At 46.5% G+C, this 120,085-nt stretch overlaps 4 protein-coding genes and 1 long non-coding RNA gene across 15 annotated transcripts; 3 read left to right on the top strand and 2 right to left on the bottom strand.

Annotated features, from left to right (window-relative positions):
* Positions 1-3,050: 3,050 nt before the first annotated feature.
* GDF9 (growth differentiation factor 9) lies at positions 3,051-6,522 on the bottom strand. Its single transcript, XM_009678924.2, has 2 exons — positions 6,012-6,522; positions 3,051-4,174 (listed from the first exon to the last, which is right to left on the bottom strand). The coding sequence occupies exons 1-2, from the start codon at positions 6,439-6,441 to the stop codon at positions 3,222-3,224; spliced, it is 1,383 nt and encodes a 460-aa protein (XP_009677219.2). The 5' UTR covers positions 6,442-6,522; the 3' UTR covers positions 3,051-3,221.
* Positions 6,523-13,128: 6,606 nt separating this feature from the next.
* Positions 13,129-53,933, top strand: SHROOM1 (shroom family member 1). Of its 7 annotated transcripts, XM_009678944.2 has the most exons (8): positions 28,866-29,024; positions 32,592-32,687; positions 41,801-44,729; positions 45,723-45,793; positions 48,602-49,198; positions 49,982-50,132; positions 51,361-51,633; positions 53,342-53,933. In XM_009678944.2, exons 3-8 carry the CDS (start codon positions 41,925-41,927, stop codon positions 53,603-53,605), a joined length of 4,161 nt encoding a protein of 1,386 aa, XP_009677239.2. In that variant the 5' UTR covers positions 28,866-29,024; positions 32,592-32,687; positions 41,801-41,924; the 3' UTR covers positions 53,606-53,933. The 7 variants fall into 7 exon arrangements, with proteins under 7 accessions (XP_068815704.1, XP_068815702.1, XP_009677249.2 ...); XM_068959603.1 differs by lacking the exons at positions 28,866-29,024; positions 32,592-32,687 and adding an exon at positions 13,129-13,326; XM_068959601.1 differs by lacking the exons at positions 28,866-29,024; positions 32,592-32,687 and adding an exon at positions 13,603-13,750.
* An 8,768-nt stretch (positions 53,934-62,701) lies between these two features.
* Positions 62,702-66,059, bottom strand: SOWAHA (sosondowah ankyrin repeat domain family member A). The gene has a single exon (XM_068959605.1). The coding sequence runs from the start codon at positions 65,980-65,982 to the stop codon at positions 64,756-64,758; it is 1,227 nt and encodes a 408-aa protein (XP_068815706.1). The 5' UTR covers positions 65,983-66,059; the 3' UTR covers positions 62,702-64,755.
* Positions 66,060-70,157: 4,098 nt separating this feature from the next.
* On the top strand, positions 70,158-75,067 carry LOC104146759 (uncharacterized). The gene is made up of 3 exons (XR_694764.2): positions 70,158-71,677; positions 71,960-72,149; positions 72,603-75,067. It is a non-coding gene; the product is annotated as an uncharacterized lncRNA (long non-coding RNA).
* Positions 75,068-76,360: 1,293 nt separating this feature from the next.
* SEPTIN8 (septin 8) lies at positions 76,361-117,457 on the top strand. Of its 5 annotated transcripts, none has more exons than XM_068960124.1 (10): positions 76,361-76,508; positions 93,491-93,605; positions 97,649-97,844; positions 98,541-98,727; positions 105,697-105,858; positions 107,810-107,906; positions 108,151-108,319; positions 108,572-108,704; positions 109,486-109,676; positions 112,705-115,689. In XM_068960124.1, the coding sequence occupies exons 1-10, from the start codon at positions 76,479-76,481 to the stop codon at positions 112,706-112,708; spliced, it is 1,284 nt and encodes a 427-aa protein (XP_068816225.1). In that variant the 5' UTR covers positions 76,361-76,478; the 3' UTR covers positions 112,709-115,689. The 5 variants fall into 5 exon arrangements, with proteins under 5 accessions (XP_068816225.1, XP_068816226.1, XP_068816224.1 ...); XM_068960125.1 differs by having other exon boundaries at positions 98,547-98,727; XM_068960123.1 differs by lacking the exon at positions 112,705-115,689 and adding an exon at positions 117,322-117,457 and having other exon boundaries at positions 76,373-76,508.
* The last annotated feature ends 2,628 nt before the right edge of the window (positions 117,458-120,085 follow it).

A 120,085-nucleotide genomic window follows, 5' to 3' on the forward strand; every position in this document is an offset into this window, starting at 1 on the left:
GTCAGTCCCTCTGTCAATCAGCCAAACTGTCAGTCAGCCAAACGTCAGCCAAACCATCAGCTCACCAGTCAGCCAGCCAGCCAAACTCTCTCAGTCCATCTATGAGTCAGTCAGCTGGTCCGTCCATTAGTCTCATCACTCAGCCAAGTCAGCCAGTCAGCCAGTCCATCAGGTGGTCCATCCGTCCATCTGTCAGTCAGCCAGTCCATCAACCAGTCTGTCAGTGCATCAGTCTGCCTGTCCATCAGTCAATCCATAAGTCAGCCCATCTGTAAGTCAGCCAGTCCATCCATCAGTCCATCAGTCGGTCATTCTGTCAGTCAGTCCATCAGTCAGTCAGTCCCTTGGGGCCCACCAGTCTGTCAGTTCATCTTCACACAGTCAACCACACCACATGGTGTGGGACCGAATTCTTTTTTTTTCTCCACTCATTTTTATAGAAATCTACATGTTTCTAGACTAGACGGGCTTCCTGCCTCAGCTGCAAGAGTGCTCCAGCACGGCTAACGCGCTCCGCAGCCGGGCACTTCCCGAGGATGCTGCACAGCCAAGGTCTGCAGCATTACACGCTTTACGAGTTGTATTACAGGCTTGTGTTTCCTTAACATTTCCCCCAATGTATTGTATTTACTAACACTGACAATAGGACTGGTTACATAAAGTTGAGGCCTATCAATCAACTTTATGCAGAAACCACACTGCATCTAACACTATCACCAGATTCTCCCAGCACTCATAACTTTTTTTTTTTTTTTAAATACTGAGCAATTATCCTGTGCAGTTAAAGAAAGATAAGTGTTATTCATGAAGTTTGACAAATCATATGATTTGCTTTGGCGTGTTTTCTAGCACAAAACATGTAATTCATTTGTTACAGCAAAGCCCTTCCAAAGAATGAAAACCTCATTGGGTAGTCACTTTAGAGGAGCGTAAATGTTTTGTTCAGCATGGCAGCAGGGAAGAAAAAGAGTAGTGAACTAGAAACTTCATAGAAGCAGTAAGGGACTGTTTATTAACTGCTCAGGAATACAGAATAACTCCCAGTGTCTTCACAGAGGAGGCCACTGACAACACGTAAACTTTCTGTGGCAGTCACGACTTTGTCTGTCATGCCTCTACAGCAAGGCGCCTTCATTATGTTTAATATGTATTATTGCACGCAAATGGTGTGCACAAATGTAAGTTTATCCTAGAGAACGTAGACTAAACCTTTAATCCGTTACAGAGGTTACATTTTTCTGAAAGCGTGCTTGGATTTTAGCTGACCCAAATGCAGTTTCTTTAGCTTAAGCACTTTGTCTTAAATAGGCTTTTCTGTATACGTATCATTTGCACCAAAGAAAGAAAAACTCTGTTTTGTTCCTTAGACCAATAGTTAAAGCTGAATTCCCACTCTGTTTGAAAGTAACGGGAGTGGCACTGCATTAGGCAAGAAAGTTCTCTTAAACCAATCAAATGTATTGTTAAAGTTAAAAAAAAAAAAATCCCAGCCCATAGTCAAGATATTTGCTTTGAGCTCTTAGTATTTATTTCAAATGTACCTTCAATTAGAGCCAAAGCAGGCAGTATTTTTAGTTCAAGAATTCCAAGCTGCTGTAATTTTCACTTAGCAACTTAATTTAAATAGATGCTATATGACTGTTACCCAGCTAATATGACATCTCTGCAGAGTACTCCACATTTATAAAAGTGTCACATTAATGTTGACTACGTCACACCGTACAAGGTAAACCATTACCACCTTTACATTTTCACTGTAATATCAATGCACTGAGAAGAGCCCCCTGGGATTTGTTATTACTTAGGCTTACTGACAACTACTGGAGTCGAGATTGGAATAGGAAGAATCTCCCCGAGAAAGAAAAATCCTTTCTCTGCCAGGAGGGCATTTCCAGCCCTGCCTGCTCAGGCCCTCATCAAGAGCTAACGTTAGGGTCTGCTCAGTAATCAGTCTGTGCATTGATACATTGGCAAGCCATCATTTAAGAGACTTCTTACAGGACAGGTTTCAAAAAAATAGAATAAGGCTGTCTCAACCTCCTATTAAAAAAAAAAGTCCCCACCAAAGCTGTTTTCATAGAAGTACTACCTAGAGCTTTTTCAGGTTGGGTCACTAGCCTAAAGCAAGCACTTTCAACAAAATCCTTAGAACTAGAAATCTAGGAGAAAAATCAATCAATCACAGTGGAGATTTAGCATGAAAACATAGAATTAAGGTGTTGTTACCTACATTTTTATTGGGGGAGGAAATGAGACTATGCTTCTACATGTCTTCAGATTTAATTTCAGACTACCAAAAGACTTAATAGCATTTAAATAAACAGATTTAACAGGCTTCTGAAAGCCTTTTTAAAAAATGTGTGACAGTATTGAACACTTCTTTGTAATTCAGAAGCATGGGGCAATATAATTTTACATGTAGAGTTTTGTACCCTAACCCTGTAAACAGTTTGTATTTTGTTCTCAGAATAGATCAAGCATTCTTGTTTTTAAGAGCTCAACAGTAAGCTGACGCAGGTTCTTATTCAAACAGAAGATAGCTTTTACAAGTTGCCACACAGCTGTCCTGAAATTCCAGGTAAATCAAGTAAATATATTATTTGGAGAATATTCTATCACCGATCATTGAGAAAGCCTTCACAGTGTGACAGAAGACTTTCCTTGCTTTTCTTCATTTTTTTTTTTTTTTTAACATAACTGTAAGGACGAGTTTTCTGATTCTTTGAGGGAATTAGAAATATATTAGAGAAAAAGAATGAGCAACTGAGAAACATTTAACATTAAAGACTGTCTGCTTTTCCTAGATACTTCCCAGAAATGTCATATATAGGATTTCTTTATATGGAGGGAGACTAAACACAGGCATCAAACATAAGTAGTATGCATGATAGGCATTTATTCCTTTTTTTTTTTTTATCTATAACAAAACAGCTTAAAATAACTATCTGGTAGTTGAAACTGCTTCCACATTTTAAATGCAAAAATTATTCCAGTAAAAAGCTATTATTTACATTTATTTTCACATTCTAGAAAGGCTGAGTAGCTACAAAAATAAGTGCTATTATGTGAATACCTTCTACTAACCCCATGGTAAATCCTAGCTGATTATAAGGAGCTATTAGAACTACACAAACACTATTCAGTTGATCATAGTTACAGATTACTTTGAGAATGCAAAAAAAACCCCAAGCCAAGAGAAAACATAAATTAGGATTCACCCACTACCGACAAGTGCATTTAGTAGCTATCATATCTTCATATTCTTTATAGACTATAGAACCGTCGGGCTCTATTGTTAAGACACTCAATGGACTATACTCAGCAGGAACACAAGAGGGCTTCGGAACAGATGAGTCCAGTTTCTCATATATTATGTTCTGTACCATTGTATGTACGGGAGAGCCATAACGATGGCCAACTACTCTTGGGCAGTCACCTTTGCAATACTGAGGGCTGTACCTATGAGGTGCTATTATCCATTTGTCCCATTTTAGTTGGCTAAAACTTAGACGAAAGTTGTGAAGCTCACACTCGTTCTGAGGAAACAGAAACTGTTTGAAATATTCACTCAAATTATAAGGTGGTGCTGCTGGAGCTTCTTTCAAATGCTCATCTCTTCGACGTCGAGAGGCCCTTTTACTCTGTGTATTTTCTTTTCCTTGGCCATCCATAGGATCAGCAAGCAGATTGTTCCTTTGCCTGGGCCACACTGGGTTTTTCCTTCTATGCCTAAGTGAGTTCCACCTGTGATAAGCTTGCTCACTGGTATCATTCAGGTAAAGAAGAAGAGAAGGGGGAACCAGTGCCATGTTAATGGAATTTTCCTGTTTAGTGTTATGTTGTGGATCACCCATTAGACAAGTGAAGTTTACAGCCATATGAATATTCCTCCTGTTAGTAGCAATTAGAGGCTGGAGAAAAGAAGTCACATCAATCTCAACCCACTTGCGTTTTCTAACTTCAACGTGCAAACTAAGAGCTATAGAGTGTGAAACACTTGGACACACTTGGCTAGAAAAATCATATTCCGTAACAGATAAATGGCACATGCATGTAGTGGCAGAAGAAATGGGAACTGATGTGTCAAAGGAATAGAGCAAGACAGACTTGAGTAAGTGCTCTAGAGCAGTAACACGATCCAGGTTGAAGAGCAAATCCACCGAGTGAAGGTCTCCTGAGAAGGGAGAAATACAATCTTGTAGAGTCAGTATATCTTAGTTTGCCACTATGACATAAATACTCTGGTCTAGCGAATAAATAGAAAAGAGTCAGCAGAAGAAACCAGTTTAGATGCCCACCCTTCTTATTGTATTGAGTTTCTACTTTGGCCAGAAACATAAGATTTAAAAGTTAAGAAAATGCAACAAAAACCAAGAAAACCCAAGATTTTAACGGGTAGGAGTAGCTTAATTAAAAAACAGTAGAAAAGCAAGCAAGTTAGCAGTTGCCTTTCAACAGCATTGGCATGGGAAAATAGATGCTAGACACTTCAGATTATACGTGAAGCCCTGAAATGAAATAGCTACAATTTTAAAGTGAATGCTTTCAGAGCTTTGTGTCATTGACTCTAGCTATTCTTCCTATTCTTGACTCCAGTAGTTGACACTAAGCCTAAGTAATAACAAAGCAGAAATTTTAATAGTACTGTTTTTAATTAAATTGCATCATTTCATGACTGCAGTTTTGCTATTCTTTCATGAAACAGAACCAGAACTTCCAAATTACTTTGAATGCACCACTACTGTAAGATGCACTGTTCTCATCTTTTCCCATGATGAGAAGAATTTTCTAATTCTTTAAATTTTCTCCAATTACCATCTTATTTTTTAGACCAATGAGCCCATTTTCTGGCCTGTATTCTAGCTATGGGCATAGCATATATTTAATATGTTGCTTTTCATACTGCTCACCACTGTACTTTCTCTGTAAATTAGAAATTCTTCATGAGCACATTAAGAGGTCTTCAAACCTATATAGGCCAAAGAATCAAAAATCAGGTTAGGGCTCTGTAGAGCTTGATAAATTCATATTTTTTCTATATTAATTTTTTTTAATAAAATCATCACTTGAAGCTTGGATCAGGCTACTACTTTATTACTATATTTAGGATACACAATCATGAGATTAATTGTTAACTAATAGCATATTCGTAAAACAGCAGATTATGCTATGCTAGGAAGTTTTAGTCACGAACATTGATTTGTTTGTATTTTTCCATAGCAAGTGTTTTTTTTTAACTAAATCTCAGTCTCAGAGTGCCTTTACTGTGCAGAAGTATGTTTATGTCTTAGGTTATTTAGCTTTCAAAGTGAGAAAGTCCAAATCAAGACTCAGATCACTTATCTGCAATCACACAAACAGAGTTAAAGGCCAACGATTTCTAGTTGCCACTGCTGTGATCAGACCAGATTTAAGAAAACTATGAAAACATGGTAAGTAAGTGAACTACCTAGCTATGCTAGTTTGTCAGTCCTGAAACCAACTTGCAAAAAGTTCTGTTCTTCATTTAGGTGATGATTCTTCCCTAGCAAAAGTACAAGACAAGGATAAAAGTCATCTTGTAATGAAGTTCTCAACAGTTTGTTACAAATGTAACTGCAGTACTGAGTTTTCGTGGCCTTCAAAAAACAAAAGTGAAATAAGCAGTGGACAGAAACACGATTCCTAAACATTTATTCCACTTTTCTTGCTTTGCCTAAGACTGATTGCAGAATTCTATTTGTCTCACAATAAGATAAGTTAGGCTGAAACATCAACATGATCTTAACCATAGTACCGTTTGTGTGCATTCTGAAACTGCGGAAAACCCTGTTTATGTTATGTGTTATGTTTAACACTAATCAAGACAGAGCAGGTTATGAAAAAAATTCTACAGTTTAAGAAAAGAACCATTAAGGTTAACATAACTAAAACACTAAAGAAGTAAGATATTTTCCTACTACACTGCAAGCATAGAACACATGGAAAAGCTCCCCAGTTAACCTTTCCAACTCAAGTCGCTCCACACCTACCTTTCATTAGGTCCCTGTGGCGGTGCTTGCATTCAGAACACGGAGTGAAAAGTCGAACAGTGTTATAAAGGTGACTTTTGTTGGCCTTTGGGATTCCCTCCTTGGTGGCAGACATCTTATATAGCCTCTTCATGTACCTAAGGGCTCTGGAGTCTGGCTGAAGCCTGGGAGTCTCACTTTCCCAATTCTGGTGTCCCTGGTCAGACAGCACCTTGAGAAGGGGAGGCAGGAGGGCATATCCACGTCTCACACCTTTTGGAAGCCGCAATAACGGATTTAGCTTACTGGTGTAGTCCTCAGGAGCTACCAGTAACCCGGAGGTCTTGTCAGACACTACATGATCCCTGGAGCGGGGGGAACACTGGATGCTAGAAGAAAGCCAGTGAATACAGCAATAGAAACAAACACAAATTCTCCAAGGACTCCCCATGCTCTTTAGGCTTGCAGTAAAAAAAAACCACCTCCCCTAAAATATTCATGAAAAAAGAGCACTTGAGCCTGACCCTTATATATGTTGCAGCTGTGGAATGGGAGGGAGGTTTCTTTCTGATTAGAACCCAAAGAGAAAGATCTGCAGCTGGCTGGTGAACACACATGCTTGTTTGCATTCAGGCTAGAGACTTTACACATGAAAGCATTTTGTAAGCCAAATCGTTGTTCTCGGAGTTTACCTTTTTAACGTGATAAATTATAAAACAAGAGTGTTCATCTACCAGCCTCCGGAGGGAGCGGGGGGAGACAAATAAATTAATTGGCTATTCTGACTAAATACATATTAATCTGCAGAAATTTTGATACTCACTTAATACTATTAAGAAAATCTCAGCAATAACATTTCAATAAGCTAATAAAGAAAGAATTAAACTAATTTTCATTCGCTGTTAAAATGTTTCTCACATTTCACTTCTCTGTAGAAGCAATAGCCACCTGAGACAGAAGTAACTGTAAGTATAGTACCCCCAGGTTCCTTTTTGTTCCTTACGCAGCACACATTTACCTCCAGTCTGAGGTGAAGCATCCAAAAGTGCAGAGTGCTGTTCAGTCGCTACCAGCTATCTGTGGAGTACGCTCTAAAAGACCTCCAGGAGAGTAAGGTTGATTACATCACAAATACTCAGATACTCTTGCTGCTGTACATAACTAAAAGGATGGTTTTGCATTTTATTTAAGTAGGAAAATACAGTAGAAAACCTACTTTCTTGTCAGTCGTTTTTAATTAGAGCTATGCTATCAATAATGTAGTGAAATGTCACCCATAATCTACCTTTCACATCTTAGGGCTTCAAAGTAAGGAGTGCTTGCTCAGAGAACGTTTAATTAACTTACAAAAACGTCAGTCTGGCATTCTTTCATTTGGAAGAGAAGGTTAATTCAGATAACAATCTATACTGTGAAACAATATAACCTTTTTTTGTGAGATTTCTTAAAGCTGATTTGATTATCATAACAGAGGGATACTGTCACTTCTAAGGTCAGCTCCGTTTAAACTCTTTTTGGGTAAGGTGATGTACACTTTCATTCATTTTAAAAATATATCCTTCAGTCAAACATGTTTGCTCAAACAAGTCCATCCGTTCCTCCCTCGCGGGTCTGAATTAGTCCCACTCTACATTAGTTTCAGACAAATGTAACTACATGTCAAACATAACTACACTTACTGCTGTTCCAGGACAATTTAAGCTGTCCTCTAATACCACCCTCTTCCACAAACCAAATGTGCCTTCCTGCTCCCTCCTTCACATTGATTTTTTATCTTATCAGATCTTGTGGTGAGTCCACTCAGGGAGCTAAAATGACAAGACAATAATCCAACAAAATAGTTAATATTTGCTTTACCTCATTGAAACCACTGGACAATCTGAGAACAATTATGCCTATCTTGAATAATGCCTGGCTTAACAAGACATGAGTGGTACTTCTGGATGCTAAAGCCATGGTAAATCTTTAACTATCATTCTGTACGGTGGTTCCGAAATAATCTTTCATATTTTTATATACACACAGCATTGATTAGAGGACTCTTAAACATTTAATTTTTGAATATTGTACCTAAGTAGACCGAAAAGTTCATGGAACAGGTGAAAAAAGACCTAGCACAGTCACAGCAATACATACGTGCCAAACTGAAGCCTGCAGGAAGGGGAATGAGAGAGAAAAGAGAGGGCCCTCTAAGCACCACTCACTGCCAAAGCCAGCTTATCGTCCAAACCGTGTTTTTTTACTAGACTTCAGGTTTCTCGATATTAGAATGCATTTCCTGGGAAGTTATGCATTGCATAATTACATTCAAGTGAAGATTCTGACTCAAACGAAGAGTATTTACTCGTGCAGGTAGTTGCTTATTTGCACAAGCATTTGCTGTATTAAAGATTTTTGTTTAGTAAAACACAGTGTCCAAGCAGATCAGTGTACCTTTAAAATCCATACAATTATTAGATTATTTGATTTGCTGATGTTTTATATATCTTCAATATTTATTCTATACATTATTGACCTTAAGATTGTTGCAGCAGAAACTATGTTTTCCTTTTTTTTCTGGGAAACACTGAGTGGGTACCTGGTTCATACTACCACAATTAAAAATAATTTTTTAATTCCTATAAAACAGAGCTGAAGAATGTGTGGCTTTGCCCTGCAGTTAGGTAATGACGTTTGTTTGTTTCCATAAGGCAGCAAAAGCATTAATCACAGGTATAGCTGTTATGCCCTGATAAACAAAGCGTTTTCATTTTGGCTCACTGAGCTGATTCAGTGGACTTTGAACACCAGAAGTATCAGGTGCTCTCTGCAGGGTCCATTAATAATGCTGCAGAAAGAGCTAACTGCACATGCGCAGTAATAGCTGAGTTATATGTCTGTTATGCAGATGTGAACTGTACCGATTTCTAAAGTAATGTGTGCTTAAAAAGAAGAAATGTTTCCTGTTACTTATAGTAGCTCCTTGCTACCATAAACCAAAAAGATCAAATGATTTTAAAGAACTGATGCATATAAACATACGTCATTATTCAGCAAGACAGAATCAGAGCTAATAAACCATGTACTGCTGATTTTACTACTGTAGTATAAAGGAAAGACTTTTTTAAATCACCAGTGATAGTGGCCTGTGCTTAAGTCAGCCTCTCTTTATTTCTTTGACAAGAACATTGGCAATACCTTAAGCTGATGATAGTCAGATGATTGGGCCCTGTCTGCCGCTCTGTTCCTAACTGCCTTCTCTAACCAGATTATTACATGAGTCTCCACAGTCTATTTAATGTGGAGCTTGCCATTTGAGCTGTTGTTCACATGCACATTGTATGAGAGTTTTTTCCCCAGTCTTTATTTTCATAATTGTCCCATGGAAGACTCATTTTCTGAGCTGGAACATCATCCTTCCTAAAGAGGTTGGAACAGAATGAAACTTAATAATTACATAGACAAAAGCTGTGGAACTGATTGATCAAAGTTCATGGATTCCTTCTTTTCTTGCAGATTATCTGTCCTACTGCCTATGATGCTTCACATATATCATTTATTTTTTTTATATTTCAATTTCCCATCAATTTATTATCGTTATTTATAGCACCTAGAAATTTCCCTAATGGACCACGACACCGTTTTCCTGCGTGCTGCACAAACACAGAATGAACTGCCCAAAGAGTTTATAAAATACATATAGGACGAGAGAAAGGACTTAGCATATCAGCAATCAATAGTTATCTTGTTCTTGAGAGCATCAAGGAAGAGCAGAGTTTTCGGGATTTAAAGAAGATTACAACAAAGCGTTGTTGTTGTTTGCATCAGGGAGAGCATGAAGATCTTGTCTGAAAATTTAACGGGTGAGCAGTGGAAGCTGAGCCCACGAGTGGGATTTGGTAGGCTATACTGCTATTTCCTTTACCTTACAAGGGTGCTCCGAGGGTGAGTATATTAAACATTATGAACCATTCAGGCACTAGGAGAATGATACGTTTGTAAGGACCTGAAATATATATACACAGCTAGACACGCAGCCAAGATTGTGACTGTGTCTCAAGTATTGTTTGGTGTCCACAGGACATTACTATAATAAATAGGTAAAAGCCAGCAGCAGTAACAATGTACTTGAAGAGTACATTGGTGGAATGTTTTTTCCACTGCAATCAGGTTTTAGAACCTAACATAATGCAGTGTTTGAGAGTTGTCATTTTCTGTTCCTCAGACAAGGGAACAACCTGGGTGAGGAGGATATGCCCGAGGGGCTGTTTCCTTGTTCACATGCCCACCAAGGTCCTCTAAGCATCAGAATCAGGTAAGTTCATTTCCCATCGGTTGACTCTATTGAGGAAGGTGAGAAGGGGAGGGAGATGAGCTTTCTGCTGTACAAGGATTATGCCTGCTACCTCCAGAAGAAAGGACTGTGACACAGGGCCTTCACCCCCAAGGCTGCCAACAGGTAGCCCCAGCACCAGAGAAGAAAAGAGAGAGCTGGGGGGTAAGTGCTTGGACAGCTACAGCTAGTTCACCAACACCAGTCACATATGCTGTGGGGATGTCAAGAATGACGACAGCAAGGAGGGTTTGGGGGAGAAATATCCCTCCTCCAGGGTATCTCCTGCTTTTTGTATCTGTGAGGACAACCGGACTCCAAACTGTGCCCTGCGCAGTGGGAGGAGGCTGGGACAAGACAGCTCTCCCACCCCTTTGTTTTTGTAATGGGCACCTGTAGCCTCTCTCTATCTTGGCCCAAAAAGACTGCCTTGGACTATATCCTTGTCAAGTTTGCGGGACCAGACATATACTATGGATTGTCACATAATGGTATTATGTTTTATTCTCTTGCCAGAGGCAAAAGAGTGAGTGAAACAAACAAACCAAAAAATTTAACTTTGTCTCTGACTGCTTCTCTAAGGTATCCATATCTAAAATACTGGATTTCCGCTTCTGAAAAATTATGTTGTAAAGGTTCCTACAATTAATGCATATCATAGCTACACTACTACATTGTTTGCAACAGGTGTCTCTTCTTTATTGCTAAAGATAGCAAAAAAGCTAGCAGCTAGCTATAAATGATCTAACAGTCTTTTTTAGTTCTTCCTTACAGAGTTTCTAGATTTATGAAAATAAATTCCAGATTGATGCAAGTATCCCTTTACTAAATTTCTCATGTTTGAGTGTCTCACGAATTCCATTGGACAAGGATATTCTAACTAGAGTAAAACTTCATTATACTACTCATACGTCTGTAAAAATAAGTAACTCTTTCAAGAGCTACAAAATATTAACTGGTACATGAAACAGCTTGGTATGTGTACTGATTTCACTGTACACATTAAAAAAGGTAACTATAATAGCTTCTCAGAGGACACACGGGAAGTTAGTGCCAAGCTGGCATCATGGTGTATTTCAGGGTTCCTGCTGCCCTTCCTTTGGACGTATTACTTTCCCGTCTTCTTACGTGCCATTGCTGTAAACTGACTGTGTAATTACATTGAAGAGAAATGACCTTGTGGACACTTCATATAACTAGATTTAATAAATGTTCCTGACAGGGTAATCAGTTTTTTGGTTCATTTAGTAGATGAGTTGAGTGGCTTAATAGGTGGCAGTGTGAGAAAAGTTTCACTTCATCCTGTTGTGGAAACAAATGATTAGTAAAGAACAGCCTGGCAGTCCTGCTCAGCCACTGAAAATGAGCCCAGTTTTCCCTCCGCAGTTAAACTGCTGGTGGCCATTTAGGTCTCAGTGTGGTCTCTGTCAAACCTCTTCAGTTTTACAACAGTGAAGGTACATGCTGCTGAAGTGTTTTCCTAGAGCTCTTTTGTATCAAGAGCTTAATTTACAACTCTTACACATTACTTTACATCATCCATGATGATTGGGGAAGAATGTAGATATTCAATGTCAATTGTAGCCTGCTAAACAAATATCTTATGCAATCTAATAGGTTTCCCCTTCTTGTAATGTGATATTCTTTAAAAGAAAATGAGAGCTCATTCTCTGAACAGAAATAACGACAGCTGCAGAAAACAGCTACCATACCAGTGCAAGGTTCCTGGAGGGACCCTACGTTAGAGGGATACTTCCGTTTACATTATTTATAGACTGCCTGGTATCTAATAGCCATATTAGCAAAATTATAAAAGTTAAGCATGCAGTATGCACTGCCTGCAAAGAGTGAAAACTGCCACATGGACTCATTTTACATAGGCCTTTGAAAAGCCATTGTACATACAAGCTTTCAGTCACCACAACCAATAAGCTAACAAGAAAGGTTTTGTGCATACTTACAGATGCGCCTGGCCATGGGGTACCTGAACAAGATACTCTTTTAATATATCAGAATTTTCATTACAATAAAACTTCTGAAGTTAATCAACAGAATATCATTATTTTGTGCATGTTAGTTCTGTTATGGGGAGATGTTACACGCATATCCACAAAATGGGGCTTTAAGGTCAAGTTTCATAATACGCTCGATCCAATCCAACTGAGGACTACTGCTACCACGTACACTTTTTTGCTTTCTCCTCCTTGCCTTTGGCCATATGCTCTTGCCTGTTTCCTTGCACTGATGGAATAGTTTTCACCTGCTCCATGAGCCAGACTGACCCATTCCCCAGCTGCACACTCAGTATAAAGTTGTGGGGCAGCCCAATGTGTGCTTCCTGTCAAGGAGGGAGAGGGTAAGAGTTAACTGCTCTGCTGTGTTTAACAGCATCTCACTGTTAGCTTGGCTTAGATGTAATTTGAAATTATGCAATGCTATAGTTAGATCCATATCAGATACCCTAGTTCTCCAGAAAAGTTTAGTGAAAAGTTGAACTTTTATCTATGTGTACACACACAGAGAAAGTAGCACTGAGTTGTCCTTTCTTTTTTCCCCTTATTAAATATGCAGATGGGTTTGCAGGAATTCTCTCTCTTCCCCCTTTTCAGAAGGGAGAAGGAGTCAAATGGAAAAGTTCAGAGCAAACTCTGGAAAACGAGCAAATTGGTCTCTTATACTGGATATTCTTCTTCTTGCTTTGCTGTACTGGAATGGAAAGCTGAGAACCTCAGAAGTTTGTTAGGCTTGCTATTATTGCTTTCTGCTGTCTTGTCATATATTCCTGTCTAGCAAATTCTCATTTGCAGGCTGGAGAGGAAAAAAAGCTCTGAAGAATAAAAACCTGGGGAAAATGGGGAGCCTGCTGCTGTTACCTCAAGCCTCACCTGAAACAGCATACAGGGTGGATAAATCGCAGTGCACCAGACCTGACTTTTTCAGAAATGTATTTATGCTTCTAAGTAAAACAACAGTTCTGGCCATTCTTACAGCAGCTCCGCCATAGGATGCAGTCATGCCTATCAGGTAGGAGTCGGGAGGCTTTTCTTATTTCGCTGGCGTTTGGTTCATTTTGCGTTATCGCTTGCTGTGGTTAAGTGCACGTCCTTACGCGACCCTCAGTGAGAAAAAAAGGCTAAATCGTAGTCGGGGCTCCGCCTGAGCGTCTCAAAACTCCCGGAAGAAAGTTCCCAGAGCTCTGCCCGCGGCCAGGCGCTCCGCGGGCCGCGCCGCGCTCCTCCGCGGAGGCCGGAGTTTCCGGGCCGCTGGTCAAACCCCACCTCCGCGCCTCCCACGGGGCCGGGCCGCGCCGCGAGAGCTGGGCAGCCGCGCAGCCCGGGGAAGATGCGGTGGCGCGGCGGGCTGCGCCCCTGCGGAGCGGAGCGGCGCGGCGCGTCCCGCCGGCCGCCGCCGCCGCCGCAGCAGCAGAGAGCGCGGCGCGGAGCTTCAGGTACCTGCCCGGCCGCGGCTCGGGGGGCCGTGCCGCGTAAGCTGCGCCGCTCGCGGCTAGCTGCGGCGGAGGCGTGTGCCCGCCCGGCGGAGGTGAACGGCGTAGCGAGGCGGGGGGAGTTCGGAATGTCGGGGGGGGAGCACTTAAGCGCAGCAAAGCAATTTGGGGTTCAGGGAGCCTTTAAGATGTTTGGAAAAACTTGCCAAGAATATTTTCAAAAAACCTGTTGTTTGAATTACTGCAAGAAGTCAGTGTTGCCAATATAACGCAGCCCTCGCCTCCTGTTTCAGACAGTCACGACTGAAAAAGTGAGGTTTTGGTAGTGGTTCTTGGGTATGTTACTTTTAATCATTCCTGTGGTATTAAAGGAAAGGTGTACTGCTGGGTAACGTACTCTTGTTTGCTGAGAGGAGAGACTTTTAAAATGCTTTTATCTAACGTGATGCTATTCCAATGGTAAAAAAACTCTTACATAGTTTAGAAATGCTGGAGTCACAGTGCTAAAATAGTTTTGATGTGTTGCAATCTTCATTAGTGGTTTTTGAATCCTACTGTTCATTTACATGAGCTACATAATTATTTTCTGCAAAAATCACAGGGGTGCTAATTGCCTGGACGCTTTTCCTGTTGTGCAGAGACTTGCTAATGGGATTCTTCCCTCAGAAAGAAAAGTCTCCGTAGGAGCATTTAATGTCAGGAATGAAGCAGTGTTAGGCAGAAACCGAATATATTTCAGTGGAGAAATATATTCTAAAGAATTTCTAATTGAATTTGAGTGCTTTGCATTTTGCAAAATATTCATGACTTGGTATTATTTAAAAAGTAGAAACATCTCTAAATGGTGTGCTCTTAAGAGTGAAAATTAACTTGAAAATAGTTAAGTTTTTTTTAAACTCAGAAAACAATTTGAGTGTACGCTTAGAGATCCATGTTGACCAGAATAAAAGGTTTTGACTTAAAAATGTATTTTCAAGTGGAAAAAAATGAAAGATTTTCCATCTATTTACAAATGGTGAGAAAAAGTGCTAATTAATTTATGAATTTGCCTGTGAGGGTTTTACACTGTCTGATATTGTTTTGCTTGGTCTTATTAAGTGTTAAGGTACAAGCCCAGGCATGCAGAGGGCCAGATTCATACTAGTAGCGCTAACCAAGTTTGCAAGCGGTCCTGCTGGCTCCGTACACAGCGCAGGACGAACTGTGAAAACTGAGAACCGCATCCGAGCATCCAGGGAAAGCAGCTTTGGCCAGCAGGCTGGGGAGCCTTGTTCGAGAAGGCCTCCGAAGGTGCCTCCGAAGGTGCCTGCCCTCCAGCCAGACACAGCCTGTGAATGTACAGTTCTGGCCCAAAGTTACGGAAGGGATGACTAACTGCATGTTGCGAGGTGTTTAGTGCTTTCAATTATAACACTTTCTTCCTTCTAACTTGGCAAAGTTTCATCTAAGGATTTGCATTCCAGTTGTTTAGTGGGAGGGAAAAAAAGGTTGTACCTGTCTTCAAAAGTTCTGAACTTTCACTGAACAACTTCATTTCCCATGCTTTGGAGAAGGGAACTAAACTTTGTTTTGCATGAAGTTGCACCAGGCATGTGCCTTTTGTTGTTCCCTCTGGAAATTCTCCCAAGATGTCTAAAGATTCTGCCCTGAACATGCTGGGATCTCCAAGAGCTTCCAGTCACGGCTGGACTGATGGTATAGCAGTCCTGACGAGTAAACAAACACGCTGGCCTTGGCCCCATCACTTCAGATAACGTGCCAGGTTCATGGTCATGGCTGCTTCCAGTTGTCCTAGGCCAGTGTGGAGCGGAGTATTGGCACTGGCTGCGACCACCATGGTGACTTGATGGGAGACTGGCTGGCACAAAGCAGTGAAAATGGGTTTGTTAAAGAAATGAAGGGTGGGGCAGACACAGAGGTGGAATAGGAGTGCTGTGAATGTTCTTTTAACATGATTTTATGCAAATCTTTTAGTTCATGTTATATTAAAAGAGGAGAGGAGGGGGGGAACTAATCATAACCAGTTCCTCTGTTTATAATGTTCTTCTAATCTTAGTTATTAAAATCAAGCTTTAAATTCTTTAAAAGTTATTTGCAAATGAAAGTCTAGGTTAGAAATATCATTGTCAAGTTTGAGTATACTTCATAAATTGTATTCAGTCTTAATAAACATACATTCCAATTTCCATTATTTGGGTTTTTGTCTTGTGGTACTGTGATATAAACTTGCTATTTTTCCAGGTGTCTTGCAGAACATTGCAGTGCTCTAGGTTTCCGCTGCTTATGCCAGGGAAGCGCTGGCTGCCTGGAAGGCAGTCCGGTGCCTTGCGCTGATCGCAGTAGCAGCGTGCCTTACCGTTAAGGGGCCCTGGTTCCCTGGCTACCACCCTGCTTCGTTTCAGCAGAACGTTTTGCTCACTTCTCACTGCAGCATTTGCACACCCAGCAAGGGAGGACAAATGTAAACTTTCTTGAAAAGAGGGATACGTTTGTCTCAAGGGTATGCCAAAGATAAATTGCTTTGGGTATTTCCTTCCCATTTCTTTGTGTCTGATTTAGGTCTGATTCAAAAACGGCTGAAATGAATGTAAAGCTGTCACTTACTTCAGTGGGCCTTGAATAATTCTTTAAAGAATCACAACGTGTAATGTAGTTTTGTAAAAGTATGCACATTTCAAAGTGAATAGATGTAGTAAATATTCCATAAACAGCCTGACAACACGTTTTCTGGAGACCTGGAAGGTTCTTGACTATCAGTAGAGTTGTGATTTTTTTATGGCTTGGAGTGTTATGTTGGCATTGAGAAATTCCAGATACTAAGGTGTGCGAATGAATGTCTGACAGCTTGACCTGGAAGTGAATTTGGCTACACCACACTGAGAACGAGGTTTCTGCTGATGGAGCAGGTTTTGTTTCTACCGTTGTACAATGCAGTAGCTAAGTACAGTCCCCTGCACCCTCACACTGATACAGAATTTGTATTTCCTGTCCTTTGTATATGCATGGGTGTTCCTAGACCACGTCTCGAACAAGAGACTTGTAATTTTTCATACGCAGATGAATGGGGTGTCTGAGCTTGCTGTGCAGATGTGCCTTTATTATATAAAATAAACACAGCCTTTTTCGCTGTCAGAACAGGAGTGAGTTCAGATGGGTATTGGATAGAGGGTAAAATGTGTCCCTCTTTCTCCTCTTATCTGTATGTTAAATGACCTGCACTGCTAGCTAAGTTAGCCTGGGGATCTAACAAGGGCCATCATCTGTTTGGATGGTTGCTAGCCCCAAAATTTCTCGGCCTCTGATATTGAAAGAACTAACCTTAGAGGATAATGAGGAATAAAAGAATGGGTCAAAAAGGAATACTTTCAAACTACTCTACAGGAGTCTAAAAAGTGTTTGGAAAAAATCTATTATGCAATGTATGAAATGTAATAAATGTGTAAAGTAAATGAGTGTACTGTAAACTAACAATTAGGGTGGATTTCTGATGGTAAACCATGTCAAGTCAAAGTTAGGCTGACCAGACCCTTCCCCCCCCCCTCAGCTCTTTCCAGCTTTTTCACTTTTAATAGGCATTTTATTTGCGTTTTTCCTGTCTTATGATATGTCACCAGCCTTCCATCAGCCCTCAAAGATGACCAGTAACATTCTGAGGCTGCTTTGGCCAGGCCTTTAAGTATCCTTGAATGAAGTACGTCAGACTCGGACAATCTGAAGACCTATAACTTAGTCAAATCTTTCTGAGCTGTACTTTCCCTATTTCCAAGCTGAGTTCTTGCACAGTGCTATTAGTTATTAGTAGTGATCAGCTCATTTTTGGACTTCTGAGCAAAGACTCAAGCCTGCTTGGCAAGATAGCTTTTCTTCATCACTGAATCAATAATTAATAATTCTCTTGTTTTTTATTAGTTTAATTTTATTTTGTACTTTGCTCTTTTAGATTTGTCCTTTTCTTTCTGCCCAAGCAGCCCCTGTTCGCCGGCCGGCCGGCTGGCTGGCTGCCTTTGTTATGTTTCTTCCTTGTCATTCTGTTAATTCCAAATCCCGATCTCTTTGCCAAGACAAATCCAGACTTACCTAGTTTCCCACCTGATCTTTTTCATCCTCCTCCAAATCACTGTTGCTTATTTGTTTATTTTTAGCTCAGTTCATTTCTTTTACTTGCTCCTATTTCAAGCCTCCTTGCTAGGACAGCCTTACCCACCATTTCCAACCTTGGCCCACCAGTCCAGCCTCAACACATTTCTTTCACTTCACTATATTCCACCTTATAACTCTTGTCTTCCCTGAATGTAATTCTTTTGCTCCACCTGTTTGTGATCCAGGCAGGGCAGAGATTAGAGCCCAGCTGAGAGCAGTGCTCTGATTTCAGTTTCATTATCTGTGGGTAATGCTGTGCTTCCATTTGGATTCCAAGAACAGCCTTGGAAGTTGTTAACTGACTGCATGAAAACCTTAATATGTTAAATCTTTACTGAATATATTCCAACTTATTGTTCGGGGATTTAAATTTGATCACAAATTTAGAATATTTAGATTTCACAGATGCACCAAAAACACCTGACATAAAAACTGTTCTTTATCGGATTAAGTCTGAACTCTAAAGCACAAAAGTCATGGTGTCATAAAAAAGACTAAGTTTTTTTTAATGTTGATAAACATTAAAATGTATTCTTCTGAATGTATTCTTCTGAATCTTGTTCTTAAACAGCTGGATCATTTCATCTGATACTTAAAGAAAAAAAAAAAAAGAAACAAAACTCTCCAGCTGGAATATTCTAGACAAATGGATAAGTGTTTGTCATAATAAACACCTGTAGCAGGAAATGTCAAGCAATGCTAATATGCATGGGACCCTTCTATAATACACAAACCTGTCAAATTTTCATTCCAAATACGCAATGACATGAGCTTATTCTCAGTAGAGCATTCCACTGCATGGGAATAAATTCATCTCCTGGATCATGGACTTCTCTGCGCCTGGCCCTACATTTATTATACCTTTTCCTACCTTCAGAAACAGGGAAGGAGTATGACTAGAATTTGAAAATAACAAGTTCCTGCTCTGCATCTCTCTAGGAGTATTTGTGTTGGGCTACAAATTGAACCTGTATCTAAAAAATTTCAATTCTGCTTGAAGATTTTATCATTTATTTTTCTGATAATAAATAGCAAAAGCCAATATTCTGTTACTCTGAAAAATCTACCGGTACAACGTGGCAACTATTTATTTTAAAATTGTCAACAGTCTTTCCAGGAGGTGTAAAACATATCTTTGCAGATGTACTGTTTGACCTGAGTTTTGTGATAATCTTGGAGTCCATAAAATTTAAAGGCTTGAGATCTTGGGATTTGTCATACTTCTATGAATAATTACTGCAAAGCTAATCTTGGGATTTTTACTGTTCTGTCTTTGCAGCAGTCACATCATGTTCCATATTTCTAAAGTTGAATGTTCTGGTATCTAAAATATCACAAGCCATTTTTTTTACAAGACTTTGTAGAAGAATCAAGAATGACTTGGCTTCATATCAGATATTGCAGAAAACCAAGCATCAACTATCTAATGCTTTTTTTTTTTGTATGTCACTGGCACTATTCACATTGTTCTGAGAAATAGCCAGTGCCTTGTTTTTCTTGAAACGCTCTGTTTAACTTTTTGTGTGCTCAAACCTTTTAAGGAAGCAGTATCCCCAGCACCCGCTAGATCTGATGTCGGAGGCTTATACAAGCCCTAGAACACGATGCCCACCCCACTGAGGCATACTCTGAACAGCAGCGATGGGCAACGTCATGCCCCAGCCCCTCAGAGAGCTGAAAGTCTCATCTCTTGAATGCCGACTGAGAGTTTCAAACAGTAAGAGCTTGGCTTGCATCAGGAATGTTTGGTTCATTGAGTCTCAAAGCAGCTTGTCCGAGTCCCACAATAGCAGTATGCGCATACTGCACGTTACTGAGGGATTTGTACATGCACGGGTCCTTCCAGCTTAAGATCAGATGAGCTCATACTACTTGTATTTTTGCCTAATCCAGATGATGTGATCGCTCTGCTTATGGCAAATGTTCAGTTTGCACCTGCCCATGCTTCTTTCCTTTGTTTCTTCATCTATCCCTGCTGCTGAAGGCCATTGATAGACGAATTTAAGACAATTTAACTGCAAGAACCATAGGGGAAAGAGTGCTGTGTCTTCAAGGTGTCTGCTGCTTTAGCTGCCTGCAGTGCTCCTAGAAGACCTCAGTATGAGTTTACTGCCCCCAAAAGTATCCTGCTTTCAGGTGCATTTTGCAGCCCTTGACAGTTCACATGCTGTTCAGCTACACTGCTGGCAGTATCCAAATCTGGGTTGGTTTTGCATATCCTGGAAATGAAAAACTTCATTTTGAGTGGAATGAAACCTTTTATTTGGCATGACAGAAAAAAAAAAAAGGGCTTTTATGTTTTTGCAGAAAAGCTGAAAAAGCAGTTTCAGTATGAATTGAAGGAATTTTTACTTAGTTGATTCAGTTGACATACTGAAAATACCTATGATAGGGACTGCTAAAAAGCTATTCCTACCAGCTCTTGACCTCAGAAGGTTCACATCTGACAGTGCTCCTGGTGTGAAACTTTGAGTTTCCAGTCACAATCTCATGAGAACTCCTTGCAGCCTTTTGACTGAAATAAGTTGTTTTAACCGGAGAGTGTTATTTTCTCCAGAAGCAGCATTTGTTGTTCAGGCAGCTCAGCTACTGTTTCTGCCATGTGGTATTTTCCAGGGAAGGGTGAGGAGTCGCATGCAGCAGACAGATGCAGAACCATAATCAAGCTTAGAATGACATGGGTGCGAATGATTTGGTGATGCTTTGGTTCCTCCCCTGCCTTTCCTTTTGCATCAGCTGTTCTCATTTTCCAAATGGCGGATCTCCTACAGTTAAACGTAGGGGGAATGCAGGAATCTTTCTTCCAATACCTAGGAAGAGACAGTTAAATCCATGTTAAGGCGTATGGTAAGTGATCTGGTTTTTAGAAGTGCTTCCATGGTATTTAAAGGTGTCATAGGTGTCATTCTTACAATTTCAGGGGCGTTTCATTAGGGTCAGTAGAACGTCTTCTAGCATAGTCATAGAATATAAGCTTGCATGTGTAATCTTAGGGCTTTTATGTTTAAGGATCTGAGGCCATAACCTGAACTGACCTTTGAAATTGCTCCTGCAAAGCTTGCATATAGCATGATCATCTAGTGCAGGAAATCTGGTCTAGTGAATAGAGCAGGGAATTGGAAAATAGAAGATTTATTCTCTTCCTGCTTTCGCTATTAACTTACTGTATGAATGTGGACAAACTACTGGGCAGCCCCAAGTCTATTAAATGACTTCCTTCAGCTCTGCGTCTGAGAAGTGTTATTAAGGTCAAAGCATCACTTTTATTTTTAAATTTTGCAAGTAATTTTTCAGGTACTCACTGGAAATAGTGCCTAAACTATACAAACAAACTGGTAAAACAAGAAGGATCTGATCATATCAAACGATGCCCTTTGCAGGTTAGTGGGTTTTTAGTAGGTTGTGAGCCATTAGATGAGATTGTAATAGAATTAAGTTATCTATCCAGGAAGATTGTTTCTTTTAGTATAAACAATCAGATTAAAAATGCAGTGATCAACTGTAGCTTTTTGTGTATCTAACTCTAGAAATTTCTTCAGCAGATGTGCTTCCTGTTTTCCTGTTAATGTATTGCTGTTTAACTTCTTTACTTATAATTTACCGTTTGAAAAGCATCTTGGCTGGTTCCTGAGTCATAGTCCCATAGCTAAAACTCCCACAAAAGTTGTGGCATTTCCGTTGTGCGTAGATTGTGGGATAAGGTCTTTACTGGCAGTCTTTTGTAGAAAACAAAATTTGTGCTTCCCAAAGTAGTAATCTTAATATATTAAGACCCCAAAGAGATGAAAAGTTGGGAGTGTATTTGTATAGTATTCTGTTATCCCAGTGGCTTCAGAAGTTCGAAGAGACTCCAAGATTCAAATAACAGAGTACCAGGCAAGTGGATGCTTACCAAAAAGTGACGATGCCTGTGCGGTCAAAAGATTAATGAGCCAGGTTTGCTTGGAGACCTCTGAAACTCATTTTAGAGTTTGATTATTGGAATAATATTACTTTTACTAATAAAAACGTCTACTCAAATTGCTTTGCAAGATCTTTTTTCAAAAGCTACATTCAAGAGACGTTAATTTAGATCCTGTTATTTGTATGCTCTTTTAAACAAAAATATATCAGAAAGAAGTATCTATTGTCAGTCATTATCTTGAACTGAACTAGATTTGATATCCAGAGGTTCACGTTCTGATCCTGTGTAATTTTTACCTGAAAACAAAAAAACCTGCGAACTGCTGCATCAAACTGCTGGCAGAGTCGGGGGCTTCCTTGGCTGTATATTTGCTTGCTTATTTGGGAGAGTGGCAAAGCCACCCTCTTCTGTGCTCGGAGCCCGGTCGCGCAGTGCTCCTGTTCCTTCTAACAGCTGGTGGCTGCGTTGTTTATTTGGCCTCCCTGGAGTAAAGACACCATCGTACGGGAGTGTTGTGAGAGAAAGCAGAGCGCCTGCCTGCGCCTTCGCTCTGTAACTGTATCAACAAGCCACCAGAAGCCTCTCTATTTATTTACTTAAGTGCGCAGAAGAGGGTACGCCTGATGACAAAAGCAGACGGCCGCTGGCGTTTCCGCTCGTCAGCTGGGCCCTTGTCCCGGGGAGCGGAGCGTCCCTCTCCTCCCGCTTTTTGTGGTGCTGGGAAGAGAAACAAATAGACCAGTTTCCTGGGGGCTGCTTGTTTGCATCCTGCGCTGCTGTTTCTCTTTAGTACTTGCTTACAGGCGTGGGTCCTGAAGACGTTTGCTAAATGCAGTGACAAATCCCATTAAAATTCTCGTTTTAAGATTATCTGTGAAAAAGAAAGTAGAGCTTCTAGCAAGCGATACGTTCCCCAAATGTGCTCTGCCCTACTTCATTTTTTTAATGCTCTTTCAGCAAATTAAAAAAAAAAAAAAAAAAAAGACTGTAGAGCTCAAAGAGTTTTGCCGTTTGAGGGGAACCAACGCTGGGCTGAACACCAGATTTGCAAGTCTCTGTGCGCTGGCTAAGCGCTCGCCCGGGGAGCGCCGCTGTCGCCGTCAGGGCCCACCTTCCGCAGCTCCGCGCGCCGGAGGAGCGGGCCCTCCTGGGGGGTTTGTTTCGCGCCCGGGCTCCGTTTCACACCTGAAGGCAGCTAGACCCAGGGCTAGCACTGAGAGAAGGTAACCGGCGCCGCTGAGCGGCGGGCGTCCTGCCCCGCTCGCGGGCGCTGGTCCTCCCGTTCACCCCGCTCTGCCCACGGGTGACTCAGCTCGGTGACCCAGCAGAAACCTAAGCATCAACCCTGGGCGGTTTCTGCCCAATTAGCAAAATGAATCAGCGTAGCGACGAGCACCGGTGCCGGGGCGAGGAAGGGGCAGGCCGGCGTCGGAGGTGGGGAAGAACGGGCAAGGCGGTTCCCGCTGCCCCGGCAGCGGCGTGGCGTGCTGCAGGGTTGCCTCGGCCGCAGAGCGGGACGTCTGCGGCAGCCTGGGACCTTGTACTGGCGGTGTCCGCCGGCTGAGGCGGTGCAGGGCTCCCGCTGGTCCCTGGGGTTCGTTGTTCTAGAGGCTCTCGGCTCTTCCCCAAATACCTTTAACTTTGCAAGAGATAGGTTATTCTTACCGTCGCTTCAGAGCGCAAGCGAAAGCGTACAAGCGTATTAGCCAGGTATTTATACAGGACACGGTAGGAAAAGTGATATAAAACAAAAATGAAGCTTTTTTGAAACATATATAGTTGGCTGACAGAAATATAGTGTAGTGGCATTATCTTATAAAAATGAAGTTTTGACATTAGGAGGAGGACATAAATGCAACAGAAAACGTGATGTATTTTTCACTGCGGGATGGTTAAATTGTATCTTCTTAAATCCAGCCTTTGGTAATGCAGGATTGATAGCACGAGCAGTATTTGCACACGTAAATTTTCCTTTTAAGTAACGTGAGCGGTTTCCAGTCTGCGTTCCAGGGATCACTGGTAATCTGTGAGCTGTGCTAAATGAAGTTCATCTGGCTTGAGGAACCATATTAAACAGTAACGCTGGAAGTCCTGTATGTTTGCCCAGACTGGTGTAGCCTTGGCCGAGACGCTGGAAACGTGTCTCAGTTTTGGACAATATAGCATTTGATATTGTTTAAAAATTCTTGCATGGACTCAAAGAGTTTGGGTACTAGTGATGTAGAGAAACAGGTACTTACAACATGTATCAACTGGCAGCCTTGTTCAACTAAAATTTATTTTTTTGATGATATTTTGGAATACGATGGTTCTGAGGAAGATTTACAGTTGTATATTTTACTAGGGACAAATCCTGCAACCTTACTTGGTCAAAACTCCCAGTGAAGGTTCATGTGACTCAAAGTGCGGCTGTGGTTTCACAACGCTAAGCATTTGGTGGCAGTACTACTTTGGGGTGATTCTTGGCAACCCCACTTTCTTTTCCCCAGTGTGTAGCAGCTTGTTTCTGCTCCACGCTACCGCGGGACACCTTACTCGTTGCAGCTGCTTATATTGCTGTGAATTGGGAAAACAACCTTAAAAACCAACAATGACAACAAGAAAACATGAGCAAAGGAAACTTCTGTAAGTTGTTTTGGATGCGGAACACTTTGTATGAGATCAGGGACTGAATAAAAACTGGGACCTCTGTCTTTGACCTGTGGCACATCTGCAAGACCTAGCATGGTAGTAGTTGCTTAGTACTGCCTTTCATCTATATAGTATTTAAAAAAATACCAACTAAATCATAGGAAATGCTGAAAAACTATTGACTATGTTTGCTGTAATGTCATACAGAAGGATTAACTCCCCTAAGAGCTACTAGATTCTGGGGGAAAATGATGGATGTGTGTCCATGATGCAGTCCGAGTCCTCTGCCCCGCTCTCTAGCTTGCTTGCGACGTAGTGTGACCGCGTCTGTGGAGTCTGTGATTGGAGAGGGCTCTCGGGGATGTTATTTTGTCCTTTCGGCTGCTGCGCTTTGGATGGTTTCGGTGGGTAAAACCCAGGATTTTTATTTTTACTTTGTCTGTGCCACCATCGACCTAGTTTTTGAAGCCAACAGCTCTGAGCAGCCATCTGCATCCTAGCTGACGCCAAGTAACGAAAATAACATTTAAAGGTAATATACCGCCGCTGAGCGATTTGCAGCTTTTGTGGGTAGCACTTGCTGTTTGTGTTTGCACTGCTTCCCTTTTTGACTCTCACTTGCCAGCCCCTGGTAAGAAAGGCTGGGAAAGCAGGCGGGCGTGAGCGTGCGAGGGCAGCGAGGCCGGGGGCTCAGCCGGCGCGCTCCCGGGGGCAGCGGGGGAAGCGCCGGGGTGCCCGCGTTGCCCTTTCGTCCTGCCGCCTCCTGGGGGTTAGGAAGCAGTGACCGGTTTGTCGTATTTGGAGCCGAAAGCCTCTCAGGACTATGAGAAAATATTCGACTGCTGCAGTCATGAGAGATACCTGCGGTTTGTGGATGGTTTTGTGGTGTTGCTACGGTACAGCCAGTTCTCGTGTGGCCAAGTGTGCCACGCGAGCGAGCTGCGAGCAAAACTCTCCTTCGTTTGCTGCCCGCCGCTGGCGTTTTCTGGGTTATACCCGTGACGACGTCCGTGCCTGCAGCAGCGGTGCGCCAGCGCAGCACGACGTGCAGTTTAGGCAAAAGACCTGTAACGTAGCACAGAGAGGCAAGGTTTGGCCTGTGATGCTAACTGCTGTTTTTTCTGCTTTCGAACGGTTTTGTGCAGCGGTGGTGGCAGTGTTCAGGAAGGAAAGGCACGCTGATGCCGGTTACTGAGATTTGTCATGAATGCCATGAGACTTTGTGCGTCTCTCGAAACACTAGCTGTAGCAGTTTAAGGGTTCACTGGAAGTCTTAGCTCTCAATTAAGAAATCCACTGTGTATATCAATGCTACTTCCAGCTGTGAAGAGGAGCTTGAAAATATAATGTAAATGCTCCCCGAGTATGTAGGAACCTAAGGACAAATGAAGCGAACCCTAGCTCTGTTGGTTTTTGCAAAATCATTTGATTGTTTAATTCCTGACCCTGTTTATTATTATTACCATGTAAGTTTGCAGATAACAATCCCGAGCGTGCTTTTTCGTGACTTGACGTCTGCTGGGAATACTCTGGCAACCTGCTAGTAGTGATGAATGAATAGCTGGTGTGCTTGTGTCTGCATGACTCAAGAATAATGTTGCTGTCTTGTTTCTGGTGCGTTGCAACGTTTTCAATTGCCAAGAGCAGCTGTAAATTCTCTCTTTTGGGATCTCTGTCACATCTCATTAAATCACTATTAGTCAGGAAACATTATCACATCTAAGTCAGAGCAGGGCTGTGCTTAACCCTTACCTCTCAGGAGAGCGTTCTCCCTAACGGGGGGTTAGGTTCTGTCCTAAACCGGTGTGATGTCAAGCGGCTGCACTGTTTTGTCCTGCCAGAGACCGTGCTTGAGGACAGAGCAAAGGGCAACTGTTCAGCCCAAATCTACAGGACGTCATGCAAAGGCAGTGGGGAAGCTTAGCTGTTAATACTTGTAAAACATGGATTTACTGTGGAAGTTGGGGCACTAAAAGAGATCTAGACCTGATCCTTATTAGCTCTGCCTAGTGTGTCACATACTTAAGGTTTTAGGAGGAAGCATGGCTGCATAGTCCTCCCCATCTGTAATGCAGATGAATCCAGCCTTGAAACAATCTGCCACTGTGAGATACAAATCATTAGAGCTGTGAACCATTTGTATTATTTAATAACTTCTTTGCAAGGAACGCTTTTCTGTTTTAGGAGCATTTGGAAGCATATGATATTTAACAAATAATTTTATAATTAGTAAATGCTGCTATTGCAGGTATTAATAAAACTTTCACTATTTTAGGGGTCTAAGACGCATGATATTGTGCCCACAGGGCCAACTTCCTGAGGCTTTGCACTGATTCGCAAAGTTTCCACTCATTTGCTCCGAACTACTGCTGACGCTCTCTGCCGTGCAGGAGCTTTCAGTACCACCTACCACGTTACTTCAGTACCAGTACTACCAGGTTAAGCGGGCCTTAGTGTCTTTGAGGCTCACAATTTTTAGTGGATTTATCCTCAGAGCGGCTTGTCGTGAAGAGTACTGTTTATCCCTATTTTACACATAAGAGGTGCCTAAGAATAAATTTGGTTTAAAGGTGCTTGAACTTGGCAAAGCTTCAATGCCTACATGCCTTCAGTATTCCTGTCTAGAGTAATTAGCAGACAGAATTTGGGTGCTGTTCTACATCTAGAAAATTTGTTAGACACTATCTCAATCGCGGTGTGTTTAAATGTCTTAAATCTCATTCTAATGTAAAGGCCAACGCTTATGCAGAAGGTCTGGCAAGTCAGGAACTAAACCAAAATCTGCAAAGTAAATAGTCTGACAGTTGAATTCAACCGTCCTCCCTGAGCCTGGGAGATGCAAGAGCTGGTGCGCTGACCTCTTAAGGCTTAGGACGGTGAAATGATGACTTTGACTTTCTGTATTTTTTTCCTTTCCTTGTGCTATGCTTTAATCTTTATTATTCATGTAGGACTACGGTCATATTTCTCTTTGCAGCACTTTAACAAATCAGTCATCTCTGACATAGCAGTACAAAATTTACTAGCGCAAAAGAAGTGCACAAAATGTCCTGGGCAAAGAAACTGCAGCCAGTGTCACCAGTTCTGTTTCCAAATGAGAACTTTCCAAGTGACCTGTGAGGAGGAGTTTTCAGCTGCTTTTTCTTTCCTCCAAGCAGGCATCACGTAGTGCAACGTTTCTTTTCTCATTTCTTGGGCCATTTGAAAAGGTCCATTCCTCCTCCTGTTTCAGAACACTTGACTCAAGATCAGATACCACATAACTTTTATGAAAACGTTATTAAATGTAATGACTAAACACTGAGTTACTTAGTAGCTTTGAGGGAGCCGGTCTCTATGCTCCTCAAGTTACTGATCACATACATGGTGGCTGTGGAAAAAAAAAATTTAGGCTAGTGGTGGCCTACTTATGTGTATAATTTGAAGAGGAGCCCAGATTGCTGCTTGCAGAAATATCTCAAACACAGGTTAAACGAAGAATCTGAGAACTGTTACGAAGGCTCCTGTGTTCTCCTTACGCACAAGAGATGTGCAGTTTCAGAGCCTGGCGTGGTGTACCTGCCTGTGCTCTCCTGCTTTTTCTGTTCAGTAGCGTAGCAGTGGATTCTGAGCTTTTTGGCATCGTCACCTGCCTGAAAAGTGCGGCGAAGCCAGTCAAAAACAAAGGCATCTTATCTGTCCGGTTGGCATCTTATTTGGAGGAAAAAAAAAGTGGCATAAAATCAGCTTATTTTGGAGCCCAGCTGGTAAGTAGTGGGAATTATCTCACCAGATGAGGATGTTAGAATATCATGCTCAACTGAATATGTTGGAAGGTGGGAAGGAATTTGTTGCAGAGGTCTGAGTAAATTCGGAGTCGCATAAAATTGATCAAAGCCTCAGTCTGCATGTCTTCTGTGCCGTTTTACAAATAAAACGTGTTTAAAAAAACTGCAGCACGTGAAAGATGTGTTCCCTTGAGCTGTCTGTGACATGTATGGTATAATCCCTTTTCTCCCTCACTACGAGTAGTACATAGCTCTTTAAGTCTGAATACTTTCAGTTGGATTTTGATTAACCTTCATCTAGTCATGCTTCTCTGGGCTGCCACTGAGCCGAGGCTGGAAATGAATTCGCCGGAGCAAAGGCTCTGGACTGGCGTGGTGTAACCCCTGTCTAGGGACAGCGAAGGACAAGGTGCAGCGGAGTGAGGGGTCCTCTTCGGGCAGCTACGTGTCTGCGAGACAAACGGGAACAGGGCGTTAGGCCCTGGGGAGGGCAGGGGCTTCGGCCGCTCTCTCCGCTGCAGCCTCAGGTTCATGGAATTTTTTGGTTCTGGCCACACGAGAGCTGTGACCAGCGGCCAAACGCTTGGGCAGAAAAAGAGCTATAGTTAATAATTGACCAATGAGATAATGAAATAGCTGTGCCTGCTGTTTGCTTTTCTTCCTTTTCCACTGCAACTTTAACACTATGCATGATGGAATGTAATAAACCAAAGGGCAATTTCCACAAATTAGGCAGAGAAATTGTATATCAAAATCACTTGTGAACCTTAATGTCTGTGATCGACGTGGTGCTATCTGCTCTCTCTTGAGGCATCCCACCCACATGCCAGCCCAGGTAAGCGACTTGGAAAATCACTTCTTTGACGCTGTATAGGTTGCACTGAAAACATTTCAAATTCTGATTTTTACAATTTCTTTTCCACAGTCTTTTAGATCTTTTTTTTTTTTTTTTGCGGACACAGATGAAATATGCATCTAATGCATTGCCTTTGGTTTTCTAAAAAGAAAACTGGAGGCAGAAAATGTGAACTAGCTATATTTACTGTATATGTGCCCTCGAATCTCTAGAAGTAACTAAACCAAATATGGCTTCTATATGTGAATATGTTTTGGATGCCTGTATCTGTTATGTACTCTCTGTCTGTAATTCATCACTTGCTGTGATGCCTATATGTGTCTGCTTTAGGCAGACAAAGAATGAAAATAACATTCTAGTTACTCCGCGTTAGTCAGTATCCTGTCTGACGTAGATCTGGTAAAACAACGATTCTGCTGATCCAGAGCCTAAGTAGTTGTTTCTTACGTGGGGGAGAGGAAGAGGCTCTCTGAGACCCTGAGCGCATGTGTTGGAGGGCTGTGGACAAGGCGTTCACGGTACGCCTCTACTCACTTCTTGTAAGCAGATTTTCTTTTATCTGGTCAATGACCATGGAAATATGTCCCAGAGCAGTAGGAGGGTACCCTGTGAGGTCCAAGGACCCTATGTATAGCTTAATGCAGAGTTCGGGTGATGTTATATACTTCTAGATGTGCCTGGGCGTGCTGTCCGTGGCAGGGAGCCGCTTACAGGCCGTTTGCAAGGCCCCTCCGAAACGGGAGGAGCAGAGCGTGCCTCAGCCCCGGGACCTCCGGTGGGAGGTGGGTAGGCAGGGCTCTTGGTGGCACCCAAGGAAGGGTGACTAGAGACCCTGCAAGCACGCGCGCAGCCCGGGCAGGAGCCGGTGGGAGGCGGCAGGAGAGAGAGCGCAGCAAAGCGCAAGGAAACAGCCTGTTTTCTCTTGATCCTTTCTCCCCGCCAAGGACCAGCTTGGCTCTCAGACTTCCTCCAGAGAGTCTGCCCCCCTTCAGAGACAACTCTTCTGCAACAGTCTGCAGAAAAACAGGTGAAGGAGCAGGAAATAATTTGGAAAATATTAAAACCACATTTTGAAATGTTTAACCCAGTGTTCAAAGCGGCCTTAGGGTCATATGATTACACGAGGCTTGCCAAACATCAGGGCTGATTTTGTGTATCTGTGAGTGAGAAAGAAAACCTTTTCCACAGAGGAACGCATGAAAGTGCCCAAATAATTGAACAAGGGCAGAACTGAATTTATACTAGAAAAAAATCAGAATATTAAAAATGTTAAAATTGCTAGTGTTCTATAATGTGCAAGGGAACAACCTTATGTTTAATGCAGACGTGGACAGTCTAGTAGGTCATATCTGGTGCAATAATCAGGTTGATGCAAAACACAGGAGCTCTGCTTTACCACTGGAGTGTAAATTATGCATTTGTTTGCAGAAGAAAGCAAATCTAGATCTGTGTTAAACAGAGAAGGTGAGAGGTCTGACGGAGAGCAATTTTTACACAGAAAAGAGTTAACTTGATACAGATACTCTTAATGATTGTTAAACATAGGCACTGCTTTAGTGGCAAAGCTAGTAATGAAATTCAGGTTACAAAGGACTGGTTTGGGCACTCGAAGGGGAAGTTCCCCTAGAAGAGGTGAAACGTAGAAGCCATGCCCGACAGAACTCGCACCTTTCTGTTTGGGTAGAGACTAATCAGTGAGTGTCCCACGGTCTTCCCGTTCTAGCCGCGCGGTTACAGCTCTGCGCCCTCCCTATCAAACCACCGCAGCGGACAGAGGCTTTCTGCCTAAGATAAGCTGGGGGAAAGAAACGTGATGGGAAATTTCGGTGCCTTGACTTCACGGCAAAGTAGGAGAAATCAGCCAGAAGGAATTGCAAGCTGCCCAAGTCTCTGCAATAGCACTCGGCTGATGGAGAAACCAGCTGCAGAGGACGTTGCTTTGTTGAGCGGATGGGAAAAGGGCCTGACCCATCAGAGTAGTTTAACACGTTTGAAAAGAAAGTATGAAATAAAGTACATTAATGCATGTGATGCATCCTATTATCCTCTGATAAAAGAACCTAATTTTACACAGTGCTAGAAGGCTAATTTACTAATTTTACAGTTGCCTGAGATCTTTGAGTGAAAGCTAAAACAGGGTGAAGTGTTAGAGAGGTAATCACTACCCTCTCTCTTCAGTTTATTTGCAAATCATGTGATTGTCTCAATGAAACTTCCACCTCTCTGAAACACTCAGCTGTTCCAGGAGGTTGAGTAACTGGCCTGACATTAACTGAACTGTTGAAGGCTCTCTCATTATTGCACTGAACGCTGCCTTTTTCCAAGAATGACGGAAGTGTATCCTTTCCTCAGTCTTTTTCTTCCCAGATCCCCTGTCAGCTTTGCAGTATGTCTGAACACTGTTGCCAAGCTAAAGGGGAATGTCATTTCTGCCAGTGATTCTGAGCAGTTTACAGCTCACCGTTAAACCTGTCCCATTATAACTAGTAGATCTCTCCAGATTGCTTTTAACTAGCAACACAGTTTCTAATGGTTTGTTATGGAAACCAGTGGTAGCACTGTTTGGTGGAAGCAAGGATAAATGCTTATGAATGTTTTCCAGATTAAGTATATGGGAAAACATTTAAGTACAATACTTGTCAAAGGACTGGATCAGTCTAACAGAATATCTTGTATATATTTGGTGCTTTTCTTTTCTTCTAGTGGAGTGTACTGTAGTAACTGGATATCACATCGCTATCTCAGGCCAGAAGCAGGCAGGTACAATTGTATTTGACATCTGCATGAATTAGACTGTAAACAGACATCTTCTGGAAAAGGGTATTTTCTGCTGCTTATGTCCAAATAAGTATGTTAAGAAGCTAGCGGATTTCTTTAATAAAAAAGTAGTTAGTATTAGTCCATCATCCTTAATTTGCATGGAAGAAAATGGACGTGCTAATATTGTTTATTAACTACATCTTAGACTGGCAGTGTGCTATGAAAGAATGGTAAAGTTACCATTTTATTTTTAAAGAAATGGTTAATTGAGGGTAGTAAATTATTAAAAATTAATTTGTAATTAGGATAAGTGCTTAGGAGGAAACAGTGCTAGGTTCTTTTCCCAGTGTGCAACTTTTGAGTGATTTGATTTAGCTGCTTATGATTCAAGTTCCATATTTGAAAAATAGGGGCAAGTAGCGTCCTCGCAATGAGTTTGTAGGGATTATGTGCAAAGCAATAGAAATCTCTGAGAGCCTGGATGACAGAGTATAGTAAGGCAAATAGTACTACTGGTAACAATAGCATGTGATTAATATTTGCAAAATAAACTCTCAGACACAAGGAAAAAAACTTTAGGTAGATCTAGAAGAAAATCGTCTGACCTCAGGGCCACTTGATGTCCCTGAAGTTGCCGATTGTATTGTTAGATGAAACTGTCTTGCCGCGGCTCTGCCGTATCTCTCTTTTTTTCCCTCATGTGTTCAGTCTCTTACCTACTTATGTTCTGTGTTATGAAGCCTTCTAATTAAGGCAGGCTGATTAGTGTGCTCTCCTGTTCTCTAGGAGAATCTGCATGTAACAGCCTGGCCATATTATCCCTGTGCCCTGGATGCTTTTGGAAGCTCTGATAAGTTTCTTTGGACAAAGTTTTACATTAAGGTAATTGTTAGAAGTGACTTTGGGAGTATAGTTAGGGCAGCATGAATGTTTCTGCACGATCTGTGAAATTCACAATACACAGTCTAAAGCTCACTAAGTTCAGTAGAAATGTTCTCATTAAATTTAAGAAGCAGAGGATAAATTGCTAAATACACCTTTATTAAGTCTAAATGCCATAATTTTAGTAGCCCTGGAACCAATGGATCTGCGTTCCCAATGTGGTGTGGTTACTTAAATAGATGTGAATTAGACGCTGCCCCTTACGCAGCCTGGTGCCTCTGGGCCAGACCCTTCTAAAACTGGAGCAGCAAGAAAGTTTTTTATGGCGATTTTGTCTGTGGAAAGCGTAATTACAGTACAGAGAAATCTTTCTGTCTGGGCCTCTTAGACTGTAATGACAGAGCCATTCATTAAGTTTCTGAGAGTAATTTTCTGCTCTAACATAAGAAAACATACACAGTTGCCAGAAAACCACTATTCTTCAAAAGATAAGATGGCTTTATGGCATTTCTCAGTCAGCCAACTCTCACTCATAAATTTGAGGAGCTTTTTTCTTCACCCAGAGCTCTAGTAAAAGCCCAGAAAAAAACCTGATTCTGATCCATAAAATGATGTGAATACCTTTGGTTTGGGATATTTGGCTGTGGGAGGACCTGCCTGTTGGAAGCACCTGAATTTTTCTAATTATGGTCTGGTAATAATTGGCATATTTTTAAAACTCCGTTAGTCTTCTACAGTTAGCACTAACCAGTTTTTACTGTTATTCATTCTGGAGTGAAACCACATGTGCATTCATGTCAGTGGAAGGAAACGTTCAGCCAGCATCCCAGATTTCAGCTACTTAGAAGCCAGTTTCTTCCCCCTGGGGACTTGATTTGGTACCTAAGGTGTGGGAAGGTCAATAGAGTCAGTAGGTCAGAGGGACTAGGGAAATTTTATTTTTTCTGATGTTTCTTTGACAGCCTTGCTGGTCAATGAGGTGGAAGTCGGAAAACATCTTCCAAGACTACCCTTACCACTGACCTAGTAGCGCATCATCTGAAATTTCAGTTTGCGGCTCACCCTGCCCCTGCAAACTGAATTTCTTTCCTTGCTGTCTGTTAAAATATATGTAAATTGTGCTCATCCATCAGGGAGAAAGCAGTCCTTGAAGGTGTTGTGATGTAGTCAAGATTGCTCTTCTCACTGTACCGAGTCGAGTCTGTGTGTGTGTGTTGGGGGGAGTAGTTTTCTGTACCTAAAGACTTCAGTCTTATTCCTAGACTTATCAGAGGAATAAGCTCCTAGAGGAGCTCATGAGGGCTTTTTAATTTGATTTTTATGTACTGTAGGATATTGGTTTATATATTCCAATTCATACTGAACTTGCAAATGTCTAAAATTAAACAGTATCATTAGATTTTTCTTTCTAAAATTTTGATTTCTTTAATTTCTCTAGTTCTTAAAGCTCTTGAATATTTCAGAGTCTGTCCCTGCAGCCTGTAAAAGTAGCATGGGTGGTGAATTTATGGGATCAAATGAGCTCAGTCAGACATTTAAAAAAAAAAAAAAAAAAGAGAGAGAGAGAGGAGGAAGATTGTGATGAGCAAGAGAGGATGAAGCGGAAAAGATCCGAAAGAGATGCATGCATTTGGGTTGAGGCTGTGATTTTTTGACAAACACATTTTCTTGTGAAGTGCTTTCAGAGGTAGAAACAAAAAGAAGTTTGGTGTTTAGTAGATTAGGGAGTAATGGTGATGGGAGCCAGGAGATATTTTTCAGGTTGAATAAGGGAAGGTAGTGAATTCAAGGACAATGGAAAAAATGTGTGGAGGGTGACTGCTCTGATTAAAAGGTCAGACCCTGGGTGTTCAGAAAAGTTCTCTCACAGGGCTGTGAAGAGTTGCTAATCCTGATCTTCCCTGTTAAATCCTTGGCCAGAGATTGAATCATGGTTCACAGCTCCAGAAGCATCTTACTTCAGCCACAACTTTTAGCCAGGCAAACAGTCGTGTCATTCAAACGACAGGCATTCATGCCCAGCGGTGAGCTGTCGTCACTGTGTGCAAAATGACTCCAGGGAAGGTATACAGCAGACCAGTTCTGCCATCATTGCTCAAGCAAACCTCTCCCTCTGCTCAACAGGAATCCCTTCCTTACCCAGATGATCTTAGCTCTCTGCAGAAGGAAGTTTAGAAAGTTTTATCCAAAATAAGAGATATCGAGATGGATCGTTATTTTCATTCTCTAATTTACTGAAGACATTTTCATGCCTCCAGAAAGCCTAAAATCCGTTTCTGTGGTTTTTAGTTGAAATGTTTATATTCAAATTACGGTGAAGTCGATTTCTGTGCACATGAGGCATACTTTGAGAACATATGGCACTTTGGCTTTCTGTGGCTCTCAGTAGCAGGGTAAGTTTCCCTACAGGGCCTTCATGAGCCAGCCTCGCAAGTTTGTCCTCAGATTTTGACATATGTCATCCTTGACAACCCTTCAACAGCTACCAGTGCAATAGTTTTGTAAACTGCACTCAATGAGAAATCTGTGTGTTAGAGTATTGAGAAAACTTTGCAAGAAAAATAATTGGCAGATTTTATGGTTTCTTTTCCAGTCATCTTGAGGAGATGTCATCTGGTATGTTCTCTAATATCACTTTCCTCTAAGATAAGACCTAAACCTAAAGAAAGTTCTAGAGAATAAAATTGCTGATTTTAAATTTAAAAAAAAAAAATAAAGGGATTGTATCTATATATATATATTTTTTAATAGAAGAGGAAGCTAAGAAATAAACAGTGACTTCCAGAGATACTGGGCACAAAGACAACCATACAGTACATTTTTCTGAATGTGCTATCCCTCCCCTTCTCTTACGCTTTCCTAAATCATGTGAAAGTGATGGAATTTGAAGACTTCAGACATTTGTCTGGAATTTCTGGATATTTCACAATCTGGTCAAAGGAGCAGCACTTCCTGAGACGTGAGATGTCTGGAAATAACCAATACATTAACTAAGAATGTATGGGTCATATGTGAGGTGTCCTGGATGGAGATCTGGGAACCCTATGGATATGGCTGCTGAATCAGCACACTAATGCTTTACCTGAGGGGTCTGTGATGCCAGACTCTCTGTACGCAGCTTCCCCAAGGTATTAGGCTCTCTAGACTTCCCCGAGTTAGCCAATGAGACTGCCTGCTAATACAAGACTCTCACAGATGATATTCTGGTTGCAATTAACTCTCTTGGCGTGTGAAACAGATGGATCAGGTGCTGCAGACTGTGCAACTTACTGGAATCTGAAGAATGTGGGCTACTATTTACATTAATTGTTTACCCCTTGATAAGAAAGAGATCATTCACAAACATGTACATGACATAATATCGGTAGGTCAGTCACAATGTTTGCTTTGCATTTCACACACTTAGTATTCACGTTCTTTGGAGAACAGTTGCATATTGTAGTCTGATGCAGATTAATAGGTGTATTTTTTTTCTACTTTTTTTCCATGGAGCCATTTATTTAACAAGGGCAATTTTATCCTACAGAAATAGACCTATGAAGTTTTATACATGCCAAAATGTTTACAGCGTGTTGCCTTAGTCTCTGGAGTGTTTTGGAGGAGCATCTTTGAAATCCTAGAAAATGGACCAAGATTAGAACTCAAGAGGTCATGTTTGGTCCATATTTCTACCTTGAGGTAGGATCAGCTGGGCATGTGTCACTCCTGTCACATATTTGCCTTATATATTCATAAAGAGTTTTGGTGTCAAGAAACAGCTAGTCTGCTTTAGTGCTTCACAGCTCTTACTGCCAGAAGTCTTTTTTAGGGGATAACATTAATCTTTGTTGTTGTAATTTAAGCCCATTATTTCTTGTCCTACCCACTATAGACATGGAGACTAGATTGGCTCCCTTTTCTTTACAGCAGCCCTTTATGTATAAGAGTGTTAGTGTCCTACTAAGATTTCTCTAGGCTAAAACAGTGGAGTTCTTTCAAATTTTCTATTTTCAAGTTTTCAAGACCTCTGATCGTTGAGTTGCCAGTTCTGTCTAGTAAAGAGTTTTTTTAAAAGGGAGAAGGGAACAAGAGAAACTGTTCTGTGAGATTACCTTTGAAAGTGAAATCTATTATGTGCAAAGGACCCTTAAAAGCAAACTTTTCTGTTCCGTGTTAGCCCACCATAATGAAAGTGGGCATCATCACTTCCGAAAGGTCTGGCTTTTTTTCCTAATATAGATACATCTATTTCAAATACACCAATTCATTCTCTTTCAGTTCTTTCCCAATTTGTATGTTTCTTTTTGCAGATGAACTCTTTTTTGTGAAACTACATATATCAGAAACATTGGAAAAATCTCTTTAAAAGTGAGACCACAGTTTCCAAATCCTAGTGATTATTTTATTTCCAGAAAGGAGAAGTAAAGGTAAACAGTGAGTATCAAACTATGGAATTGATTCTCCAGATGAGTTATAGGACAGACCATGTCAATGAGCCTTAGTCCCTCTTGGACCGTCTTTGTTGGCATAATTTAAAACTTAATATAAGAACTGGTAATTGGCATTTGAACTCTGAACTTTGGCCAAGATCATCTGGCCTTTCTACTGGGATTATTGTGGTTTTTTGGAAGTGCTACATTATCTGTCAAACAGTGGATTGGGGCATACTTTTTGTCTATTGGATTCTACCAGATACGAACAGCTGACCTCACTTCTCAGGCTTGAATGTAAAACTTGCTGTTGAGAAGTTCCCCAGGCAATAGAAGGTTGCTCAGGGTTAAGATAATCTTACCTGTAGGGCCCAATACTCCAAAGTCAAGATTCATTGGGCTCTCTAGGAGGACTTGAAGTCACAAGTCTTCTAATAGTGAAGGTAAGGATCATCCAGATGTTTCCGATAATTCCCCTGTTTTTTGGATGGGAATTGGGATGATATCTTTCACAGACTTAGTACTTCTGTTCCAAAGTAGGAACATCTAATTGGTTTTCTGAAGTGATCATGTGTATTGCACAATTATAATTCCTCAGCTACCTGTAGGCATAAATCCAGTCTCAAAAGAAAGTTTGAAATGTGCTTGCATTTATCAAGTAAAATGGTAGTTTTTGCTTCTCTGATCTCAGGTTGCAGTGGTAAACTTTAACGGAAATAAAGAAGTATGCAGAAGCAGTGCATGGTTGTGTTCACTGCCAGGCCTGTGTTTTACCTAGATTGGGAGTAATTTAAAGCTATGATAAAGAAAACACCTGCACTTCAGCTACACACACTAACACCTGGTTTGGGCACACATTGCACATTGAATAATCCATTGAATTAATGGATTAATTAGCAGCACCTAATACAATCTAAATGAGGTCGAACAAGAGCAAGCTACAAGTAGAAGAAAACTGTCCTTAAAGGAAGGGTAACTTGTTAACCGGCTGCAATCCAGAGTCACTTATTTTTCACCGTACAGAGTTAACTTGCCAGAGTCTTGAGAGGCTTTGGCTATTAAACTAGTTGCAAGCAATTCAAGATTGTGTGATAGAAAACACCTTTCCCTAAAATTAAGAAGTTAAGATGATGACTGATATTTTGACAGCAGTCTGCAAGGGGCTATAGACAACATCAGGACTAGAACCTGTGCTGAATACTCAGACTGTATTTAATAAATGTCTAGGTGAACTAGGAATTTTAATGTACGTACCTGTATGTATTTTAATGTCGTACCTGATTTGAGAAAAGGTGCAGCATGAGCAACAACGATATGAATTTCCTTGCACTGCTCTGCCACTTCTTTTTTTTTTCCCCTTCTGTTTTATTATTATTATAGTGGAATGGTGGAACAAATATTCCTTTGAGACATGAAACATCATTATCTTAGACTGTGGATAGCCTGTCCTAGTATACGCAGCGCCCTGCATCATCAGGGTTTTGTTCTTGGCCATCAGCCTACTGTGAAGCATTAGACAAGTTACTTTCCCTGTTGAGACCCTGTTTCTCTTCCAGGTTTGTATTTGTTTCGTCTTTCTAGTTTGTCAAACCTGTAGAGAAAGGACTGTATGTTATATGTTTGCATGTGCTTTGAGTAGAGGGCTGTGGTCTGTGTTGAGTTTCCTAGGCTAGAGTAAATATAATAAGTGGATGGAATTTTCAATCTAGTTTGTATCTGAATAGGTTGTTAATGACTTTGTTTCTTCCTTAGGGATCCGAAAAGACATGCAGTTAATACGATTCCCTGTGTCTTCCGGTGTTCTTGGTTCTGAAACTTTTAATTTGACATTTTTCTTTTTGCTGTCAGGGGTGTACAATGACATATCGATAGCTTGGCTGGAATGTGCACATTGTTCCAAAGTGGAGTATTACAGGCTTGCCAGGACATTTCTAATGCTCAGAGGCAGTGTGGCCCATGTGGGTGCTTGGCTACCTACCAGCTTAGGAAAACAATAGCATCATTTTTAATGTCAGTTGAGTTTTAAGCAAATTCATGTTTCTCTGTTACAAGTGAAAAGGTAGATAATGTTCTTTAAACACGTTACAAGTAATGCTTCTGCTTCCAGGGTTTAGGGAACGTTTTCCCAAAAAGAAATAACATAGATTTTCCTCAAGATGTGTTTCGTTACCATATTATTTACATTTTAGGGGAGAATTCTAGAGAACAGTATTACGTTATTTCAGTTCTTATCATTTTCTGGTCACTTCAACGATGTGAAATTGCAAACTTGAGCTTAAAATAGATACGCAGACTGAGAACCGTAGCAAGAGTGGGACAACAGGGCACCAAATGGGGAAAATGTTCTTTTGCTTATCTGGTCCTCCCACCACTGACCAGAAGGAAAGGCCGCAGATAGCTAGAGGGAGGCAACAGGAAAGACTGCAAAAGAGGAGCAGACAGAGGAGGGAATGTCCTGTGAGCTGTAAGGTCTTCCTGCACCCCATGTGATCAGTCACTCGCTGTTTGCTGCTGCTTTTTTTCAAAGTTAGATATTCTTACCTTGATCTTCTAAGATACTGACATTATATTTTCCATTATTTCTGGTATAATCGTAAAATCTTGAAGCATAAATTCTTCATTATGTTGTTGACCTCACTGTGAATCACAAAGAGATAGCTTCCAACCTTTTGAAAAAACTGGGAAAAAGAGATCTTGGGAAACAGTGGTCTAGGAAGCCAAGAGAGTACTTTCATAGATGTACGTAAACCAAAGCTCAACTGCAATTTAAATTCTACACATAGCTGCGAACAGTTAGAGCCAAATTCTCACTGTAAATCAGAGTAGCTCCATTAACTTCAGTGGAGCTGTGCCAGCATATCCCAGACAAAGACTTGGCTCTGTCTATTAATAGCAATAGTCAAGTAATAGTCATCAGTCAGAGAGTTGGCTGGAGACATTCCATTGGAACAAAATTTTGATTAAAACACAGAGATAAGACTGACAGAGGAATCTGCCTTCTGGTTCTTGCACAGAAAGTAGCTCCCTTGGGGTTTGATCCTGTGCCACAGAGCTTGCACAGCCCAGTGAGGACTAACAGTCTTTCCGATAACCCAGGTGCAGGCTTTTCAATTAAATGATGTCCATAACACTGGTATGACCGTGAAAGTGGTGCAGTCTGATTTTGCATTTTGTGTCAGCGCAATCATTCTCTCTTTCACCTACTTTTCTTTCTCTCTATCTTCAGGAAATCTAAGGTTTTCCTTTCACCAGATTTCTAAGGTGTTCCTTGAAATTCTTCAGTATGCCCTGATGAAGAGAACGTGAAATTTTGTCATCACTCATTGATGCTTCGTTCCTATGTAACCCTGTTGTTCGGGGGTTTTTTAAAATTTCACAGCTGTTTTTAATATCTCTAAAGGTAGAGCGAACTCCTTTAAGGGTCATCCTTGAGTCATTTTCTTATTAAAATTCCCCCCACAGCCCAGCAACAATTCCTACTCTGTGTGGTGTTATGCTGTTTTAATTTCCCAGTAATTTACTGTGCCCCACAAGTCCAAATTCCCTTTATATATTAACTTCTGTGTTTTGGCTCTTACCCATCTCTTCCCTTGGCTCAAAATGAATGATACCGGAACTGTCTTTGAAACAAGGAATGTGAAGTTTTTTGTTTACACAGCAGCATCAGGATTAGTTATGAGTTGAAGCAGCCTTCCCCCCCCCCCCCCCCGTACCCTCATTTTAATACTGCAGTGTGCCTGTCCTCTTTTCCACCCAGGAGAGGAAAAGGGCAATCTGATCTCATGCCAGGAGCTCTGGCTGGGCTGCCTGACGCCTGCAAGTCTGAGATAGCCGCCATACGTGTGCAGCAAGCCTGACACGTTCAGTATGTGGCAGGTTACTGTAGCTGTCGTAGCAGTCCCTTGTCCATCCAGCTGTCCAAGCGTTCATATTTCTGTGTGACTTTTCCTGAAAGGAGATGTGGAAGTGCTGGCGGGGTGTGGGGCACGCTTTGTGTAATGTAATTGCAGTCCTGCAGTTGCAAAACCCCGTGCTATTTAGATGAGGGCTGCGTTCATCTGGAAGAGAGGCAGGCGCTGCTGCGGCTGGGAGCACGTTCGCAAGCAGGGTCCTAAGTTGCTTTGAAACTTCAGACTTAAAACAGGCAGGAGCACGTGGTGTTTAAGTACCTCCGGGATTAGGTGGCATCTAAGCTGGAGTTTTCAGCTTCTCAGGTTTATTTCCAGACAAACTGAGAACCTGGTTTGATTCTGGCTCTTGATGTTTTGCAGTCATGAAGAAAGGGTGTCTTCTAATCTTAGGGTATGCTCAATAAGGTGGTGGTGGTTTTAGTTGTTTTAGTTTAGTTTGTCTCAGTTCTGTCATAAAATCTTGACGTAACAAGTCTAACTGCAGTGTTCAGTGCAGTTTGTGCCTGGGTCGTTGGACCGTCTCTTACGGATTAATAAAGTTTGTCTGCGTTAGGGACTAAAATCGTCTCAGCTGTAACAGGAATTGTAGCTGTAGTGAGAAAAAGACTAGAAAATTTGTAAATAAAACATACTGACATCCTCTGGAGTATAATAAGAGGCAGATTCTCAGCGGCGAGTTTTTGAGTTTCCCCTTGAGCGTGCAGGTGTGACCGTCACTACCGAGTCTCCCAGACGGGAATCAGAACCCGCCTGCTGAAGATGGTTTTTTTCACGTGTTTCTTTTTCTTTTTAGGATCCTCTAACTACTGTTGAAATGTGACCACAGTGATAAATAGAGCAAAATGTGCTTTTTCAACAACTCTGTTGTGGACATTTAATCCGACTTTGTTTGCTGGAAGGGCTGCTTTTTGGTAAACATGGCTTCATCTGGGAATGAGATAGAAAGATGGAATCACAAGCAAGTGGGAGAGCCGTTAGAGCCAGTGACAGTGACCTCTCCTGAGAATGGTGATCGTCTTTCACCAGTGAAGTCGATCAGCAGTGTAGACCATCTCTCTCACCTCCCTGGAAAAGCAGACTCTGCTTACAGCTCTTTCTCGGGGGGCTCAAATGCTCCGGAGTATCACATGCCGTCCTGTTACAGCGAAAACTGCTGTGTGCCTCCAGAGCAGGCACCATACATGGACTCAGAGTATGTGAGAGGTATTTATAATCTCAGTGCAGCAAACTCTGAACTCAGATGCATGCATCCATACAAGTCACCAGATCTGAGCAGCCATGACAACTCTCACAGCGTCGGTCTCGCTGAACGATATGAAGACACTCCTACCCGAGGGACTTTAAATCAGGGACCGCTGCCTCTGGCTGCACCTCCGCCTCCAATGCCTCCTGCACCTTTTCCTCCCACGCGACTCGACAGCTATAAAGTCACTAGACACTTTGAAAACACGACAGGGAGACGTAACTCTGGAAGTCACAGTGAGTGTAGCGTGCAGCCAGCTTCTTCTGTGCAGGACAATCAGCTAGAAGATAAAGATGCATCATGGAGTCAAGTCAGGGATGAAATTACTGAGCAAGATATAGTGGCAGCGAGGAGAAAGACTCTGGAAAACAAGAACCTTTCCTCTTCTGATTCTAAAAATGGGCTATCTAAATCAAAAAGTCAGGGGTTAAAGACAGAGGAAAATGGAGAGCGGAGGCTATCCCAAGAACCTGTAAAAAGAAGCAATCCACACGTTTTCATCAGACCTTCTTCATTCATTTTTCAAGAATATTTGAAGACTGACTCTATGGCTGGTGCCCCTAAAATTCTTTCTGCTTATAATTCAGTTCATGCTTATAAAGTTCCTGAAGAGATGAACTCTAAAGCCTACCATCCACCACATACCAACCCTGTTAATGATATACAAGAAAACAAACAGTATCCCTGCATTGTATATAAGCCAAATTTCAGAGAATCAGATCCGCAGAGCACAGTGTCGGAGCCCCGCCAACAAAAAGGATCCTTGCTCCGTGCTCAGTGCCCAGTCCATGATGAGCTGCATTCAGACTTAGATCAGGATGTGTCTGAGGACAGCTGTGACGTAAAATATATGGAAAATACTCTTCTGATTAAAAATGCATCAAAGAAGCTACACAGTTGTACAGATAAATACCAGCGCTATGACTCTGAAGGAGAAATTGGGAATGATGTTTGGGAACCACTCCTCAGTCAGCAAGCCAAAATGCAGAAATCCTTGGTGTCCCATAGCTTGGAAAGCGTAGAATCAGAGTATCCTCGCTGTGGGGGATTGGATCTGGGAAAGAAGCAATGTTATGATAATACTAACCAAACTGCTTTTTTCAGACCAAAGGAAGATGCCACATCTCATTTTTTAAATGAGTTCAAGAAAGAAAAACAAGCTAATAATAGCAGTCCTGACCTTACAATGCATCTAGAAGAAGCGAAATCCTTACCTCTTGTTTGCTTTCAGAAATATCAACCTGAACAGCTTGGAAGACAGCTGCAGGATGATCTTGCCAGTGAACAAATAAACAAGCAGACAACGCCCCTTCTTTACTATCTTTCTGGGGGGGAAACCACCAATATCCTGCATCAAAGGAAGCACGCCCAACATCAAGAGGACTTGAGCTCGCCAAGGAAGTTTTCAACAAGCAACTACTCTGCCTCCGCAGGATCTGTAGACTTACAAAGGGAAAGTAATCAGCTTCAAAAGACCAAACACAACCATCAGCGCATTGCTGATGGTCTGAATGAGGCTGATGATGTCATTCTGGGGAGTCCTGGTTCATCAGTGGATGAGAGTTTCAAGAATGACTACAGAGAGAAGCTTAAGGTAGCTCAAAAAAAAGTTCTGAGAGAAACCTCTTTTAAAAGAAAAGACTTGCAGATGAGTTTGCCTGTTAGGCTGAGACAGAAACCCTCTAAAAGGCCTTCGATTGAACATCTTAGATCTTTTTCATTATCCAGTGCAAATGAGGATGCTAAACTTGTTCCTTGTCCTCCTCCTCATCTACAATCAGTAGAAAACTTCGGTAAAGATGAAGAAATTAAGAGGGCACAAATGGGTCGAATAGGGGGAAGGAAAAGGGTAACAAAGGAGCGAAAGAAACTGTGCTTTTCTGAACCTGAGAAACTCAATCAGCTAGAAGATAAGGATGTATCGTGGAGTGAAGACAGGGATGAAATTACTGAGCAAGATATAGTGGCAGCTGGGAGAAAGACTCTGGAAAACCGAGGAAGGGCACTTTCCAGTTCAAGTATCTCCAAGACTGAGCTGAAGCAAATCCAACATACTGCACTTATTCAATACATGGAACGAAAGATTAGTCAAAAACCGGGTAGTTCACAACACATCCCGCTGCATAAGCCACCTCTGCAGAAGAGACCTTCGTATCCTAAATGGCCTTCTGGCAAGATTTCCAATCCGAATAGAAGCAGGAAGATGCAAAACAATGAGATTTTCTGCCAAGTTTTCTCTGAAGAAGAGTTTCCAGATGTTTTTCCTCCTTTGGCTTTTACTACCCCACTGAGCTTGACCGGCAGATGCAGTGCCAGTTCTGCTGCTGGTACGGTGTCCTCAAAACATAACCTCTCTCCCAAGGAAGCAGATGGAAGCTGCACCAGCAGGTGTGCATCAGCCAAAAACCTCCCTCAGGCAGGTGCTTCTGCTTCTGGTAAAGGTTGTGAGAGATCAAAATCAACTCCTCCTCCCATGCAGGTAAGAAAAATATTAAGATAGTAATTCATTGTTTGAGTCCCACTTCAAGCCTTCTGCCTGTTTTAGGGAACAGCGGGACTATTCACCTGAAAAATCACTGAATAGCACAAATGAGGAGGACGTGATTCTTAACACAAAGCACTAGAGACATGAAGGAAGAGGGGAAGCCACATGTGTTTGTTCTGTAGGAAATGCAATGGAGCTGTTTAAAAGCAAAGTGTATGGTCTGCTGCGCAGCGTGCAGCAGAAATAAGCTTTTAGGAATTCTGAAAGAAGTGCTACCAATTTTGACACGTAGTTCTGATTAATGATAACTCAAGGGTATTTTTAAAGGAAGTATTGCAAACAAACAATGTATTCTTGATGGGGAAAAAGTTCTAACAGGATTGCCTAGGAAAAGAAACTTAGTAAGAGAGCTGACTGAAAGGTGTACTCAGAATCTGGGCAGAGCTATCTGTTATGATTGATCAAGTGCACAGACAAAGGTAATTTATAGACCCCAATGGGGACAAAGTGTCTGTTTCGAGGAACAAAGTGTACAAGTGTCATATGCAACCCGCTAGGGCTGGACAGCACACGGGGCACATAACAAGCCCCTTGAATACTACAAATGGGTGTATATATGAATTGACATTCAGAAAACTTGTTTGGGTGAGCTGCAGAGGAAGGGGAGACATGTGGTCTGTGAATCTGATATATTCTAAGCTCTCTTCAGAAGTGAAAAACTTTTTTCCGTTTTCCCATTCCCAAAATGTGTTATGGGACTGAAGCTTTGCTTTCCTAGCTCACTGTTTTTTCACTTGGTAGCAGAAAAATCCTTCCAAGGGCCAGTCTGCACTCCCACTGCTTTTTTCTGTCCTCTCTGCAATGTCAGTTTGGTTCATTCCCTCTTCTGCTCCCAGCCCCGGGCACCCTCATCTGCAGCGCACGCTGTACGTGTAGTAACGTAGTCTAAAAACGCTGCTCATACGAGTGTACTGTTTTCATATCCAGGACGCTTCCAAATGTGCAAGTTCGGCAGCTGCACCAGCCCGAAGCCGTGAACCCTGCCTCGGCCTCCCCAGGTAAGGCTGTGCCGCTGGCGCGGCTGGGCGAGCGGGCAGAGCCGCGGCCACCCGCTCGCCAGCAGCAGCTCCTGGGAGCCCTGTTGTCCCCCCGCCCTGGGAGGCTGAGAACAGCCTTACCCGTTGTGCTCTCTGCTGCACAGATGGCCACCGGTGCTGGAGAAGCAGCCAGGTGACTCGGGAGGGCGTAGTGGGGAGCCGGAGCCACCGGCACTGTTGGCCACAGTTACAGGTCCTGTTACCAGCCTGGCTTTGTCATTGAGGGGGGCAGCAAAAGAGACTTTTCAGCAAAGAACGAACCAAATACGGACTAAAGAATCACAGAATCACCCCTGCCGGATGTTGTGTCAGGTGTCTCAAATCTAAATCAAGTGTAGCTGGGTCATTCTCTTGGCCTGTGTTATGCTGCTTGTATTTCTCTCTGTCCTCTTGGGTGTATCTGTGTGGGGGGTGCCTTTGTCTACTGCCTGACTTGGCCCAAAATACTGATGTGAAGGTCACAAAGCTGCAGGAGGTCTTTGAGAAAAGCCGGCTACAGGCAGGACCCTGCGGCATTGCTGAAAAAGGCAAGGTTTCCTGGGAGCACAGTCCAAATTCCTGAGCCAGCTGCAGCCCTCACCTCGCAGCAGTACGCGCTGTGCAGGCAGCCTGGCAGGCACCCATGCGAGATAGGTAACACCTTCTAGGGGTGCATCGGTTATCCGCTGAGAGAGGGCGGTACAGCCCGTGTCTAAGACGTGGGGAGCTTCACTAGCAGCTGTGATAGCTTCTGTCCTTGCCTCCTGGGATCCTTCGTTGCTCATATGGGAGTTGTTATGTGCTGTACTATTTTCTTTCCCTTTGGAGCAGTCTTTAAAATGGTTTCTGCTATGCAGAGCAAAACTGGAAAATGCACAACGTACTGGAAACTGAGCTGCTCTCCCTGTAGCAAGCAGCAGCTCTCCTGCGGATATTTGAGATCGTCGCTCCCCCGTCTGGTCTCCAGCAAAAACAGCATCTGGAGTTAGCTCAGATAGACCCATAGTCTTGAAAAACCTGTGTACTTGCATAATGGTAATAGGGGCTTTGGATGCGTTTTTATTGAAGGATAAAATTACTGTGCGGTTTACACATAACTAACTAGAAAGCGTGTGTTCATCCTCGATATTTGTTTTGCTCAGTTAGGAGCATAAGGGGAGAAAAGCAGCTGAGCTTTCGCTCGACGAGGAAGTGGTGCTGACGCTTGTGTAATAATCTCCGTAAATAGAAATTCCCCTGTTTCAGTCACTCAAAAAGGTGTGAATGGTTTCTGGAGAGTTGCTTATCTTAGTGAAATTTGTATTTTTATTAAGATTTAATGTTTTGTTTAAATTTCCCAGTTCAGCTGGAGGCTTAGCAGGTCATGATGAATGTAACTGAAAGCTCTGGGCAGAACACTGCGAGGTCAGAAGTATATTTGACCATAGCTCTATAATGCCTGCTAGGTAAAGAAAAGATCCAGAATTGGTTTCATTGCTTATTCATTTAGATGTTTGTCTGTGGGAACGAGCTGTAAGTACAGGTTTTGTCTGTTTCAGTTGTATGTTATTTTTTCTCTTTATTGTGCTCTACAAGAAAGTACTGTTGAGCTGCAGTAGAAAATCCACGCTAGTCTATGTTTGCGTTATCAGTTACTTCAAAAAAAAAATCAAATTAGGACCCACAGAAAGAACAAACTATGATTTATTACCCACACCAGTATTGTCTATATGTCATGGAAAAAAACTTTATTTTATGCGTTTTGCAATCATTCTGCACATACAATTTTTAAGTCATTTTCATCGCTATTATCCGTTTTCCCTGATATCTGCACTGAATGCTTTGTTTAGCCTGCAGGATCTGATCTTACCCTTTACCCCCTTAGCCTGCTGGTCTTACCCTTTGCCACTGTAACGGGCCCTGAACAAGCGGGAATAAGGCCTAAGGATCTCTGATGTTTGCCGTGGTTTTCTTAGGTGTCTTTTCATCTCTTCCTTTCATCGTGTATCGCTTCACAGAGATGTATCGATCTGCGATCACAGGACTGCATCATCAGTCATAGTCTCATTGCTCAACCGTAGCATGTGCCTAAGTAAAAATTATAATTGCACCCCATTTCTAAGATAGGGCAGCTGCTGAGGAGATGCCTGAAACATTGGTGACGTTCCTGCCAAGGGCCATACACTGAACAAGAGGGAACACCCCAAACCAGTGACTGCAGAAAACTCCTCGGTCTCCGCGAGAGCCCCTTGTCCTTGCTGGGGAATCACGTTGCTCGCGTTCTGGATGCCGGCTAGAAACTCTCCCTTTGCCTCAGCGCTTTCTTCTCGTTTGTTACCTAGTTTGTGCTTTCCTGTCAGCAGCGCAGGACTTCTGGCAGTCCTCGGAGACTGCAGTCCTGAGCTGGAATCGGCAGCAGCCCGGAGCTGGCGCTCGCCCGTCCCCGCGGAGGGCTCCTCGCCGCGCAGCGCCCCGGCCGCCCGCCCGCTGCTAGGGAGAGCAGGTCGAGATAGCAGCATGGGTCGTCGTTAGAAACCGGGCATCATTAGAAAACCAGAAGTTGAGTGGGGATTCAGACAGCGGAGAGTGGGGCAGCCGCGCGTTTTACTTACTCCCTTTTCGTCCCCGTGCCCTGTTTATCTCAAGCAAAATGAATAGCTGTTACAGAATGAAAAGTTTTAAAACTTTAATAAAAAGAAGAGGCTGGAATTATAATGATAATTAGCTGTAGCTACTTAAAATGTTCAGTCCACAAAAGTATCTATTATAAAGTCTCCCAAATAAATGCAACTTTTGTCTTCTTTCTTATAGTTTCCGTAATCCTGAGAAAGATGAATGTAAGAGTCGTGAAGATAAAGACGATAACGTAACTGGAAGCACGTGCTGTCAGGATGGTAAGGAGCTAACTCCTGAAACCTCTATTGCTATCCCAAGAAGTGGAGGCAAGGAAGATAATCAAGTGGAGAAGGAGTGCAGAACAAAATCTCTGAACGGCAATGTTTTCATGAAATGTCCAGAACAGCAGTTAGAGGCAGATGATGCTGCAGTCCCTCAGGAGAAAGCAGCATGCTGCCACACCACGTTTTTAGTTCAGTCTCATCAGGGAGAAAAAAACACAGTCAACGGTTTAGCTGCAAAGGAAACATCCACGCACAATAGCCAAGATGATATTCTCCCAGAAAAAGAGAAGTATCTGCCGAAAAGGAGGCTGCAGTCTCCTGAAGACCAGCGATATGAAGAACTTGCTATGGAGATCATTGCCAAAGACAGTTCTCTGGTTGACGTTCTCATGCCTCATCCTATTAGAAAAACTGCTCTAGACTTGATGGAGGGTCTTTTTCCTATTAATATTTCCATGTTAGATAAATCATACAGGAAAAAGAGAGATGTGCAACTTGTGCAGAACGGGTAAGTAGACAAAAATAGTTCTCTAGTATTTCAAGCTATTTTAATGTATGGATATCATGTATATACTAGTACTAAGAAGACTTGAGAATTTTTAATTTTTGTTTCATTAGCAAAATATTGTATTTTTCTGATTTACATGTCAAGAAATATCTCAGGCTATGGGTGTATGACTGGAGAAGGGAAACAGAAGGAAGAAACTTGCAGTAAGCCACGCCACGGTAGCTGTATACAAACAAACAAGCTGTGCATTTTAAAAGTGTGAGAAACGAGTAGGCTGTGCATTGGTTGGTGGGCATTTAAGGTATGACAAATTCAGCCCAATTCTGTTGAGGTGAATTTGCTGCTGTTCAGCCAAGCTGTGTGGTTTCCACACCATGTCATTTGCAGCTTTTGCAAGTCGTTTTGACAGATTCACCTACTCATATGCCCGCTGCCTGCAGAAGAGCGAGACACGGCTGTGCTAAGAACAAGAGCAAACACTGGCTGGGAATTAACTGCTGCGCGAAGGTGGTGACAGGCACCTCAGTAGCTGTGCCATATGTTGGATGTATTTTAAACACTGTGCTGAATAGGGTGCATCAAAAGCAGCATGACCCCTCATAGAAAGGGACGATGACAATCCACGGGTGCAAATTTCTTGCTCCATATCTTTTCAAAAATTAGAAACGTTGTGGCTCTGAGAAGGAGGAAGTGTGATTCTGACACAGCAACGCGAACAATTATGAACATAACGTTTGTGGACAGGTTTCTGTTTGTCACAGGTGTTTCTTTTCCATTCAATAGCAGGAAAGGTAATAAAGATCTAACAGAAGGAAGCCCTGAAACTGAACACAGTGCCAGGCAAAGGAACGAAGATCCTATTTCTAAGGAGAACCAAATCCTGAATAGGAGTAGAGACTGCACGAATGACCTAGATGACATCACGTCCAAGAAAGTAGGTAGATGACCGTGAACGGAACAATTCTTTCTTCACCGTGACGAGCTTTTAATATTACATATATTATTGCGGATGCTTTTATTCATGATTTTTTTTTCCCAGTAACGTTATTTCACAGAAAGCTTTGAGTTAACTTTTTTCAGTAGGTAGCAGCTAAAGTCCTGACAGATTGGTATATTGATCATAAATGGTGGTGTTTAAGTCCTGTCTGGTTTTATTCGAATCCCTCCTCCCACATACTTATCTTCACCATGTCATCGGGGATGGGATGTACTGAAATATAAGCAGCAGAACTGGTTATATATTTCCTTGCAAGATCAGCTCCTGTGCAGCAGCTGACTCGCAACTTAACACTCAGATCTGGTCTCAAAATCTGTAAAATTCGTTACGACTGGCAGTCTAAATTAGAAATGCGTTTTACAAGAACTGGCAGCAGTTTCTATTGCTACGCTACATGTATCTATTCACTTCCATACATACAGAGAATATCAGCTTGGCTATAGTTGGACTACAGCTCTACTAATAGGAATATGGTGTCTTAGAAGAGTAATATGTAGCTTTGAAGAATTTTTTTTTTCCTATAGAAACCTAGCTATATTCCGTCTCGGGTAACTACCATGTGCCTTCCTGGATTCCTCCTGCTGTGGCTGAGGTGATAGTTTTCATTGCACGTTGCTGAACTGCCCCTGCTCGCGTCAGCACTGGCTGATTTCCATAAAAGCTGGTAGATTTGCTCTCCCGCTCTGATCTCTGGGCCTTTTTCCGTATTAACACTTCTCTATCAAACAGCCTCCCTCACTGGGTTTACTACACAGGCTAATTTGGCTTGCTTGAATCCCCTGTGAAATCCTCTTTTTCTGTGTAGATTGTAAATGAAATTTCCGTCAGATCTTGTGCAGTTTGGTATAATAGAGCTGTGACTTCCTCCTCGAGTCTTAGAGCATAACCACGTGTAATCAAGTTGTAATCTTTATTCTAGTTTATTCCTAACTCTGACTGGAAGCTTTCTGAGCTGTATTTCCGGTTTAAGATGATTACTCGCTCTTCAGAGTTTGAGAATTAAATATGCCTTGGAAAATCCTTCCATTTTTTTTGTTTCCTAGCAGCTTACAATTTTTTAAAAGTCTAAAATTTGGTAGAGACGGTGTGAGGAAAACCCTGTAAGTAATTTGAATTCTCTTTGGCAGTAACAAAGTTTTCTGTGGTTTTTTTCCCCCGTTTGCAGGTGGAACTCATCTTGAGCCTCCGATCAAAACTGCAGACCCTGGGGGAAGAAAGGGAGCTTGTCCTCTCTGAAACCAGGGAGTGTGCTGAGCGAGGCAAAGAGCTTGAGGCAATGGTGCGGGACGTCTGCAAGCCCAATGAGTTTGAGCGCTACATGATGTTCATTGGTGACCTGGAGAAGGTTGTGAGCCTGTTGCTCTGTTTGTCCAGCCGTCTTGCCCGAGTCCAGAATGCCATGAAGAGGATTGATGAGAAAACAGATGCTGAGGAGAAGGTGAGTGACAAGAGATAAGGGAATTTAGTTTGTTTTGTTCACCTCTTTCAAGGTGGGACTGTGTTTGCCTCATTTATCTGACAGCTCTGAACAAATGGATGAATTATACCAGCCGTTGCTTAGTCAGTTAGTAAGAAGCCGTGGGCTATGTTTCCGCAGCTGGAGCAGACCAGGCCTGTGGCTTGGGCAGCTGTGCAGTGCTGGAGAGCAAAACTGAACGTGCCGCACGCAGAGCAGCGTGAGGTTACGGCAGGAGCAGCGAAACCCTGGAGAGGGTCTGAACTAGAGCGGTGGCTTTTGAATGCTCAAACTGCTCCCTGGGGAGTAGTTCAAAACCTGTGCTTCGGACTTTTTTTTCCATTGGCAGCTTCAGTGTGGTAAATACTGCACTTGGAATCTTATTTCACTCAATGCAATGGACTTGTCTCCGCTATAGGGAGTGGGAGGAAGGTATTGTCTTAAGTTGAGATAAAATTCCCCACAATTTAACTCAACTAGCCGGTTCTGCTGGAAAATTAGGAATTGTCTCATGTCACAAGGAAGTCTTTTCAAGTCTGAAATATACTACTTTTATAGAGAAGATAAGCCCGGTTTATCCCAGAAATGATGCATTTCTGCTGTTCTTATTGCTTTTAAACATGTTTTTCAACACAATGCCTGCTGTGCTTATTTCTCATTCAGAAATCAGAAAAGCACAGAGTTACTACTGGGGTTGCATGGAGTTGTGCTGCTGCCGATCTCAGGGTGCTAGAGGATTACTATAGTTCAAATTCAGAAGGCCACTGACAGAATCCTATCATACAATGCGGTGTGGAGACTCAGGATCCACCTGCACTGAAACGTCAGTGGTGTTAACATGAATAATTTTTAGGCAGTATTTTACATTAGCTTTGGCTAACACACTTTAGTTTGTGGAGGGGAGTTGTCTCTTGAAGATTATGTTTGTGCTTTTCATAGTAAATACATTAAAATCGTTTATTCAAGACTTTGAGTAACATGCTCAATAAAGACTTGTTGACGTGCCATCATTTTTATGGCAAATCCAGGAGTCCCAGTCTTCAAATCCAACTGCCGTTTTCAGCATGCACATGGTTACAGCAGCTCTATGCTGGTTTTATCGATGTGGTCCTGAAAATGGGAATTTTCTGGCAGTGCTATCCCTACGAAAATCACTACAGCCGAAACAGAATTAGCTAAAATGTGAAAGGTATTAACATCCTGTAGAACAGGCAAGGCTTGATTCTTGTGGATTTGTTTAAAAGAAACCTTTGATGAACAGTTACTGTCTGTATCAGGGTTGCTGTATTGCACGTAGATCATAGCAGTCATACTCTTTTTAATACGGTATTGGCACCCTGACCACACACAACTCACAAAATACAAAAAATGTATGCCTAAAAGAGCTTCTTATTGAAAGAAACTGGATACAGGATATTCTAAAATTACCAGAATTTTAAGCATATTGATTTTTTTTTTTTCCTGAGGACAACATAGAAGAAGTGAGCTTTGATGGGATTTATTGATATCTTTAACTTACAAGCCACAAGAGTGAGTAATTTGATCTAGAAAAAACTTATATGGAACACAAAACCCACAAGAGGAAGTAATTAAGCTAAATAGACTGCGGCTTCCAAATGAAGATCTGAGTCTGCCAGAAATTATGAGTTTTCATACTGTGATTTTTCTTTTTTCTTTTTTTCCATATTAGCAATCGCTGAATGAACGGCATGAGCTCCTGTCTAGACAGCGGGAAGATGCAAAAGACCTGAAAGAAAATCTAGATCGTAGGGAAAGAGTGGTTTCTGGTATCCTTGCCAAATACCTGACTGATCAACAGCTCCAGGGCTACAGACACTTTGTTCAGGTGAAGACCTCCTTACTGATCGAACAGAAGGACCTCGAAGAGCAGATTAAATTTCTCGAAGAACAATTAGAAAATCTTGAGAAAAGCATCCCCTCTAATACCGAGTAATAGATCATGCACTATTACACATGGCTATTTGTGACACTTTCCTGGAAATCCATATGCATTCATTGAACTTGGCCCAGTTTGATGAATTCTTGCAATCCTGTTAGTGCCACAGTGTTGACAAGTGCTTAGATGATCTAGGCACGTGCTGGAAATGCTTTGCCCCTTGCATAGACCAACTGACAAAATCTTACAGTATATAGCAGATTGCATTTTAGAAACGACTGATAGGATGTGTTGCTCCTATTAATTTGGCATGTTTCCCCCCACCTTGTTGTCTATCCGTCTGTTTCCAGATTGACATAGTCTCAATAAAACAATTATATAAATATTTTCCTCTTGTAGGTGGGTTAAATGTTTGAAATGAAAAATGATGTGGGTGTTCGAATCTGAACTGGAGATTGAGCATCGCCATAGTACAATGCTCTGGACCATTTCAGTGAAACTCTTGCACTCATTGGAATTGTCAATTTTTTGTATGTATGACACACAATAAAAGACTATACTATCATGGAAGAAAGCAATCAACCTTTCCTGAGTAGCTGCCAGCCCTGAGTCCGTCCTGGCTTCACGGAGTCCAGGTAGGCTGCTGAGTAGCAAGTCTTACGAGGGCAGAAAACAACAGCAGTCTTCACTGACATGGACTGATAAGGAGCTGGCTAGTGATGAAGCAGCTTAAATCAGCACTTCTCAGGCTGATAGGCTCTGCACTTACTCCTGCACAGTCTATTTGCAAACTCCTTGCTATTCTTTCAAAGTGTTGGTTTTTCAAGCAACGCCTTCGGGGTTTTGTCGTTAAGTTTTCCGTTGCCAGCATGCCTGCTGGGTGCTGAATGTGGGGAAAAACTGCTGTAGCTGAGGTAAGTCGGAAGAGGGGAGGAAACCATTCGGTTTTGCTGAGACTGTATAATGCGTGAAGGAAGAAAATAGATTAATAATCCCTTGGCAAAAATGTTTTAAACTAACGTATGCTGAGGCAAATCAAAAATGTTGCTGTATTTAAAATTTGAGGGGGGGGGGGTGTTTTAAAAAAAAAAAAAAAAAGGTGTTCAGTGAGAATATTGTGAGGTACGCATCTGGACCGTGACTGAGATGACTATTAATCTAAGGTTTCTGCTGTAGGCGAAGCAGATTTTCGTTGTTCCGTAATGCTAGAAGTTACCAAGAAACGTTTTACTGGCAGCCTGTGTCTTGGGCTGCATTAAGGGTCATCAGTACTGAAAGAAATTTGCCTTTCTTTCTTCCCACCTCTGGCCTTTGACTCCCACCCTGTGGCACCTCTCCTTCGGACTTGCACCAGCCTTCAATAAGCACGCGGCGACCCACCCTGGGGAGCTGACATTGGTTTAAACTGTTGGTTTTAGTTGGTTTCAACCCAGATCACATTCTTCATCTGCGTTTACCCGCTAGGCAACAGAATGAACTGACCAAGAAAGGATGGCGTAAGAAAGAGAGGCCACCACGCTTCCTTACGAGGGATGTTTGCGAAGGGTGAACGCAGCGTGGAAAACCGGAGGGCCGCTGTCCCCGAGCCCCGGGCCGAGCGAGCTGCAACCTGCTGACTGCAGCCTGCCTCTTCCTTCCCTCTCGCCCAGCGTGGTGCTCCCCGAGCCCTCGCCTTTCCTTCCCCGCTTCGGCGTTTGCCGTCTGCCAACAAGTTCGTCGCCCAGCATGGCGAGGGGGCCGGGAGCTGCGGGGCCGTGCGAGGACAGACCCCTTGCCGGGTGCCACGGGCCTCAGCTGCCCTCTGTTTGCCTCCAGCATAAGCTGATGGGTCGCTGGGTACTGTCCAGACTCCGACAGATTTCGACCGGAACCAGCGTTTGTTCAGTGACTTTGGAGCTTCGGTTCGCGTACCCGTACGGAAGTAGCAGTCTGTGTAACCCTGCTCGCATTCGAAGAGGAACAGCGTAGCGTGATGTACTCCGACCAGGGCTCTCCAGAGTTTGTCTTCGCTTCGGACGGCTGCGTCTTATCGTGCATGCCAAGTGTCAGTAAATATATCTTCAATAAATCGTGCAAGTGGATGCTGTTTAGCTGTGGATGTTGGTAGTATTTGTTCCAGTGGCCTGAACAAAATACGTTTTGTTTAAAGCTGAAAACTGTTTCACTGGACACAAAACGTTTTGGGTGAGCTAACTGTCTTGTACAGATCCAAGCCTCGGGGAACCCCAGTAGCTCCGTGAGCCCAGCGACCAAGGGGCCTCGTGTTGCCCGTTACTGCGCGATGAAAACCGGCCCGACGCAGGGAGGAGACCTGCTCGGTGCGTCTCGAAAGGGTTTAACAGGTAAATCTGAAAGTTGCCTTTCAAGAATGCTCTTAAAATAGCAGAAGCTACGTTAGCTGAATCAATGGAGAATTTAAAACGTTGAATGCGAGCTATGTCAAATGAGTTGTCTGCGTTATTTGAGAAGCCGGACTTGAAGGTCCGCTCTGTTACGCTCTCCTTCCAAAAGCTTCTCTTGTGAACAGGAAAGTTTAGCTGCGTGGTCATGTTCCCTTAATTTAACTTCATGTATTAGAATGCATAAAAGTTTGAAGTCGCTGAAGTGGCTAAGGAAAAATATAGTGTATCGGTGTCAGCCGACGCTGCTACAAAATCGAGGGTCTCTTCTAGGAGACTGGTGTAAGCACGTGGTCCTTTTCCCTGCTGAGGAAAATTACTTGGTGGAAATACATGTTTGATATTGAAACTAGTGCTTGCCTTAGAAGGGAAGGATGGGTCTGCGTTGTTTAGTTTCTGTTATCTTTCGGTCTTTTGTGTCACGGGGAAGACTTTCACCGCTTCTACTGCGCTGGCATTCCTAGGCAGCTCTTGCTTAGCATCTTTCCAAATGCCAAACTTAGTGTTCAAGTATGCTACAAAGGGCAAAAATTAGAAATAATTTTTACTCTATTTTCTAAAAAGTCACGTGTGTGTACTCCTTTATTCCTTTGTTACAAGTTTGAATTTCAGGCAAAGCAAAAAATTGATACGGGTGACGAAACTGGAACCTCTTCACCAGCAAACAGAAACCGCCTTTCAAAAGCACCAGCAGGTCTGGAGGTCAGGTGGGTTGAGATTTTAATGCTGATTATTGTTACTGAGTTATTACCGGTGGGCCAAGCCCAAGATAACGGCGGTAGTTCACATTGGACTTTAGTCGAGCGCAGCGTGCCTGGCACACCTGCATACCTGAACACGGGCTTTCAAAATTGCAGTTTGATGTGGCAAATACAAATAATGATTTAGTCTTCAGAGCTTTGCAGAGGATCCTCTTTAGCAGCTAGAAGCAGTCCTGCGTGCTTGTGACACTGATGAAAGGCCCTCCAGTTCCTCAAAAATCGCAGCCGTTGCCTGCGAGAGGAAGGGACGCTTTGCTCTGGAGACGTTAGCATCTCCTCTCGGCAGCGTCCAGCCGAGCGGGGAAGACGTCCCGCTAGAGATGATGGTGCTACGCTACCCCTCATCAGCGGCTGTGAGGGGACCATCCAGATCCTCCAAGACGTGTTTTTGTCAGCTTACACTGTGCGCTTAAAAATCTTTCTCGAAAGCAGATCCCACCGATCTCGGAGCTCGGCGCTGCGCGGGGTGTCCCACTGTGGCGGGGCGGGTGCCTCGACTGCGTGTGTCCTTGGCTCTGCTTGGTGAGCTCGGTCCCCAAGCTGCGTAACCGGCGTCCTTCCAGCGCAGCCACGTTCCCGTCTGGGCCGCAAAGTCCTGCGGGGAGCGAGGGGCTGGCGCTAAGGAAGCTTTGAAAGCAGACCCTTTGGGAGAAGGTGAGAGAGGCTGATGTGTCCGCTGTATTTTGGCAGAAGGTATCATCCTGTTGGTTCACGAGCGCTGTCGTGACAGGTATCTACTGCCTTGCTAAACAGCAGAGCTTTAACAGGGATGCTGTGATCCCACACCGCTCCCTGCGGTTGTCGGCTAGCCCTACGTAGGCGGAAGACTGAAATGTGATACCTGAGCTGGAAGCGCTAGTAATCGTTGGCCGTTGAAGGGAAGCAAAGAAATCCCGCCGACGCAGGGACGGTGGAGCTGAAGCCCTGTGCAGGGCTCCTACGCTATTGCTGCCGCCACCACAGCTCACGAACCTGCCGGCTGTGCCTGGAGCGTCCCTCACCCGTGACTCCTCCCGCAACGACAGCGAGGTTGGTGTGGACCAGGGAAGCCTTAATGCTCTGATCTTCTCAGCTGATGAATGAGCTCCAGGGAGCAATGCTGCTGCTGCCAGCCCTGCCCCGGCCGTGCCGGGGGCTCCCGGTGCTGCCTGCAAGCCTGATGCTTTGCAGCATCCCAGGTAGGAGGTAACCTGACCCCTCCACCGAGAGAGGCCTGGAGCGAGGTGTGTGAATTAATTACAGCTCCGTCCAGTAGCACACAAAATAAAAGTGCCCAGGAGAAAGACGAAGGTAAAATAGAAGGGTAGAGATTAGGTCTTCCCCTCAGGAGTGCTGGCTGTACGGAGGCTAATGCGATTTCAGAAACTGTATCTGTACGTCATTTGGCCGTCCGCGTGCGAGAAGTGTGGGGGAAGAAACTGCAGTAGCTTATGTTCTGCTAAGCACAAGCAGGTGGGCCTGATCTCTGAATAAAAAGATATCTTTTATTGCTCACAGCCAGAGAGATTAGCAAATAATATTATAGGTGTGGGATAGAGCAAGCGGTCAGTGGAAAGAGAGCATGCGTTATGTCCGCTTGACAACGTCTTGGCAGTAATTGCTGGAACTGTAAAAGTAGCGGCTCGTTTCGACTTTGATTTAACACCCCCTGGAACGTGTGGGAGTCGCTGCTGGATCGGGGGCTGCTGCTTCAGCTTCTCAGGCACCAGAACGGAAGGATTTTCTTTTTAACCCAGGCCTCGTTTCTTCCCTGGGGTGTTGTGCTGTGGGACTTTTGCATGTGGAGCTAATTAAGGGACGGAAGGGTGCAGGGGCTGATGCAAACGCAATCTGCAAAAGATGTAGTCGGTGCTTGCGAGGGCTGCGTTTAGTAAGTGGAGGGATGTTCCCTGCTTTGGGAATTCATGGCAACCGTCTGAATAAAATTTTAAAAATAAACTGGGAGCAGCATTGCAAAGCTAATCCTCAGTGCCCTGAAGGGAGCCCACATAAACGTTAAAGAATAATCAGGCAGTGCGAATCATACAACCCCTGGGTTTAACCAAATGCACTCCAGAAGCAGCACATGAATTTATCTATTAAACAGACAATCAGAAGCATTAAAGGTTACAAGAGAGAATGTAAAATGTCGCATGATCTGTGAAGCTGAGTCATCTCAGAAAAATCCACCGAGAGAAGGTACAGATTGAACTGATAGTCTTGATTTAGAGAAATAAGAGGACACTTCTAAAAATGAATATAAATAGCCAGTTGTCTTTCTAATAGGCGTCAGCCAGTGCAAGAAGAACAAGAGCGTCCCAAGCTACCTGAAGAAGAAGCCCCTTACGACCCAGTCCCTTGGGAAATCCCGGCCCAGGATGGCACAACCGACTGCTCCCGCATCCCTTTCGGTGGCCCAGGCAGCTGCTCGCTCCTGGGCTCGAGCTAAGCGTCGCCCAACAGGGAGCCGGAGCTGTCTGGCTTCGGCTGCCAACGCTTGTTGTTTTGCCAGCTCGAGCCGTGCCTCTGCCTAGCGCGGGCGCAGAGCGGGGCTCCTGCCCAGGAGGGGAGAGCTGGGCGCTGCCGGGACCGCTGTCGCCTCTGCCCGCCCAGGCACGCGTCCTTTGTCTCCAGCGCGCTGAGGCGAAGGGCTGCCGGACGAATCCCGCTGCGGCCCCGAGCGCGGGGGGCGATGGCTGCGGGAGGAGGGTTCGCCGGGCCGCTCGGGAGCTGCGAGCCTGGGCGCAGGCCGGCTGCAGACCTCCGGCGCCTTCGGAGAAGTCACCGAGCCCTGGTCTAGCTCAGAGTGCTGCCGGCCGAGCTGCCTCGGGAAGTCCTGTCCCAGCCAGCATCCCGGGTAGATCCGTTCAGCTTGGCCAGAAGCTCTTGTTTCTGGTGTGTGTTTGTGCCACTGGAGGAGCTGGTCCAGGTTCCACGTACGGAAACACTCGTTTCCTCGGATAACCTGCACCTCCCTCAGCAGCGTTCGTGGATGCAGCTTTACCCAAAATCGCTGAGGGTGCAGCTGGCCTGCTGTTGTCCCTTTCGGGGGGTAAGGCCAGGCTGCCTAGGACGGGCTCTGCGCCGCGTGCTTCCTCTGCACGTCCGAGTCGGCAATCTTTGCAGGTGTGACAGCGCTCATCAGCGGAACGAGTCCGGGGAGAGCAAATACTAGAGCGGTTTGTCTGTCTCTGAACGCTTTTATTTGAACTGGTCTGGGTTATTTTGGCAACAACGCTCTTTTACTGCTGGCAGCTACATCAGCGCTTGAAGGTGTCTCCTGGTGCAGGTTTTCCGCGGGTGAACTCGGGGGTGAGCCGGTGACCAGCCACCCTCGTTTCCAACCACCGCACTTGGTGCTGTTTGGATTCACGCTTGCACACTCTCGTCCCTGCTGTTCAGCGCTGTTACCACTGCTGCCGCAGCGTGGCTTTGCCAGCTGGCTACCGGTTGCCTTGGCTCGTAAGCCAGGGAGGGAACGTGAGATGAGAGGCAGGAAGTGGGGGGCATAACTTAGGCTGTAGCTGTTCCTGCCAGGGCTAGCAACTAGTCCTTGGGTGTTATACGCTGTTTTTCTAGCTGTAGACAAACTTTAATGTGCTGTTTACAGCCAGTGGCAGAAGCCCAGCCCAGTATAAGGGCTAGATGTGCTTAAAGAGTTGCTTTGTTTTATTCTCTTTATACATTAGTGAACCAAACCTCGGAGCTGGAACAGTCAGGGAACGTTCCTCATTATCGGACGGAGCTTTTGATCTGTGTCTTTCTGCTCTGCCCCGTTGCCCTTCCTCCGCAGCGAACAACGCGCTGTTTGTGCCCATCCAACGTGTGGGCCAAGTCCACAGTAACAACCTCTTAATTGGGAGCATCCCACCCCGGTACGAATCACCAGAAAAAACTAGTAACTGCCACGTTGCCATTTTGCTCAGATTAATATGCAAATCAGGAGCAAACGCAGGCAAAGAATGTAGGTCGCAGGAGAAGGGCAGAGCCACGGGGACCGTCTGAAGGGCCTCCTCTGCCCCGGCGTCGCCCCGGCGGCTCCCGTTGGGCCCGTTTGCAGCAGGAGCTACACCGCAGCTCCTCGGCCGGAGCCTGGCTTTGCCACGGGCGCTTTCCACAGACACGTTCATGCCGTACGTCCCGCGCCGATGAAGCACGGGAAGCCGCCGGTCCCGCGGGCGTTAGGGCGCAGAGCAGCTGCAGCACTTCCTCGTGCGTAGCGCGGGGGCCCGCTCCTCCTGCCACGTCTCACCGCCCGCCCGCCCGGTCGGTCGGCCGGCCGGCCGCCTCCGCAGGGCGGGATCGGCCTTTCCCAGGACGCTCGGAGCAGAGGCGCTTTCGCGTGTTTGACGTTCGCAGGAAGGGAGCGGAGACGGGCCAAAGAACGGCTTGAACCCGAGCGCGATTGCGTTGCGCCGCTCCGATCGAACGGCCCCAGCCCGCAGGACAAAGTCCGTCCTTGCCCGTGTGACCGCGGCTTGTTTGCAAACCTGTGTCAGGGCTCCGGTGCGGATTTCTGAGCTGAGATGCTTCAGAAATAGCTGTTCTGAGGAAGGGGCAAACTGAGTTATCTTTAGAAAGACAGGCTGAGCCAGGGTCGGACAAACATTAGCTTTGCTGATCCCTGATCAGCTGGTGAACTAAAACATAAGCCAGTTTTAGCTCCGTAGGCGCTCCACTGAAGGCAGGACAGTCGCAGGCTATGGATGACTCTGCTCGCGATGCCTACGCATCTGTAAAGAAGTTATCTCGAATTCTGATTTCTTGTGGACTATCACTAATAACTGCGTGCTCTAAAAAGCCAGTGCAACCAGGGTGATAATTTCCCTTTTACAGCAGGAAAACGGAGACACGCCAGGTAGTAGGCTAGTACCCAGGGCTCCTGCGGCCCCGTCCCGGGCCCTGCCTGCCCTCCGCAGCGCCCGCCGGCCAGGGCGGCTTTCTGCTCTCGTCCTTCCCCGCAGGCGCCCAAGGCGGCTCCCAGCCGGGCCGCGGGCTCAAGGGGCAGTGTTTGCCCGACGGGGCCCAGGCCGCCCCCTCCGTGCTAGTTCTAGCCTTTCTGTGGAAGGATCCAGGACCAAATTTCATGGCCGTCGTTCACTCATGTGAAAAATCCTACTGGGTTCAGCTGCGTTTGGCCTTAAAGCAGTTAAATGGAGGGAGAACAGATTAAGCTGATGGATTCATAAACCTAGTATCAGCCTTAGGCTAAGGAAACACCCTGCTGCTTCGCTGAGCATCCTGTACACCGTCCCCATGAGTGGGAACTGGGATGTAGACAAACCCAGAAAAGCCAGAGACTGGTTTTACTTCAAATTAAAGGTAGCACGCATTCTTGCAAAGTTAGGGGTTCACTCGCAGTAGCTCCGAGTATTTGTTTAAAACCTGCAGTCCAGCAGCACTGGGTCTACTAATCACAGCCTGCCTAAATGTTATCTTTTCCTTCGTTTGGAGGAGGAACGAGCTGAGTCACGGCCCTGCACCCACAGGGCCCGGTGCCACCAGCTCTGGGCTGGCTGCGCAGACGCGTGCTCTCCTGCTGCCGCCGGGGACCCACCGAGCGAGCCGGCCGGTGCCGGCCGTGGCCCGAGCAGGGACAGCGCTGCCCCGTTTCCTCGAGGTGCATTGCAGCAAAGCTTTTCCTCAAAGCGGGACTTGGCTCTGACACAAGAGTACAGGATCAATGAAACCTTCTCCCCTACTTTCCTTAGGGTGAAGTCACAACCACACTTTACAGTGTAAAGAACCCAAAACACCACCACCACACACCCACCAGCCTACATCCTTGTACTTTGCCTCCTCCTACCCTAGTAGGAAAAGCAGCACCAAAACAATTCAGCTGTGTTATTTGAAGAAGTATTAAGCATTTATCCATAAACAAAGAACAAATCTCAAAATAAGTCTGAGTCAAACCGGTGGCAATTTCCAACTCACGCAGAAGCAGAAAGCATTAGCCACACAGTGTCAATGCTGCCGCTGCTCCAGAAGCGACGCAAACGCACGCACACGCCTGCTCGGTTTCAGCAGCTCGAGCAAGAGAGCGTTTAATGGCAGTAGAGTTGGAAAGAGTTTTTAAAACAGAGCAACAAGCATTTTTTCTGGAACTCAGAGCTGATACAGTGCAACACGAACTGAGGTTTAAAATGACCACACCGATCAATGGTCCACCAACAGCTAAGCAGCAATTTTAACTCCAGATATAGAAACTATGAGGTCCTTGATGATCAACATTTGCCTGACAAACCAGATTAGCTCAACACGGAAGCAGACAGCTGCAGAATAACCCGCTCTCCTCCAGGAGTGGCGGGTCAGACCCCTCCGGCGGTCGGCAAAGAGGAGCTCCTCCGGGGGCGCCACCGAGGACCTCCCACGGGCCACCGGCGGCAGCGGGACGCGCCTCCACCTTCAGCGCAGCCGGGCTGCGCGCTTCGCAGAGCCTTTCAGAGAAGCCAGTCCCAGACGCAACAAGGAAGTGCCAGGCTTAAGTCAAGGATGAAAAGAATACATTCCTGAAGTCACTGGCTTGGAAAGCACAGCAAGCAGGCCAGTAGGGTTTGGGTGCGGAAACCTGAACACCCGAGGGGCACTGCAGCAGCCGAGCAAACACAGCATCACCGTCGCCGCCATCAGCTCCGATTCGCACAGTCTTTAACCATTTTTTTGAGAGAGAAAAACATGATGGTCTAGCAGACTGCTTGCAGGAGTCAGACAGTTTCTTTTCTTACCTCTACAGTTCACATTAATTTTAACCAACTAATATTTTTAAAAAAATCTCACTGGAAATGTATCACTTAATCTCAAGTTAGCATGCTTTTTGGAGCTACGTGTAGTATCATACATAAAACAATTATGTTATATAATACAAAAGGAGAAGAAATGCAAGTTTTAGGTCAATGATCCATGCTGTTGAGCTCTACACTGTTTTAAGGAGTCATGCAGATAGTCATGCAGATGTAGTAACAAAACACCTAACATGAAGCCCGACTTCCATAAATATTTACTGTAAATAGTGGAAAAACCAAAAACTAAAGCTTAAGGTTTATAAGAAAAAAAAAAAAGTCAGACATTCAAGCCTAAGTCTTTTTCTCCAGTTGGCTAGTCTGATATCTGTATGCTGAAGGAGTCCTTTCCTAAATTTTCACTTCAGTTTTCCCCTATCAAATATCACAGTTTTTATTCAGTTCTACTTAGTGATTGAACTATTGTCAAGCTTGTAAGAGTTCACAGTATCATCAAGATATGTGGTTAGTACCACCTGGTCAGAGAGTCTTTCAAGGAGAAAGAAAACAGAACCAGAAGCCTCCTCCCACCCCCCAACGTAAGGCCAAGCTGGCTTTCGCCCTGAGGTAGAAGGTCATAGTGTTTGGAGCAATGGGATTTTTTTTTTTTTAAACTCTTCACCTAATCAAATGCTTTAGGCAACACTTAGGACAGTACAGTAGTATTTCCGACAGTGAGAAACTTTGTTTTGAAAAAGTTAAATACTCCATACCTTAATAGAAACATTCCTCTTTTGTTACCAAAATAATCAGAAACATCATAGAAAACTATGCAACTTTCCTCTAGTAATTTAAACCTGCTATATAAAAAGCCATTTTAAAGTACCTGGCTAGACGCTTGCTGTTCACAGTGTAAAACACACAATTCTTTACCCTACTTTTGCTTCTCAGCTGAGGAACACAGATGAAGGCGGCTGTACCTTAAGCGTTTTAACCTGTCCACACACACAGAGGCTGTTTTACTTGTCAGCCCTCAGGGACAAAGCTGGTGCTCCCCGTTAGCGCGAGGGCACGTACAGCGTTTGTAAGGGTACGTCCTGTTCTCTGGGCTCCCTTTCTACAGGCTTCTGCGAAGCAGGTTTCATCCAGCCGCCTTGGAGCCAGACCGGATCGCTGATTTAAATATCTGAAAAGAGAGAGAGAAGAAATCCAAGCACTTCCATGAAAACCAAGAAAACCAAGGCCTCAGCCGCCCTCGTTAAGCGGCAACGATTTCGCAGAGGTCAAGGCTGAGGCTAGCGGCTGAAGAACGGCTCAGACATGGGCCTGCGCTCGACCGCCAGCTCCTCCTACTCCTCCACCACCTCGCAGAGGGACGAGTAGGAGGGGAAGCTCCCTCTGGTCTTGGGCTTCTTCCTCGGGCCTGTGGAGGCAGCAAGGAGCTTGTTTAAGGATGATGGCTTCCTCAAACCCTTGGTGAGATCGTAGAAGGCCATGTCGTCCGATATGACCCCAAGGAAAGTGCTGGTGGAGCTCAGGATAGAGGCAGCGATCTTGGCGTTTTTCCTGATGGGCAGGGAGGGTCCCGCGGCGCTGCGGAGGTCGGGGTCGCCCAGCAAGTGCCGCACGGCGAAGGAGGCCCCGTCCTTCAGGTACTGGTGCGGCTTCTTCCCGCTGTAGTCCCTCAGGTTGGTCTTGGCGTTGTAGCTCCGCACCAGCATGGTGATGATCTCCTCGCGGCCATGCATGGCGGCCACGTGGAGCGCCGTGTAGCCGCCGTACGACTTGGCGTTGACGTTGACGTGGCCGCCGGCCTTCGCCGCCACCTCGATGATCTTCCCGGCCATGTCGCAGTTGCCGCACTTGGCGGCCCAGTGCAGGGCGGTGAAGCCCGACATGAAGTCCCTGCGGGCGGCCAGGCTGGCGTCGCCCAGCAGCAGCCCGTGCAGCTCCGGCGACCACCGCCCGCCGGCGGCCTTCACCAGCCACCGGTGCTCGGCCTCCTCCAGCGGCACCGCCGCCGTCTCCTCGCCCGCCCGCTGGCTCTTGGGCGCCCGCCGCAGCGGGGGCGAGCGGGGGCCGGGCTCGGCGGGGGCCGGCGGCGGGCAGCGCACCGGCAGCATGCAGGGCTTGGCCGGGGGGTCCCGTCGGGCCGGGGGGTCCCGCCAGCCGGCGGGCAGCGGCGCCTCGCCGCCTTGGCTCTGGAAGTGGCCGCGCAGCTTGGACACGGCGCCGGGCGAGGGCAGCTCCTCCGGGGGGGCGGGCGCGGGCAGCCCCGCCGGGGGCGCGGGCAGCTCCTCCGCGGGGGCGGGCAGCTCCTCCGCGGGGGCGGCGCCGCCGCCGCCGCGCAGCGCCTTGCGCAGCACCACGAACTTGGCGCCGTCGCGCTCCTTCACCACGGCCACGGCGTTGACGGCCGCCTTGAAGCGCTCCCTGCGCGCCGCCCGCTCCGCCGGCTCGGCGGCCGCCTCCAGCAGCGGCCTGAAGCGGCTCAGCAGCTCCGCGTTGCGCACCCGCCCGCCGCGCTCGCGCAGGAAGCCCAGCACGGCCGCGGGGCTCACGTCCAGCTCGGCCATCGCGGCGGGGCTGAGGCTGGAGCCGGGGCTGCCGCCGTCCGGGCCGCCGCGAGGGCTGCGCGGCTCCCTGGCAGCTGTAGGCAGGCAGGCGGCGGCCGGCGCGGCCGCGGAGGTGAGCGCGCTGTCCCCGCCCCGGCGCCGCGCCGCTCCGCCCCGCCCCGCCCGGCGCGCAGCCGGCTGCTGCTCGCGTCCCCCCGGGGCTGCGGGCGCCGCTCCGCGCCGCTCCGCGGGGGGGGGGCGCTGCGCTGCGCTGAAACTCGCTCCTTTTCGGGTGGGTTGGTGTTTGGCCCCGTCCCGTCTTTTAAAGGGCCGCCGGCGGCGTCGCCGCCGTGGGAAGGCGGCCGCGCGTGGGACACGCTCGGCGCCGTTGCGCAAAATTTGCTATCGCCCCGGTGGGGGTTACAGGTTTCGGGCGGACCACGGTGCCGCCTATGAAACGCGGGTGCCGTCTCCTCTGCTGCGTTAGTTTTTTTAGGTGACCGAGGAAAGGTGTGCCGCAGCGCGCACGCCTACCCGCTGATGGGAAGCGCCGTGTGCAGGGTCAAACGCGGCATTCATTTGTTTCTGTTCCGAACTTCTAAAATAATTCTTTTTGTTTCTGTGTCGAATATTTGGTATAAATCAGTTTGCAAAATTAAGTCTCTGTCTTCCAAGAGGTTTCTGTTATTTTACAGGAACATTAGATCAGTCGTGATTCTTCTGGGTTATAGAGTCTCTTATCTGAAAATAAGTCAAAAGATATGTGGATGGGTCAATATTTTGAAATACATTTGAACTATTATATATGCATATTATATATGCATTATTTATATTGTTATACCTGTTACCTGTAATTATCTACAATGTACCGATATGGGTATATGTGTATCTACATACATAATGAATTCTCTACAGCATGCCTACATGCATGTACATCTAACAGGGCTTTATAAAGACAAGCTTTATGGCAGCTTGTGCTGCCATATCAATTACTTCTACTTAAGCATTTCCTTTTAAATGATTATTATTCTAAATCATATACAAAAAAAAAAAAAAACCCTCAGACAAGTGTCTTTCCCCATGGGGAAGGCTGGGTCTGAAGATCTCTTGGAAAGATGACGTTCAGCCTTGCAAACTTGTTTTCTGCTCAGCTCGGTGTTGCAACTGAGATCACAAAACTGATTCTTGAACGATTGAACAGTTTGTCTAGGAGAACAGCAAGAGACTGAACACAGAGCAAACAGAGTCGGTGTGGTATGAAGACAGATAAAAGTAACTGTGCAAGGATGCCTGGGAAAATACACTTGCTTTGCTTTCGCTGGCTTACAACTCGAATAAAATGGAGTATCAGCCTGTGCCAAAGTCTCCATTTTGAAAGCAGTTCAGGTTGCAGCCATCCCCAGGCAGCACACCTCTCCCCCTTCTCCGTGGCACAGACCCGCTTTCTGCCTCTCCACGTCTATTGCCAGAGGTGGAAGAGCCTCTGCCCACAGGTTGCTCCGAGTCTTCCTTTGGCAGTTGTTCCCCTCTTCTCTCCATCTTTGTTCAAATTTCCTCTAAAAAGCTACTTTATCTCTTCATAACAAGGTGGCACTGAGCCACTTCCTCAAAAATCTCTTTGCTCCTCTAATGTTCTTTCAGTTAATGGTGTGTTATCTTCATGCCGCCTGTAGCAATTCAGTATTTCTACAGGAACCGCACACCTCTCATTACTGCCTCTTTACATTGTATATGCAGTAACCTCACCCTCTGCTGAGGCAGCCGCTTGTGTGTGGTGTTCTCCTGCATTAGCAATGCTTCCTAGCTTATGGCATCTCCGCAGTTCTGCTTTGCCTACTGTAGAGTGCTAATAATGAGCCAGCATCCAAAAATTAATTGCTATGCTTTCTTTCAATGTTGATTTCTTTCCCTTGCTAGAATCTATTGCAGGCGTAAGAAAGACTCAGCAGTCCATGATTTTTTGCATTGCAAATGTTTCACTGTACCCTAGGACTCTAGCTCCTATCTGCAAATGAGCAGGAGGAGGGAAAATAATTCAGTTTTTTTTTTTTAAACACATTTCCTTATTTTATGAATGTTAAGGAGAAGTTGGCCCTGGTGTTTGAAGTGGTTCCTGTCCAACAGGGCATGTCCTCAGGCTCTCCTCGGCACTGAGGACTGCACATCTGCAACAGGGCGTTTCTGTGGGTGCTCACCGTGAGGTGCTGTGTGCTGTCCCTGCTGGGACAGCCCTGAGGAAGGCATCAGAGCCTAAACCCTTGTATCCACTGAGGCTCACGAGGGGGCTGTCAGATGCCCCCCTGTTTTATCTCTACCCTGGCAGGTCTTTTGCCAAGGGATCTCCATGCACCAGGCCCCTGGGAAGAGCTCGAGGGGGTGGTCCCCCCAAACTCCCTCCCCATAGGGGGAGTAGCTGCTGCTGAGGTCCAAGCCCTTCTCCACAGGCTTATGTTCAGTTTGAGGCCCAGAGGAGAAGTATCGCTGAGGCTGTTCCCTGCAGCAGATCCTGGCTTTCCTCATGGTGACAAAGCAGAAGGGCACATCCCCAGGAGGTCACAGAAGAGGAAAGAGGATGTGTACGAGTGTGCCACGTGCCGCGATGAGTGTGAACTGGTTGCTCAGGTTTAACTGCCCTGACGCAACCGGCTCTTTGCCCAGGTAATTTTCCAGCCTCACATCCAAGCACCTGCATCACGTGCACTTGCTCATTCTTGCTGGGTAATCCACGCTGTGCAGCCGGGGCTCTGTTTGCAGCCGCTCAGTCGCTGTGCGCTAGGTTGGTCCCACACCTCCTCTAACTAAGAACAAAACAACACTTCTGACCAATCCTCTGTACCATTGCCATACCCGCGGCACGGGGTGTATCCTGTTTGCCAACCGTTACCCTTTCTCTGTTGATGTCCTTTGGTTGCCCACCTTTCTGGCTCAGGAGTTTGGTTTTGGACCCAGTGCAGTGCCAAGTAGGAGGGCACAGGAGCCCAGCTGAGCTCCTTGTGGTTTACTGGCAGCTGGTCTCACGCTGATCAGATTGCATGGCAGAAGTCATGCTACTTGAATGAATTTTATTAAAATAGATAATAAATAAGCATTATGGGAGTTATGCTCATCAGCCATCTGAAATTTCCAGCCTTAAGAATTATGAGAAGCTTTACCTCTTTTTTCTGTTTTACAAAAATCCTAAAAAAAAACGAGTATTTTTTTGTGGAGCTATTTATAGAATATTGTAGGCTGCTTCTTAGGAGATTTCAAGCCAACTGTTATATGTCTTGATATTTCTAATTTACGGGCTGGTACAAAAACAATGTACAGAAACCCACGATTAGATTAATTTACTATTACTTTTTTCTTTTTTTTTTTTTTACACAAATATTGCAGTTTGCTAGTTTTATGTCATAAGCCCTAGAGAACTGGCCTCTGTTTTGAACTATATGACTGAGAAGTGTTATCTATGCCATGAAGAAATTTTGCAATCTTTGGGGCTATCTCCATTACAATGTAGCAAATTGCTTGCAGAGAGCCTGGGGCATTTTGCCATTCCCCTCTGGGGAGGAAGATAAGGTTACATGCCTGTGATTACTCACAGAAAACACAACCAGGAAATAAAAGTGGGAGATCAAGCAATGTATCCAGCCGTAGCAAAGAAGTTTCTGTTGACACTTTAAACCTAAGTAGAAGGTATTCCAGGTGTGGCTCCTTCCCCCAGGATTTCCTCAGAGCTGTAAGGAAGGCAGGGTGCCATGCTAAAAGTCACGGAGGAAGGAAAGGGGAATACATGGAAGAGTTCCAGCTGGACTGAAGGCTGCTGCTTTACAGAAAGGTGAGGCTTAAATGGTAGTGACCATAGTTGGGACTTCTACCTCCAGGAAAGATTGGTTTTCCCCTGAAATGAAATCAGGGTTCCCAGAACAAATGGGATGACAAAGGCTATGATCTTCCAGTTTCCTTGTTGATATTTTCATGTGAAACACAGAGCATGCATTGTGAAGGAAAATAGCTCTTCCTTTGTTCCGGGGAGAAATGCAGCAATCTTCAATAGATAAGCAATTGAGCAAAACTCTGTGAAGGGGGGTTGAGTGCGTGCAGGCATGTGCGGGGTGGGGTGGGGGGGTGCAAATAAAAGGTATTATCTGATGAGTGAGTAAGGTCCAGCTGAAACTCAAGGCCTTCAGTAGCCAGTTCAAAGGATGTTACTCGGTGGCAACCATTCACATGCAGTTTTCTGTAACACTTGGTGTTTGTATCAAACACATTGCTTGTTTCACACAGAGGTTGCAAGGTCTGGTTCTAGTCCTGTCCCAAGCTCCCCCTGGTTTTCAGGTGGTGCTGGTGAACTCAATGGGACTGTTGACGGGGTAATGCAAACCTGGCATGAGTGACACTGCGGCAACATGGCCCTTGAATGTTAGGAGACAGGGAAATTTGGGGGGCCTATTTCCAGCCATCTTATTTACAATCCCTATAACCACTCCATGTGCATAGGGGAAAAGGACCTACAGCTTCCACTGACTTTACTTTCAATTTATAGAGAGATAGCACTTCTTCAGAAAAGCCTTATAAGTCCCAGATTTTATCAGTATAACTAATAACAATGATAATAAGGTGCTTGGTAGTAGTGCTACTAAAAGAAACCATTTGATTTCTAAAAATCCCCAGTGGGACATATTGCAAGAAATGAACATACAAGAACAGTTACCAGAAAGCAGCCTTCTGTAATCTGTGTTGAAAAATGTGAAGGAGATCTGTTTATCTGCACTGTCTCAATTTGAAGATCAAGGATTTTACTCAGCCCTGAAAGATGCAGCCATTTACAGAAAGCCTGGGTTTTGCTACGTTATTCACGTGGCAGGGGGGCTTGTCAGTTGCTCACTGTGACTGCATGCCGAGTAAAAGGGCCTGTGATAGCACTTATTTCTCTCCACAGGCATTTTCTGTACCTTGAGTCACAAGCTGAAGAAAACAACCTCTAGTGATCTCTCCACCACTAGAACTGTATTACTGCAATGCCACCATTCATGCAAAGAATGGCATTTGCCTTTCCCGAGGACAAAGAGGTTCCAGCGACACAAATGTGTCCCTGCAGCCTGTTATATTCTCTGCCTGGGCTCCTTACTGCGCGTGCAGAAAATTCACAGTCCATCCCTAAATACACTGTGGATTTAGCAGAAACAGATATTCCACAGGAGTTTAAAATCCTTGCAGGAGCATCCAGCTGACTTCACTGTAATACACATTTAATGCCTGCGTCATTAGGAACAATGTGCATAACAACAACTCTCTGAAGGAGCCACCTGATCCAATTCTCTGCTCTTGAACCAGTTTTTATGGATCTGAAGCTTTTGAAATTAGCAGAACTGCTCCTGAACTGGCGTCAGAAATAGTGTGCTCTTTGGAATAACAAGGTGTTTAAAAATAACTGAGCCTTTATATAGATCTCCCTTGTCGCAGAGACCTGCCCCACGCAGGCAGCAGCGCTAATGGACAAAGAGAGAGAAGACCTCAACCACAGAAGGTCTCGGCAGCGCAGCTGAATCAGAGAGCCAAGAGACAGCAGTGTTGTCGCTTGATCTGTTGCAATGTCTTAGTGTTTCCTTTATGCCTTGAATCTTTGTATCTGACCTGAAGTGCAGACAAACCTATAGCTGCCTGGGAATCATCTCCTGAGAGCTTGATGTTGTATTCTGCTCCTTATCGTCAGGCGAAGGAGCTCTTAATGCATGTAAGTCAATCGCATCTCCACAAAGTACCTGGCATAATGGCATTTACGCATGTGTTTAAACTCAGGAAAGAGCTTTATATCCTCTTAAATGAGGACTCTAAAGTTCACCTGTAACGTAAAATTCTCCCCTAACTTTTTAACTTCTTATCTGCTTATTTTTGCTTTTTTGTGACATTTGGAGAAGGCCTGGAAAGTTAACTTTGCTTATATATAAAAAATTCTACTTCCATCTGTATACCAGAAATATCAGGGTTTCCCCCCCCCCCCTCGTTTTTGCTGAAGGGCCCAGGGAGAACTGAAGAACCTCTGAGAACTGGCCAAAGAAAGAAGATGGCAAAGTGAATATCTGGCTCGTGCTAACATCTCGCTCCTGCTCACGGGGTGAGCTCACACCACTGCTGTGGGTACAGTCTCAGCTCCCAACATCAAAGAACAGCAAGCTGGCTTTGGTATCTGGCAGTTCTAGCACAAGGTAATGTGAGTAAAGATCTGTGTTTTTTGACAGGGAGAAGGCTTTTTTCTTTCTTTTTTTGTTTCTTTTCTTTCTTTTCCTTATCTCTTTTAGTGACCCAAGAAAAGAAATTAACAGATAGTGTTCAGCAATGCCTTCTTTAGAGAAATATGTTTTTGCAACCTGTCTTCAGCCTATCTAGATTAGCAGAAATAATTTGGTCATGGGCTTATTGATGGATGATATACTCAGGAAGTACACAAAAACCCATCCTTCTAAACTGCACTAGATTTTCTTATTTCACAAAGCAGATTGCTTGGATAACACCTTCTCAGAAAATCTCTTGATATTGTTTCATGGGAGAGTACCACCTTACTCCTAATCTGATGCCTGTCAGCACTTGTATCTGATGACCCTTGTACCCTCTCTTCAATAGCCTACGTCTAATTGTCATATCCTGTTTTATTTCTCCAGCATAAGCACAGTCTCCTGCTGGGATGAATAGTGCTTCTCGAAACTCCTGCAGCATGATTCATGTGGATCCCAAGGAGTCTTGGGAAATACCAAAGACATGGAGATGCATTACAGTAGGTGTGCAAGATCATTTCTTACAATACCTCAGCTCTCACCAGCACAGCAGAGTTTTGTTTATACTGGGGTTGGAGCTAGAGACCTTTGGTAAGAACAGAAGCAGCAGGTAAGAGACAAGATAGGGGTAATATGGAGTGCATCTCAGAGTTTTACAGTGAAGTATAAGTTTTGTTTTAATTTGGTTGCTGAGTGAATGCATTTAAATAGTTCAGTCCTGATTTAGGGACCGTGCTTTCTGTGGATGAAGAATATATAGGAACTGGGCTATCATGCATCTATCCATGCATATTCCCCCCCCCCCCCCCCCCGGGATTTGACAGGTGACCCTCATTGTCTGTCTGTGTGTTCCCCTATAGAGGGGATCGTGGATCTCCTCCAGGACCTACATAAAAGGCCTGTAGGTTTTCCTAGGACTGCTGTGCACCCACATCAGGGAAACTGCCTCTTCTTTTAATGACTGTATTTCTGGGAGGAGGTCAGGTGAGGTCCAACAGGATCAAATTCCACATGCTCCTCTGAAGTGTGGTGAAATCCAGCGTGCATCTTGCACATCGTGCAATGAGATTAGCATCCCACATCTAGCCTAACCTGGATAAGTTCAGGTTAGGAACCAGTTCTTGATGGACAATCCTCACCAGCAACAACGACAAAGATGGGATAGCAGCTTCTGCCGATACATGAAGAGAGGAGCAGAACCTCAAGCCTAGGGCCCTGCTCAAAACTATCTTGATTCTTCAGCATTCCCTGAGCTAGTTCATGCTCTGACTGGAGAAGCAGTTCAGCTGAGTAGGTGCTTGTCCCATAGCAATGACAGAAAGAGATCCGAGTGAATGTGTACAAAGTTGCTGAGGGGTTTTCCAGGTGGCAGACAGTTGTGAGACCTCAGTGCCTTTAGGAATTATAGTAACCATTTCCCTTTTGTTCAGACAGTAGCTTTACTCTGAGCCTTATGTGTAATCAGCTGTAAGAGGGCTTGCCCTCCTTAGGAGGCTAAAAGTGATTCTCAGCAGTCCCTTCTCAACATAGTTTCACTGTTGGGGAGGGGGGGGGCGGAAGGGAGGAAAGGAGTGTTTGCTGTCTGACCCTGGACTTGACTTTCCAATTCAGAGTATGCATTGCTCCCAGACAAAGGATGACGATAGGAGACTAGGACGCAGTTGGTAAACCAGCAGAAAGCCTGAGGAAAGCCTGAGGCAGAAATGGAACAGCAGACTTTATTAGGGATGTAGGACTTGTAGCGACCAGGCTGCACGACAAACTAAACATGTGGCTCTGCTGAGCTGTTCCTTGATAGGCACACTGCAGCAGAGGGCACCAGAAAGCAAGGAAAACTTTGCTCCGTGCTAATAGCTTGTACAATGCTGATCCCTTCATGGGATAAAAAGAAGAGGCTGCTGGTGGTGGGGTTGGCTTTGGGCTTCAGGTGGGAAGGAATGATGAAGAAAGACTTGGCAGTTCTCTATTGCATGCTGTAACTTGCTGCAAACACCATGCAATCTAATGGCTAGCTGCTTTCACAGCATCCTGGCTCAGACTTGCGCTGTGACTGCAGCCTTCTTGTAACTCCTGTGAGTGACACTTCCCTTTAATGCAGAGGCACCGTTGTCCTGCGGTATCTCATGCCCTTCCAGAATACTGAACTCCGGAAAAATTCTTGAGATGGGGAAACTGATATCCACATACCTGTGCACCACACCTGAACCACTCTTGTGAGTTGTTCTGATGCTCCTGTAGAGTGCAGCTGTGCTCGTTACTTTTGAAGTAGGGCTGGTTTCTATGCTCAGAGTCAACTGTTAAGCTTTCCCGTACGGAGCAATGCTGTCTCTATAGCTGTCGTGCAGCCCCTTTCACCTCTGGGATGCTGTCAGTGTTACACATGCTCATCGCTAACCCCTCAGCCACGCACCTACCCCGTAGCTGCTGACGGTGTCAGTCGCAGGGGAGGCGAGGGGGCAAGCGGGAACTCCCTGACTCTCCAGCGGGGCCTAGCCTGGGCCAGGAGCAGTGTGGTGGTCACCAACCTGGCACGTCTCCCAGCTCTGCTCCTCTCCTGGCGGCAGCACCACAGCTGGTCCGGGACCTGGTGCCTTCAGGGAAGAAGAGGTGTCAGCCCCATCTCCCCAGTCCAGGCCCCCGCTCCTGTCCGGGTCCACTACGTTCATCCCCCAACACGTTCGCCCCCCTGCAAGGCAACGAGCGCGAGCTCCCTCTGGCCGTGCCGAGCGAGAGCCGCGGCCCTGGCCCGCGTTGGGCTCCCGTGGCTCTCTGCTCCGAGGCGAGCGGGGCACCATGTCCCCAAGGCCTGTCCCCTGCCCGACCCAGCGGGGCGCTGCTCCCTCTGCGGCCCAGGGGAGGCTTTTTGTATGGGGAGGGGGGGAACTCGAGAAAGGGCTGCGTGGGGGGGTGAGACCTTGGGGAGGCTGCGAGGGGACCTGGGGGGGGGTCCTTGAGGGGAGGCTTTTTGTTGGAGAGGGACCCTGGTGTTGTCCCACAACACCACACTTTGTGGTAATTCCACAAAGCTAGCACCCATCTCTGCACAGAAATTAATTAAACAAATATCTCGACTCTGTGTGGTTTTGGCTCATTGCACACCGGGTGAAAGAACCCTTCTTTGGGGCAACACTGGTGCCTGGCTCCATGAGGGGCCCGAGGCTGGGGCTGTGAGGGGACCCGAGGGGAGACTGTGGGGGACCTGAGGGGAGGCAGTGAGGGGACTTGGGGGGAGGCTGCAGGGAGTTGGGGTGGCCCTGGGAGGGGACCCGAGGGGAGGCAGTGAGGGGACTTGAGGGGAGGCTGTGGGGGGACCCAAGGGGAGGTGGTGGGGGCACCTGAGGGGAGGTGGTGGGAGGACCCCAGAGGAGGCCATGAGGGGAGGCAGTGGGGGTTTGGAGCGGCCCTGGGAGGGGACACGAGGGGAGGCTGTGGGGGGACTTGGGGGGAGGTGGTGGGGGGACTTGAGGGGAGGCTATGGGGGGACCCGAAGTGGGGCTGTGGGGGGACCTGAGGGGAGGCAGCAGGGGTTTGGGGTGGCCCGGTGAGGGGACCCGAGGGGAGGCTGTGAGGGGACCTGAGGGGAGGTCGTGGGGGGACTTGAGGGGAGGCAGTGGGGAGCTGGGGTGGTCCTGTGAGGGGACCTGAAGGGAGGCTGTGGGGGGACCTGAGGGGAGGCGGCAGGGGGTTGGGGCGGCCCTGGGAGGGGACACGAGGGGAGGCCGTGGGGGGAGCTGATGGGAGGCCGTGGGGGGACCCTGATGGGAGGCCGTGGGGGGATCCTGAGGGGCTGCCGTGAGGGGAGGCGGCAGGGGTTTGGGGCAGCCCTGGGAGGGGACACGAGGGGAGGCCGTGGGGGGACTTGGGGGGAGGTGGTGGGGGGACTTGAGGGGAGGCTATGGGGGGGACCCGAAGGGGGGCTGTGGGGGGACCCGAGGGGAAGCAGCAGGGGTTTGGGGTGGCCCGGTGAGGGGACCTGAAGGGAGGCTGTGAGGGGACACGAGGGGAGGCCGTGGGGGGACCCTGAGGGGCTGCCGTGAGGGGAGGCTGACGGCGCCTGCCGAGAGCGCCGGCCGCCGGCGCGGGGGCTCCGCGTGGGCCGGGCCGTGGGCCGGGCCGGGCCGTGGGCCGTGGGCCGGGCCGTGGGCGGGGGCGGGGGCGGCTCCGCGGCGGCCGCGGGCAGCCTGCGCCGAGTGGCCATATTGGATCCATTCAGCGCAGACAGCGGGGCCGCGGCGGGCTCCGAGCGCCAGCCCCAGCCCGGCCATGGCCGCCACCGACCTGGAGCGCTTCTCCGTGAGCAGCGGGGCCGCGGCGGGTCCGGCTGCCGCCGGGGCAGGGCGGAGGAGGCGCGGCGGGCGGCGGCGGCGGCTCCCCGGCCTGCGCGGGCGGCGGGGAGGCGAAGGCGGCCGCGTCGGGGCGAAGCGGCCTGGGGGAGCCCGGGCACCGTGGAGGGGGAACGGGCTGCTGCCGAGAGCCGCCCAGCGCCCCTCACCGGGGCGGCGGTGGCGTTAAGGGTATATGGTTCCCGGAAGGCTGCCGGGGCCTGGGCTGGATGCTGCGGCTGTCGGGGTGGAGGCGTTTTTTTGTGGCGCCGGTGCCGGGCCGAAACCCGCGCCGGCTTGAAGCTAACCTTTGTCACAGCCCTTACGTTATGCACTTATTTATTTGTTTATTTACTTATTTTTGGCGTCTGAAGGCCGTCCGGGTGGCAGCCCGGTCGGCCGCGGCGTTTTTTGCGGCGTGCGGTAGCGCGGCGGCCGGCGGGGGGCGAGCCGGTGCCTGCTGCCCTGTCCTCGGCGACCCGCCCTCCTTGCCCAGGCTCGCAAACGCCGCCTCGCTCCTCTGCGTCCCTGGCGCAAAAACTTTCCAGCCCAAGAATGAACCTGCAGGACTAAGTTGCTGAAAACTTACCTAAAGGAGAACTGGTTGCGGGCTGGCTCTTTAGAGGGCAAGTGCTGCTGGACCCTGGGGAGAGAGGGTTAGGGTGAAGCGTAGGGGACACGGTAACTGCGCCTGTCTCACGGCAGCGCTTTCCGCTACGAGTGTTTTGGCGTGATACAAATGCAGCAACGTTAACGAGCTGTGCCTGCTGCATGCGGGAGCCTGTACGTGAAGCAAGCCATTGCACAGCTTGGGAGAAAAATAGAATTTAATCGTGCATTTCTTGGAGTGGGTACTCTGATACTTGGGGTGTTTACTTTGATACTCTGTCACTTTTATTAAAAAAAAAAAAAAAAAAGTCCCGGGGTTGCTTGGCTTCCATTTGGGCACCAGAAGGAAATGGCTGGAGATCCACAAGACTTACCCAACTCCGTTAAGAGAAAATCCGTGTACTTTGTTTATGCAGCTAGGGTGGGTTCATAGGAGACACCCAGTCGATTTCTCTGCTGATCTTTGCCTTTGGTATGATTTCCCCTCCTGCTTGAATTGGTGGATCTGGCAGACGTGGGCAGGAGAGCAGGAGTCCTGCGTGCAGTGGATGTAGGGCAGAGCACTATCCCAGGTGCTCCGTTTCCTTCGTCCTCGCTGCGCGCCCTGACTCTGGCGCTCTTCCTCCAGCAGTCTCACGGAAACCTCACGATTTAAGTGTTCCGCCTTATTCTTTCTGCAGGGTTTACAGCTTCCTTGGCATCACTTTATATCACTCTGTGCCACCATTTCCAGAACCTGAAGTCTGGGTGGGAATAGCTTGCTAGTGCCAAGAAGAAGTGAAGAAAAATTCATTCTTTTTTTTTTTTTTTTTTTAAACTAGCTGTTTGCATCTGTGGTGGGAAGTAATGTTGAAGGAGGTTTTGATATACAATAGCTCATGTTCTTCATATTGGTTAAGCTATTTATATGTGTCCAGCTGACACTGACATCCTGGAATGTAGTGACCCTTAGGTTTGGATAACATGTTTTCAAAACTTCCCAGATACACACTTCCCTTGTACAGTACTCCAAAATGCCTCCGTCTCCAGCACAATAAAGTTCCCTTGAAGTGCTGCTGTTGGAAACGACCAACAAAAGCGAATGAAAGGAAGCTCACCCATAGAAAGCTGCCTTTAAGGCAGCAGAATTGCACCAGTGGTGCTGAAGAGAGCCTTTGTGTTTGTGAATGTAGTGCTTGTGGGAGATTGGCTTTGACCCCTGGAGACTGAAGTTTTCTGCTGGTCTGCCCTGAGAAGGAGGCTCACCATTGCTGCGTTCGAGACCTGGTCTGCTGGCATCAATTTTAGGTACATGAGGCAAGCTGTCTTCAGCACGGTTACCACCAGAGTGGAAAGAAAGCTGATAGAGCAGCTGGCTTGTGCTGGGGAGATCTCTTCTCAGTCTCCCTCCGGTTCACTAACAGCTAACTCATATGAAGTCATTACTTTCTGTTAATCTGGGCTATATATATGGGAGCATGGTTTGATTATGAAATACTTTATCATCAAGGCTAAGAGCTGCTCAATTGCCTGTTCTGGACAGTCCCGAGCTAGCACATGTGACTGTGTGCTGGAGCAGACACTGGCGGTATTAGCAAGCATGTTGGTATGTTGAGTGGGTAACAGCCCAACCACTGTGTACAAGCGGAAGCCAGAAAATGCATGAAATGTAGCAGGGAAATGCAGAAGCCCTGGAGGAAGCTAGAACAGCTGGAAGGGGATGAAGTGGGGGGGAAGCAACTGAAGAAGTGCAGGAGAATGAATGGGATGAGAGTAGAGACACAGGCCGTAAGGTGGTTTTGCTTTTGTGAGGCTCTTTCAAACCTCAAAGGCTGTTGTTTTCTCTCATTGTGAACAAAACCCAACACCTCCCAAAGCTCTTAAAGATATGCATTAACCTCCCCCCCCCCCCCCCGCCAAACTCTAGAGGTGCAAGGGCAGTTGTTTTGGCTCTAATTTATGCAGCTGCATGCTCCCAGAGACATGGATGTGAAGAAAATCTGATGTCCTCAGCCTTAATGGCGAATTCCTACCTCAGACCAACCTTATGCCATTAGTTTTGAAAGTGCCAGGGCTGGTGGGTTTACGTGAGCGCTGTGACTTTGTGCATGGACAAGGGGTTCGTGAAGATCAGTGAGGAGAGGACCGGTACCTGCACATAGCTGCATGGGAACCGTGGTTTCAGGGTGGCTGTCTTTGCCCAGTCCGGAAGAGACATCTCTTTGTGTTAATGACGGATAGCTAGACTTCTACTAGTAGCTTTACCACAGTCTAACGCTTCTTAGAAGATCTTGCCAGAGAAAAGCACTGCTTTGTGCAAAGTTGAGTAACATCTCCCTCTCTGCGAAGCGACAGAGACGTTTTCCGCAGCAGGCTGCGAAGCTGAGCGTGGGGGTCCGGGAGGCCAGTTCTGGCAGTGATGTGTGAACGTTACCTGCTGCAGAAGCCTGTTTACACAGCGCTGCCTTCCCGTGAGCTGCTCCCTCCTGCCTTTGGGGGAGGAGGGCGACCTTTGGTCTGTGTCTGTGTTCTCACCGTAATTGCCTGAGTCTTGCAGAACTTCATGCGTTTCTACTGCTGCTGTTTTCTACAAACTTGTGTTTTCTCTTGTTGACTACAGGGGCCCAAACTTTCTCCTCCTTGCGAGGGGGTCGGTGTTGCGTCTTAGTCCATTGAAAGGTGGACAAGGAGGAGTGGGCTGAGAACAGCTCTGTGCGCTGCGTCGAGGGCTGAGCGGTTGTCAGAAATCTTAAAGACTGCAGGTCCCAAACCTAGGCTTATGTCTTCTTTTAATCAAACTTTCAAGAAAAATGTTTCCATGGCTCAAATCTGGTGGAAACCAGGTTTCATTTGCCTTTAGACATTCCCATTGCCCTGTTTTCTGCCCGGCTGTGCTGTTTAGAAGCTCCAGAGTGCAATGTCCTTGTCCATGTTTGTTGCTCAATGTGAGTATTTTACCTTTAGCTTTAGGACTGATTTTTCACTTGGAAAAATCCAAGTTGTCCCCCATGTAGTGTGAAGCAGAAGTGACAGATTTTTCTCTAAGCTGGTAATATGCACCAGGAAGCAGGCACAGCGGGAGCAGCGCTTTCCCTCAGTGCCCTGGCCAGCTCTTCTGCCTGTGGTGTATGCTTTTTTGGGAAGGAAGGATGGGGAGCTGGTCTTCCACTACAGCAGAGGAGTTGGTGGTTGCCTCTCCTAGCCCTGCCGTCCCTCCCCAGGAGGCTCGCCTGGGCTCATACAGGAAGCCAGCTCTGACTCTTTCAACCGCAGGACTGATTAGCTGAACCACAGCCCATTGCAGCTAAGGACTTATTTTGAATGTATGTGCTGGGAACAAATGTTACCCTGAAAAAGATTTTATGTCTTTTCCTTCCCTGCTGTGGTGCAGTTGCTGTCGGTGAATCCGGAGCGTCTCTTCCTCTCGCAACAGAGATGCAACATGTTGTTCTGCGTGGGAGCTCCAGAGCTCCTCTTAACCGCTCGTAATCACAGCGAGCGCAGAGGCAGTGGGTGGAAGGACGTGAGCTGGCGAATACTGAAGCCCTGTGTGCCCTCTAGATCGGCAAAACACACGAAAGCCTGAAGAATAACTCTCTTTCCGGAGGCCGGCATGGTGTCAAGATTCGTCGTCAGTGCTGTGGGGACAGCTGTCAGCAAATCTGCAGTGTTACTGGAAGGCCAAAAGCTCCCCAAATATTATCTTCTGTAGGAGAATATCGGTGCTGTTGCCAGCTGCAGTGAAAGGCGCTGGCCATCTCCGCGTGTCCCTGCTGTCCCCATTCCAGTAATCTCAAGGCGCCTCCATGCAAACTAAGCGCTCAGTATCTCTCAGGATGAGGCTGTTTGTGTCTGTAGCAGCAACTGTCATGTTCCTCTCGTCTTTCTCATGCTCCTTTGGCTCGGAGGTTGGGAGGGGACGAAATAGCATGAAACTGCATTGGCTTTTCCTGGTTGTGCAATTAAGCGGAGGAATTTGGGAGGCCATGGAATGGAGGCAAAGGTACAGGGCACCGGCGGTCTGCTTCCACCTCTGCCTGTGTGGGTAGGGGTATATTCACACGATTAACTTGGTTGTCCAGAATGTGACCTGGGCCCATTCGGGGATGGCAGAAGCTGCCCGGCTTGTTTCAGATTAGCTGTAACCCTTAGAAATGATGTCGTACTGGTCTATATTTATGTTTTGATGAGCTGGGGCCAGTGCATTCATGCATGGCCTGCATGTCTCTGACTTTCCCCACGTCTGTGCAGCTGCAGTGAGCTCAGTGTTTATATCTGAAGCTTTGCCTTTGTATGCATGTATCATAAAAGTATCAGAGGCAGCGGATGGGTGGGAGAGCCCATCTCTGCTCACAGAGCAGCTAGAGAACAGACGAAAAAAATCTGGAAGTCCAGGGTTCTTCCTCAGTCCAAGCCACGTTGTGGCTTCCTTCTCTGGCATCAGTGGCCTCGCTTGGCTTTGACGTGTGATATTTTGGATGAAAAAGGTGGAGCCAGACTGGTGGCCAGCATCCCTCCCCCCCCCCCCCCCAAATCCAAAAATCATGTGAGAGTAGAGATTTTCAGAGGGGTGGGGGACGATTGTGTCAGTGAGAAGAGCCACTTCTCAGATATATCCGTAGTCCTCACCCTCAGGGTGCAGGCTAACGGCGGCCAGTGGGGTCAGTGTTTTGGAGGCATGACTTTGTTTAGATGTCGAGATTCCTTTGTGAAGCCAAAAAGCGTCTGTCTCCCACACACATGAAATTCCAGAGATGTCAGACAGCCAGAGAGAGGTTCCCATGGAGCACCCTGCCTTCGGGCCAGAAATGGAAAGCTCTTACCCTCCCTGACTTGCACAGCTTCAAAACCAGGCTGTTGCTCCCAGAGCAAGGGAGTCTCTGCTAGGTTTCTGTCAAGGTATCTGGGCCTGCTCCCACCCTCTCCTGTGCTTCGGACTGAGGTGCTGTTGTGAGTTCATGCCATCGCTACGTTAGATGGGCAGGGAAACATGCAGGCTATGTCTCCAGGAGCTTACTTGGCCCTTACTGTAACTGGAAGGCAGGACACATCCCGCAGCTTCTGCTTGGCTTGGAGCTCTGGCAAGGCGAGTTCCTGTCTGCCTGCAAAAGGCTGTGCCGGCATGCCTTAAACTGTGCTGGGTATTGAACAGCGTTCAACAGCAGGTATTGCTGCCGGTGCGCAGGAACGGCCCTGCAGCCGCGGAGCAGCACGGGTCGGAGGGGACCTCTGGAGGTCTCTTGCCCTGTCCCTGCTTAAAGCAGGCTGCTCTGGGCCTTGGCTCCTAATCCAATTTGATCCTGTCTTTCAGCTCTGCTGCAGCACAAGCTTTGCCTGAGAAATGACTGCCGGAGCTGGCTGCTCAGGAGCGCTCCTTTTCCTGCCTTCTGCGGCATGGTTGTTTTCAACTCGTGTTGCCAAATATAGGTTTGTTCTGTAGTTTCACAGAGGCTGTATAGTCCTTTCGGCTCCTCTTATAGAGATTTTTTTTTTTTTTCCATTGCCTTGCGCCTTCAGGTTAAAGGTATTTTGTACTAATATATTTTGAGGCTTTCCGAAGGCCTGGGTTAATAGGATATATAGTAGTCAGCTTATTAGCATGATGACTCTGGTTTAGCTTGTGGAGCTGAGTGGCCACAGTCTGTGAAGCTTCTCTTTCTCATGACTTCCAGGCAGTATCCAAAAGAGACTTGTCTGGTAGCTGGAAGTGCAGTTTGTGGAGATGCTGTGACATGGTTGTACAAGCCAACTGGAGAAAAAGTATACAGAGGTGACCAAAACTCTTGGGTTCTCATTATATCATCTCTATTCCCTTGTCTAAAAATATACACAATAATAGTATTTATTGTAATCAGGCAATAAATTCTGGAAATGTATGTGGGAATTAGCCATGTTTATTTTAAGTGGTAACTAAAACAAATAATCTTGGTGGCTGGTATCCAGCATGGGTTGTTCAGCTGCTGGGTAAGATGGTGGAGACCCAGATCCTTTTGTCCTCTTCACCATCTCTTTGAAACTGCCCCATACCTTTTCCATGGCACTCCTTGGGGGTCGGCACTAAACCTCCCTTTTGGCTTTGTCCTGCCACCGTTTGTTTTTGCCTAGGTAGACCCAGGAAGCACATCCCCTCCTTCTTTTGCAGACGTGCTCCTCGTAGTGAAAGCTGGATGGTGGGGAAGGGAGGAGTTACTGCCGCTCAGATCGGATGAGCGCAAGCTGGGAAAGCATCTGCTGCCCTGGGTGAACTTGGGAAAGTCTCTTCGTGCATAAGGTGATAAGATCAGTCTCTCGTCAGGGGATTGTGAGGTTTCGTTAAATTGGAAGCCTAAGCGTATTCTGAATAAAAAGGTTTGAAAAGAAATGAACTGGGGTAATCTGGTGGGTTTCTGTCTGTCTGTATTTTGGGTTCTTTTTAAAAAGACTGAAGGAAGAGCTATGTTTGTGTTTTGGACTTTGCTTTCTTGGTTTTGAATAGCTCTTGGGGGAATGGAATTCTCAGGCTGCCAAAACGCTGAACTTTCTCATCCTTTCAGGTCATTTTGGAGGAAATGTCTCTCATTTTTGGTTCCACAGTTTTCTGTTTTCACCAACTTTCTTCATTCTCAAAGGCAACATTCACATTTGCAAAGCGCTGCTGTTCACAATGCCTGACAAATCCTATTTTGCTCCTTTAGCAAAAAGAGTTTAGCAAACTCTTATCCAGGAGTTCTGTGATAGGGACAAAATGCATGTTTAATCCTTTCTTAATTAATCTGATTAGACCTCACAAATGTTACAGGGAAATGGCTAAATAAAAGATTATGACAAGAAAGCACATGGAATTTTGCTTTCAGTAGAAAAGCTTAGAGAGGAATTTAAGCCAGAAACAGTCAGTTTGTTTGCAGAAAATTAAAATTTATGTTGCATTCACAGGTTTTGGCTGTATCGTCTCGGATGTATGTTAGATGAGAAGCTTTATGCTCCCTTCGGAAGCATAGCTCTGAAAGTGAGCAAAAATTGCTGTTCTAAGACTGTGACAATGCATTGGATTCTGTAGATTTTATTTTTTATTCTTTGAAGACAGGCTGATGAGAGCCTGGAGCAAGTGTCTGCAGCTCAGCTGTTTGCTTAGGAGCGCTGAAGTGAGCAGCCTGGTGTAGAAAGGGAATATGTGGAGTATACAAGTGTTTCTGGGACCGTTCCGCATCTGGCTCGTGGCTGGGATATCAGCGCAAGGTCTGCGTTAGAAATGGGTATGCCGTTTTGGCACTGGCCGTTGGGAAGCGGTCAGGACATTTGCCTGCGGAGTCCTGCCCTTAGCAGGAGCTCTGCTTCCTCACTCGCCTCCCTGTCCCCTTCCCAGGGCTAGGTGACCACCGAGCAGGTTCGGCATGCTGGGTTTTACACGTGTGCAGCAGAGCACACATGTAAAACCAGCCTGAGACCAGCCTGCACGGGCATGTGAGATACCGTGAAACACAGATGCTGGGCTGGTGGGGTTTTTTTTCTTTTTGAAGATGCTGAGCATGTGCCCTTCCCAGTGTCCTCGCTAGCCTCGGGGTTTATGGATACCTTTAAAAATGAGGCCAAAAACTTTCAAGCAAGGTATATCACTTCAGGCAACACAGGTGTTAGCTGGCAGTGCAGGATGGACAGAGGGGAGCCTCGGCTTTTGAGTCTCCTTGCCTCTGAAATTTTAAGCGGCTTTCGTTTTTACTTGGCCTGTCTTGGTGGTGGCTCTATAGCTGGCTTCTTCAGTGATGTTTCTCGCTGCTCGGGCTGCAGCTGGAAGCCGGAGAGATGCTGAATAAAGGCCCAAGTGTTCTGGGAAAATTCTTGGCATTCTTACGAAAGCGGTTTAAAGGGGGCTGGGAATTGTTTTGGCAATGTGAGGTTTTCCTACTGGGGGAGAGCATGGCATGGGCTGGGAGCTCGTTGTTGTGAGCAGCTGAAGAGGACGGGCGACAACGGTGTCCTGGACGCGGAGGGATGGCTCGGACGTGGGTGCTGCGCTCCAGCCTGCTGTAGGTCGGAAAAGAGGAGTTTGCTGGGGTCGAGAGGGCTTTGCCATGCCGTTGCCCAGGTTGTGGAGAGCAGTGTTAGGCATCGTTGTTTTGCAGTTTACAGCTCTCTGGGGCTGCCACAGTGAGGAAAACACCGTTGCCCTCTCTGCGCAGAAGTATTGCTCGCATCACCTCCGAGATGCAGACTGTTGACTAGCCACGTAGCACCAGGCAGAGCGGACCGGGGTGCAAGGGAGCAGAGAAGCTGAAATACGGCAGGCCACTATCATGAGATGAGTGACAGATCAGCGTAAACCCCAAATCTAAAGTTCTCTCTCTCACTCTTTCTCTCTCTCTCTTGGAGCACTTAAGCATATGATTAAGATTAACTGAAAACCTTGAGACTTGAATATGTGCTTGCACGTGCTCGAGGCTCGGTGGCATTTAGGCGCAACAACTTTGCTGTAAGAGGTACTAAGATCTCTACTTGTCAGGTGCTGGCTGAAAGGGTTTCCTTTCATCTCCAGCGCCAAGGGGACCTGTGAGGTTATGGTTATCGTATCGAAGCCTGTTGTGCTTGCTGTGCTCAGCAGCTTCTGACTTGTTAAACAGCCCTGAATCTGCTCTCGTTACCTCTTTTATGCCATCATTTTCTGCTTAGCGGGCTACAAAGTGTAAGCTCGTTCAGCAGTGCTATAATACATCTTCTAATAGTCCTTAGCCTGTGAGTACAAGAAAAATAATATGGTAACGCGTGAGAGCGTCTATTTTGAGTGTTGATAGCATCATAAAGGTGCTTTTCAAATGTCAGATACGGTGCTGCTGTTACTTCCCTCAGCTGCTAGGCTTGGCGAAATAAAGGTTTTCTCTGTGAAAATTTGAGTCTGTACTTGCTGCCATTTCATTGCAAATGTCAAGTGACATTTGTTTCAAGAGCGTTCAGAGATGGGGAAGGATCATCTGAAAGAGGAGATTTGCCAGATATTTTCCGCATTGGTGCGGAAACCAGGCCAAACCGCAAGGTGTGCCCACTTGGACAAAAAAGCCAAATTCTTCTTCTGACATAGTTTGCCAGAAGGTCGCTAAGCCAGTACTTAACTGCTCTGTGACTCAGTTTACTCATGAAATGAGGATAAGCCTACAGGCACCTCTGTAGAAGTGGTGCATTTGGGACAGGCCCCTCTCAGCATCACGTGTGCAAAACCGTTGGGGTTGAGTCGGGGCTTCCCTTCTGCATAAGGTGATGCTGTTAAAGCGAAGGTGCCTTTTGGCCCTGGTAGCAGATCTCCTTGCTGATGCTCCTGGGGGCCGCCCGAATGGGAGGTTGCAGGCGCATGGGTCTGCCATCGAGGCAGCCTCTGTCCCGGAGGATGCCGCTGGCAGCCCCACTCTTCTTCTGGGGTTACCCCTCCCGCAACAACTGAATCGCATCCAGTTATTCTTGTGCCTGGCTGAAGTTTCCAGCCCTGGACGTACTGGATGCTGAAGCAGACCTCTCTGCGTTCAGTTTGGTAGCGGTTTTGTGGGTGGTTTGATTTGCCCTGCTGCTGAGACTGCCTCGCCTGAGAGAGGGCTAGCCGAGGCGCCCGCGCTCATGAGCTCATATGTGAGACCGGTTGCTTTACTTGGATTTAATAAGCAGCCAAGTCTTGTCCAGTCCTTTCTCTGCCCGGTTGCAAGTGAAACCCCTTGTATCAGGGCTGCAAAGTTCCCCGATTCCATGTGTTGTCTTTCAGGAGGCAGGAGAATAGCATCTTATAAACGCCCTGGGTATCTGTGCTAATCTGCGTGGATGGTGGCCGGGAAAGCCAGAAGGTGAAGTCATCGCTGTGACTCACAGCGCCAGCTGTGCCAGGTGCTGAGCCGGCCGTCTGCCGGGCGCTGGCCGCCCCGTCCCCGCCGGCGCCAGCGCTGCCAAACGCACGGTGACCGTGCAGAGCCGGGCCCGCAGCGAGGCCTCCCGTCGGCCGCCTGGAGAGGAGGGAGAGGTCCTGCGTCATTCTGCTCGGGGCGCTGCGATCTGCTAGCAGCACGGCTAGCCGTGGTTTTTTACCTTTGTGTTTTGAGCTGATTGTGAATTTGAGGAGATAGGGTCCGTCTCCGTGTGCTGCACTTTGCGGGGTACCTGGCACACCGATCCACGGCTCCGTGGCTGCATGTACTGCTGCAGAGCCAAATAACGTGCCTGCGGATGTATCCAGTACTGCAGACCTACTGGTGAATAGTGGGGTAAAGATAAACGACTGTGCCCCGACTGGAGGTGGCCCTGCTGCAGCCTCCTAGCGCGTTTAGCACATGGTGGAAAAGGCTGTGCAGAGGCTGTGTGTTGTTGCCTTTTACTGTTTCGTAAGTGTGCGTGGAGGGAAAAAGGTGAAAAATAAAGTCTGAGGAGAGAGGAACGTGGGGTACTGCTGCCTTCCCAAGGGGCTGTGCCCCGTCCGCTGCACGTGGGACAGGCGTTTGGAAACTTGTTAGACCCCCTGGAGCTGGTGGCATGAAACCTGTGGAGGTGCTCAAGGGACTGTTCTGGAGTGCCACATGCCTTTGGGATGAAGCTTATCGCTTGGACATAAGCCCTTTTTATTTACCCCTCCCCACCCCACCCCCAGAAAAGGACTCCGTTTCCCTTCCTTTTTTCCCTTAGCTGTTTTGCCTTGGAAAATGTCAACCATTCATCTTTGTTACTCGTGTTTTGGAGGGGGAGAAATCACTGCAGACACAGGAAAGCGCTGTGTTATCTAATCCTTCAGGGTGTAAAATCAGGAGTCCACACTTAACTCATGTTTTTGCTGAGAAACAGCAATGTGATTTCTGGGTTTTTCTCTTGCTTTTACAGAACTTATTCACAAGTTGCTCATATGCTGATGAGTCTGTTGTAGCAGGATCTAAGATTTAGATTAGAAGTCCCGTCGTGCCAAGCTTTTAATTTAAAAAAAAAAAATGGTTATCAGCGTTTAGGATGGTGGCATTTTTGCTTATATGTTTGCTTATATTTTTTGCTTATATGTTTGCTTTCACCTGCTTCATTCAGGGAAACAAGTCAGTGATGTCTCCAGCAGAAATGACAAGCGTGCGTGACCAAAGAGTGTTTCTTGCTGAGATGAATATAAAAAATGATACCTCTCAATATCTAGTTGTGTGTGTATTTTTTTTTTTGTTGGTGGTGTTTTGTTTTATTTTTAAGCAGGCGATGTCAGGATGGTCTCTCCTGTCCAAGTTACAGTCTGCTCATGCTGCTCCAGCAGGCAAGCAGGGAGAAACGGGGTCAGCACCTCTACCAAGCAGGGCTAGCTTCTCCGTGCTGCACCAGGAGCCCAGCTGGGAAAATTATGTGGCTAAGGGGCAGCTGCATGGGGCAGCTGGTCTTCTTGCTCCCGACTGCCCTAAGGCGTCCCTTCGCCCCGCTCCCTGCGCCTGCTGCTTGGGCTGCTGCTGTGTCAGCCCTCGGGGCTGGGGTGATGCTGAGGGATGCCGTGCTGGAGGTGGGAGCCCCGCTGGGGCCATGCCCAGGCCTTCAGCCGGTGGGCTGAGACACGAGACCGTCTTGCGGCCGTGCCGGAGCAGACGGCGCGGGACCCGCGCTGCGGGAGCAGACGGCGCCAGGCGCAGGAGCAGGCCCGCGCGTGCGCTCCCCGTCCAGCAGCGCAGGGCTGGCCGCGTCCCCCGGCTGCTGTGTTGCAGCGCGTTTCAAGTGCTGGGTTTCTAGGTTTGCTTTCGGTTCCCGTGGTGCTCAGCTGAGCGTGGCCCGCTGTGCTGCCAAGGGCATCTCCTTCTTTTAGCTTTAGTGCCGGAGAGTTTTGGTGCCCTTTCGAGGGGTCCTGTGACGTGCCTGTCAAACCAGAGCTGCAATTGATTTCCTTTGGGAGGCTGCTGCCCGCTCGCTGCAGCCGTGGCCCCGGGCGCCCTTTGCGCGCGTTGCCTGGACAGACTCTGCAGCTCAGCCAGGCAGGCTTAAAATGTTTAACTCACTTAGGATTTGTTAGTTAATAAACTCTGCTCTTGACCTCCTGATGATTTGTTTCCCACCAGTTTATACACTCTTAATACAAATTATTCCCTATATCTCTGGTTCAAGCCCTAAAGTATAGCTCAAAGCATAGAAGATCTTCAGAGAGCGTGCTCAAAGGCTTGGAGTAAAATCTGGGTAGTTGCCCTCCATAGGACGCCGCTAGCGCCTGAGCGGGGGTTGCGTAGGGCTGTAGCAGCTGGTTGTGGTGGGAATCGGTGCTCGGAGCCATCACAAGCTCTTAGAGATTTCGCAATGCGGTACTTAAATGGGCCGGTCCTGGTCATCCGGAGCCTCTCGGTTATTGGCAGTGCCAGGATGGGGCCTCGCCTGGTGAGACAGGAGAGATGCGAGACCAAAGACACTCTCGTGGGGCATTGCTGAGCGTGGGAGCGCTGCAGGAAGCTGGGTGGCTAGTAAGGACAGGGCAGGGCTGCTTTTCACGGTGCCCCTGCCACTGTGGCGGCTCCCCTCCTGCAGGGCAGTCGCTCGCGCTCCCGGCCGGGTCCAGCAGCACCTCTGGGTCCAGCAGCACCACCAGTAGCAGAGACAAACACACGGCCTGCTTGGCTCTGAGCGCAAACATGGAAAAAGCCCTACTGAACTTCTTGGCTTTTGCGAAAACCTTGTTGCTGCCTTACCGCTGCCCTCATCTGTTGTAGCATTGATATTCCGCGTTGGTTATTTATACTGAGCTCTTCAGGACGGCTGGCTGGCCGCTGCTGAAAAGCCCTGGGTGCTTTGAAGCTCTCGGTAGACAATCAATGATTTTATTTATTTTTTTTTTTTCAAAGGTCATTTTTAGTATGACATTGCTGTCTTTATTATCAGGTGAACCACATCGAGCTGTCCTTGAGCTAGCCCGGGAGAGCAGGAGCTGGTTGAAAGAGGGTTAGTCATTTTGGGGTGAGACGAGACGTGTAAATGGGTGGCAGGTAGTTGCAGGAGCTGGTCGCAGTGGTCGCTGCGTGCGGCTGGGAGAGTTTCCTCCCCAGGGCAAGTCATCGCACCAGACCTTACACAGAAGCAGCGATTGTGTACTCAAGGCTCTCAAATTTGTAAATTCAATGGCTTGGTGTGGGGGGAGTAAAATAACGTTTTCCCTCTGCTCTCAATGCTTTGCAGTAGTTGCTGCCATTGTTTGTCCTAACACAGCAACAATAGCAAATTCCTTCGGTAGCTGAGTGACAGCTGAACGGGCCGTAAGCAGAGCAAACGGTTTTCTGCTCTGGTATCAGCAGCGTCTTGGACGTGAACCAGATTGTTATCACTGCTTACAGAAATAAAAGGAAACTGTGCATTTCAAGGTCACTGACAAAAATATTTCACTGAAGTTTGGCCCTTTGGCTTAGCGGTTTGAAGAGCTGATGTGCAGCTTTGAGTAGATGTATTCTTGTCCCATAATGAGCAGCAGCTGAAAAGAGGAGAGAAAATAAAGCCCTGCGCAAATGCGTTTGGGTTTTCTCCTGCCGGAGCATGACTGAGTTTTCAATTTAGCCTAGCCTAGCTGGAGCCTATTTTAAAATCCCGAGCAGTGGTGCTGCCTGTTGCCTAGAAACATCTTCCAGGCCTCGGGGCGCTCGCCTGCTAATCACAGCCGCAGGCAGGCTTTCTCTTTTTCCTTTCCACAATGTCACTTGCAGACTTGTTTTGTGTGTTTTTGTTTGCTTGCTTTTCTGTTTATTATTTTAAATAAAATAAAGAACCGGAGCGTAACTATCAAACGCGGTGACTTGCTGTGGGAGCGATTTGCTTTGCTGTCGCTGCATCGCGGTGATGGTAACTGGTATTTTGAGCTCTGTAACGTGGCGCGGAGGGGCAGGAGAGGGGAGAGACAGGTTGGAGGAGAGCGGAGGGGGCTGAGAGCCTCGAGGAGCCTCACCTGAGCTCCTCTAACGCTGCGTCCCAGCCGGGCAGTGGCCTGGGAGCCTCCCGGTCGCTGTGACAGTCTCCGTAAAAGCGTGACTTTGAGGCGTCTGTGTTTTCAAAGCCCCTTTAAAACCATTTGGTGTTTGTGTAAACTCTTGGCCACAACAAAACCTTAATTGACTCAGTGTCTCCCGCAGGAAAACTTTAAATGATGGCTATTTCCGCTTCGTTAATGAGAAGGATCGATCCTTACGGAATAAAACAAAATTGATTGCGAGAGCCCAGTTACGATTGGATTGTGCTTCTGTCCCGGGAGTCCGGTGGGAGACCGCTGGCCTAATTTCATCGGAAAGTTGGTAACAAATGCTAATCAGGACAGCCAAAAAAATTGTGTTTCATGCATAGTAGCTGCCTCAGCTACTTACAAGTTGTTCTTGTGATTTAAATGGTTTATTTTACAAAAATGAGAATATTTGTTCGTTTGTCCAAAGGCAGAATTAAAGGAAGATGCAGGAAGATGACTCAAGATGCAGTTGATCATGTTCATGTTTTCTTTAGGGTCTTGTTGTAGGCATAAAGTTGTTATTTCTTCTTATTTGTCTTTCTTGTTATTTCTTTTATTTTCCTCCTGGGATATTAATGTCCCAGCTTATTTTCCCTCTTGGGAATTAATTTAAAGTTTGACAGCCGGCTAAGTCTCTTCTCAGGCTCTGTAGTCTCATGTTTGGTACCGGCCGTTAAGGCCAAGTTGTGGGGAACAGACCGAAGAACCTGAGCCAAACAAAACGTAGATGTTTTCTCCATCCCCCTCTTCCCTGTGTGCTGGTGATTAAGGAAAACAGACTTATTCACCAAAGAAACGGCGAGGGCGAATGAATCAGGCTCTGAAGTCATGTGTCTGCTTCTCCCTGGAAGGCTAAAGGTACATTAGAGGCGGTTTGTAAGCGCGGCGGTCTTGCCCCTTGGTTCAGACCATGTTGTTCAGCTGTGCAGAGAGGTGGCCAAATCTGATAAAACATCTGTGCAAATCCACGCTCTCCTGTTCTTAACCACTGGAAGCAGAAATGACCCGTTCTGTTGACTCCTGTCTTTTGGATTTTATGGATGATCTAGACTCTTTCTGTATAACATGAAGCATAAATCCTCCCACCCCAACTCATCCTCCAGCTGCACTTGACCTGGTTATTTCAGGTGAGTTTGATCCTTTTCCATCCAGCACCCCAGGCTGGGCTTGTCTGGGTCAGTCTTTCCTTCTCCCCGCGCTGTGCAGCAGAGCAAGTCTGGCTCTGCCTGCCCCTTGCTCAGCGTCGTTGGCTGATCGTATGCGGCAGGGACGGCAGACGTGGCCGTTCCTCTGCAAGGACTGTTGGGACTGGAGCATTCCTGGTAACTGTCCCATGTGGGCCAAATTTGGTCCCTGCGGAAACAAACTTGAGCTGAAAGAGGCTGAGTAGCTGCGACAGCTTGCAGCGGAGAGCCTGCCTGAGCTGTTGGAGAAAGTGCCCGTGGGCAGCCCGTCTGTCCGGTGGCAGAGCTGCTGCGCGTGCGCCCGGAGGGCAGCCCGGAGCCTCCGTGGGCTGTGCGCTTGTGCTCCTCCCTTCCCCCTGTGCCAGAGTTTGGTCTTTGCCTTCTGTGGGAGCTCGTGGGTTTTTGTTTGTTTGGGATTTCTGGGGGGTTGTTTTTTGTTTTTTTCTAAAGGCCATCACAGGAGGAGGAAATTGAAGGCAGACCTATTCTAGCCACGCAGATTGGTACTTCCTTGCACATCAGCCCCTCTCCAGTTTGCGGCTGGAGGTGTCTCAGACTTTGCCTGGTGTTCCTTAGATGTTTATTATCTTAATTTTTAAACGAAGCTTCCAGTTCAGGTGATCAGCTCCGTCTCCCTGCAGGGGAGGGAGGAGACAGCAGGAAAGGCAAAGCGTGGGGGGAGACAGGAACAGGAACAGCAGAGGCATGGTAGAAACCACCGTGATCGCAGATGGCAAAGCCAGAGGGTTCCTTTGGCTCTCCACGCAACCAGCACCCCTGGAAGCATGGCTGAACAAAACAAAAGTGCTTACAGAAATAGCGAAGGAAAAAAGATCAAGTAGGAGGAAAATGCGGCTTCTGTCTAGCTGAATTCAGTGCTGGAGGATTTAAGAAATTAAAATAAAGGAGGAGGAGGAGAAATAAGTGATAAAACGCACGGTGGTGGTTTCCTTTGTTAATCTCTCCCAGCTGCATGCAGTTGGAGCTCATGCTAATATTTTCTTTCCTTTGTAGCCTGATAGCTTGGTTCTGGCTCTAAGATAATTTCCCATTAAGATCAATATTTTTCTCTTTTCTATTGTTGGTGGCTGCCAAAGTGTTTGAGATGTGGCGTTTCAGAAGACGAGCTCCCACGGGCGGTGCGAGGGTTTGCTTCGGTGGCTCTGCAGTACCCAGGGGAGGGTGGTTATTTCTTGGACTTGGTGGTTCCTCTTATGCCTCCCTGCACTAACTGCTGAACTGATTTGCTGTCTTTACCAGAACGAAGAGAAGAGGAACCTTGCCCTGGGGGGCCATGTTGGATTTGACAGTCTCCCCGATCAGCTGGTCAGCAAGTCTGTCACGCAAGGCTTCAGCTTCAACATCCTCTGTGTGGGTGAGCGAAGTTCTCTGCAAATAGACGTGGGCCGAACCAGTGATGCTATGAGGTTGGGACTAGGATCTGAGGCATGTCTTGCTGTGACACAGGCCTTGACGGTGACTTTAAGCCAACCAGAAATGCCTAACTCTTCAAAAATGCCTATTGATTTTGGTGAACTTGAATTCACTAGGCTTTGGTATTTCTGAGTTGTGACTTTCACTAGTGATTGTTGGATGCTCATTGCCCAAAATTAGAGAGAGTTTTGGTAAAGGTTCTAATATAGCATCTTTCTGCTTTAAGTGAGGGAGAGGGAGGACAATGTGTGCGGGACTGTACAGCTCTGCAAGTGAGCTGGGCTACCAGTGCAGGCAGGGAAATGCAGAGAGAGGCAGGGAGGTCAAATGGCCTCAGCAATCAGCCCTGCAGAAGGATGAGGAAACCAAGCGACTGAGCCTTGTAGGTCACACCAGAAGAGCTGCTGTAGCTCAGTGAGGTGTTGCTCATCTTCTCGGCCACAACAGCTGTGTGATAGGAAGGGCTAAGGGAAGAGCGTACATGGCAACTTAAATATTTCCCTTTGCAAATGGGGGTAGCTGACACGAGCAGCTTCTCAGTGATTGCAGTGTCCGAGTAGATGCGGTCGGCGGCCATGTGTTAGCTGACAGGTGCAGGTGGTAACTCGGTCATTTCTGAACATAAGCATATACCCTAAGGCTAGAGATAAGCAGTTAGTACCTGAGCTGTGCCTGGCTGGTTTCCCAGGAATTTGGGGACAGGTGGGTGAAAGGGCTTGAAACAAGACCATCTCTGTGCTAGGAAAGAGCGTGTGTGTGCGGGTTCCTGTTTGTTTTGATTATAAAGTATTTATCTTGAGGACTGTCAGCAGGTGCAAGAGGCAGACTTTAAAATAATTCCATTATATCCTTTTAAAAAAAATGTTGGTATTGGCATGATTTAGCAGGTGATGCTGCCTAGACTGTTAAAAACTAATTCCTTGCAGTGGTGGGACGTGCATTATTTTTACTTTAGCTGATTTTTGTTTTTTGTGTGATGTCGTAAGTATTGTAACCTGCTAGACCAGTAGAAATAGCAGATATAGCAGTTCCATACCTGGCGCTTATTCTGCCCAAACAGAATATGGCTTTCTATAGATTTGCACAGTGAAATCCTGAAAATTTTAGGTGCTTGTACCTAAGTTGGTTTTGCGTATCGAAACCACAAGTAAAGCCATGTGTGAAATCAGAGTTTAACCTCCAGTACTTTATGGGCTCCTTCCTTAGGAGAAGGGTAATTGCAGCAGAAGACAATATGTGTCTAACTGGTGCCATTTTCGGGGACACCAGAATGGATAGTCTTGCATTTTCATCAGGTCATACAATGTGTGAAGCACTGGAAGACATTACTGCATTTTTTTGGACAAGAGGAGAAAAAAATTTTGTACCACTGCTTGCCAGTTCCTGTTCCCAGCTGTGCCCAAAACTGAACAGGGGAATGTGGCTTATATCAGTAGTAAGTTCTCCACATGACTTTCCTTTTAGATGAACGTGGATCACCAGGCTGTTTTTATTTTCTTGCACAATACTTAGCCACAGCTGGTAGGACACAGTGTATGTCTCTGCCATGTTCTGCGCACCATGTGGTATTTATTTTCCGGTAAAGAGGAGAATCTGCTGTGCTTGAAGATGGGAAAAAAAAACAAACCCTCGGTAGTTGGCATGGCACCCCTCTCAAACAGAAACTTGCTCATCTTCCTGTTTTCCCATCTATGCATCTGCTGTAGCACTCCTCAGAGGCTGTCCAAGCTCCCAGGAGCCTGGTGAGGGGGCCATGGTCAGTTGAGTACAAGTAGTGGCTGTCTGTAGGCAATACACAGGGAGCAGAAGGCTGTTTTCCTGTATTTTGTTTGTCTTCACTCCCTTGGCCAATAGGGCTGTATTTAATGAATGAGCGGTTGAAATGGGGCCCTTTGTAGGCCAATCTGGAAAATATCAGTCTCATTTACTTACCAGGAGCAGCAGTTCAAAGCCTTTCTGGCTCACACACAGTCTGTATTCCAAGTATTCTGGGAGAGAACTTGGTTGGTGATGCATCCCAGGTGTCCTTCGATGGCATAGGAAGGGGGAGCCTAGAGAAAGGAGACTTTTCCTGACCTTGCCCCTACTAGTTCTCAGAGGAATATACCAAGGTTGACTCTGCTGTCCCCATTTGACTCCACATTCTCTCCCCCTGCATATCTTAGAGGTTCAACTCGGCAGATATTTTTCTGCCACCAGAAAGATGAAGATGCCTCGGAATGGCCCTGCTTCAGTGCTCCAGGAAAGTATTTTCCCCTAGACAGTGTTCTTGTCTCCGCTTGGTTTATGCGGCATGAAGAGTCATGGGACAACAGGGGTGAAGAAAGGAAGGAAGCAGAAATACTTAAGAGAAACTCCAGAAATCAAGAGCATTATGAGATGAAACCAGCTGTGTTGTAAACACCATCATCTCTGGGTTGGGTTATAAGATCTCTCTGTGCAGCTGGAACCCTTCAAAACAGAGCAGTGCCTCTTGCTCTTTGTCAGGCAGCCTTTGTCTCGCTGAGGTTGTCTGGATGCCTGCCAGCTTGCGCCTGATGCGAAGGAAGAGTTTGCTGCTCATTCCCTCCCGTTCAGCCGGTTCTGCTTGCTGCACGGGTTCCCAATGGTCTTAATGGCACAGAGGCAGGATTTCCCACCTCCTGCTGTCCATGACACGTGTCTGTGCAGCAGGGCTGCCTTGGACAGTTTGTATATGCGGAGGCAGATCTCAGTGGCTCACGGAGTGCCTTGTGTTGGAGCTTGCTTTGAGCTTGAAACGAAGAAAACTTCTACCTGGTGCTCACTGGTGTGTTTCTTCTTATCAGGCTGCCCACCATAAAGGGCTTCTTTGCTGCCTGGAGCTTGCCAGGCTGCGTGCTAAGTTTTGTGTCCATGCGCAACTACCTCTTTTTGTTTGAACATGCACCATGTTTTCTTTCTCTGGTGCCCTGACCCACGTTTCCTCCAAACTGCACCCTTTGACAGGGCCCAGATTTCCCCTGGGTAGGAGAGCGAGCGGGCGGTGGAGACAGCTTCAGCCCCGCTGCTGAGGGCAGAGCTGTGCTTTAGAGAGAGAAGAGTAAGAGCTGCAGAGCTGACTTTGTATAGCTGCTGTGCAGGCGGAATGGGAAGGGGTTACAGCAGAACGGGAGGTTTTAGCCCTCTGACACTTATTAATGGCACATGTGGGACTACAGAAATAGGACTGTAGAAGAGGGACAAGCTGCTTTAAGGCTTCCAGACAGACCAAAGTTCAGCTGTGCAGTGGGATCATGAAACCTTCATCCAGCACCTTCCCCACTGTGAAAGGAGATTTTCAGTCTGGTGGCAAGTGGTCCTGGCACGTTCAAAGCTGTCTGCCCGTTTCTCTGCACACAATGAAACAGGTACCCAGATTCCCACTTCTCATGGGGTCTCCTCTCTCCAAAAAGACCAGTTCCCAGAGTCTTTGGCAAGGTAAAGCAAAGAGAGAAAGTAGTAAAGCAACCTGTTAAAATACACACAGAAAAGAGTGAGAAGAAATCTTGCTGGCAAAATTTCCTGCCCCCTCCAAAGTACACTAAGCACCCATCACTTTGCACTGAGCTGCAGTATTAGCTGGAGCTATTGCTCTGGGATAGCTGACAACTGAGCCAAATAGTCCTTGTCAATAGGAGCAGTTGAGTTTTACTCCATCTCAAGACTCCACTAAATTGTGCTCTCCCCAGCTTCTCTGGTGCAGGATCCCAAGCAAGGTCAGGGTCAGCAGAGAGGAAAAAGTATTTTACTTTGGTCTCCCCTCCCCAGTGAAGATCATACGCCAAAGTGCTCTGTATTAGCTTTGCATTAAGCATGGGAGGCCTTCAAGAATGCTATTACCTTTATGATGATTATATCTGCCTGGCTGCAGGGGATTTGTAATAACTTTTCACGATATAATTTAGTTTTACTCTGTAATTAATGCTCTTTGAAGTACCTGTGACAAATTCATGCTGCCATGAATTGATGACTCCTCCTTCCTAGGCGAGACCGGCATTGGGAAATCCACACTAATGAATACACTCTTCAACACCACATTCGAGACAGAGGAAGCCAGTCACTATGAGAGTGCGGTTCGCTTGCGGCCGCGAACCTACGACCTGCAGGAGAGCAACGTTCACCTGAAACTAACAATTGTGGATGCGGTTGGATTCGGAGACCAGATAAATAAAGATGAAAGGCAGGTCACGTGCCATCTGCTTGGTGTTTCTGGGCTGGCCTCTGGTGCTTAGACATGAACTGTCTGCAGCTCTGCTCACAGTAGTGCAGAGGAGGAGTCTGTGTTTCTGTGAACGCGGGGTCCCTATGGGGTGGCTCTGGTGCTGGGGACTGGGCGTAGAGAGAGCTGGGTGAGGAGCTAAAGAGAGATGGGGAGGTCACGGGAGGTCTTCTTTAGCAGAGAATGGTGTCTTCCAGTTAACAAGCTGTCCTCGGTGCAGGGTTGGGAATCATCTGTTCTGACAGTGATTGGTTTCTCTGGACCTGTCTCATTTAATTACACAGACATCTTGTTCAAGCCCCAGGTAAAGGCTTTCTAGGACTCCCAGGTTCTATCCTTGGTCATTTGGCATTGTTGTAGCCAGATGGCTCACCCCTGAGATCTGGGCAAAGTCTAATATCTGGAAATAGTCATCTTTCCATGCTTCAGCTCCACTGTCGTTAGACCTTGTAGTACAGTTTCAGGAAATTCCATCAACCTTTGGATTATTAGGTCTGTGTGTAAATGCCACTTTTCCTGTTGGATGGCTAAATTGTTTAGGCCTCTTGTAACTATATTTCTTAAATGATATCATAGTATGTCTAGGAGAATTCATTAAACCTTCAGACTGTTTAATCTTGAGTTCCAGCATTTGGGTTGCTAATGGCATATTTTTAGTTACAGGCCGATAGTTGAGTACATTGATACGCAGTTTGAAAACTATTTACAAGAAGAGTTGAAGATCCGTCGTTCTCTCTTCAACTATCATGACACAAGGATTCATGTCTGCCTGTACTTCATCACTCCAACTGGGCACTCGCTCAAGTCCTTGGACCTGGTAACAATGAAGAAGCTGGATAGCAAGGTAAGGGGTTGGAGACTTCGATCATCCTTTTTGGTAGCGATGATGCTTCTGTTAATATTGTTTGTTGTGTGGAAGGGTCTGTTTCTTCTGTGTAAGTATCAGGCTGTTCCCTGCACAGTAGTAGAGCAGTTTTTAGGAGTCTGTTGAAACTGAGTCTGCCCTGATGGCTGCTGAGGTCCTGTGCATGAATTCTCAGTGACTTTCCTGAAGAATGCCTGGTGAAAAACCTGTTTTCAAGCTAACTATGTAAAGTCTTCTAGAGCATCTGTTGCTGTAATGATCTTATCCAGATTAGTCCATGCTCCTCAAAGCCTTCAGCTGCATCTTTGTTAGCTCTTCTTTGCAGATATGCAGGTGGGGATGGGTTTCAGCTCCTACAGTTTTACTGTGGAAACTGCAGAGCCACATCTGCTGTCCTGACCCATCTTCAGGGACGGGACACTGAGAGCAAATGAAACACTATACTTCCCCAGGTGGTGACCTATGTAGAGGAGACAAGGCCTGATGAGAAGTGTTGGCTGTGCACGCTGATGCATAGGGAGAGTGTGAGCTGTCACTGCTGGTAGTGCAGAACCAGCCTGCCCTGATCTGGGTAGGAGATCGTATTGTCTTCTGAAAACGTAAATATGGCAAGAAGCTCTCCAGGTCATAGGAATCCTGAAAGTGGGTCAGTGAGAAAGAGGTCTTGCTGGGGGTTGTTTCTCTGTGCGTAAGCCGTTGCTGCCTTAGGGGGCAGTGGGTTACTTAACCAGCTGACTGCTGACATTTATGCAGCTTGGAAGAGGCTTCTGACACAGTTTTAATTGTTCTAGGTGGCTTCCGGGGAGCTGGAGACAGGCTTCCAAGGTCGCTACTGACAGCAGCCTCTCTGCTATCTCACCTTTCTTAGCAGGAATTTCTTGAAGAGCAGTATTTTGGCAACAACATGGCTCCTTTCAGACTGGTGGATGCTCATCAGTTTATCACCAGTCTGATGTGGGGGACAGGCAAGGCAGCTAGGATCCTGCGGTAACTGAGGACCCCCTGAATCACCTTTAGGGATTGCTCCCTTCTCTGGTTCTTGTCTGCACCAGCCCTATTGGACTTTTCTAGCTGCTAGCGTTCCCGCTCGTGCGTCCCCTGCTGCTGGCCGCTACCACCCAGGGGCGGTCGGCCTCCTTTTACTTGGCTCCACTCCAGGGTAGACACTGGCTTCTCATTGCAGTGGCCTGTTAGTAACCATGGTGGCTGTTACACTGACTTCATCAGGCATCTGAAAACTTTCACTTAATAAACTCTGGCTCTTGGCCAGCATTACATGTTCTCAGAAATATGTTTGGAAGAAAACTTTTGCGTGATTCCCCTTGGCGCTGGTGGTCTGACAGAGCTTTCCTCTTCCTTTCCTTCTGCATTCCCTACTTTTCACATCTCCCCATGGCCGCCTTTAATGTGGTCCTTGGATAATACCAAAATAAATCCTTTGTACTTGTGCGGAGATGGGAACTTTGTGCGCACGCAAGCTTTTTTGTATTGCTGAACTGCCACTTGAATAGTTGTCTCTGAAGTCATTGTATCCATTTGATTTCCTCTCTCTTCTTGCCACACTGTAAGAACATCTTGGATTTCATGGTGTGTTGGCCTAGCACAAGCATGCACCTATACATGAATAAGCAAGCGGAGACCATTGATCTCTTCTGTTTGTGTTAGGGGATTATGTTGCATTTCTCCATTGCTGTCATCCCAGGACTTCAAGGTACTTTCCAGGCATTCCTTAAAGATCTTTTCAAGGCTGTGCTGTGCTCCTTAACCCCACAGGTTCGTGCTTGGAGACCAGCACATGTGCAGTGTGAAGTGGGGCTTAGGCAAAGCCCAGTCAGCTCTGTATCTGCACCTCTGTATCAGACTAGGGACACGCAAGGGGTGACTGTGTTTCAGCAGAGAGGTGAGGTGCACTGACCCACGTCTGCAGTCACATGAGCTCACCTGAAGCTGCATTTCTGAAGCTGGCTTTCTGTTGGGAAGTTTTACCCTGCTGATGGCCTCTGTTTTACAGTTGAAGAACATGATCCAGAGAGGCAAAAGGTGTAATAAAGGCAATGGTTTGCTTTATGCTGTGCTGGCTTGTGTTCTGACTAGTTTAACAGGGGTTTTGTCGGAACCAGGTATAGTTATATCTTTGCTTTGCCACACTGGTGGCATAGCATCAGGTTTTCAGGCAGACTTTTGAATCTATGTGATGACTTCAGTAATAAATCTTGCTTTAAATGTGAATTTTTACAAAATCCCTTTGAGGTAGAGCTATTTTTTAAACAAAGTCTTCCATCGTGCCGTAATACAATATTTGTTTGGCTGAGCTCATGAACAGCTGCTGTCTAGAGTATTTAATTACATCCAGAGAGCCAGAAACATCTTCCAAACTCGGTTCTAGGTAAATAAAGGGTGTCTGGCTGTTAAACAGGAAACATGTATGACCTAACGGGGATTGGTTTTCCATAGGGTGTAACCTGGGAACAAGAGGGGATAAGGTAAGATAAATTGCCTCCGTACTAGATTTGTTAATTTAAAACGCAGCCCTGCCCTGGAAAGTGACTGCGTAACTGTGCTGTCACGGGCATCCTGCGGCTCGCTGTGTGTTGTTCCTGGGTGGTTTCCTGGCAGCATTTGCTGTTTACAAGCTGACGCTAATTGCTTGCCCTCCATGAGCTGCAACATCCTAGGTGGGTCACTGGCCAGCGGGGATTCTTCAGGCCAGCTTATGCCTCTCCTGCTTCATTTCCAAGGTACAATTTGCAATGGTACTTCTGCATCAGTTGGCTTCACTGAGACTAGCACTTGGGAACACTTTGGAGATGGGGTGGGGAGAAATCCAGTTGTTTTTCCCAGGATGAAAATGCATATAGCCTTACTTACCAACTGACTTCTTTGAGCACTTTCTATCACGTCGTATTTTTTGAGATGAGAAAAAACTGTGTTCAGAACGACTTGAGAAGAGTTGCATTTTATATATGCAACTATATGTGCGTGTGTAAGTTCACTTTCTTGCACGACAGCTTGAAGCACAGACATCCTCTGGTCATAATTCCAGCACTAGCAAAGACTTGCAGCATGTAAAGACTGACTTTTTATGGGGACACTGCATACCTGTCAGATTCAATGGGAACGACATCCCAGGGGTTAGCTTCCTCACTTTGTTACCAGATCTTTAAATTGAGAACAATGCTCTTCTGCCATAAGATGTAAGAATATTGCTTTGGGATTTTTGCCTGCAACCCAAGGTAAACTTTATTTGTGTAGAAGTAAGAGTGGGGAATAAACCCCTCCCAATTCTACCATTATTTCCATTGCACTGGCTTTTTAAAACGTGTTCTGGAAGGAGAGGAGATAGTGACTTTCATTCTGTAGCCAACTGTATACCAAGTTTGTTGGGCACTAATACAATGCGCGACGGATTGTGGCCTTTGTGTGTGGAAGTAGATGTGTAGAAGCTGCTTTAGGAGGGGAGGATGCAGACAAAGCAGGTCAGGTCAGGACCTGTTTCATATCTCGTTTGTTTCTTGTTCTCGAACTTTTCAGTATTTTTATTATAAAGGGATGAGCTAATTCTAGACTTCGATGGATTTTAGGTACCAGTGCTCAAAATTGGAGAATGGAAAAAAACACCGTATTTGAAAAGAACAAGGTATTTATATAGTGCTGTGGATATCGCTTGTTCACGATAGCATTCCAGCTTGTGTATTTCCAAAGCATGTATGAAGCCAAAAGAAAATAGTAATAATTTAAAGAATTAGTAATAGCAATAATAGTAATAATTTAAAAAATTAAGGACTTTGTAAGGGGAGAGGGAGAAGGATACAGATGTATCTCCCATCTTTCACCCAGATGTCCTGAAAGACTCAGAAGTCCTGGAAAGCTGGAAGTAAGCTGCAAGAAGGTGGTATGGTCAGCGTAGCTGGATTCCTGATAGGTTCCTGATTTATGTCTCTCCTCCTTTCTAGAGCAGCTGCACATATTTTTACCAGGTGTCAGGAAAAGACAGAATAATCCAGGATGCATTCAACTGAAAAATCAGAGCCTGTTGAGATTTTCGGCTGTTAGCTAGTTGTTGGCATTTGTGTTGGTTTTTGGCCACTGACTGCTGGAAGTGCAATGACTCGCGAAGCCCTTTTGGGTCTTGAGTTCTGTGATAGCCGAGTCTGACTTGCCTTTTCAAAGCGCAAGGAACCTGGTTAGAAGGGACTTGAGCCAACCTTGGTTTGCACCTTCTTTGAGCAATGCCGGGGCCTAGGAAAACACGGGGGAAGCAGCTGTGATGCCAGAGCCTGCTTCCTCTCTACTGCTAGGAAGGCCATGCTGAACTGCCAAGTCCTGCCCCTGACTGTAAGCAGAGCTGAGCTGCTTTTGGAAGAGGAGGGCTTTCTGGGCTTGCCAGCTGGCTCAGCTCCTTTGATGCCTCTGACAGTAAAGAACAAGCCCATTCTGGGTGAGGAGACCCTGGTGCCGCCTGTCAGCAATGCTGAGTCCTGACCTGGTTCCCAAGTCTCATCCTTCCCATGCGGGTGTTTAGGAAAGCAGACGGGGGGGTGGAAGGGGGGACGTGGCTAGCTCAGCTGAAAAGGGACTCAAATCGCCTGTCATGCTCGGTTGTCAGCATCTGGCGAGAAGTGCTGGAGAGTGCAAAGCCTTGCTCACGCCGGCTCCCTGACAGTACCTTTCTCCACGCAAATGCCGCTCCTAAGCGGGTCCTATATTTGCCCCGGGCTGACCTCTCTTCTGTGCAGGACAGCAGCTCCAAGCCTCCCCTGTCCGTTAGCAGTGCAGCGAGGCGCCCAGCTGTGGCCACGGCCCTTTTGTCCCTTAGAAATGAGGACATCCTCCTGCTGAGGAGTGGAGAAAGACCAGCAGACCTTGTTCTGTGTGGGATATTTTTGGTCTATGCTAAAAAAGGCCACATCTATGGCTGGGAAAAACAAGGAGTTTATCCTCTCAGTGCTTGTTTAGCAAGGCACTATTGCTTCATTTTATGCAGGAGACTCTTTGAGCCCATGCCTGCAAAATTATTTAGGTGCTTCTCTCCCAGGAGGAGTCTGAAACCATTAGCATAGCTGGCAACTCTCTAGGGCATCCAGAAACTGTACCTGCAGGAGGACTTGAGCTGCCTGCTGCCAGCGGCCCGGCTGGGACTGGGTGAGCCCGCTGTGCGGGCCGCGAGCAGAGGGGCTGGGGCAAGCGGAGGGGTCGCGGGCCAAGCCTGAGCTCTCTGGGAGGCAGCCTGGCGTTGCTCGCTCGCACGAGTGCAGCTGCTGCTTGCCAAAGTCACGTAGGCAGGAAATACTGTTTGGGGGCAATAGGCAAATCAAGATGCTTTTCTTCTGGGAAGAGTAAGCGTTCTTCTATTTAGCGAGTGCTAAACCAGAGGAGAGAAAAAGCAAGAGGTATGGAAAAACACTGAGCTACAGAGAGAACTTGAGCTGGAAAACTAAACTCATTTATTTTAATGGTCATCCATTGGAGACCAAATGGCTGTTATGAATTTCAGCTCTGTAGGACAAAAAGTGTTGGCTGTGGGGCAACGTTAGGTGACAAATCAGACTTTCCCCTCGTTTGCCTGAGTTCTTGAGTTTTACTAGTATGGATCTGAACGCTGTTCAGACAGAAGAGTTTTGTTGTTATTTGTTTAAGCAGTGGTTAGCAGCTTTGCACTTGACTTTTCTGGGCATAGCAGCGTTGTTTAATAGAGCTTCCTGTGAGAGAAGCTGCTCTCCAGCAAGCCTTTCCGGTAGCCGAGACACACTGCACTCCTGTTCTGGCCCACCAGAGACAGAGGCAGGCTGAAGGCTTAGCGTTTCTGCCTTCGTCACCCCGGCTGGCCCTGGACTTTGTGTGGTCCAGCTACTCCAGGATGGTCTGTTAAACCTCTCCATATACCTCAGGCCACTTGCACTCTGCTCCTCCTCCATACTCTGTCTCCCAAGAAGAAAGCAAGTCACTTCATCTCCCCTCCTCTCTCCAAAGGCTCGGCTTTGAGGCCGAGGAGAGAAGAGGGCTTTTTGCCCGGCTCTGAGGAGAGAAGAGGGCTTTCGTGTCCTGCCTTAGCACTCCCCACTCCTCAGACATGGTCCCTGGTGAGCAGCATCCCTCCTGAGGGATGCGGGACGTGGACTTGGACGCAGTCCTCGGTGAGCAGCATCGCTCCTGACGGGTGCGGGACGTGGCCCTCGTTTGCTCGGGGTCCCGGGAGGTGCTGAACACGGTGGGTCTGCTCGCCCTGCGACCTGGAGGGGGTTGTGTGAAACCTGGGCTGATGGAATCGCACAGTGTTTTGTGCCCAGTGACTGCGGATGCAAAACCAAAGCTGTGTGAAAACAAATCTCCTGTCAGCTCTGTGGTGCCTTGCACCGTTCCCTGGTGGTCCGTGTAATCCACACAACGTACATGAGCCATGACTCTTGCAGCGAGGCTCGGGGAGTCCTGAGGCTCTACAGCTGCTGTAAAAGGCAGCTGAGACATCCCGGCTCTTTCTTTTTAAGCATGGGAAGGTTTCACATCATCTTGCTGCGGTGTTTCATCCTTGCACTTGTCATCTCAAACGGCCTTTCAGCGCAGCCTGTGGATCTGGATAGGTGACAACTCGAGAGGTGCCGGTTGTGTTGCCGCCTCAACTAAAGTGTGTGTCAAAATACGTAGGCAAGAGCAGAGGCTTTGATCTATTCATTGCGTATGTTTATTGCAGGGTGTTTGTCTTCAGTTTATCTGGAAGTCTCGCAGCCAAATTATAATCCGGGAAAACTCTTCCCTCTAGCGTTCAGCTGGGCTTGTGCTGCAGCTCACATGCAAAACAGAGCACCTCTGTGGTGTTAGGGAACGTAAAGCAGCCGCCTCGGCAGGGCCCAGGCCGTTGGAGTAGCACCCAGCCTGCTTCAAAACTCCCTGCAGAGCGGCTTACCTGGCTGTATTGCTCACCTGGTTATTTTTTCCTTCCTCCTGCTGTAGGTGAACATCATCCCAATTATTGCCAAAGCAGACACCATCTCCAAGAGCGAGTTGCACAAGTTTAAGATAAAGATAATGAGTGAGCTGGTCAGTAACGGTGTGCAGATCTACCAGTTCCCCACAGATGACGATGCGGTTGCTGAGATCAACTCCGTGATGAATGTGAGTAACACTGCCAATTGCATTGCCTCCAGCAGTTGTGACAAATTAAACTGCTGCACAAAAATGCATCTGAAAGGCAAGTTTCATTGGGATTGTCCAGATGCTATGTCTGTTTGAAAGCTGAGCTGTGGATCTGACAGATGCCTAAGGCTGTTGCCTACAGAATTAATTAAAATGTGACTCTTATTTAATCCCTCTGGGATCTCTGGAGACACTCAGCTCTTCTCTAATATTTGATTTATTTAATTTTTGAAAAATACTTTTGTCTAAAATTTACTCTCTCTACTTTGAGGCTAATTTTCATTTGAGGAGGGAGAAACTTTGAATGAGAGATGTTCAGCTAAGCTTTACTTTAGCCTTCTGACATAAGAAGGCTAAGCAGAGAGAACCTAATTTAAAATAGGGAAGAAAAATTGTTAGACACTGTTGTTTTGCCTCTTTACTATTTGAAGACCAAATTCAGACCTGGTTGAAGCATGTTAAAAATTCTTTCCATTTTTAGAATTTGTCTGTTTCTCAAATTGGAGTTTAGCTACTGGAACAGAAAGAGCTGAAACGGTTTCAGGTTAACGTTTTATGTATTAAGTGGCTTTTTCATAAAATGAACGTTTACCTGCATAGCTGTTTCTGATTAAATGCTTTGAGTTTTCTCTTTCTACCCCTTTGGGTGTTTTGTTTTGCTTTGTTTTTTGTTTTTCTGTTTGTTTTTGTTTTGTTTTTTAACTTTCAGTAGCCAATTGGTTTGGGATCAACTAGGTTTATACTTTGACCTTTCACTCTGATAGTTCTTATTAGCTGAATTCATGGGCTGCTGAAAAATTTAGAGGCTGTAATCTCTTTAAAAAATAACTGCAAGTTGTGTGAATTAGGGAGAAAAATGAAAACTGCGTTTGCTTATTTTCTCCATCAAAATATTTTTGGCCATTCCTCTACCATTTCCATGCTTCTGACTTTGTTTCCTCTTAAATGCTAAGGATTTTGTCTACCTCGTCCTGCTGAACTCAGTAGGAGACAGAACAAAACCTGTCTTGCATCCGGCGCAGTGAAGCGGCGCTGTGCGGGGTGGGAGCAAGCCTGGGATGGGGCCGTTTTGCGGAGGGGGAGGCAGGCTCTGTGCAGCAGCCGTGGCCGTTCCTGATGCGTGGCTTCCCGCTGCCACCGCAGAGGAAAGTAGCGATGACGTGAAGGAGGAAGGGAGAATAAAGCATGCGTTCCTCACTGAAGTTTGCCTTGCAGCAAGATGGCAGGTCTTGGGGAAGGGGGGAGCTTTCTAGAAGAAGAAATATTCTGCCTGCGCTGGAAGACTGGGAGGGAGCAGTACATTGTATTCGTGAACGTTGCAGACGCGCTCAAAAAGCAACGCGCCTGCTCCACTGGCTCCTTTCCTGCACTAAGCAAAGCTGAGGACATTGCCTCGAGGACGATGCCCTGTTTCCTAACTGTGCTTGATGCTTTGCAGTCTTACAGAGCAATGAGCACATGTTGTATCCTGCAAATGTCCCATCCGATGCCCACGCACAAATTGCCGTGCCAAGGCCTGTTTACGGATGTCTTTGCTTGTGCTCTCCGCAAGGCAGCGAGGGCCTCCTCTTGATGTGCGGAGAGTCCGTAGCTACAAGAACAACCAGACATGCAGACAGAGGGAGATCAGTGATGATCACGGCTTTCCTACAGTATTTCCCTGCCCTGCTCAGTCGCAAAGCCGGCATTGCCAGAGAGCTGCTCTGCTGCGCTATGGCCCCGTGCTGCTCTCTGCCCCAATATCCCAGGGCCACGATATCCCAGTTGACAGTAGCGACTGTCTCTGCGCCAGGTATTGGAGATTCAGGGCTTCGGAGGAAAGATCGTTTTGAAGTGGCTTCTGTGCCCGGGTGCGGAGGAGCTGGTGGTTGGGCTGATGCCTGAGAGAGATCAGCCCCTGCCCTGAGTCCCTGCGTCGGTTGTGTTTCAGGCTCATCTGCCCTTTGCCGTGGTTGGCAGCACGGAGGAGGTGAAAGTTGGGAACAAGCTGGTGAGAGCTCGGCAGTACCCGTGGGGTGTGGTGCAAGGTAAGGCTCTGCGAGTGGGCGCCCGGCTGCAAACCTGCCTGTGCGCGCGCACGCGTGCCTCCTACCCTGAGCCCTGGGCAGATTCCCACGGTCCGCAGGGGAGCCCCTGCATCCAAAAGGCTTTTGTTACCTTTGCCTCGCGCTCAGGGCCTTGGAAACCTGGAGTTGTTCTGTACGTGCATTTGTGCTTCTCCTCTCCGTCTCGTGTGTGCAGTTGGCTGACTTTTCACTTTGATTCAATCAGTTGAGAATGAAAGTCACTGTGACTTTGTGAAACTGAGAGAAATGCTGATTCGAGTCAACATGGAGGATCTTCGGGAGCAGACTCACACCCGCCACTATGAGCTGTACCGGAGGTGCAAGCTGGAAGAGATGGGGTTCAAGGACACAGATCCAGACAGCCAGCCGTTCAGGTGAGTGGCCTGCACGTTTAGCAGCAGTTTAGAGCAACAGATGGGTATTGACACCTGAGGAAAATGGGAGGTTTGTAGGCTGTACCCCCAGTGCTGGCCTGGAACATACCAGCATTGGTTTTGAGCTTTGCATCTGGCTTTGGCATTGTTGCTTCCTTGTCTGTTTGTCTTTAAGCAGCGCAGGCATACGTTTCCCCATCCCTAAGCCACTGGTGTCCAAAGAGTCTGGGTTTCGTTTGCTTTCTTACGCAGCCTCCAGGAAACGTACGAGACCAAAAGAAAGGAATTCTTGGGCGAACTCCAGCGGAAAGAGGAAGAAATGAGACAAATGTTTGTTAACAAAGTCAAGGAGACGGAGGCAGAGCTGAAAGAGAAGGAGAGAGAGGTGGGTGTGCCAAAAACCTGTGAGAAGAGCCCAAAATACACAGTCAGGCATAAGATCTGGGTCTGGGCAACGTATGAATCCTCTAAAGCATGTGCACATCTTGAGCAGACCGTGTTAGCCAAAGCACAAACGCGCACCTTCCCCCGCTCAGAGGAGGGGATGCAGGGTAATGTTTTCAAAAGAGCATTGCTGATTTGGGTGCCTCCGAAACAATCATCTTCCCCTTTGTGCAATGTGCAAGACTGGGCTGCTGCTTGATCAGCAAAGGGCGGTGCAGAACGTCTCGGTGAGCAATTATGTCATATCAGCTTAACACATGAAGACCTAATGGGCAGCAGAGTAAATGGGACAGCTAGGCTGGGTTCCTCAAGCTCAGTCGTGTGAAGCCATGGGCAGCTGTCAAGACTGGAAACAGGCTGACCCTCCTCAAACCAGTGAGGAATGGGAGAGCCCAGTGTCGCGTCCCCAGGCCTGTGGCAGGGCTGAGGACTGAGCTGAGGTCCTCTGTGCCCTTGCCCCAGGGCTCGCTGTTTCTCCTGCTTTGATACGTGGTGACAGGCAGCGCTGAATTTGTGTCTTCACCGCTTTGGTGAAGCGGCCACAGCTCTTGCATGTTGCAGAGGCCCTGGGTGTCTGGTGCCTCGTCAGCTAGGCTGGATCCCTGTAACACCGTGGGGACTTGTGTGGGACCTGTGGTTACGCTTCCAGGGGAGCAGGGCTGAGGGATTGCAGCCTAGCAGGTGTAGTGGGTGTGATAATTAGAGAGCCTGTCTCCTGCCAGCTGCATGAGAAATTTGAGCACTTAAAGAGGATACACCAGGAAGAGAAGAGGAAGGTGGAGGAGAAGAGGAGGGAGCTGGAAGAAGAGATGAATGCCTTCAACAGGCGGAAAGTAGCGGTGGAAACCTTGCAGTCCCAATCCTTGCAGGCTACCTCACAGCAGCCACTGAAGAAGGACAAAGACAAGAAAAAGTAAGTGATCTAACTCAAATCATTCTCCTCTGCCACTGGGTGTGTTTTCAGCTGCTTTTTTTCAATTGCTTGGACAGCAAGCAGAGGAGTGGATTTTAGAATCCTGTTTGCCACCCTTCGGACTCCCTGCCTAAGAGGAGGGAAGGATGGGGCCTTCCTGTGCCCAGGCACTGCCCTGGAGAAGCCGTGGTGGCTGTAAATGGGCTTCTCAATTCTGGGCTGTTTTCCAAAGGCTTAGAGTCTGGCGATGTTTGTCCTTGCCTCTACGTTAGCCAGCTCGAGGGTCTGTGGGAACGGTTTGCTCCTGGAGGCAGACAGGAAGGTGACTAGGAAAAACCTGCATCTTCTCCCCAGCAGAGAGAAGTGGGGGACTGTGTTGACACAATTTTAGTGACTTATAGGTGTGGTCCCCTGCTGTGCATCACCTTACTGTGATCTGTAGATTTGGGGCCCTCTTTGTAGAGTGCTATTACTTTATTTTTTAGAGGCAGAGCTACGAAGAAGGAAACAAAGCAGCTTAGGATGAAGACACATTGGAAATTCATTAGGGCTCCATGTGAAATAGGGCTCAGATACAGTTCTGCTTATTCTGGATTGCTGAGGAAGCTGTGAGGAATTCTTATCTTAGTTTGCTGCAAGTAGCATCCTAAGTGACGTTGCAGAAGCCAGTAGGACTGTGGAGCAAGGGTATGTAAATAATGCTCTTCCAGCTATCTGGTTGTGTAATGATCGAGCAGGAATGAGGGAAACAGGTTTAAAAAAAGGGGGGGGGAGCATAATTCTGCTTCTATTCAAGTCATCCTTCAAAAACCACTGGTTTGGGAACAAATTGGGAAGTGAACCGTCACGCAGACTGGTAACTGTTATTCCAGCAGGTTTTTTTTGTTCCTTCCCCTTGCATGAAGGAACTTAAGTGTTCAGATTACCATCTATCAAATCCAGAACAGCTAGCGGCAATGCTGTCTGATCGTTTTAATGATGAAAAGAAAAAGAACATCAAGAGTAATAACACCCTGGGTTTACTCCTGACAGCACAGCGTTTGGCATCACGTTGCTGATGAGATCTTGTGCTCTGTCATTTCTCTGAAGTGAACTGTAGTACTGGAGCAGCTTGTTCTGCGTACTGACACGCCAGTAATTTGTTTCTTCCTATGGGAGATAACAGTATGTATTTTACATATTTGCTTGGAATGTAAATGCGTTGGTGTTAAATACAATACCAAAACACCCTTTTCTCCGCATCTGTCAACATGCACAGAACCCAAAATGGCTTGTAAAATATTGTGCTGCAAACAGGGTTTATTCCTGGTAAATTCACGTACAAAGTAGGGGCTGAATACTGAGGCAGTCTGGGGCCCAGATCCGCTTTGCAGAACACGAGCGGGCTGAATTGCAAGCTTTAACTTGAGCGAGCGATGCAAGGCGATGGGACTTCTCAGCAGCGATGCACTAAATGTGCGCTGGCCAGGCGGAAACGTTGCAGCTTCCTGTCTGCTCTGTCTGTCTGTAACAGAAAGGTTTCCTGCGCTTTGCTGGTTTTGGTCTACCTGCGGATGTAATTGCAAGCACCTCTCCTGTTCTGGGTTGTGCTGCTTGATTAAAAGCTGGCTGCAGTCAGAAATGGGACCGTGAAAAGGCAACTTCGGGCGGCGCGTTGAGCGAGGGCCACGACACGCGGCTCTGCGTGGCGAAATGTTCTTTGGTGCCTTGGTGGGAGAGTGAGGGAGGCTCTTCAGGTCCCGGGCAGTGCCAAGGAGGGCAGCTCCAGACTACTGTTCCTAGGAATAAAATAATAGATTAAGGCAAGAAGGTGGTTTGGCGCTGGGTTTCTGCACAACCGTGGAAGTCTGCTGTGGAGACGGTTGTGAGGAAGTAAAAATGCAGCCGGTTACAAAAGTGGTGTTTGGGGGTTTCTGCTCCAGCAGGATAGCTAAATGCATAACCAGAAGTTCTCGGGAAGGCTCCTCTTGCCTTGCCTTGCCAGGGGCTCGTCTTCCCAGACCCCTTTTCCTGGGGGATGTCCAAAAGTGCCGGGGAGTCTGGTGATGCCCGTGTGTACGAGAAGATGGAGGAAGAGCACGGTGCTCACCCATCCCACCCGCTGCGTTCCCAGGGGTTTGGTCTCACGCGAACCGCGCAGATCTCGTTGGTGCTGGCGGGGTCGGTGTGTGTACCGGCGAGCTAGGCATCGACGTCCTCCCTGGCGTTCGGGTAGCCTTAGCAGGTGGCAATCAGTGAACCGGCGGCAGACGGTGCCCCGGCGCCCGCGGCTCCTCGGCCCCCGGCGGCAGAGAGCCGGGAGCTCCCCGGGAGAAGCGCCGGGGCAGAGCACGGAGGGAGCCGCGGTGGGACGGCGCTCGTGGAGGGGGCGCGGGAGAGGGCTGGGCTGGAGCGGAGGCTTCGAGCGGCGGAGACGGGGGTCCTGCGTCGTGGGGCCGGAGAGCGCGGGGGCGCGAACGCCCGCAGGGGAGCGGGACCCGGCGCCCGCCCTGGAGCGCCGCTGTGCCCGCGAGCGGGGGGCAGCGGAGGCGCGCGCGTCTCTCGGGTTTTACGTCTAATAGCGGGTGAGCTCGCAAGGCCTGGGAACGCAGCGTGGTCTTCGGGGGGAGCAGGGGTGAAGGCAGGGGTCTTTGGGGAGGCAATTTTTCATGTTTTGATTTTTTTTTTTTTTTATTTTCTTTAAAAGGTAGTTGAAGATCTTATTGCCTCATATTTCAACATTAGGGGTTTTAGTAGGTTTAATAAATAAAATCGAAGAGGGCGATGGGAGAATAGCAGGAGCTGGCGGGGGGGAGGACGCGTTTGCCGAGGTTGTCCGCCGTGTTTGCCGTCGCCGAGCGGGCCGTGCCGTGCCATGTGTCGCTTGCTCTGTTCGGTGAGTCTTCCCGTGCCGGACGTGCTTCAGATGCCTTCTGTGCTTGGCTCTTTTTTTTTTTTTTTTTTTAAAAAACATATTTCACTACATTTTGCTTTTGTTTAATTTTCATAACTTTAATTCATGCTTTTTGTTTTGTTCTGTTTCTTTCAGTTAATCACACACAGACTTTCAGGCCAAGAGTGGACTTGGTACTTTCGTGTGTTAAGTTGCTTGAGTTTCCCACCTTGTGATCCTTCTGTCATAACATTGTGTGAGTGGACCAAAGTGAAAGAGAAAATGAGCATCTTCCGCGGTGGCAGTGTAACGTCTTGCTGTTAACTTGTCAGTAGGCGTTAAGGACGTAAACTTACCGCGTAACTTCTGTTTGTTTGCTTAAACAAAGTCAACTAATCCCAAAAGCCAGGAGAAGTTTTGTTCTAAACCTAGTGATTAAGCAGCCGTGTGTAAAGTGACCGTAACTGTCTGACCTGCTCTTACCCACCGCCTACGTACTGGCTTTCTGGATTGTTTCTAACTGGCGAAGGTGAGTGCTTGAGGCCCGGCGTGGCCTGTCCCCTCGCATACCTTCCCCCGTACGCGCGCAGCCGCGGGGAGTGGTGTGAGGAACGCTGAAACACTTGTTTTCCCAACAAGATCCTTGATTTGAATAAATTTAGAACGGGTGAAAAACCCAGTGCCTGGAACTTCTGCCCTGGGAATCGTGGTCTGAGTAACCTTCATTCCGGTAATTACACACTTTAATCCTGAGTTTCTCTAAACACTTGCTATGTCATGTATAATATATAGAGAGAGAGTGGTTAATAAAATTCATGTGACAATGTTTTGATTTTTCTTTACAGCTAAAGTAGAACACTTAATTAGGAAGATTTCTCATAAGAGCTTGTTGTATAATGTGGATTTGCAGGATTTGTGTAACTTCTCTTGTCTTTTACCAGTGTGTTTTACTCTTGTGGAAAAACTATTTAATCGGTCGTCTTTACTTTTAGATTGTTCAAAACAAACAAAAAAAGGCAACCATAAACGTGTGCCTGACAAGCAGAATCCCCTGATATTGAGAACTATGCACGGCATTTATGCTGATATTTATGCTGGGGTTTTCTTTAACACTTCTGCCATGCAGACAAGTCATAGCCAAGCTTTCCTGGCAGCTCAGCTTGCAGGAGTAGTTAGGATCGACAGCGCTTTTTCCCACTCGAACCATTCTGTGATGAGGCAGGACGATACCTGGATAGAGACTCGCTGGCTGTGGTGTTGTGCACAAATAGACAGACCCAATTCCATCAGATAATGGGCTAAAGGAAAGCGAATATTTTATATTAGCGCCCACGTAGTGTGTTTAGAGTTTATGAAAACACTGGCTGGCTAAGTGTTAGTTGCAAATGTGTGCATTTTTATTTACTTATTAATGTTATAGGAGTTCTCTTTTAATGTTTGTCTCTAAGCTAATATGTTAGCGAATTCCTCATTTGACTTTTAAACAGAGGTGCGCAGCTTTGAACCTGAGCCTTTACAGGTCTGTTCGAAGGCAACGTTGTGCTGGATTGTAAGATGAGGTTCTTCAACTGGCATATCCCGTTAAAGCAGCTCTCTGTCTTGTCTTTTTTTAATATATGCTCAGGTGTTGAACTGTTTTCATACAGACATTGGCCTTTTATATGGATATACTGAAAGTCACGTCAGTGTCACTTGATGCTCGTGTGAAAGAACCTCATGAAAATTCCCCAGGTACATTTTGGAACAGACCGTTTTTAAAAGAGTAAAAAACTATACGCACTTAAGAGTCTGCTGAAAGCTGAACACTTAATTTTTAAGGCTGTGCCTCTAAGCTAGATATATTATAAAGAGTAATTTTCAGTTGTTACGGGGGTTAGAGCGTTTTTCTAAGAGAAGCATACAAGGAACACAAGGTCTTGTTACATACGAGAGGACAATGCAGATTCCCCAGGGACTAAAATCCACTCGTGTGGCAAATCAGGAGTGTGATTTCGACTCATGGAAAAACTCTGCTGCACTAATTGCATGAGCAAGCAACACTACTCGGTTCCTGGCTTTCCTCCTCACAGGCCGATGTTGCGGAAGGCTGGAATCGAATTCCCCGCGATGGTGCTGCGCGTGCCGACAGCGGCCTCGCGGTCGGGTTGCCCGTCGATAGCTTTCTCCCGATCAGGTGCTGCTGCCGGCAACATCTATGCAAACGGTTTCTTTCTGACCTGGCTCGTCAGAGATCCCCCCCACCCCAGAATAGCTGGTAGTTAAGAATAATGAGAGCAGTGAAAGAGTAAAAACTTCCAAATCCATGGGCATTGTGGAGAAATTTCCAGCTATTTCTGATGAAGACATGCAGAATGTATGTAACTATTTTAATGGTGACTATTACATATACATTGTCTTTGTTGCGATGGACATCATTTTTCCATGTAGTTTTTTGTTGACCTTAACTTCATTCTGGCCACTCAACTCTTTAGAGCAGTCAACATAATAATTTCCCCAACAAGACTGAGTTTGGTTTTTTTATTGTTGGTTTTTTTTTCTCTAGTATTTGATTTTTTTTTTTTCTTTTGGTCTGAAATGAGATTTAAATATGTGGTATATAGGGTAGTTCTGTATCTTATTATTTAACAAGTTATGAACATGTTGTGATGCTGATCTCACTACAGTCTGAAGATTTACGTCCTGTAGGCTAGAAGAAGTGAAAAAGAAACCCTTGAGAAATAACTGAAGCTATTCGGTTACACATCTTTCAGCTGTTTTATACATTTATCTGTAAAAGGTTGGTATTAATGAAAAAAAACACTCTCTTTTTTTTTTTAATCATGTAAACATTTATCACCATGTATGTTGTCTGCTTTCTTATTTACGATGTGTTTCGGAGGGCTCTAAGTGCTGTGGGCTCCGTGTCTGGGTGCAGCGGACCCCCGCGAGGTGGGGAAGGGGCCGCTGGGCTCCCACCGAGCGCTTGGGGAGCTGCCTCGGAGGAGTTGGCGTGCTTCTCCGACCTGTCGCATCTCTTGGCTCTGTCAGTCACAATGTGTTGGGGATTGTGGGGGGGTTTTTTGGTTTTGTTTTTTGACTTTCAGTTCTTTCCACATACTTTGTACTTTTTTTTTCTTTTATTAAATCTCACATTTATTTTGAGTTTTGTGGTGTCATTTATTTAGCAGTGGTTTTCCTCTGTTATCTAGTGGATCTCTATTGAAATACTAACGTGTGATGACCGAAAGCTTACCTGGATCTCAACAGTTCCTATATGACTGTTGTAAAAATAGGGACCTTTGCCATCACGCAGTACGTGGGGACAGTGCCTCCCCCCTATTCTGGGAGAAATCCTACGGTAGCAATTCAAATGTTGTCCCATGTGGGCAAAAGTTGCCTTTAAGCTTGTTAGTGCTCTTGCTTTGTGGGATGCTGTGACTGAGAGGGGAGGTTCAGCACCAGTTTCACTGCCGTAAAGGTGCCCCAGAAGAACTATTTAAGGATGGGGTGAAAAGGGAGCAGAGGCGGAGGGTGATAGTTTCCTAATGGTGCTTCCTCCTAACGTTAGCAAGAGCTGTATGTTTTTCTGGAGAGGCACAACATGCTCTTAGGTCACGTCAAAAAAAAAAAAAAAGCGCACAGTTTTAGTTTGGGGTTTGTTCTCCAGGGAGGTTTGCTGATGAAGTTTTTCCTGGTTTTGGTGTATGATCTGTGGGGCGTTGCTACCTATGAAGTTATATTTGGTTTATCTAGTGTCTCTCTGATTTTCTGGTCTATGAGATCAGTTTGCACTTGAACAGGACAAAGCAGAAGGTGGAGTTTGGCCGATGCGCAGCCTCTGCTGAAGCAGCGCTGCTGACTGAAGCCCCAGTTTCAAGAACAAAAACAAGTCGGTGGCACTGGCTGCTTCTGAAATCTTGTTAGCAATGAGAGGACTGTGCTGTTGCTGCGGGAGTTGGTTTGTATCAGAGAGATCTTTGCTTTTTACATTTCATACGCCGCCCGCTTCAAAGGCGGGGGCAGTTCTGCTCACTTTGCGTGCAGCCCGTTCCCATCGCTTGAGCCTGAATAGGGACTAGAGCTGATGCCAAGTGGTCTCTCTGAAATGTTTTGCAACTCTTTCCCTCCAAATACCTTTAAAGCCAGCTGTTCCAGGAAATCAGAGAAGAGAAAGTGCGTTCAGGTACATGACAACTAACTGGGAAAGCGTAAGGAGGCAGAGCAGCTGGTCATCTGAAAGACAGGGCGCTTGGTCATTTAGGACAACGTATGTTGTCAAGTGCTCCTCTACAGGAGTGATGTTAAGATTATTCATTAATTTGTGTATAAAGCTCCTAAAAATGCTTGCAAGGGATGAGAAATGCAAAATATTATTATAAAAACATTCCTACAGTGAGATGGATGCTCTCCTTGTTTCCCAGTTTCAGGAAAAGCTGGGCCTTGGCGGGGGGCCGCTAGGCCAGACCGGCTGCGGTTGTGGCAAAACGGGGGCAGACAGGAGACGGAGGCTGCTCCGTAATCACGGACTTCTCGGGTTTCCCCTTTCAGCGCTCTTACCTCATTAAAATTTTAAATCAACCCTCTGGTTACCAATTCCAAACAAGACCTTGGCTGCCATAAAAGCTTCCCCAAGGTGGGATGGTTTAAAGTCAAACGTGTCTCTTAAGTACCCCACCCTGCCTGCGCATTATCAGGCGGCATACGTTAGAGTTGTGCTTTGACCTTTCATGCTGTCTACACTTAATGCAAATAACTGAAAGTTTAAGTATTGATTCTCTTTTGTTCTTTCTGTAGCTTTTTTAGTCTTCCCAGTGCGTGCTCCATAACATCAGGAAGACATGTTAATTAGAAGATTTATTAAGGCCAAAACATCTCATGCAGAAGAAATTAATTGGTGCTTTCACCTTAATGCTTGCAGTATATTGCACAGAAGAGATTATATAGCAAGGACTAAGATGCCTCTCGATGGGGAAAAATTGGCTTGATCAGGTTTCTTGATAAGGTTGAAATCTAAGCTACTTGCCAAAAGATAAATTGCGAATTAAGGCTAATGCATGGCTTGCACTTAAACCAAGACACTAATCTCTGGGTGAGAACCCACACGCAGTATTTAACACTGTGACCAGACGTCTAAGTGGAAGAGGAACAAAGTGGTGCTAGTGGGAGACCAGTGTTCAGCGCGCTGCTGAAGCTGTCGTCGTAATGGGATTTCCACTTGTTCCTCTCCTCACTGTGGTTTGGGATTGTAACTAGAGAACCCGTTAATGGCCTTAACCAACCATCCGGACGCTTCCTAGCAGTAACTCTTCTGTCGAGCTTTCTTCCGTAGACTTACGGCTTCTGTAACCAAAATCTCCCAACCCCTCATGTGTTTAGCTTTTGTAGGGGTAACACACGTGCCTCAACTTAACCCCCTTTGCCAAAGCTCCCTGCCCTGCTGCCGTGCTGGCGCTTGCTTCTTCGGTTACGGGTAACTGCCTCGCCGCGCCGGGCTCTCCTGGTAAACCTTGGATGTGTGCAGTGATAACGGACCCGCTTTAAAGGACAACTGAATGCACTTTGTTTAATGGAGGGGAAGCAGTTTAAAGCTGGAGACCTGGAGTTCCTGGCTGTGAGCTCTGTACTCAGAGCAGACCGACTGCCCTGTGCGCCAGCGGCGGGGGGAAGCAGTCCGTCTGTGCCCCTCTCTGACTTTGCACAGGAATACGGAGAAGCCAAATAGTTCTAGCTTTGTTTTAAAACTTGTAAACTAATTGCAGGAATGACCTGCTTGTACCAAAGCTGGGTTTAATAAAAGCAAAACTGACTTGTTAAACAAACATATGTTAAAAACACATTTTGTACATTAAAGATGTTCACTGTCCGAGTTGCCCACTAGTATTGCAGTTTCCCTCTGTACTTAAATACTCTGTGTATTTGGGTATAAAATACCTGCCCTGGCCCTGGCCCTGGCCCTGGGCTGGTTGCTGCTAGCAGCGTGGGCTCCTCTCTCCCTGCTGCTGCTTGCACCGGTCCAGCTACGTGCCTTGCAGTGGGGTTGGGGCCACAGCCTCAAAACCAGTCCGCGGCTGGACCTAACCCCGGCTGAGAACGGAGTGGTCTGTAGGTGTGAGTGGAGCCGTAAGGCACCTGGGTAGTGCGGTTGGCTGAGGCTGAGGCAGGGCAGTGGGCAGGTGCTGGAGGCCAGAGCAAGCTCCTGCCCTCGAGGTGACCAGCGCCTACGAAGCACCAAAACCTCGTGGTGCCCTTGCCAGAAATTAGACCACAGGAATAAATCTGAGCATAATGGGTCTGTAGCCTTAAAAATTGACCCAGTCGAACCATCTGGAGCACTTTTGGGAGCAGGCTTGGGGGTCCAGCTGGTCTTTTGGTGGTGATGAACTTGGAGCTGGACATCTGCCTCCCGTTGCTCCCTCTTCCGTGGCGCTTGTTGGGCCCTGCAGCAGCGAGGAAGGAAGCTGAGGCAGTCTGAGACTGTCGGGCAGAGCTGTGCCATGAAATACCCTTTGCTTTTTCTTTGGTGACTGTATTTTATACCTACATGTGTTCTCTTTTAAGGCAAACCAATCTAATTCCCTTGGCAAAGCTTTAATCCAGGGTGGTCAAGTTAGACTCCCAGCTGGACAGGTGTATCAGGAATAAAAGCTTTTCTCAGATTTCTCAGAAGATCTGGTTAAGTGCTGTTTGGTGCTGTGACCACAGCTTTCAGGACCACGCATGGGGTTAGACTCGCATGCCTTGCTAAGGAGGAACGCGAGGGGGTTGCTGAAAACCGCCCCCCATTAATGCACCACTCAAGTCAAGCGTCCCTTTCGGCATTCTGAAAGACCTGAGCCATGAGGACTGTTCAGACTGAACTAAAACCAGCGAAGGCGTTTACGGGCACCCCACGAACGCGATACGAAGGTAGCCCCGAAGAACGCACGCGTGAAAGGCTTTCTGCTGGTCTGGAGGCGCCAGGGAGCGGTAGCGCCTGGAAGCGGGGCGATGGGCGCTCTGAACGATCGGGCTGGGATCCAGGGCTGCGGTGCTATGGCTCCTGCGCTCTTCTTGAAGCATCAGCAATTTTTTTGAGAAACCTGCAATGCGGTAAAACAATTATTGTGAATGTTGCTCTTCCCTCCGCTGTTTTCTTATATCCTGATCAGCTCCCTGACCGGAGAAGTTTCTTCACCTGAGCGACTGTATAAATGAACTGTTCTTTTAAGTGAACACACACTGTAAGTAGTGACTTAAAAGTCAGGGTGGTTATTTGAAATATTCTGGTGAATACTGGTCCGAAGTAAGGTATCTTTCTCCTTTAAATGTGACTGTTTTGATGTGATTTGCTTTAACTTTCCATGGTACGTGTTTTGTGAATGAGAAACGTGGGGGTTGGGGGGGGTGACTCTGAATCGTTTGTGTTCCCGTGTTTCTGTAGATGGTTTAATGTTGGTTTCACATCTGTGTTTCGGTTGACTCCAAATCTCAGCATTGATGTACAGCGACGGTATCTGTCAGAAAACTTCCTGGAGGACAAAACAAGTCCCTGGATGCTGACTGTAGGTGACTTCAAGCG

The sequence above is a fragment of the Struthio camelus genome, chromosome 13 (assembly GCF_040807025.1).
Source record: "Struthio camelus isolate bStrCam1 chromosome 13, bStrCam1.hap1, whole genome shotgun sequence".
Lineage (NCBI taxonomy): Eukaryota > Metazoa > Chordata > Aves > Struthioniformes > Struthionidae > Struthio > Struthio camelus.

Excerpts from the sequence above, each read along its gene's own strand:
- SOWAHA (XM_068959605.1), bottom strand. The coding sequence starts at position 65,982 with ATGGCCGAGCTGGACGTGAGCCCCGCGGCCGTGCTGGGCTTCCTGCGC.
- SEPTIN8 (XM_068960122.1), top strand. The coding sequence starts at position 76,479 with ATGGCCGCCACCGACCTGGAGCGCTTCTCC. Across the intron at positions 97,845-98,540 it reads CAGATAAATAAAGATGAAAG|TTACAGGCCGATAGTTGAGT; the intron begins GCAGGTCACGTG and ends GCATATTTTTAG. Across the intron at positions 107,907-108,150 it reads CCCGTGGGGTGTGGTGCAAG|TTGAGAATGAAAGTCACTGT; the intron begins GTAAGGCTCTGC and ends TGATTCAATCAG.
- GDF9 (XM_009678924.2), bottom strand. The coding sequence starts at position 6,441 with ATGGGGAGTCCTTGGAGAATTTGTGTTTGTTTCTATTGCTGTATTCAC. Across the intron at positions 4,175-6,011 it reads CCACAGGGACCTAATGAAAG|GAGACCTTCACTCGGTGGAT; the intron begins GTAGGTGTGGAG and ends CTCCCTTCTCAG.
- SHROOM1 (XM_068959603.1), top strand. The coding sequence starts at position 41,925 with ATGGCTTCATCTGGGAATGAGATAGAAAGATGGAATCACAAGCAAGTG. Across the intron at positions 44,730-45,722 it reads CAACTCCTCCTCCCATGCAG|GACGCTTCCAAATGTGCAAG; the intron begins GTAAGAAAAATA and ends TTTCATATCCAG. Across the intron at positions 50,133-51,360 it reads ATGACATCACGTCCAAGAAA|GTGGAACTCATCTTGAGCCT; the intron begins GTAGGTAGATGA and ends CCCCGTTTGCAG.